The 144,179-nt window shown below is 41.6% G+C and overlaps 4 protein-coding genes and 1 non-coding gene across 17 annotated transcripts; 3 read left to right on the forward strand and 2 right to left on the reverse strand.

The window, feature by feature from the left end:
* Positions 1-2,271: 2,271 nt before the first annotated feature.
* Positions 2,272-27,432, reverse strand: ATP6V1E2 (ATPase H+ transporting V1 subunit E2). Of its 9 annotated transcripts, none has more exons than XM_044925880.1 (3): positions 27,294-27,432; positions 26,103-26,296; positions 2,272-3,231 (listed from the first exon to the last, which is right to left on the reverse strand). In XM_044925880.1, exon 3 carries the CDS (start codon positions 3,127-3,129, stop codon positions 2,494-2,496), a length of 636 nt encoding a protein of 211 aa, XP_044781815.1. In that variant the 5' UTR covers positions 3,130-3,231; positions 26,103-26,296; positions 27,294-27,432; the 3' UTR covers positions 2,272-2,493. The 9 variants fall into 9 exon arrangements, 7 of the variants coding, with proteins under 7 accessions (XP_044781815.1, XP_044781816.1, XP_044781814.1 ...); XM_044925881.1 differs by having other exon boundaries at positions 2,272-3,137; positions 26,103-26,441; positions 27,294-27,400; XM_044925879.1 differs by having other exon boundaries at positions 26,103-26,441; positions 27,294-27,400.
* Positions 27,433-27,754: 322 nt separating this feature from the next.
* On the forward strand, positions 27,755-67,324 carry RHOQ (ras homolog family member Q). Of its 2 annotated transcripts, none has more exons than XM_025260972.3 (5): positions 27,755-28,051; positions 28,613-28,671; positions 59,653-59,817; positions 60,128-60,223; positions 64,045-67,324. In XM_025260972.3, exons 1-5 carry the CDS (start codon positions 27,910-27,912, stop codon positions 64,198-64,200), a joined length of 618 nt encoding a protein of 205 aa, XP_025116757.1. In that variant the 5' UTR covers positions 27,755-27,909; the 3' UTR covers positions 64,201-67,324. The 2 variants fall into 2 exon arrangements, with proteins under 2 accessions (XP_025116757.1, XP_044781817.1); XM_044925882.2 differs by having other exon boundaries at positions 64,049-67,324.
* On the forward strand, positions 32,129-32,201 carry TRNAG-UCC. Its single transcript has one exon. It is a non-coding gene; the product is annotated as a tRNA-Gly (tRNA).
* Positions 64,407-97,828, reverse strand: PIGF (phosphatidylinositol glycan anchor biosynthesis class F). 4 transcript variants are annotated; one of them, XM_006054787.4, is made up of 8 exons: positions 97,692-97,828; positions 95,302-95,550; positions 93,835-93,926; positions 91,455-91,571; positions 75,953-76,061; positions 73,143-73,196; positions 71,176-71,276; positions 64,407-64,715 (listed from the first exon to the last, which is right to left on the reverse strand). In XM_006054787.4, the coding sequence occupies exons 2-7, from the start codon at positions 95,527-95,529 to the stop codon at positions 71,202-71,204; spliced, it is 675 nt and encodes a 224-aa protein (XP_006054849.2). In that variant the 5' UTR covers positions 95,530-95,550; positions 97,692-97,828; the 3' UTR covers positions 64,407-64,715; positions 71,176-71,201. The 4 variants fall into 4 exon arrangements, with proteins under 4 accessions (XP_006054849.2, XP_025116752.2, XP_044781813.1 ...); XM_025260967.3 differs by lacking the exon at positions 97,692-97,828 and adding an exon at positions 97,504-97,622; XM_044925878.2 differs by lacking the exons at positions 73,143-73,196; positions 97,692-97,828.
* A 63-nt stretch (positions 97,829-97,891) lies between these two features.
* Positions 97,892-109,010, forward strand: CRIPT (CXXC repeat containing interactor of PDZ3 domain). The gene is made up of 5 exons (XM_006054791.4): positions 97,892-98,042; positions 100,219-100,284; positions 104,346-104,400; positions 107,540-107,643; positions 108,126-109,010. Exons 1-5 carry the CDS (start codon positions 98,027-98,029, stop codon positions 108,188-108,190), a joined length of 306 nt encoding a protein of 101 aa, XP_006054853.1. The 5' UTR covers positions 97,892-98,026; the 3' UTR covers positions 108,191-109,010.
* The last annotated feature ends 35,169 nt before the right edge of the window (positions 109,011-144,179 follow it).

Here is a 144,179-nt window from a genome sequence, read left to right on the forward strand (position 1 = left end):
ACAGGGCCCCTGCCTGCAGTCTCTCCCTTTCTCCAATGCTGTCCTCCACATAATGTGGTGCTAGAAGAATCTTTTGAAAGTCCAGCTCTCTGGGATTTCCCTGGCGGACCAGTGGTTAAGACCCATCCAATGCAGGGGGCATGGGTTCGATGCCTGGTGAGGGAACTAAGACCCCGCATGCCAAGCAGCTTGGTCAAATATTTAAAATTAAGTCCTTCAATGACCCCTCATCACCTACACCCTGCCTCCCCTACCCAAATTCATCTAATTCCTGAGCAGGGCACACTGCACCATGTAATCAGGCTCTGTCCATCTTTTCAGCCTCATCCATGTCACTTCCTCTCACTCCCACACTCCATCACACTGAACTACACACAGGTCCTCAAACACAACTTGCTTTTACACATCTCAGGGACTTTCCAAATGCTCTCCCCACCCCTGACTCCCACCTTTACCTGAAGTTTTTCCCCAGTTCAACTGCCAGCACCCCAGAGCCTTCTGTGGCCCTTTCCTTCTACCTACTACTGTATTTCTACAGCATGCTGTATACAGCACTTCTGCATTGTTTCATCACCAAGTTCTCGTCTGTGAATGGGTCCGTAACTAGTGAAAGAACAGGGCCAGATGGTCTTCTTTGCAGCCGAGCAGCCAGCACAGGGCCTAGCTCATTCCTGGCATTCAGAAAATTTTCAATGAATGACTGAGTTTGCAATTCAAAAGGGCCCACAAAGATGACATCTTTTAAGGAGTCTGTCCAGCTAACAAAGACATCCTTTTCTCATAGAACTGACCCTAGACACCAACTGGACTGGAGATGGACATCTGATCTGAGCTGGGCCAAATGGACTCCTTCTCAGAAAAGAGGAACTGACTCTAAGAAAAGCAAATTTGTTTCTGAAACTACAACATGTAGTGCACGCATGCTTAGTTGCTCAGTCGTGTCTGAGTTTTTGCGACCCCATGGATCCCTCCAGGCTCCTCTGTCCATGGAGGTGGTCCAGGCAAGAATACTGGAGCGGGTTGCCATGCCCTTCTGCAGGGGATCTTCCTGACCCAGAGATCAACCCTAACAAATGTTATGCCCTCCTTCCCACCAGTCCTCAAATCTGTGTGTTCTGCCAAGTGTCAGGGAAGTCAAGCCACGCATCTCCCATTCCAATAAGCTAGCTGATCCAATTCACAGTAGGCAGGTGAATCCCAGGGTCATGACCTCCATACTGAGATGTGCTCAGTATCTGGTGGGTAAGAAACCCATGCTCACCAAGTTCCCTGCTGGATGTGCCATGCAGCTGCCAACCTGGGGCAGAGATGGCCACCATTATGTCCAGTCCTAAGCTTCTATGAAGGATACAGACCTTCCCTGCATACACTGGGCCCTAACCAGGGGCAGAGGGCACTAGTGTTCACTTGTTGAGGGAGAGGAAGGCAGGATCTTGGAGTACCAGGGAGCTGAGAAGTGGATGGTCAAGAACCCATCCCAGAGAGATGAGTAGACTTCAAGAGTTAGTACTTGCACACGTGAGCCAGGGCCCAAGCCCCTGGCACATGCACTGAAGTCCTACTGGACTTCACTTATAAAGCACACATTCAAAGATAAAAGTAAGAACTTCAAGACGGTTAGCTACTGAGCATTAGACCTCAGTTCAGTTCAGTTCAGTCACTCAGTCGTCTCTGACCCTTTGCGACACCATGGACTGCAGCACACCAGGATTCCCTGTCCATCACCAACTCCTGGAGCTCACTCAGACTCATGTCTATCGAGTCAGTGATGCCATCTAACCATCGCATCCTCTGTCGTAGACCCCAACTGCTGGGCAATTCTGAGCATGGAGCTCTGTGCGACTGCACTCATCATACGCCCATGAAGTTGACCCTCTACACAAGAAAAAGAGTTCTGTGCGGGCGTGCATGCTAAGTCGCTTCAGTTGTGTCCCCCTCTCTGCGACCTTATGGACGGTAGCCTACAAAGCTCCTCTGTCCATGGGATTCTCCAGTCAGGAATATTGGAGTGGGTTGCCAGGCCCTCCTTGAAAAAGATGTCTAAACCTTGTTAAGTAAAATAAGAACAAGAAGCTGAAACAAAAAAAAGAAAAACACACTTCAAATGCATATTAAAGAAATTTAGGACACCCAGACGCATACATCAAGATTACCATTCACATCTCAGCTGAAAGATGAGCTAACGAGCAGATGTCTCTATTTCTTTCAGCCCAAACTGTAGAATTGACCAGGAGCTCTAGAATGTATAGATAAAATGGAATTAGATTTATAAGCATTAAGTCAGGCTTTATTCCAAAGTATAATGCCTTTAGCTAGTCAGAGAGTATTTCATAAAGATAGACTAATCCCAGGGCAAAACAGAGGAGGAGATATTACCAGTTTGCTTTGCCCTAATAAGTTATGTTTTTACAGCTTAGAAGTTTAACAGGAGCTTCACTTTCCAAAGGCTTATACAAAAAACTTCCTGTTGGCATTGGCTCCAAACAAGGCCTTTCATATTTCTGGCATCTTTTGCTGGGATAAGAGATCCAGTCGACTCTCCAGAGTATTAGAAACCATTATTCTCTGATCGCTACTGTAGACCTCCACACCTCCAGTTGTGTCTGTAGCCAGTTGCACCTCTTTGTCAACTTGAACTTCCACACACCTGTGGGAGACTGCGGTGTACTGGGGGATGGCTCTTTGCACTGCAGCCTCCACCAGGAAGTGGTCCTGTGGCCTGCAGCGTACAGTCACCACAGGCTCCAGCAGTCGGAGCAGAGCCTGGAGCACTAGTTTATCCAGCAGCCCCTGGTAAAATTCTGGGTCTGTCACAATCCGGCTGAGTCTCAGCTTTGCATCATTCAGCAACTCTGAGATGAGGTCGTTTCGGGCTCTCAGGACTTTCAGCCTTGCCTGATTCCTCAAGGTAGACATCTGGATTTTCTTCTGCTGCTCTATCTGCTTCTCTTTCTTCTCATAATACTCCATAATCTTCAGTCGCTGGGTTTGCACAAGGCGTCCTTTCTCAATGTTGAACTCTTCCTCAGCCTTGGCATCTATTTCTTCTGCCTTCTCATTGGCTTCCTGCTCAATGAAAGCCATCATGTGCTTAATCTGCTTTTGCACATCGACATCACTCAGGGCCATGGCTGCTCCTGGAAAGGGAGGTAGAGGAAGAACTGGTGGACCTCTGGTTCCTCTGACTTAGGGCAGAATTTCAGGTGTGTTTCTGGAGCTCCACTTTCTGAGCTGTGGAGTGTATGAGGGGAGGAAGGATAGAGTTAGGGTCCAAAGGGAAGAATCACAGAGACCATTTATTCACGACTCATGTCACAGATGAGGAAACTGAAGCCCAGAGAGGGAAAGCAACTTGTCCAAGGTCATACCCTAGTAGAATCAGACTCAAACTTGGGTTCCCAGAGTTCCATTTTTACTACACTCATCACCTTTTTGTCATCAAATAATATGAGAAATGAAGACAAAAGATTTCTAGCCAGCAATGGCTCAATCACAGATAACAAGTGGAGAGAATGGAAAGGTCAAATTAATACAAAAATGGAAAGTGTAGGCACATTTCAGGTTGGAGAGGGCTGAGGGAGTCATAAGAAACTTGTGATTAAACAGGATTCAATCCAGGAAGGTTGCCTAGAAAAAGAAAGGTCTTTAGTGCCTCAAATGATACGAAGAGACACAACACTCGTGGACAGATAGTGGCATCCTGGAGAGAACTGGAGGTGGGAGAGGTTGATGGTAATCCTTTAACTGGAAGTGGTTTCCAAACCTAGATGTACGTATGAATCACCTGTGGACCTTTCAGGAATACAGCTTTCCAGGCCCCACTCCAGAATACTGAATTAGAATCTCTGCCAGTAGGGTCTGCGTGGGAATGCATATCTGTAAGTCTCTCTGGGCCCTCCTACACTGTTGGTGGGACTGTAAATTGGTGCAGTCACTATGGAGAACAGTATGGAGGTTCTTCCAAAAACTAGAGTTGCCAGATGATCCAGCAATCCCACTCCTGGGCACACATCCAGACAAAACTATAATGTGAAAAGATACCTGCACCTCTAAGTTCATTTCAGCTTTATTCACGAAAGCCAAGACATGGAGACAATCTAAATGTCCACGAACAGATGCATGGAAAAAAGATGTGGTATATATATATATTCACACACACATATATACAATGGAATATTAGTCATAAAAAAGAATGAAATAATGCCATCTGCAGCTATATGGATGGACTTAGAGATTATCATGCTAAGCAAAGTAAGTCAGAAAGAGAAAGACAAATATATATATATATATAACTTATTGTGGAATCTAAAATATGACACAAATGAACTTATCTACAAAAAAGAAACAAACTCACAGACACAGAGAACAAACTTGTGGCTGCTAAGGTGGATGGGATGCAGGGGAGGGCTGGACTGGGAGTTTGGGACTAGCAGATGCAAACTATTATATATAGCATGGATAAACAGCAAGGTCCTATCGTATAGCATAGGTAACTATATTCAATATTCTGTAATAAACCATAATGGAAAAGAAAAAAAAAAGACTCTCTGGGATGCTTAATGAGCCCAGGCAAATGATATATGAAATTTTAAAAATGACATATGAAAAAATAAGACTAGCAATAAAGAGGCAGAAAATATTAAAAAGAACCTAACAGAAAATTTGAAGCTAAAGAATATAATAGCTGAATTGAAAAATTCACTAGAGGTGTTCAACAACAGACTTGATTACGGAGAAGAAATAATCAGCAAACTCAAAGATAGGCCATTTGAAAGTATCCATTATTGTTGAAGAAGCAAATTTTTTTTTTTAAGTGAAGAAAGTCTAGGGACATATGGAACACCATCAAATGGATTAATATATGCACTATGGTAGTCCCAGAAGGTGAGGAGAAAGAAAGAAAGGAGCAGAAAGCTTATTTGAAGAAATAATGACTCCAAACTCCCCAAATCTGAGGAAGGCAATGGACATCCAGATTCACAAGCAAAACTGAAAAACCAACCAAATCATGTCTCTAAAACAAATCAGTGAAACATGGGGACAGCAAGAGAGGGACCAAAAATGCTGGAAGACAGACAGAAAACAATGAACAAACTGGCAATAGCACATCTTTCTTTTACAAGTAATTATTTAAAATGTAAATAGATTAAACTCCATAATCAAAAGCTATAGAGTGGCTAAATGAAATTAAAAACAAAACAAGATCCAATCCTACGCTGTCTCCAAGAGACTCACTTTAAGAACACACATAGACTGTGAAACACATATTCTTTTACTTTCAAGTGAAAAGACAGAGAAAGATAGTCTGTGCAAAGGGTAACCAAAAGAGAGCAGGAATGGCCGTACTTAAGTATAATTTATATACTTCATGTAAAAAACTGTCCTAAGAGTAAAAGAAAGACATTTTATAATAATAAAGGTCAATTCAACAAGAAGATATAATAACTATAAATAGATATGTACCCAACATCAGACTGCTATGAAGTAAACATCGACAGGACTGAAGAGTAATAGACAGGAACACAATAATAGTAAGAGAATTCAATATCCCATTTTCAATAATGAATAAAATATCCAGAGAGAAGATCAATAAGGAAACAGAGGCCTTTAACAATGATATAGATCAAACAGACCTAACAGACATAGCAAAATATTCCACGAACAGCAGCAAAATACACATTTTTCTCAAGCACAATTTTAACATTCTCCAGCATAGATTACATGTTAGGTCACAAACCAAGTCTTAACAAACTGAAAAAGACTGAAATCATACCAAGCCTCTTTTCTGACCACAATGGAATGAAACTAGAAATCAGTAGCAGAAGGGAAAATGGAAATTTCACAAGTATGTGGAAATTAAAATGATCTTGAACAACCAATAGCTCAAAGAAGACATCAAAAGGGAAATTAGAAAATACCTTGAGACAAACAAAAATGAAATACAACATACCAAAACTTGGGATGTAGCAAAAGCAGTGCTGAGAAAGAAGTTTATAGTGTTAAAAGCCTACAATTAAAAAGAAGAAAGGACTGCCCTAGCGGTCCAATGGGTAAGAAACTGCCTGTCAATGCAGGAGACACAGGTTTAATCCCTGGTTCACGGAGATTCCACATGCCTCATGATGACTTAAGCCGGCGCACCAAAACCACTGAAGGCTGCACTCTCTAGAGCCTGTGCTCCACAGCCAGAGAAGCCGACACAATGAGAAGCCCGCACACGGCAAGCAGAGAAGCCTGCTCACAGCAACAAAGACCCAGCACAGCCAAAAATAAAATACATATTTTTTTAAAAAAGAAGAAAAATTTCAAATAAGCAGCCTAATTTTATACCTTTAAGGAACTAGGAAAACAAAAACTAAGCCCAAAATTAGCAGAAGGAAATAATAAAAACTAGGACAAAAATAAATGAAATAGAAAAATGGGGGGGGGGGTCAATAAAACTAAGAGCTTTTGAAATGATAAAACTGACAACCTTTAGTTAGACTAAGAAAAAAAGAGAAGACTCAAATAAAATCAAAAATGAAAGAGGAGACATTACTAACGGTGCCACAGAAATAAAAAGGATTACAAGAGATTACTATGAACAACCATATGCCAACAAATTGGAAAACCTAAAAGAAATGATAAATTCCGAGATACATACAACCTACCAAGACTAAATATAAATAGAAAATCTGAACATAGCTATAACAAGTAAGGAGATTGAATCAGTAATCAAAACCTCCCAGTGAAAAAATCCCAGGACCAGGTAACTTCAAAGGAGAACCCTACCAAAAAAAAAAAAAAAATTAAAAAATCAATGTCAACTCCTTGCAAACTCTTCCAAAAAATGGAAGAGGAGGGAGCACCTCCAAATTCACTTTAAGAGGTCAGCATTTTTTCTTGGGCTCCAAAATCACTGCAGACAGTGACTGCAACCATGAAATTAAAAGATGCTTGCTCCTTGGAAGAAAAGCTATGACAAACCTAGACAGCATATTAAAAAGCACTTTGCCAACAAAGGTCCATATAGTCAAAGCTATGGTTTTTCCAGTAGTCATGTATGGATGTGAGAGCTGGACCATAAAGAAAGCTGAGCACCAAAGAATTGATGCTTTTGAACTGTGGTGTTGGAGAAGACTCTTGAGAGTCCCTTGGACTGCAAGGAGATCAAACCAGTCAATCCTAAAGGAAATCAACCATGAACATTCATTGGAAGGACTGATATTGAAGCTGAAGCTCCAATATTTTGGCCACCTGATGAGAAGAACTAACTCACTGAAAAATACCGTGAAGGTGGGAAAGATTGAAGGCAGGAGGAGAAGGGGATGACAGAGGATGAGATGGTTGGATGGCATCATTGACTCAAGGAACATGAGTTTGAGCAAGCTTGGGGAGATGGTGAAGGACAGAGAAGCCTGGTGTGCTGCAGTCCATGGGGTCACAAAGTGTTGGACATGACTGAGCAACTGAACAATAATTAACCTGATAACAAAGCCAAAGACACTAAAGAAAACTGCAGCCCAATATCCTTGATGAACACAGATGTAAAAATCCTCAACAAAATATTAGCAAACTAAATTCAAGAGCATGTTAGAAGAATTATACACCATGACCAAGAGGGATTTATCCCTAGAATGCAAGGATGGTTCAACATATAAAAATCAATGATCATACAAATGATCATTCAACATGCAAAAATCAATCAGTGCAATATACCACATTAATAGAATGAAAGATAAAACCACATGATCATTTCAGATGCAGAAAAGGCATTTGAGAAAGTTAGACACCCTTTCATGATAAAAAAAACAACCAACAAAGTAGGAATAGAATGAAATTACCTCAATATAATGCAGGTCATATATGAAAAGTGCACAGCTAACATCATTCACCTGGCTTCCCAGGTGGCGCTAGAGGTAAAGAACCTGCCTGTAATGCAGGAGACATAAGGGACATGAGTTCAATCCCTGGGTCGGGAAAATCCCCTGGAGAAGGAAATGGCAACCCACTCCAATATTCTTGCCTGGAGAAACCCATGGACATAGAAGCCTGGAGGGCTATGGTACATGGAGTTGCAAAGAGTTGGACACGACTGAATCGACTTAGCACACAACATCATTCATACTCAACAGTGAAAAAATGAAAGCTATTTTTCTAACATCAGGAATAAGGCAAGGATGCCCACTCTTGCCACTTTTATTCAACATAGAATTAGAAGTCCTAGTCACAGCAATTAGACAAGAGAAAGACATCAAAATTGGAAACATACAAAATCAACATACAAAAATCAATTGTTTCTATAATATTAAAATGAATAATCTAAAAAGAAAATTAAGAAAACAATTCCAATTATAATATCATCAAAAAGAACAAAATACTGTGACTAAATTTAACCAAGGAAGCTAAATACTTGAACACTTAAAACTACAAATTACTGTTGGAAGAATTTAATGACACAAATAAATGGAAAGATAACCTATGTTCACTAGAAGACTTAATACTGTTCATACTACTCAAATCGATCTACAAATTCAATACAATCTCTATCAAATGCCCAATGGCATTTTTTTAAGAATAGAAAAAACAACCCTAAAATTAATATGAAACCACAAGGAATCATTCACAGCAAAAACAGTCTTGAAAGAGAACAAAGCTGGAGGCGTCACACTCCTAACTTCAAAATATATTACAAACCTATAGAAATCGAAACAGTATAGCACTGGTAGAGAGACCAATATAACAGGATACAGATCCTAGAAATAAACCCACACAAACACAATAAAATGATCTTCAACAAGGGTGCCATGACTACACAATGGGGAAAGGACAATCTCTTTAACAAATGGTACTGCTGCTGCTGAGTCATGTCAGTCGTGTCTGACTCTGTGCGACCCCATAGACAGCAGCCCACCAGGTTCCCCCGTCCCTGGGATTCTCCAGGCAAGAACACTGGAGTGGGTTGCCATTTCCTTCTCCAATGCATGAAAGTGGAAAGTGAAAGGGAAGTCGCTCAGTCGTTTCTGACTCTTAGTGACCCCATGGACTATAGCCTACCAGGCTCCTCCATCCATGGGAGTTTCCAGGCAAGAGTACTGGAGTGGGTCGCCGGTCCCTTCTCCGAACAAATGGTACCAGGAAAACTAAATATCCTCAGGCAAAAGAATTAAATTGGACCCTTATCTTACACAGAAATCAACTCAAAATGGATTAAAGAATCCCATATAATCCAGCAACTTCACCTCTGGAGATTTACCCAAAAGAATTGAAAACAGGATCTCAAAAGAGATATTTGCATTCCCATGTTCACTGGAGTTTTACTCACAATACCCAAGAGGTAGAAGCAACTTAAATGTCTATTGATGATTGAATGGATAAAGGAAATGTTGTATATACATTCAATGAAATATTATTTTGCCTTAATATGACAAGGAAATTCTGTCATATGCTATATCATAGATGAACCTTGAGGACATTATTATGCAATGTGAAACAAGTCAGTCACAGGAAAAATACTACATGATTACACTTAAATGAGGTATCTTAAGAATCAAATTCATAGAAGCAGAAAGTATAATGATGGTTTCCAGGGGCTAAATGGTGGGGAATTAGGAAGTTGCTGTTTAATGTGTATAGAGTTTCAATCATGCAAGATGAAAAAGTCCTAGAAATTGGCTATACAAAAATGCGTACATAGCTAGTAGTGTACTATACACTTAGACTTTTTGTTAAGAGGGTAGACTGTATGTTACCTGTTTTTTTTAATTGGAAAAAAAAAAAAAAAGAATGCTGTCCCCGAAAGATGTACCACTTACCAAGCTTGTTGGAAAAACATACCCATGTTCGTGACAAAGACCAAGACTTTGGGTTCAACTTTGCAAACTGTCATTGGAAGTTAAAAGGAAAATAATTTAGCCCATCCATTCTCCATTATTTTAGGATGTAATTTTTCTTAAACTGCGCCTTTGTAAACAGAGCAAAACATTCTCTGTTCCTAAATAAGACAAGTCCATTAAATTTTTTTTTTAAGGCTCTCTGGGTAACCCTGCTGATCACCAGCTTTGAGAGTCACTGTAAATGAAAGACAGAGAGTGGGAAATGCAGGAAGTTGCAGGTTAAGTGTATAGAGGAAAAAAACGTACCAGACAAATCCTTACCAGCCCCCCTGCCAAGGGCCAGCCTTTGCTCTGGCGCCGGGAGTCTGCAGGCGGAATGTGGAACTTGGAACACCTACTGGAACCTGGCACTGTTGCTTCCTTCTTTCTGCAGACGACCCTCTCAGTCTGACCTGGCAGCTCGAATCGAAAGAGCCAGGCTGTCACTGGGGAAGGCGAGCCAAGCCCGCCAAAAGGAGGCCAAGAGGAATTTCCTTGGCACACAGGCCTGGGCTGGGGGCTGTGCTTGCACCCCCAGAATCTTAATTAAGTTGGTACACGGTGGGCTTCAACTCTGGGGTGGGCTCACCTTAACCAAACCATCAGAAACAGATACGTGTGTGAACCCAGGCAGCCAGTTTCTTAATTAACTAATGAAAAATACAGCCGTCAAGCTTGCAGGTCATGGCCCTCTTTCTCTGTATGTGAGTCACATGGGAAGCCAAATGCAAAAGTTGTCTAGTGAGAAACCAGGGCAAACAAAATGTGCCAGATGGTCTCTAAGAATGGCACACTGGCCACAGGCGCTGGCATGCTCTGGTCCATAAGCGAGGACATCCTCTCCAAGTCCAGACAAGGCTTAAAGGGGGCATCACTGGCTTCCACAATGTAAGTAATCTGGAGTAAGATTGCTGGAATTGAGATCCTAGTTCCGCACTTAACATTTGTATGACTCTGGGGAATCAGCTCATGCCTTGAAGCCTCAGTTTCCTCATCTGTATAATGGAAATAAAAATAGCATGCACATCATAGGATTATTGTGAGGCTTAAATGAAAGAAGTGGGTGTTTAGCATAATGCTAAGCACACAGTTAATCGTTGTGCTTGGTAGTTCCCGTCATCATCAGCGTCACTACTAGACTGCTACTGCTTTATAGCTAGCTCTTCTCCTCTGCTTTAAGCCTCATCATCGTCCCTCTATATATGTACAGAGACTGCTTTGATTTCCATTCTCAAAAGTAAGTAGAAACACATCCTAGTCTTGCTTCCTTGTATTAAACTTAGTAACCCTGCAAGAAGCTTGAGAACCTCCCAGCGCTTCACGGCATATTCACCCATGATCTCAGGTGGCCAGCCATATCCTTGGTGATGGGAGGTGAAGTCCTGGAATTTCAGGGCTCTTGGGCTGGGGGTGAGGTGGAGTCATCTCATAGCCTGTAACAGTCCCTGAAACTGCAGCCCTGAGTTCTCATACCTCCTCTGGGACTCCCAGTTCTAATCAGTCTCTCGGTGCTGGGACTTGAAAGCAGCTGCACGGTGGGGCAGGGCTAGAAGTCAGGGATTGAGCAAGTGTCTCCGCAGGAACGCGGCTGCCCGTATAATGCATCTGGCTGATGTAACTTCCAGTCTGTCTGGGATGGGGATTATGAACTCACATGAGCCTGTGGCTCAAACAAAACAATGAAAAGGAGCTAAGAAATATGGAACATACACGTCTGCTCTTGCACGAGGGCACAGGGCTCTCCCGTCCCACAAGGCAGGCTTGCACTGTAAGTGGCATCTGTCCTGCCCATACTTGGTAGGGGACAGCACCTAAAGCTCTCAAGACAGTCTTACTCCCATAAACTATTCAATACCAAGGTCTCTTCACTGCCCCCCAGACACAGCAGGCTCAGCCCTACCTAACTCACGTAGCTTGTGATCACACAGTTTCCTCAGCTAAACAGCCTTCCTCTGCTTCTCTCCACTTAACTAAATCACATCTACATCTTCGGCCCAGTGTGAGTCCCACTACCTCCTTGACCTCTGGACTCCTCCTCAAAATGACAGCATGGCCTATTTTCCAGATATAATTCATAGTCTTTTGATGCTCCAGTTACTTTGCTTCCTCCAGGAAATTCCTTGAGGACAAAAATCTCCTTCTCTAGCAGGGGTTGGATGCAGACTCGTTAAACATGAATTGATTGGATTAAAGGCTTGAGGCTGGGGTGGGGGGAGTACTTTTTTTTTTATCGTGAATTATAACACACATTCAGAAAAGTATACAGCTTAATGAATTATTATGAGGCAAACATGCAGTAACCAGCACCCAGGTCAAGCACAAGGACAATACCAGCACCCCCAGAAACCCCTCCTTATGACCTTGGGGAAGAAGACATTTCAAAGCTGATGATTTTATATTCATAGGCATAAGAGGTGTTCTTAGAGGAAGTGTGGGCTTGGAAATCCCTCTTCGCCAGTCCTCACCTACAGGAGCCTGTGTGCACCTTGGAGAATCCTCGTCACCACGAGAGGGAGGAGGGGAAGCAGGCATGCTTGGGGGGCCAAATGTGTCTGTCAGCCTGGAACCCTGGCCAGACCCTGATGCTACTGTTCCTCATTCCAGCTGGGATTTGTAAGTCTGAGAGGTCATGTGTCCAGGTCTGGGCTCCCTGGTTTAAGGATAAACAGCACAAACCGGGGCCTCCAGACACTTAGAGATGACAGAGGGAGCAAGGGAAGGGTGCACGGGGCAGCTTGCAGGGCCCAGGAAGTGGGTGAGGGGATTTAGAAAATAAGGACTCCTCTGGGGGGTTTAAAATACTTAATATGTGGAAAGGAGGGGGGGGTCCCCTTTTCTGTCTTTGGACAAATATTTGCTGAACATCTACTACATGCCAGGCACCATGTAGGCACTAGAGATAGAGAACAAGCAAACACCAGCCCTGCTTCCCAAGCCCACGATGTCATAGGAGGGACCAACAGGTCAACAGAAGTCACACTACAGGGTGGCCTGTTAGCAATCAGCAGCTCCAAGACAGCTAGGTGAGGACTTGGCTGGTGGTCCACTGCCTAAGACGCCAAGCTCCCAATGCAGGGGGCCAGAGTTCTATCCCAGATCAGGGAACTAGATCCCATACACTGCAATTAAAGATCCCACATGCCACAACTAAGACCTGACATGGCCAAATAAATATATAGTAAAAAAAAGAAAAAGGCTAAGCAAATGAAGGGATCCAATGCCTAAATCCCTCCCTCGCAAGTTCACCACGGGCCCTTTTATAATAAATTGCTCTGCAACCATTAAGCTATGTAGCAGGTGGTTTGAAACACACCATTAGTGACAACAAATGCTTTAGATGCAGGTCACTTCCCTGGTAGTTCAATTGATAAAGAATCCACTTGCAACATAAGAGACCCAGGTTCTATCCCTGGGTTGGGAAGATCCCCTGGAGAAGGAAATGGCAACCCATTCCAGTATTTTTGCCTGGAGAACTTCATGGACAGAGGAGCCTGGTGGGCTACAGTCCACGGGGTCTCAAGAGTCAGACATAACTTAGTGAGTAAACCATCACCACCACTTGGAAAAGGTAGCAAGTTGGTATATTCATGAAGGAGGGTTTTCCAAATAGATAAGAATCAATCAAGTTGTTAGGGATACCTGACTCGAAGCAATGCCTTAGGGTTTCCAGAAGGACTCTGGCTCAGAAACGTGGAAGGGTACCTGGACCCTACATAGGAAGGAATAAGAGCAAGCAGAGGACACAGGCTGTGACTGCAGACTGCAGTAGAAGGAGTGGTCCTCTGGGCAAAGGGTCAACCTCGGAGGGAGAGGCACGGATGGGGATTGAAGGACAGACACTTTTGAGAAGCAGGAAGAGAAAGTGAGAGTGTTTCAACAGGGAGAACGCTGTGGGCAGAGGCACTGTGCTGGGAATGTGTAGGAGGTCTGAGCGTAGAGAACAGATTGGATCAGCAGCAGCAGACAGGCCTCCAGTGGCAGTGGGAGTGAGCGATGTCTAGAAAGTTGGAGCTCAATTGGGTAAGATTTGAAATGTCAGACTGAGGGCTGGGACATGAGGCTAAGGAGACCCATTAAAGGTTTTGAGTAGGGATGTAACTTGGCCAAACCTGGGTTTAGAAAGATTAGCCTGGTGGTGGTGAAAGCTGGAGAGTCTGGCTTTAAGTAAATGCCAGGTCGAGACTGCATGGATGCTTGGACAAGAACATGAGAACAGAGGTGGAAGGAGATGTGGTACCAGAGCTGGCAGGTTTGAAGACTCAGGGTCTGGCCCTGGCAGCACCTGCCGAAGCTCCACCCACAGGGTTGAGCTGCTCAGCTCAGTGTGAAGATATGGGAAAGCAGGTGTGAGGCACACTGCTCCTTCCAGAGCCAGCTGGGGATAGAGAAAGCAACAGCCAGAGAGTTCATTTGGTGAGGAATTAAAAGACCCGTCCCCCCAGAGAGGAAATCAGAAGTGTCCACAAAGCTTTATCTCTGCTTCAGTTGCTGATAACTAAGGGGACACATACAGTTTTAATCTAAGAACTCCATCCCAGTGGCAAAGCAGGCTGTGATTGGGACTGGAGAAAGCTAATGACCACAAGAGGCAGGCAGGTAATATAGAGTAGAGAATCAGGTAGGGTCAGAGACATTTCTTCCCCAAATAATGTACATTAAGAATTTATAACTTAGTTTCTCCTTTTCACACATCTGCAGGAAGGTTACTTCAAAGGAGTCCAGTTCTCCCAGAGAGCAATGTGCTACAAAGTTGCATGGCTAAAGGTTTGCAGCGGTGGCTCCCCCCACCTCCAAAACAAAACCCCTCCCTTTCATCGCTGCCTAAAGGGCTCAGCCTTCTGAGTCTTCTGGAAATGGGGACTTGGGGGCACAAGTTCTCATATTTTAGGGAAGCTGGAAATCCCATTTGAAAAGTAAAATCCTTTTATCTTTTTTCTTTGTCTTATTGTGGTAAAATACACGTGACAAATTTTTGTCATTTTAACCACTAAGTAATGTTCTGCTGCTGCTGCTAAGTCGCTTCAGTTGTCTCCGACTCTGTGCGACCCCATAGACAGCAGCCCACCAGGCTCCCCTGTCCCTGGGATTCTCCAGGCAAGAACACTGGAGTGGGTTGCCATTTCCTTCTCCAATGCATGAAAGTGAAAAGTGAAAGTGAAGTTGCTCAGTCGTATCCGACTCTTAGCGACCCCATGGACTGCAGCCTACCAGGCTCCTCCATCCATGGGATTTTCCAGGCAAAAGTACTGGAGTGGGGTGCCATTGCCTTCTCCGAAGTAATGTTCAGTGGCATTAAATACATTCACATTGTTGTGTGACAGACATCACCAATCATCTCCAGAATTCTGTACCCATCAAACACTAACTCCTCATTCCGTCTTCCCGCATTTCCTGGCAACCACCGCACTACTTTGGGTTTCTATGCATTTGACCACCCTCAGTTCAGTTCAGTTCAGTCGCTTAGGGATGTCTGAGTCTTAGCAACCCCGTGGACTGCAGCACGCCAGGCTTCCCAGTCCATCACCAACTCCTGGAGCATGCTCAAACTCACATCCATCGAGTCGGTGATGCCATCCAACCATCTCATCCTCTGTCATCCCCTTCTCCTCCTGCCTTCAATCTTGCCCAGCATCAGGATCTTTTCCAAGGAGTCAGTTCTTCACATCAGGTGGCCAAAGTATTGGAGTTTCGGCTTCAGCATCAGTTGTTCCAATGAATATTCAGGACTGATTTCCTTTAAGAATGACTGGTTTGATCTCCTTGCACTCCAAGGGACTCTCAAGAGTCTTCTCCAACATCACAGTTCAAAAGCATCAGTTCTTTGATGCTCATTTTTCTAGAGTCGACCACTCTTGAAACCTCTTGTGAGTGGAATCATTTGTCCTTTGTGACTGACTTATTTCACTTAGCAAAATGTATTCAAGGTTTATCCATGTTGCAGCACTTGTCAGAATTTCCTTCCTTTGTAAGGCTGAATAACATTCCATTGTATGTACCTATCACATTTTGCTCAGTCGTCAGTGGCATTTGGGTTGCTTCTACCTTTTTGCTATTATGAATAACATTCCTCTGAGTGTGGGTGTACAAATATCTGTTCCAGTTGTTGCCTTCAATTATTATAGGTATTTACCTAGAAAGGGAGTTGCTAGATCACATGGCAATGCTCTACTTTTTTGAGGAAACTGTGCCATTTTCCACAGTGGCTCCACCATTTTATATTCCCACCAGCAATGCAACAAGGGTTTCAATTTCCCCATGTCTTCACCAATATTTGTTATTTTCTGTGTTTTTGATAAAAGCCTTCCTAATGGGTGTGAGGTGGTACTCATTATAGTTTTGATTTGCATTTTCCTAATGATTAGTGATGCTGAACATCTTTTCATGTGCTTATTGGGCATTTGTGTATTTTCTTTGGAGAAATGTCTATTCAGGCCCATTTTAAAAACCAGGTTGCTTTTGTCGTTTAGTTGTCGGAGTTCTCATCACTTTGTGGTCCTGAGCACTCCAGCTGCCAGCCAGGTAGCCAGCCAGCCAGCAAACAAAGCTTCTAGATAGGGTTTTTCAAAGTGTGAGCTGTAAAACCAAAAGGAATAGAAAATCCAAAATTCATTAGAGGTAGTGAGCTTAAGTGCTGTTTGTCAAATTTTTGTCATATATATGATGCATACATACATACATATTCTGGTGCACAATGAAAATGTATTTGTTAACTGTGATTTAACATACAAAACAGAAGAATTGATGCTTTTGAACTGTAGTGCTGGAGAAGACTCTTGAGAGTCCCTTGGACTGCAAGGAGATCCAACCAGTCCATCCCAAAGGAGACCAGTCCTGGGTGTTCATTGGGAGGACTGATGCTGAGGCTGAAACTCCAGTACTTTGGCCACCTCATGAGAAGAGTTGACTCATTGGAAAAGACCCTGATGCTAGGAGGGATTGGGGGCAGGAGGAAAAGGGGACGACAGAGGATGAGATGGCAGATGGCATCACCAACTAGATCCACATGAGTTTGGGTGAACTCCAGGAGTTGGTGATGGACAGGGAGGCCTGGCATGCTGCAATTCATGGGGTTGCAAAGAGTCGGACACGACTGAGCGACTGAACTGAATATACAAAACATTTGAACAACAGTGACCTCTGGACTTTCCTGATGGTCTAGTGGTTAAAACTCTGTGCTCCCAATGCAGGGGACTTGGGTTTGATTCCTGGTCAGGGAACTAGATCCCACATACTGCAACTAAGATCCGGTGCAGCCCAATAAAGAGTACTTTCAAAAACAAAGCGACAACAAAAAACTCTGACCTCAAGTTAATTGAATCCAACCTCCTTAGAAGGCAACCAGTGTTACTCAAGCAGACCCTGGAAATTCTCCCTCAATAGATCTATGGAAGTATTCATCCCCAAAACACGTCTCTTCTAGGTGGGGATGGGAGTGGGTGGAAGTGGTCTGAGATTCTGGCTACATGACGTATGAGGAGCATGGTCACTCAGGCATATCCAACTTTTTGTGAGCCCATGTACTGTAGCCTGCCAGGCTCCTCTGTCCATTGAATTTTTCAGGCAAGAATGCTGGAGTGGGTTGCCATTTCTTCCTCCAGGGAATCTTTCTGACTCAGGGGTTGAACCTGCGTCTCCTGTGTCTTCCTGCATTGGCAGGCAGTCTTTATCTTTATGAGCCACCTGGGAAGCATGAGCAACTTACATGGCTAATATCTACTGAGCATGCCCCCAGGGGCTGGGCAGTCACAGGACATCATAGGATGGTAACAGAGGGTAGGAACCAGGCTGCCCCTGAACTAAGAGGCCTTTCTCTGCCCTGGATGCCCCCATGGGCCATAACTGGTGTCATGAGAAGTGCAATGGATGGAGCATCAGAGGTAAAGGGTTCAATCCTGATGTCACTCACAGGCTGGGTGATCTGGATAAGGGCTCACAATCTGTTTGAACTCCCTCTAGATAAAGACACAAAGCCTCATCTGTTTACAGAGAGGGTGTTAATGAGGAATTCTGTGAAAGCCAAATGCTGTGTTAAATGCTAGGTGAACCACAGGTGTCCTCATTCACAAAACACCACCCCAATCATCCTGCCCTTCCCAGAACCTCAAGCTGCCTTGAGGTAGGAGCAAGCCAGTAGTCATACCCCTAGAAAGCCTCCAGGCAAGTGGAGGGTGGGCTTGAGGTCATCCAGGAGCCCCAGGACACAAGCTTTTCTGAGGGAGCTGGCTGGCCAAGTCTCCAGCTGGTGGGCCACGGTCAGGGACAGCCTAGAAAGAGCAGATGCTCTGCTTGTTCAGGAACATCAGGAGCAATGTTTGCTACCAGTTCCCAGTTCAGGGGATGCATTCAGATGCCAAATGCTCCTCTGCTGCTGCTGCTGCTAAGTCGCTTCAGTCGTGTCCGACTCTGTGCAACCCCATAGACGGCAGCCCACCAGGCTTCCCCGTCCCTGGGATTCTCCAGGCAAGAACACTGGAGTGGGTTGCCATTTCCTTCTCCAATGCATGAAAGTGAAAAGGGAAAGTGAAGTCGCTCAGTTGTGTCCGACTCTAGCAACCCCATGGACTGCAGCCTACCAGGTTCATCCATCCATGGGATTTTCCAGGCAAAAGTACTGGAGTGGGTTGCCATTGCCTTCTCCGAATGCTCCTCTAGTACTGACTTAATGCTCGCTGCTATAGGTCCTGACTGGCTTCACCTCTGCTAAGAGACACAGCTCAAGCCCAGAAGCAGGGAAGCTACTGGCTTGCAAGGAAGAGAGTGTATCCACTCAACTGTGTCCCTCACGGTGCACAGGGACTTCCATATGACATAGTTGGGAAAAGCTCTTTCTGACCCCCTCTGTGCTCATCTTAACACTTTGCCCAGAGATCAAACCAGTCAATCCTACAGGGAATCAATCCTGAATATTCACTGGAAGGACTGATGCTGATGGTGAAGCTGAAGCTCCAAGCCAGCTGATGCAAACAGCTGACTCACTGGAAAAGAGCCTGATGCTAGGAAAGATTGAGGGCAGGAGGAGAAGGAGGCAACAGAGGATGAGACGGGTGGATGGCATCAGTGACTCAATGAACATGAATTTAACCAAACTCTAGGAGATAGTGAAGGACAGGAAAGCCTGGTGTGCTGCAGTCCATGTGGTCGCAAAGTATCAGACACAACTTAGTAACTGAACAACAACAGAGTCCAGTACATAGCATTTAAGCATTATCTGTTGGACTCATAGATAAATGGATGGATAGTGAGGAATGAGTCTTCTGTATAGACTGTCACAATCCTAGGGATCTGCAACTCTTTTTCAGATGGAGGAGAGAGGAATGTGAAGAGGTGCTGCAGTGGTTGCCCCAGGGAGACACCTCCTCCTGTTCCACCCACAAACTTGGAACATAGAGCTCAATAAGAATTTAACTCCCTGTGGCGTTTCACTCTGTGCCTGCACATGAGTGGAAACAGTGACAGATTTTATTTTCTTGGGCTCCAAAGTCACTGCAGACACATGACTGCAGCCATGAAATTAAAAGACGCTTGCTCCTTGGAAGGAAAGTGATGACAAACCTAGATAGTGTACTAAAAAGCAGAGATATCACTCGGCTGACAAAGGCCCATATAGTCAAAGCTATACTATTTCCAGTAGTCATGTGAGAGTTGGACCATACAGAAGGCTGAGTGCCAAAGAATTGACAGTTTCAAACTGTGGTGCTGGAGAAGACTCTTGAGAGTCCTCTGGACAACAAGGAGATCAAACCAGTCAATCCTAAAGGAAACCAACCCTGAATATTCATTGGAAGGACTGATGCTGAAGCTGAAGGTCCAATACTTTGGCCATCTGACGCAAAGAGCTGACTTGTTGGAAAAAGACCCTGATGCTGGGAAAGATTGAGGACAGGAGGAGAAGGGAGCAACAGAGGACGAAATCGTAGGATGGTATCACCGACTCAATGGACGAGAGTTTGGGCAAACTCTGGGAGACAGTGAAGGACAGGGAAGCCTGGCATGCTGCAGTTCATGTGTTTGCAGAGTCGGACACCACTTAACAACTGAACAATGAGCAACTTAGCATAAGCAACAGACTCAAGAGAATACTCCCTCCTCTCTGGTACTGAGTCTTGAAAAGACTCCTCAACTCAGCAAGACCACTAAGGTCAACTTTGGTTCAACTGTGCACTGTGATTCAGAAAGTACTTCCAGCAGAAAGGGTAATAGAGTTTGCCTTGTTTATTCCTGTCTTTCAGAAATCACAATCCTGAACTACATTCAATATCTGAAAACAGGGATTTAGGTATGGTAGAAGTTGGAATCTCTGCTCGCACTGCATGAGGCACATTGAATACAGCGATCCATTCCTCCAATGTCTTCTCAGGAGGCTGGAGTTGTGAAGAACAGAAGCTGGAAGTGGTTAACAGAACAGAAAAGGAAATTCTAAGGATTATGCATGGCTCACAGGATAGTGGCAGGCTAGAGAAGCTGCTCAGGACTGTCTTTACAGGAACCACGCCCAACATATGCCTCAGGACCTGCTCTGATGAGAAAACCACTTCTGGTATTGTTGCTGCCAACACATTCTAGACAGTCAGTGTATACAGTGGTCACTTCTGCACCAGGAACTCAATTACACCACAACCAGCACCACCACCCACCCTATGTGCCACTTCCTGTATTCAGCACCGGGTTGTGGGCCCAGCACCAAAGCTGCGAGAGTGCGCTCTGTATTTAACTGTAGTCACTCCAGCTCTTGCGTCCGACAAGGAAAGCACGAGTCTGTAACAGCTTCCACAATCTTTTTCTTCCCACCAAGACTTACAAAGTGGAAGATTCCCCAAATTCAAAATGCGCATATAACACTCAGTGACAGGATCCACTATGGAAAAATAATCATCAACAAATTTTGGATGGTTTTCTGGCACTGTTAGAACTGAAGCCTGGAATAAAATCATTAATTTCATTTCTGGAAGATGGATCTATGATCTGGCCTCCTTTGAACCTTCCAGGAGGTGGCCACTCCCAGATCATAGAAGTATTCTGTACCAGCAGCCTCTAAGAAGTGTCCTTTTCTATGATTCAGCAATAGTGGCAATGCCATCTGTTATAATGACTGGTCTCCTGACCTAGGCTGCAGCAAAAGATGGTTAGAAATGAAGATGGGAAAACATTATAAGGGTGCTTGAGCTAAAATTCTCAGAGGCTGGGATTTACTTCTGAGTTTCTAGTATGTAACGAGCTGGAAAAAAGGAGATCTAGATGTGTTCTAGAAACATAACTAGAAATGAAATCAAGTGAGCCCGATGTATTGGATTTTTTAAATCATCCTGATCATCAGAAACCACTGACCTTTAAGAAATTGCTGCAGTGTTTAAGCCATTAACATCTCAGCTAAAAAATAGTGTAATACATTACATCTGACCCCTAAGAGAAAAGGATGCAGATGGGAGGTTTTAGTGGTAGGAAGAAAAAGAGGAATAGGTATGGCACACAGTGTGATGCTACAAAGGTGGGCCAGATGGAGTCTGGGAAGCAGGAGAGCCCTGGGGAGTGAAGAGGCTGCAGTCTGAAGACACTGGGCAAGTATGGAGGAAAGAAGCATAATTGAAGAGCAGAGGAGGGCCTTTCTTGGTGGTCCAGTGGCTAAGACTCTGGGCTTCCAATGCAGGGGGCCCAGGTTCAATCCCTGGTCAGGGAACTAGATCCCACATACTGCCAACTAAAGATCCTGACGGCTGCAACAAAGATCAAAGATCCAGTGTGCTGCAACTAAGACCAAGTGTAGCCAAATAAATAAAAGAGCAGAAGGAACCAGGTAGAAGAATGATTACCATTTTACCTCCTTGCCAATAACTCTAAGAAGGAAGTTTGAAGGGGGAAAGGAGTAACTACTATCAGCCAAGAATCAGGGACTCACACCAAGCTTGGATTCATGTAGTGACAAATCAAGTGACTGAAATTTAAAACAAATCACAGATTTGACTTGGATCCTTCTCACCTCCCTCTTCCCTTGAAATCTGATTTTTCTTTATTTCTAGTATAGCTTGGGGAGACCTTGAATCTTTGACTGTTGGCAACAATCCAGGGGTAATAGGTATTGTTGGTTGCCTCCCCGGCATATATTACCCCCCATGCCTACTGTCCACTGTGCAGGAAACATAGAGTTTGAGGGGGAATAAAACTCTGGTCTTGGGGTGGGCCCTGACCGGCCTAATAAGGATAGTTCCAAGCCCCTGTCCCAGCAATGGTTTCCGGGACAGCCAGTAGCCCAGGCCTAAGGCAATGAGCATCTGACATTCTGCTGGCCACCGTGATGAACTCAGCTAATCTGAAGAGAGGAAGTCCAAGAATTTTGTGTATTAAGCGAATGAAGAGCTCTCTCTCCTGCTGGGCAGTGTGGTATATGGGTGGTAAGGCCTGGACCTGGGGTAACCATTTTGTTTTCAAGAGAGAAAGCAACCTAAGTAGGACGCTGACCCAGAGAGAAGAGAAAAACTGAAAGAAGTGCAGGAAAAAAAAATTGATTCAGGGTTTTGATCAAGCCATACTTGAAGCCTGAGCTACTTCTGGTTGTTTCAAAGAAGTCCATACATTCCCTTTGCTGTTGAAACCATTTGGGCTGACTTTCCTATTGCTTGGAACCCAAAGTGTCATGACACCAAATGATCTACTGGAATCCAGTTGTCCATTTCTGGAGTAAATGACAGAAAGCGAATACATTTTAGAGACTTAGTGACCTTCTGGAGGTCTGCTCTCAGCTCGACTTAGGCGGTTGGTCACAGGTTTAATCACCAAGAGGAGACTGGTAAATTTTGACAAGTTGGGAAGAAACCTAAAGAAGTAAAGAAGATAAAACAGAGAAGATTTAAAAGGGAGAGAAGGGATATGTCAATGGAATCATAACATAGACACCTCAGAGTACCCCCAGCCCTTCTCTGTGTTACCAAGCCCTGTGAACTTGGTCATCTAAACTTCCTGCTTCCTCTTCACTTTCACAGCCATGCCTGATCCAGACCTTCTTGACCTCTCTCCTCCTCACTTTCTCTGCCTTCACTCTGGTCCCTTCTAAATCCATGTTCTACACCACTCCCAGAGTGGTCATCTCACAAGATAGCTCTAAACTTGTCATTTCCAACTGAAAACTTTTAATGCCTCCTTCCTCTGGAACACGGGAAATAGTATGAGCTCAGACCAATTATTTTGAAAGCTAGCTCTGCCACTTAGCAGCTACATGACTTTGAGTAAATGTCTTAATTTCTCTGCACATCATCTATCTTGACTGCAGTGATAATACTATTATAGACAAGATTCCTTTACCAGTGACAGAAAACCAATCTACACCGTCTAGGCAAAAAGGAAGGGAGGACTTAGTAAGTGACCAACTGAAGCCCACTAGTATACAACAGAGTTTCAGGGATACCCAGAATCAGGAACTCACAAATATCCTGTGTCATCCCTGCCACTTTTAAGGGGGATGGGTGGAGAGCATCTCTCTCCATTTTTGTTTCTCTGTGCATTGTTGCTTCATTTCCTTGAGTTGACTATTTTGTAAATGTCTGAAACATGAAGCAGGAATGACTCACTGCCTTTAGGCTCTTATCTTCCAGTTAGTTAGTACCAGTTTTGAATCCCAAATTCAAACTTCTCAAGAAGGGTTCTGGTCATCCCATCTGGTGTCAGGTGCCCAGGGCTAATCAACGGACGTCAAGGACAGGATGTGTATGAAGAGGGCCTCTACCATTTAACCACATGATCAGAACCTCCCTGGTGGTCCAGGGGTTAAGGCTCCATGTTCCCAATGCAGGGAGCCTGGGTTTGATTGCATGCCACAACTAAAAGATCCTGTATGCTGCAACTAAGACCTGGAGCAGCCAAATAAATCAACAGGTAAATGTTTTTAAAAAGAAAAAGAAAATAAACTACACGATCACAGAAAGAACATGTAACACAAGCAAAGGGTGTTGTTTTGGCTAGAGAAGCCAGTAGGTATTCTCTATGAATTTTATCTTGTGTGGTTATTTTGGGGGTGTAATAGGATGACCTATGAAATGAGCAGCAAATACCCAGGACAGTGTCTGGGCACAGTACACAGGGACAGCACACAGCAAATCCTCCTTTCCTCCCTTCATCACATCCTTACTGCCAGAGCCACTGTTTACCTAGCTAGTGCCTTTGTCTGGATAGCAAGGAGATCAAACCAGTCGATCCTAAAGGAAATCAACCCTGAATATTCATTGGAAGGACTGATGCTGAAGCTGAAGCTCCAATACTTTGGCCACCTGATGCAAAGAAATAACTCATTGGAAAAAGACCCTGAGCTGACTCACTGAAGGCAGGAGGAGAAGGGGATGACAGAGGATGAGATGGTTGGATGGCATCACTAACTCAATGGACATGAGTTTAGGCAAACTCTGTGAGACAGTGAAGGACAGGGAAGCCTGGCGTGCTGCAGTCCACAGGGTCACAAAGAGCCTGACACGACTTAGTGAATAAACAACAATAACAAATTAAAAAGATGTCCCTCTGTGGTGGATGCCACCCCACAGGCACAGGTCTGATAAGCAGAAGTTGCCTCTGTGATAAAAAAAAAAATGCCCCTTCTTCCCAGGTACACAGCCTTAGGCCAGGGTCATGGCCTTGCAGGTATCACGTGGGCCTTTCTGGGTATCCTATTGCTCCCTCTGCCTTTGTGCAGTGCACAGAGTGCCCAGCCCAGGTTGGCCCTGCATGCCCTTAACACGGCATCCAGAGGCCCATGGCCTGGTAGCACCACACAGTTCTCAATTAAACACAAATCAGTTCTTTCACACCACTAATCCTGCATTCTGTCCACCCTACATGGCTCAGCAATCCCAAGAAGTTGCATGCTGTTCCTTCTTTCTGTCTTTCCCAGGCATTCGTATCTTATCTTACTCCTATTAAACCCCAGGCCAATGACACCCTTCTGCACATCCAGAGCTAGGTACTAACAGCCTTCCTGCACTTCCCAAAGACTGTTCTTCATCCCCTACTACAGCACTGAACACATTATATAGTACTTATCTGTTGAGATCTGTTTGGTCCTTCTAGCTAACCTATCAGTGGGCTGACCTGGGCATCTGGGATAATACTCCCCTCTGCCTCCTACTCCATATACAACTGGTGGAATCAACCCAGAGCTCGAAGTACTCCTGGCAGTCTGTTTTGGCTTTTCTATGGGCCAAAGGGATGAGGTCACCATCATCAATGAAGTCACCATTGCATGATTCATCTGACATCAGTTCCCCATTTGGAATGTCCTGATATTCCCAGAACTTCTCCCAAAGGATCCAGAACCTAGAGACCCTTCCATCTGTCAAGGTTTTGGAGCTAATCATCCAACTCTCTGGATCCCCAGTAAATATCTGCCTTTCTGAAAAGCAGCAAAAGAACTGAGAGGCTGGAGTCTTGAATGGAGGAAGCCTCCATCCTCCCAGTGCTGGAACAGACCTCATTATCCTTCATAAAAGCCTCCCCCGTGTCTCTAGCAACTGGCCCAAAGCCTTTACCAGGATCTTTCAGAGTACATTGTGAAGAGCTCTAGAGTTGTCAAAGGTGAGTCTTGATCACACCCTATGGACAAGCTCACATTTATAGATGAGAAACCTGAGGCCCTGAGAAGAGGCGTGGCATGGTCAAGGTCACACTGCCAACTACGGTCAGTCAGTTCAGTTGCTCAGTCATGTCTGACCTTGCAACCCCATGGACTGCAGCATTTCAGGCTTCCCTGTTCATCACCGACTCCTGGAGCCTACTCAAACTCATGTCCATTGAGTCCAATCATCTCATCCTCTGCTGTCCCCTTCTCTTCCTGCCTTCAATCTTGCCCAGCATCAGGGTCTTTTCCAATGAGTCAGTTCTTCACATCAGGGGGCCAAAGTATTAGAGTTTCAGCTTCAGCATCAGTCATTCCAATGAATATTCAGGATTGATTTCCTTTAGGATTGACTACTGTCAGAGTTGAAACCAAATGTCTTCTCTCGGCTGAGAGTATGCAGTAGCTCCTTAACCTGTCTCAATAGACTCCTTTCAGAATTCTAGTCCCAGCAAATGCTGCCTGAAGAAGTGGTCCTGCAGGCAAAGGAAGCAAGTCCTCCTTTCTTCCCCTCTAGAAGGAAGTAGCAGAGATTGGCCTTGAACTGAGATCTGACTTCAAGACACTGAACTGCCTTCCTTAACCGGGCATTCAGTACATATAAAGTGTCTTTCAGATTGACTGCATAATCTAAAGCAGCTGGCAATGTAAATACTCACACTCAAACACGATGGAGGGGTCTGGTGAGACATCCAGTGGGACTCCACAAGGAACTTCTGACAAACCAGGATGTCTTTCAGGACAATGGAAATCAGATTTGGGATTTGAGGGTTAAGGGTTGAGGCCTCGGAAGCATGGCGTGAGTACATAACCAACTGAGCATTTCCCACGGTGTGTTCCCAGAACCTGAATGCTGGAAAGAGGTGGAGACCTTTGGGATAACCACTTCACCTGTCTGCGTCTCAATTTGTTTACCTACAATCGGAGAGAAATCTCAGGGAGACCGTACGGTTGACCTCTGCGGTGCCTCTCAACACAGCGTTTTCTGATCCTGTGAACTGATGACAGGAAGCGATTTATCTGGCGTCAGCAAGGGGAGGGAGGGTGTGGTGTCAACGTGGAGTGTATCATCCCCGCCTCCCCTGTCCTCCAAGGCCTAAACTTAGAAGCAGCACTTTGGGCCAGTGAACAGATGGGTGTTTCTAGGCTTCGTCCAGGCGGGAGGGCAGGGGTTGTCGCCTGGCTCACTGGCCATGTCTTTGAGCTCTGGGGTGTAACACTCCTCAGGGATCCCAACCTAACACCTTCGAGGGATACTGGGACCGTAAAGGGGCCTCAGAGAATGTCGCCTCTAGGGGGAGCACAGGTACACCCGCAGCATCCAGAGTCGCCCAGTCTACCTTTGCTGGCAAGGGGGGCGGGGGGTGGAGAGTGCGTCAGTGGTTCAAGATGCTGTAACTCCCTTAGTCACCAGTTTCATAGCAAATGATGTGGACAGCATGGGTTGGGTTGGTGGAGGGGAAGGAATGGAAACCAAGCCTCAATTCAGGAGTTCCTACTTTCCAGCTCAGGGACTACCGCCACCCCTCCCCTGTCACCCCCGTGCGCCTGAAAAAAAAAATTTTTTTTTCAAACTCTCTTGGCCTTTCTTCCTTCCCGATTTCTAGTTCTATTGTGCATTTAGAGGCTAATAGAATGGATCCTGCCTTCCGGGTGGAGTTTAAATATATACGAATAATTTTGCACGACTATTGCGTCATCATAAAAGTCGTCGTGGTCCCCCAAGAGGGCTCCACGTCTTCTCCCAGCTTCGGGGCCTTGGGACGCTTCTGGGCGCTGCGGGTACTTTCGCGAGGAGCCCTCGGCTCCGCCCGAGCGCGGGTCTCTCGGCCCCCCTCCCCCAGTCTCACCTTCCTCCCCGCTACGCTGCTCTTCGGCTCCTCCTCCACGCCCCCTCCCCGCAGCCCCCGCGCGGAGCCAAGCTAGGGTGAGCCGGCAGGGCAGAGCGGCGGCTGCGGGCGGGGCGCGGGGCTCTGGAGCCGGCGGGCGGGGGCGCGAGGCTGGCTGCCCGCAATCGGGGGAGGCGCCTGGGCCCGCCCTCCTCTGGGGCCCAGCGGGGAGGGGGCCCCGGCCCGGCGCGGGGCGGGGTGAGCCGCCTGGCCCCTCCCCTCCGCTGCCCTCCCCAAAGTTGCCGTCTCCCCCGGGGCCGGCCAGTCTTATGATCCAGTGGATCCTCCTGGGGAGGCCGGGCCGGGGAGAGGGCGCGGGCGCCGAACGGCGGGGGCAGCGGGCGGGCGCGGCGACCGGGGCCCGGGCGGGGATCCGGGCAGCGACCGAGGCGGCGGCAGCGCCCCGGGCCCGTAGCCCCCTCCCCTTGGGCGGGGGGAGCCGCTGCATGGGGCCGGGGGGTCGGCCCTGCTGCGCTGAGCGGCGGCGGCGGCGGACCCCCCAGGCGGGCTGGGGCTAAGCCCGGGGCCGGGGCGGGGGCTCCGGGGGGACCATGCCCGGAGGCCGGCCGGCCGCAGCATGGCTCACGGGCCCGGCGCGCTGATGCTCAAGTGCGTGGTGGTCGGTGACGGGGCGGTGGGCAAGACGTGCCTACTCATGAGCTATGCCAACGACGCCTTCCCGGAGGAGTACGTGCCCACCGTCTTCGACCACTACGCAGGTAAGCTTCGGAAGTGCTGACTAAGGGGCAGCTCCCCAGGCCGGGAACTTTGGAGCAACTTTGGATGAGCCCCCTCGCCGCCTCCCCTGCGCGCGCTCCCCGCCCCTCCCCCGCCGCGCCCTCCACTGGGCGCCCGGCCCCACCCCCAGGCTATCCCTCGGGCAGCCCCCTTGCCAGCTGAACCTACTCCTCTTCCCACCCCGCCCCCCCAATCCTGGAGCCCAGTCCCGCGTCCCGCGTCGGGGCTCCCGGCACTTCCCAACCCCCTCGGTGCTCCGGGCCGACCTCCTTGACCTTCCTACAGTCGCCTTCCCAACAGTCTCAAACCCCGAGGGGGAAACGTGGCTACGGGACTCGGGAGAAGGGAGTGGGCAGCTGGGGGCCACTTCATCCCAGCCTCACCCCCACTTCACTGTGAGCCTGGGAAAAGGGGTGGCATCTCCCTGGGAGCTCCCGCCTGCGAGCGCTGGTTTGGGAGGGGAGGGTCCTGGTGGGGAACAGAATTGCCCCAGAGTCTAGGTAATTGAGCTTCTCTCCCCGCCCCCACTTCTGCCCTTGCAGTCAGCGTCACCGTGGGGGGCAAGCAGTACCTCCTGGGACTCTATGACACAGCGGGACAGGTGAGTGTCTTGGCCTGGCCAACACCCCCTTCCTTTCCCCAATTTAGGATGATCGCGAAGAGCCTTTAGAAACTGAGGTGTCTAGGAGCGAGGGTGTGTCTGCGAGGGTCCCTCTGGATCGAGTATTTCTTTGAGTCAGCACATTGGGAAAAAGATAAAACCTCAGCAACAAAGGCAGACCAGCCCACCCCATGTGAACCCCTGGGCTGAAAGTTTTTGCCTGTGTGTGCCTCCTGTGTGGTGCCTGGTGTGTGGGTCCCAACTCCTGTTGCAAAGTGGCAGCAGCCAATCCTGAAGCGCCCTTATTTTTAGTTGCCGATGACCAGGTCTCCCCTCACAGCCTTTGTCTGGTCCCTCATTGGTGAGTGGTCTGCCTGCCCGAGGAGCCTGATTGGTGGGAAATGGCATCATCTAATATGATGGGAAGGCATTTGGTCCTGGTTATGTTTATTACAACATCATTGCACTCTGGGACTCAAGTCCCTGGAAACGTAATTTGTGGTGTTACTGAGGACCACAGGGAAAAAAAGAAAAGAAACAACAACCATCCAGCCACTCCCTGGGGCAGGGAGAGGAAGGAAGGGTTAGGAGTTCAGCCTGAACCTTGGAGGAAGAGCTTTTGTTGTTGTTGTTCCCTAGGAAGGCCAGGTGACTTTGTCTGGGTTTTCTTTGGTAGAGATCACTGTGCAGAAAGAAAATGCACCCTCCTCCTGTCAGTCTCTAACCATTATTGACAAATTAGAGGTGGCTTCTGAAGGATTGACATCTCCTTTCTGACTCTGTCCCAGCTCCACCCTTTTCCCAAACCCACTTTTGCTGTGGGCCCAAGATATGTGATGAAGTTTTGCAAAATCCAGCCCTGGGATTAGACCTGAAAATTCAGATGGAAGTTTCTGCGTGTCATCCTGACTTGAGTTCTTCAGGACGTGTGGGCGGTTGAGGGCCTTAGAGAGAGTCTGTAGGGAATGCCCAACAGCGCAGCTTCCTTATGCCTAAGATGGGGCGTAAAAAATTCAGACCATTCCCCTGGGCGTATATTGTATGCTAGATGCTTAGTGTTGAGTCTGGCACATACTTGGTCAATAAAGAGGAGGTTTTCTTTGTAACTCATCTAGATCTGGGTTTCAGAATTGTAGTATCAGGTTAGATTCTGGAAAAGGTCTTCTCGGGGGGGCACCTCAATGTGACCTCTGGTTTCTGTACTGTGAAGTTAGTGGAGCCTCTGAGAGAGACTGTTAGAATAGACTCTATAGAGTAGTCTCAAAAGAGAGACTGTTGGCAGAGAGAGGTGCCTAAGGCCACCCCCTCTCACCAAACTGACCCAGGTCAGTATAATCGGTTCTTTTTAGATTTTTTTTTTTTTAATGTGGACGATTTTTGAAGTCTTTATTGAATTTGTTACAGTATTGCTCTGTTTTATATTTTGGTTTTTTGCCTGGAGGCATATGGGGTCTTAGCTCCTGATCAGAGATAGAACCTGCACTCCCTGCATTGGAAGGCAAAGTCTTAACCTCTATACCACCGGGAAAGTCCCAGTATAACCAGTTCTTAGCTTTCCAGGGCCGCTTTTCATTACCTGCCTTGTAGCTACTCCTTCTGTCATGGACGGCAAGAGGCAGAACCCATTCAATCAAATAAGACCAATGTTTAAGCAGTACAGCTGGTAAACAACAGGTTGAAATTATTGGTTGAAAGGAGAGAGGTTTTTAAGGATTGTCTCTAATTTTAACTTCTCTCACTAGTACCTCTTCCCTTTTCTTTGTTACTTGTCACCATGACTGTTTTTTGACCACAAGCCCTGTTCAACAGGACGTGTATATGTTAGAGCTGTTCTGTGCACATTCAAATGTGACTAATATTTGCTGACTTTCTTCTATCGTACATATCAGGCCAGGGTCATCCACATGAAAATATTATATCATCTTCTCCACTAAACAACCCCATGAGATAGGTAATCCACTATCTTTGCAGATGAGGAAAGGGGCCTAAAGAAGCTAGGTCGCTGATCTAAGGTCACACAGCTGCTGAAGGGTGTTGCTGGGGTTAGGACATGGGTCTGAATCTGCCCTAGTTAGAGGTGGTTATATACACAGGAAGCCATGGGAGGTGCTGAGATACCACCTGGGTTGATTGGGTTGCTTGTATGTCTCTAGACATGGTCCCTGGAATCTTCACAGCTATTCTCTGTGTGGGGGTTATATGCCAGTCCTGTAGAGGAAAGAACCCAGGTCCAAAGAATCGACTGCTCTGTCCAGTGGAGATTGTAAGCTGTATACCTAGTGGGATAACCTATTAGTGATTAAAGTTTACTTTTTTAACCCATCGGTGGATCACCTATTTTGTTGACCAAGAGGTGGACTAGGCCCCCTTGGTGTTTCTCCCAGTGTCTAAGACTTTTCTTGGCAATAGTTCATCTTTCAGCATCCAAGCGTTTATTACTAATAAGCAGTCTTAGCGACATAATCCTCAATGAGATTAAATGAGTGCCCACTTTGTACCTGTGTGTGTCTGTGCTCAGGCTCTTCAGTCATATCCCACTCTTTGCAACTCTATGGTACCTAGCCCTGCACTAAGCACATGGGGGCTACAAAGAATAAATTTAAGAGAGGGCATGGCCAATGACAGCATAAGTGAAAGTGTTTGAATTAGATGCCATGTGTGTTATATAGGAGGTACTTGTGTTATACTTGGACATTAAGGCCTCATGCCTTTATGAATTGATATCAGGTTAATCTTACAATAATAATAGTGATCAAGAAACACATATACATATATAGAGAAATTTTAAAGTCTAATGGGCACCAGAAAAAAATCCATGGGCTTTGGAACCAAATTAGCGTGGGCCCAGATCTCTACTTGGCTGAACTGTTCTTGTGATTCTTACCACATTATTAACCTTCTTTGTGATCTAGTAAGAATGTAGATAATTAAAATCTGCACTGCAGTATTGTAGGCCAACTTAAATTGTTTAATGTGTAGGAAAGCAGCTGACACTATCCTTCATTCATAGTAGTAGATGTGTAATAAATATTTGGAGAAATTACAGTGCTCCACTGTGGGCAGTTTTGTGGGGTGAAGGGGTCGCAGGTGGGAGAGGGCAGCGTGTTATACTTGGAGTTGATAGAAATTCCACTAGGATGCCAGATCCTAGAGCCTTTTGAGTGGAGCCATGGTGCCAACTTTGTCCTTCAGAATTCCCACAGTCCCCATCACATGTACCCCATGGGTACATGGACACAGTTGAATGCTCCCTTCCCTAAATGCCCTGTTGTGTCAGATGGTTTTCCTTTCTCGATCAGAACCTACATCCCCAATGATAGAACTCTTAGCAAAATGAAGAGTTCAGTGTAGAATGTGAGAACCAAGTGGGATATGTAGGTTTCAGTTGATGCTACTTTAGGAGGTAGGTTGGAATGGGGAAGGAACTCAGCACTTTCAGATGTTCACTTGGGGTACTTCCCTGGTGGTTCAGTGGTTTGGATTCTGCACTTCCAATGCAGGGGGCCCAGGTTTGATCCCTGGTTGAGGAACTAAGATCCTACCTGAGGCCAGAAAAAAATATAAAAAGTTTTGAAAAATAAAGTACGCTGTTCACTTGTATACTTGGGTGCTCTCTGTATTTGAGTCATAGCAACAGCACCTTCCCCGGGTTGGTTGGGACTTCTAGTCTGGGCACCTACTCTTGGGTTCCCTCTTAAAAAAAAATTATTAATTTTTATTTTTTAGCTGCCCTGTTTGGCATGTGGGATCTTGGTTCTCCAACCAGGGATCGAACCTAAGCCCTCTGCATTGGCAGCGTGGAGTCCTAACCACTGGAACACCAGGGAAGTCCCATTGGGTCCCCTCTTTGACCCCAGTCGAGTTCAAAGCCATGTAACAATTGCCCAATTTATATATTAAAGAACATATTAGAACAATTCAAGAGGTGGCTGTAGCAGATGACCTCTTGCCTTCCAGAGCAGGCAGTTTCCCCCTTCACCTCTGCTGCTGGCGGAGAGAGAGAGAACGTGAGTGTGATGGGCAGTGTTAGTCTGGTCACGCGCTGTGCCTGGGCACATCCCTCAATACCACCAGTGTTAGGCCAAAGGGAAGCCCCCCTCTCTGGGCCAAGACCCTGGGTGGCCCAGGAGCAGGCCCAATATTTTACTGCCAAGCTTTTCAGAGTGGAAGTTGAGGACACTCCCTCCTCCTCCCTGGGGCCTGCTGGAGGGTCTGGCTTCTGGCCTGGGCCTCTGCAGTGCTTCTCCTTTCTTGCCCAGCTTTCAGGGCTCTGAGGTCGGCTCTGCAGCCCCTCTGTCTGCTCACAGAGAGGCTAGAGGGTGAGATTTTCCCCTCCTGCCTCTGTACAGGGAGCTTGGGGGAAGTGGAAAGGGCTCTGGCAGATGAGCTGGTGAGAGCTGCCTGGCAAGCTGCTCTCCAGCACCCGGCTGATCTCTTAATCCTTGGCAGGAAGGCAGAACTTGATACCTTGAAGAGGGAAGGACAGACGCCCAGTTTATCCCAGGTCCCGGAATACCCACACTCAAGAGAGTGTGTGTTGGGGCTGAGTTTGGGTTCCCGAGAGTTCCAGATTTAGTCACTGCCTCAGTGCGTACACATCCATATGTGTGCTTTGGGGTGTACTGTTGCTATATGTGTTAACTTGAACACACACAAGTTCAAGGATGCATACAGGAGAGCTATAAATACCTTAGCTCAGGTGTCCCCGGGGGTTGGATCAGGGACAGGCGAGGTCTGTTTCTTACTTGTAATCCAGCAGCTGTGGCTCCCTTGCAAGCCCTCTGGGTGCCCAGGAAAGCACTTCCCTTCCAGAAGGGAATCTCCAGGGCCTGCAGCCTGGGAATGCCCCGCCTTCTGAAATGCCCCGCCTTCAGTGTTTCCTTGGGCAGCACCCAAGAGCCCAGGGTCACGGGAAGGGGGAGGGGAAAGCCCAGGGAATCGCCACTCATGGAACAGCTCCTGCCTTCAGGCCAGCATCCTCAAGAAACCTTCCGAGGTGGACTCTTCCCTGCTGAGGGAGTTGAGGGAGTGGGCTTGTGAAAACCAGACCCAGAGAAAGGTTTTCCTTAGTTTGGAGGAGTCTGCGGGGAAGATCAGTGGGACTCAGGAAGTGCCTACTCTCGTCACCAGGCCTCCAGGTCCCTGTACCCCCTCACTCGTCCTGAGGGGCCAGGGAGCAGAGTTTGAGAGGAGCGGCAGTGTCCCTTTCAGACATCAGCCGCAACAGGTGAGATGCTGGCACTGAGCACCCTGGTTTCCCTTAGTAACCTACTGTACATTTGTCATCTCTGCATTTTGCTAACCTTTTTAGAAGCTATTTATATCTCTAGCCTGCACTGCATCATAGGGAATGCTGGTTTCCACCTCCGCCTGGGGAAGGTGGATGGCCTTTTTTGGCTCCAAAGCCTTTGCGGTGGCCAGAGGTCCTGTGTCCCCTGGCTTGGGACTCTGATACGGGTTTGGGATGTGGTCCTCTGATCCATCTGGCTTCACTTCTGTCATGATTCTCTTGAAGTTTGGTGACATTTACGCTCTGGGAACCAAAGCTCCGCAGCAGGTGTATCAGGAACGGTGTTACAGGTGTGCCCAGATAGCATCCGCTCGGCTCTGGGGGGGCGGGGCAGTGTGCAGCCTCCAGGGAGATGAGCAGATGCGTTCCTTTCTCTGTGTGCCAGGATGTGAAAAAGGTGGGAAGCACTGCTTTAAAGCTCAGGGGTCAGAGGCCTTATGGGGAGCTGGGTGTTTGCGGTTTTGTTGTGGAATTAGGGGTTTCAAGAGATGAGCCCTAATGGTATTAAAACAACACAAAACAGAGCCACTCTCCATGGGGCTATCAGTTTCTAGCAATGACACATGTGTTGGCAGCAGCTGGTACTACTGAGAGGCCTCAGATACAGAATAGCAATATACAAGGAGGAGGAAAGACAGGCTGTTACAAAGAAACTAAGCCCAAGACCACACATGTCTTTAAAATTTGTGCACCTCAGCTGAATTTCTTTTCAGTCAGAGGGCTTGGTTTTGCCCTAATTTGGCATGCTTGGGTCAAGGAGCAGCATTCCTTGCCCTCAGCAGTTTGCTGTTCCTCTTTTAGTTTCTGGCAGACGGCTGCTTTGCACGAGGAAGCGAGGGGAGACCCAGCCAGGGAGGCTGCGCACGGTGGCAGGCTGGCCATGGCAGGCTGGCCGTGGCGAGCCGTCAGAGCCCTTCCCCGGGTCTCCCAGCCCTCCTGAGTTCAGTCTTTCCAGATCCGCTGCCTGCAGGTCTGGCTCCATTCCCTCTAAGCTCTGTGAGGACAGGCAACTGTATTTCTTTTTCTCCACCTTGTTTCCAGCTCGTAGCCCTGTGTCTGGTGCGTGGTAAGCCTCCAATGAATATTTCTTAAATTGAGTTGATTCCCATTTGGCTGTCAACCCATTTCTGCTAAAAGGTTAACCAAAGACTAGGGTTATTGCTCTTAAATAAGAGCTTCTGGCATACCCCCTTTCTTGGGAAAAAAAGCTTTTTAAATTTAGTAGGAGTCTCTTAAGTTTCAAAGGAGTGACAGGCATGTAGGTAAGCAGCAGGCCAACAGTGTTATCCCCTCTTTCGGACCCTGGGGCCCTTTAGTATCACCTGTGGGCCCATCCCCAATGCCATCTCAAGCATCTTTCCTGTGGCTTCGCAGTCTCAAATCCCCTGGGGAGGAGGCAGCTTGGCAGTAAATGTATGGGTATTGAATTGTCTGGAACATCTTTGAATCCCACTCCTCCTCTCTCTGTGAGAGCGTCAGGCAGCCCAGCTTCTTCCCTCCCTATAAAGTGGGGAGATAATGGCCACCTTGCAGGGTTCCATCAGGGTTAGAGATGGTCCCAAATGGCCTGGCACTCAGTCTGTGACGATGGTCCAGGCCAGCTTTGGGGGTTTCACCCCGGTTCAGTTCAGCTGATGTTGATTCAGGGCTGGCTCTGTGTGTCAGTCTTCTGGGGGAGGAGAAAAGGGGGATCAGATGGCATAAAGGTCCACCTATGCAATAGGGAACACTCCACGTGTGAAACCAAGTGCCACATGGCCCCAGCTGAGAGGAGGTGGTCCAGACGAGCTTTTGGAAGTTGCTGGCTTGCAGGAAGAGATAGAAGGTGGCACAGTAGGCTGGTTACAATGGTGGGCCCCCACATTGGACTGCCAGGATCCACTTCTCAACAAGGGTCTTGACCTCTCAAAACCTCAGTTTCCTTATCTGTAAAATGGGGATTATTAAATCAGAGCTTTCCAGATCCCAAGTAAGGGATTTTTCTCAGCCTCAAGGCAGCTGGGTGGGGCCTAGGATGGACAGCCCTGGGCTCAGGTTGTCCCTTCCAGCTCAATCAGCCTGACCTCAGTCACTTACCCCAGGGCCCCTCTACCCCACCCACTGTGTGCTGAACACATATCTCTTTTCTCTCCTGTGGAGTGAAAGCTTGAGAAGCAATGGATTAAAGGAGGTCACACAGGCAGAGGTGCATGGAGAACTGATATTCTGGATAGAAATGGTATTCTTACAGGGTACAAAACATGTTTCATGTCATGCCTCCGTGAGGCCTCTCACCTGCTCTGTGAGTGAAGAAAGCCGGTTGCCACTGTCTCCTGTGCAGGGTCAGGGAAGTTAAGTAACTTGTTCATACCACAACAGCTGATAAAAGGCAAAACGAAGGTTGCGGGCCAGACCGCCCAACTCCAAGGCCTGGGTTCTTCATGTTAAATCGCTCACGTGAATCAGCTCGACAGTGTTATATGTCTCCTCTACATCATGTACACTCCGTTGCGATTTCATTTAACAGTGTATTCCAGGCCTGTTGCTTTTCTGGTTGGAAGAGTGGGTGGGATGGTATCTATAGTTGGGACACCAGGGGCTGCTACTGAAATGGCCCTTAAGGAGACCCCCGCCGCACCCCCACCTGGGAGATTAAGGGCGTTTTCTCCATGTGCTCATTAACTTCCATTCTTGCTGAAAGAGGCCGTGCCCTGCGTGGTAGTGGAGGCTGCACTGCCAGTGAGGCTGTGGAAGAAGCTTCGTGCCGGTGCCTGTGTTGCCTCTTCCCGGGAAGGAGGACTGGGCTGTGCTTGGGCCCCTTCGTGTTGCCACCCCCGCTCGCCTGCCAGCCCTGGCTTGACTGGAGTACGTGTGCGGCGGCAACTGGGCAGGGCCGTGACAGCCAGCAAATGGCAGGTGTCTTTTCCATCCCATAGGGGCTGCCCCAGGCTTTTCTTTTCTCCCTTTAGGGGTTTTCTTATTTAGGTAAAAATTGCTGTTTTCAACCTGTTTGTCCCTCTTCCATCGGGTATGCCCTGGATGTGCTCCCTCTGCCACCCGCGCCTCATTTTGCCTGCCTTCCTGAGTATCCCGTTGGCACCACCTCAGCTCCCACATCCCACAGCCTGGGCTGCATCCCTCCACTGAGGCTGCCAGGACTGGAGGAAAACCTCATTCACTCAGTCAGCAACATTCCTTGAGCACCAGTCTGGGCCACCGGTACCTGTGCCAGGGGCGGGGCTTACAAGACAGGTCAGGCCCTGCCGCTAGAAGCTCACAGTTCAGCACAAGGGGCAAGGGAGTGGTGCCTGTTCATCAGGGGGCGCAGAGGGGGCTGGGTTCTGTCCTTCCCAAGCAATGAACTGCTCCTAAGAGCTAAGCTGCCTAGGATTCTCCAGGTCGATTTTAGGTGAAGAAAGTGCCAGGGTGGATTCTTACATGTACTCAATGCTCAGCAAGGGTTTGAATTACTACGTGCGTGCATGCCAAGTTGCTTCAGTCGTGTCCGACTCTTTGCAACCCTAGGGACTATAGCCACCAGGCTCCTCTGTCCGTGGGATTCTCCAGGCAAGAATACTGGAGTGGGTTGCCACACCCTCCTCCAGGGGATCTTTCTGACCCAGGGATCAAACCCGAATCTCTTACGTCTCCTGCGTTGGCAGGTGGGTTCTTTATCGCTAGCGCCACTTGGGAACGCCTTGAATTAAACTACACTGATTCTCAAATGTGGTCCTCGAGCCAACATGTGTCTCCTGGGAATTTGTTTAGGCATCCAGACTCTTAGGCTTCAACCCAGACCTCCTGAATCAGAAAATCCGGGACAACTCTGGTATAACAGGCCCTCCAGGTGATTCGGATACAACTGAAGTATCAGAGCCACCGTTAATGAATAACTGTGAACCTCATGTATCTCCTCATAGCAAGCCACCTCCTCTCCCCCAACACATGTGTATACACACATACATACACACACGTGCTGTATACCTGCTCTACTTACACACTGTCTCCAGAGTGTAGTACATAGCTTATTCATCTTTTAACCCCTATCCATCCAAACACGCCTACACACACCCTCATCTCTAGTTCTTTACATGCGGTTGGGACGCTCTGTATATGTTGGAATGAATTGAATCATTCAGGCAGTGGTGCCGCCTTCCTCACTTGTCTGGTGGAGATGGGGCCGAGGCAGTATCAGCAGCAGAAAACGGAAGCAGAACTTCCTAAGCTGCCCTTGGCTCCAGTGGTCTGCTGTCTGGCCCAGGGTGTGGACACAGTAGGCTCCATGAGTATACGTTGATGAAACCCAGGTGTCAAGCCATGTTCTCCCCTGTACTGTAAGCAGCCAGACAGATTTGAGGCTCAGGCCCTGCTGTGTTCACCGTAGCTGAGGTTAGCACTCTGGGAGGTGACAGGCCCGCCCCTGAGGACAATGCTGGTTTGGTTTGTGCTAAATTAGTTACAGAGCAACAGGTAGGCATGACATCCTTTTGTGTTGAAACTCCCCAGGCAGGTCACTGGGACAGGCCATTACTCAGACACTCTTCTCAGCTGTAATTACTTTTCGGGCTGACCATGGCTGTCTATGTAAGTGTCCTCCTCCTCCATTCCCCCTCCCTTCCCCCACTTTTGAATTCCTCCTTCATTCCTTTCTTTCTTCCTTCTTTTTTTCTCTCTTGCGCTTTCTTTTTTTCAAAACTTGTTCCAGTGTAGAAAGACCATCGTCTTTCAAATGAGCTAATGGTTGGGATTATAAATGAGTTGGCTCAAGTGTGCCCCCTGTAAGAGCTGCCACTGAGGGAAAGCATTTAATTCTTATTGTCCAGCTTGATTAAAATTCCATTTACCCCAGCTTAATTTTCAAAGAGCTGTCCTTCCCAGTTAGCTGATTAAGGGTTCCTAATTAAGGTGTTTCTCGTGGCCTCCCTGGCCCTGGAGGAATGGGGAAGGGCTGGAAGTGAGAGGGTTTCTTGCAGTCTCTAGACAGGGGCCTTGTCCAGCAGGAGGGAATTTCTGGGCTTTATCCAGTCTGCAGAAAGTGAGAAGATCCTTCTGAGTCCCAGGCATCCCATGAGCTCCTCCTCTGAGGCTCCAGCCCTCTTAAGGATTGAACTCCTTCTTTGAATTTCAGCTGAGAAAATCATCTATAGGCTGTAGTCTAGCATTTCATTTTATTCTTGTGTAAATCTTTGCTCAGCCCCCAGATTGTAAGCCCTGGGAATAGGGGAGGAGCAGCCTGCAAGTGGCACATACACTCAGCACAGCTCACAACCAGGTGTGTGTTGGATTTAGGGGATTATCAGAAAGATAATCATGGAAAGTACTTTTCCCATGACTTTACATCTCCTCCATCAGCTCATTTTAAAGGGGATTCTGACCTGTCTGGATGTTATTGAAGTTCTTTAAAATCAGGTTATAGGAGGTCATTGTAAGGTGTCCACTGAAGCACAGTAAAACTCATTTCTTAACTCATGGATGCCATTAGCAGAAAGGCTTCCAGGCCTATTTGGATAAAATACAAGACACGATGTGTGCTGTTCTCCAGCAAGTCTGGATCTCTAGGATCCCTTAAGTGTGTTTTATGTTAGGTGTCCCTCTGTTAAAAGCAGGAGGTTGGTGGGGAACCCACACATCCTGCTGCTGGGTCAGGCATTGTGGAAGCATCAGTCTAGGGAAGCTGGTATTATGAACAAAGCGATTCCTCAAAGTTTCCCGTGGGCCAGACTACTCAATGTATAAGTTTACTCCTCTTTCCTTTTTAAAAGTTGAGGTATTATTCATATTCAGCAGGTTCTATATATTCACAAAGTTGAATCACCACTATTTAATTCCAGAACACATTCTCATCATTCCCCAAAGAAACCCTGTACCTACTAATACTCTCCATCCTCCTCTCCCCCTAGCTTTTAGCAACCACTAATCTGCTTTTTGTCCCTGCGGATTTGCCTGTTCTGGCCATTTCATACAAGTGGAATCATACAATATGTAACCCTTGTGTCTGGTTTCTTTCCCTTAGCATCATGTTCTTAAAGTTCACTCATGTTGTGGAGTATACCCGTACTTCATTTCTTTTTGTGGCTGAATAACCCTTGCCTGTCCTTTTTATTCGTTTATGTCAGTCTTCATTACATGAACATTCTGCCTGAACCCCGGAAACCACTTTCTGAAGTCCTGCTGGTCACGTACTTCTGGTGCAGTCTTCACCCCAGACTGCAGAAGGGGTCGGGGCTGGTCGCCCTCTACTCTCAGTGTTCCAGTTCTCCTGCTGCCTGTGTTCATAATCCTCCCCCACCTCCCACCATCCACACCCTTAGGTACATGAGTATCTGTTAAATATAGGTGACATGAGGAACACAAAGATCCATCCTCTGTAGGAGCTTAGAGTCTATTGCAAAGAGAAGATGTATACTATGAAAGTGAAAGTCGCTCAGTCGTGTCCCATTCTTTGTGACCCCATGGACTATGCAGTCCATGGAATTCTCCAGGCCAGAATACTGGAGTGGGTAGCCTTTCCCTTCTCCAGGGGATCTTCCCAACCAAGGGATGGAACCCAGGTCTTGCACATTGCAGGTGGATTCTTTACCACCTGAGCCACCAGGGAAGTCCATATGACAAATGAAAGCAGAAAATGGGATGTGCCAAGAAAAGGTAGGAGTGTGAGGAGTGTCATAGAGGTGCCTGGCTGCCATGCTGCTTGCCTGGAGCCTCCCAGAGAGCTCAGACCTCAGTGGGGCCATTGAGACTTAGAAACCTGATTTCACTGAGGCATTCACACATCAGGTCCATGGGTCTGATTTGTGTTAATTCATACAGATCCAGATACAAACAAGGCTGTGGAGGGATTAACTTACCATGTGGTCTCATTGGAAAAATGGACACAAGCCATAAACCAGTAGCTCACAAGGAAGAAAAGCCAATAGCCAATGGACACACAATATGCAGAGATATGAAAATAAAAACTTTTTTTCACTTATCAAATTGAACATGAGAAAAATTGATATTCAGAAGTCAGGGAAGAGGATGCTTTATGTACTGAACTGTATCAGTTCAGTAAAAACTGATACAGTCCATTTGGAAGTTAATTTGGCAAAGATAGTTACATTTTCAATGATCCATTTCTATGAATTTATGCCAGGGAAACATTCAGTGTACACAAAGATTTACATAAAATGATGTTATTCATAGTGATACTTATAACAGTGATAAATATAAACACATTAATGCATAGTAAAAAGGGATTTGTTAAATGATAGCATAGTGTGTATTAGAGTAATCACAGCCATTAAAAACTGCTTTCAGCAGATATTTAAAGATATATGAAAAGGCTGGTGGTATTTTAAGTGTGAAAAAGCAGGAATCAAAACTGTAGCATGATTACAACTTTGAAAAACATACATATGTATAATGTGTAAGAAAAAAATTGATACAAAATTGTCAAAATGTTAATCTGTTGGCTCTAGGTAGTGATGGTGAATATTTTTAGAAATTTACTTCTTTATACTTTATTCTGTTTTCCTTCAATTTACAAAAAAAGGTTGCTTTGTTTTATTGAAGTTATATATACAAATGGCTTAAGTTTTAAAGAGTCAACAGTTCTATAAGATCCTGTTATGGAAAAACAAAAGATTCCTCTCCACTTCTCTGTAGAAAAGTCCTTCCACTCCCTCAAGGCAAGCACTTTCAATTCTTAGCAGTTTATTTTGGTAAAAGAAATCCTCTGTTGCCTTCACACTGTGAATGATGAGGCTTTAGCTCTCTTTCAGAGTATCTTCCACGTCCCATCCACCCATCCCCAGGAGCAATACGGTCATTTTCATTTGATTATTGACCCATCATTATATCCTTACTGCTGTGTTAGCACAGCTGAGCCATGTAATGTACTATAATTACTTTTCCTTCTTTGTGCTACTTTTTGTTTCCCTGGAATTACTAATTATTTTGCTTCTGCCCTTGCTAAGTTTTCGTTGTATGTCTCATCCTGAACTTGCCTTTCCAGGCATTACAGTGTATCAAGTCTTCTGTCCGTGTCTTCTTGGAGACTTTTGCCACGAGCCTGCTGTTCTGCTTCAGACTGGGCTGGTTGCCTCTAGCTGCTGCACAGGTGTCGTCCTGGGATTTTCCTTCATCATTATTGGATTCCCTTTGGCTCTATCTTATGTATTACATCCTTATTTTTATTTTTCTTATCTGCATAGTCTAGTTCCTCATTTTGGTAGAGCATCTATTTTATTAGTTTCCTGAGAAAAGGTGCGTTGTAGGCAAATTTTTTGTTGCCTGGGTGTTTGAATGTGTTTTTATTTCCATCATACTTGATTGACATTTTGAAAATAGATTAGAAATCATTTTTTTCTTCAGAACTTTAAAGGCATTGCTCCATTGTCTTCCACTTTCAGTTTCTGCTGTCAGACAGTCTGATCCCAATCTGGATCTGGATTCATTGTCAAGAACCTGGTTTTCCTGTCTGGAGTTTCACACTCATGGTCTTTGGGTTAGGGTCCAGCCAACTGCTGTGAGCCCTTTCACTCCAGAGATTCGTGTCCTTCTGTTCTGAGAAATTTTCCTGGTTTATTTCTTTGATTTCTTCACTTCCAGTTAATCTCTTCTGTTACTCTAGAACTTCCAGGTTTTAGATATTGGAGCTTTGGGGTGGTTCTCTGAAAGTCGCTCAGTTGTGTCTGACTCTTTGTGACCCCATGGACTATACAGTCCATAGAATTCTCCAGGCCAAAATACTGGAGTGGGTAGCCTTTCCCTTCTCCAGGGGATCTTCCCAACCCAGGGATCGAACCCAGGTTTCCCGCGTTGCAAGTGGATTCTTTACCAGCTGAGCCACAATTGTCTTATATTTGCCCTTTCTGTGTCTTTTTGCTCTATTTTGGGAGAGCTCCTCAAGTTTACCCTTACTATTATTTGTTTGTTTAATGTCATTCTAGCAGAACCTTTTCCTGTTCTTTGGATGTGCCTTTCTTTTTTTCTTTAGCATTTTCTAAGTTTGGCTTGGCTTTCTTTTGGTTTGAGTATCTTCTCTAATTTCTCTGAGGGTATATTTTTTTTTGTCTTTTTTAAAAAATTTATTTTAAATAAAGATGAATACTTTTAATGATAAAAGGTACAATTCACAAAGAAGATAGACATCCTAAACCATTAGACACCTTAACAACAAAGAGATAAAGTTACATAAAGCAAACATCAGAAGTCTCTGAGGGTATTAATGATAGGTTTTTGAAATTTTTGTTTTCCCACAGTCTTTTGTTTTAGTCTCTGCCTTTTGTGGCAGTTTCTCAAGTGTCTAATTATATTTATGAGAGTGACACTGGAGAATGTGGAAAGCTCTGTGTATACATGGGCCTGGATGACTCTGGTCCTTACTGAAGGTCTGGGTTTCTCAGCCTAGCACCATTGTATTTTGAGCTGGACAGCTTGTTGTGGGTGCTGTCCTGTGAACTGTAGGATGTTGAGCGCATCCCTATTGTCTTTCCCACCCCAGTCATGATGGTCAAGAATGTCCCAGACACTGCCAAGGGTTCCCTTGGGGCACATCGCCCCTTACTTCCTGTTTCCCCATTTGAGAACCACTGCTGTGGGGCGAGCTGTCTGGGCCTTTTCCCTGGGGAACCTGGTCCTTCCTCTTGCACTGGTCATGTTCCCCAGAAAAGAATCTTCTACTCTGCTGCCTGAGATGGTCCTGCTAGGCTCCACTGTTCTGGCCCGTGTGTTAGGTATGTTCAACAGGGCCCTGTGTCTTCCCACCCAGGGAACCCTCTGTTCTACACTTTCCTGGAAATAAATATCTCTGCCTTTTGTCAGGGTTGGGGAGAACATTTATCATGATAGAGAACGGTATCTGGGGTGTAACTGCTTTACAAGCAGACTGTCAACCCACCCCTTGTTTGTGGCTCCGCTTTCAACCCACTTTCAGAACACACTGTGCGAGCTCCCACACCTTTAAAGGGTTCTGTTGAGCAGAACAAGGTGCTTTATAACTTCCCCTTGTTGTTGGCCCAGGATCCAGGATTTGGCTCCCAGGGTCTGCATATCAGTTCTTACTTGTTCTTTGACTTTCTACCTTCTAAAATGATGTGGCTGTTTAATTTTTCCTGTGGCTTTATGCCTTTTTTTTTTAATTACTATATATGTCAGAGGATTTGGGAAAGATCAAAGATAGATGCATGTGTTCAGTTGGCTAAGATTTAACTGAATTCTTCTCCAATTTGTTTTCATAGTCAGAAAACATACATAAGAAGAGCAAAGCTATAGTGATAGATACCTGTTCAGTGCCTGTTATCCAGTGTACCTTCCCTTAGCATTAAGGGACCGGGGAAAATTAATTCATTAGAAGCTTTCTTGGGATTCAGGCTTTGGAACAAAAGGTGCTAGAGGCTATATGAATTTCATCTGGATCCTGGAACCGTATGGTTAACTGTCCCCTCCATGTGAGAGCTTGGCTTTCTAGTGTCCAGGATCTGTTTGTCCACCAGGTCCAGCATCTTACTGTTGGGCAAGGCTGGATGGGCATGAATATTTCTGATTATGCAATTTCCCCTTTGCTAGGCTCTACTTAGGGTTGGGAAGATCCCCTGGAGAAGGAAACAGCAACCCACTTAAGTATTCTTGCCTGGGAAATCCCATGGACAGAGGAGCCTGGCCGGCTACAGTCCATGGGGTTGCAAAAGAGGCAGATATGACTTAGCAAATAAACAACAAGAGTCTACTTAGTATCTCTATAGATAATGATTTTTAAGTCAACATTTTTTCAGACAGGCTAAAACAGACAGAGGATGAGATGGCTGGATGGCATCACTGACTCGATGGACGTGAGTCTGAGTGAACTCCGGGAGTTGGTGATGGACAGGGAGGCCTGGCGTGCTGCGATTCATGGGGTTGCAAAGAGTCGGACATGACTGGGCGACTGAACTGAACTGAACTGATTAGGTTACAGCTTCCTTTAGTTACATTTTATTCACCTTGATTAGAGTCAGGTGTTTTCAAGCATGTCAGTGATTTCTTAGTAATGTGATCTCTTAGTAATGACCTGTATTGCAGATGACTAATGACGATTATGGTTTCATTTTCATGACTTTAGTTCTCAACATGTAGCTTTATGTCAAACTATTAGGGTGTCCTACTATAGTTCCCCTATATTTATTAACTGCATCCCCAGATACTGACATTGGGAAGCAGGAAGGAGCAATTCCACTTTGAGGATGGGGACAGGGAGGGTCAGGACAGTTTTCTTGGGTGAGGAGGTGATGGGAGCATGTGCGTTTGAGGTTCAGAGGGAAGTTGGGTAGGACAAGGTATTCCATGCAGCCTTCTCTAGTCCTCAGGCAGTAGACACAGCATATGAGTCCCTGTGGCACTTAGCACATGTGTCTCTTTCTGCCTACATCAGCGGGCCTTCTGTGGACCTGTGTATCCCATTTGATCATAACAACAACCTCTGAAGTAGGTGATACTATCTACCCCTCCTCCTGCCTTTGCTTAAATGGATGAGAAAACAGACACACTGAAATGACCTGCATGAGTTACACACACAGCCCAGGAGAGCAATGCTGGACCTCAGACCAGGCCCACAGGCTCCAGATCTGTAAGTCATTATTCTAATTAGTGACTTCCCCTGCTGCCAGGGTCTTACTAGATTGCTTAACTGAGCTAGTGGCTCTCTGAAAGGAGATGTACACTGTTTGATTTTCCAGGAAGCACATAACACAGACTCCGTAAAAGGGCTGACATGTCAGCTTGGATGGGACTCAGCTTAGTGGGTGACTTAGGGCGGTGCTGAAAGCTGGAACCTCACAGACTCCTGGCGATTTGACCAGACTCTAGGGTCCACACCTCTGCAGTTGAAAACTGCCTCCACCCCTACGCTAACTGACCCAAATGCTCCAGCCACGGCCTCACCAGCACTTCACCCACTACCTGGCTGCTGCTCTCTGCCCTAGTTGGGGGGCAGCTCCTGTCCCAGCGCTGCCTTCAAGTGTTTTAGAGGATCTAGGAAAGAGAATGCACATTCGAAACCGCTGGAAATGACTGAGGTTTTTCTTGAAAACTTTGTTATTTCCTCATTTGCTGCTTTTTGATTTTGTTGCTCTGGCTCTTGGTGTGTTTGGCCAGTGTCACATCTTCTTCTAGCCAGATTCTCTGTGGTGGGCAATCCAGCTCCTGGATTGGCTGAGTTTCTGGAAGCACAAAGATACTGGTGCAAATGTCGGTCCAATGAACCTTTTACAGGCAGCAGCTGAAAACTGCCTGTGCTGAGCGCAGGGCTGGGCGGCCACATCAAAGTCCACACGCCTCTTGACTCTTTTTCACTTCTCAAGTCTCGTTAACCATTCTTTTAAAACAGTACTTTTGGGGTCTATTGATTTAGCTATCTTCAGTTATTTCAGTAAAACCTCGAATTTCAGTTCTTGCCTGCCGTGGTAAACATGCACTTAGTCAGCAGCCAAATTTCTCAGCGTGTTTTCCACAGAGTTGATTTTCCCCTCAGTCCTCCTTTTCCTCCAATTTATTCCTTTGCATCAAATCTCCTGAAACTGAACAGAGAATGTGTGCCATCGGGTGGGGTGATAAGTTTGCAGCCACCACACAGGCTCAGTGTCTGTTGTTTAATCTTCCAACAGTTGAGTCCATTTTATAGAAGAAGGAAATGGAAACAGTAAGTAACTTGCCTGAGGCCACATAGCCAGTAAGACTATGATTCAGAGATTTAAAAGGTCTGTGTCTAAAATCTACTGCTTGCTTAGAACAAAAAGGCCATGAGGGTCCTACACTAGTTGATGGAAGAAACTGCCTTCCTGCCTCACTTCTGACCAACTCAACTGTGACTTTGGACAAGTGATGAGTTGCTCTGAGCCACAGTTTCCTCATCAGTATATTGGGAGCCGAAGGTTTGGTGGGCTGGTCGGACTAGTGTGGTAGCAGAAGCAAGGCTGTGCTTGCTGTGCTTTCTCTGCTGTGAAGTGAAATAGGGCTAAAGTAGCGTGGTGCTGCTGCTGCTGCTAAGTCGCTTCAGTCACTCCATAATAAGCCTGGCAAAGAGCTCTGCTGGGAGCCTCCTGCAGAACAAGGGGACCAGAAATGGAGGGAGAAGATGAAGCAGGTTATGCAGAACTGGCAGAGTAGGGGGTGTGAGACGTGCCTGAAGGAGGGTAAGTTGTGCTCCACAACGTGGAAGCGTGTCATGGGGATGAACTCACCTCCTGAGGAGTGGATGTCTTGGGAGTTTCTGCCAGGGACTCTCTTCAGGGGAAGAGTATTTCTGCCATGTGCAAGCACCTCTCTGAATTTCATAGAAATCTGTGTGTGTGTATGTGTGTACACATGTGTGGGGGTGCCCACAAAGACCTGGCTTTGCACACTTGTGAACCCATGTATTTTCCTTAAATTAAGGTGAAATTCACGCAACATAACAGTAATCATTTTTAAGTGTACAATTTAGTGGCACGTAGTACATTTATGGGCTTTGCTGGTGGCTCAGATGGTAAAGAATTTGCCTGCAATGCAGGAGACTCCCATTCAGTCCCCAGGTTGGCCATTCTCTGGAGAAGGGAATGGCCATCCACTCCAGTATTCTTGCCTGTGGAACTCCATGGACGGAGAAGCCTGGCAGCTACAGTCCGTGGGGACGCAGAGTCAGACATCACTAACACTTTCACTTCACTTCTTTTCAGAACATTTACAGTGTTGCGCAACTGCCACCTCCATCAAGGTCCAACGGAAATTGTGTGTACTTCCTAAAGGGTCTGTTCTGTGGCAGTATTTGTGAATGGCATTAGGTCATCCTGATTTTGCCTACCTGCCCGGAAGCCTCCTTCCCTCATCTGCCTGTACCGTGTGTTTGGCCAGGGAGTGTAATTCAAGTATTCAGATTCCAAATATGTTTGCTAATTATGATTTAACTCCTCTGTGTAGCGTGGCTGCCTCGGTGGGCGTGGAGAAAACCAGCGTTTCAGGCTTAATCAGAGGGTAGTTCCTGAGTCTTCTCTTGCTGTTTGTCCCTAGTGTATTAGAAGTCTGTGTGTAAAGGTGTCTGCCAATGACAGACTTTAGTCATCATCAGCCTCTTTCTCTGGAGAAGGCCATGGCACCCCACTCCAGTACTCTTGCCTGGAAATTCCCATGGACAGAGAAGCCTGGTAGGCTGCAGTCCATGGGGTCGCTAAGAATCGGACATGACTGAGTGATTTCACTTTCACTTTTCACTTTCATGCATTGGAGGAGGAAATGGCAACCCACTCCGGTGTTCTTGTCTGGAGAATCCCATGGGTGGCGGAGCCTGGTGGGCTTCCGTCTATGGGGTCACACACAGCTGGACACGACTGAAGTGACTTAGCAGCAGCAGCAGCAGCAGCCTCTTTCTCAGCCTCAAAGGCAAAGAATGTAGGTCTTAGTCCACAGTCAAGAAAAATGTGTTTCCTCTGGATTTGGCCCATCCATAACTCCTAGTTCTGTGTTGGCACCCTTGCCCACAGGAAGCCCAGGTGACCTACATCCACAGTGCCCAAGGATCCTCTGCAACTCAGGTGTTGGAAGGGTAGGAGGGCTGCTCCCCTGGAAGTGCCAGGCCTGCACTGAAATTATCCATGCCCGCATTGAAATAGTTAGCCCTGGGCAAAAACTGGTCCCCTGTGATACAGGGACCACAGCATTGGGCAGAGTCCCTGAACACTCTTCAGGGGCTGCAGAGATGGGGCCAGTTCAGTTCAGTTCAGTCACACAGTCATGTCTGACTCTTTGTGACCTCATGGACTGCAGCACGCCAGGCTTCCCTGTCCATCACCAACTCCTGGAGCTTGTTCAAACTCATGTCCATCCAGTCAGTGATGTCATCCAGCCATCTCATCCTCTGTCATCCCCTTCTCCTCCCACCTTCAATCTTTCCTAGCATCAGGGTCTTTTCCAATGAGTCAGTTCTTCACTTCATGTGGCCAAAGTATTGGAGATGGGGCCAGTGAGTGGTAAATCCTTCCATACTTACTTTGGCCAAGGGGTAAGGAATGAAACTCCATGACTGGCTTAAATCCAACCAAGACTTACTTTAAGCTAAATATGGGGTCATGTGTCTGGATAGAGGAGAGATAGGTCCTGAACTAAACTAGTTTTGGAAAGAAGGAACAAGCAGGAAAAGGATGCTGGGTAGACAGTCAATGATCTCCTTCATCCAGGGTAGAAAAAGTGTCAAGACAATGGAAAAAAGGTGGCAGTGAAAAACAGTAGCAGGAGGTAAAATACTAGAAGAATCGCTCAGTCTGAGGCTTTGCTCCTTAGAGCTCACCTTATTATTTAGGAAGATGGGTTGGACAGGCGGTTGGATTCTTGGCTGAAAGTGGTAACAGCAACTTGAAAAATTCACCTGTTAGTGGAGAATTCAAATGCTTTATCCACTGTCTCCAGTTTTGTGGCTGGTGAAGGAGGTGCAGGCCTCTGTGATCTGGCTGCAATTGGCTCTTCTGACTTCACCTCCCACATGCTATCCTCATTCATTCAGCAAGACTTTAAAAGCAGCTACTATAAACCAGACTTTGAAGAGTCGTCCTCTGCCCTCAGGGAGTCCTGCGAAGGATACAGATTTAAAAGAAAGAAAAGAGGCCATCGATTACAATGTAAGAAATGGGATGACATTGTGTTGCAGAGGGACCTTAATCTGAATTGCGGGTTTGAAGAAAGTTTGTTGGACCAAGAGATTTTTAGACCAAAGTTTGAAAAGTGAGTTGAGGTACCCAGTGAGGAATGTGGAGAGGGGACAACAGACTGGCTGGGCAAGTGACTGACTTACTTTGTGTTTGATGTTGATACTGAGGCCTTCCAGAGTTCTGGTTTGATCCTGATTGAGTTGTGATGTCCTTCCATGAGATGGTGAACCTAGGAGGATTTAAAATTTTGAGGAAGAAGAAAGACTTCATTTTAGAAATGAGAAATTTCAGATGCATCTGGTTCAGCCAAAAGGAGACTTCCAGAGCTGAGTCCAGAACTCAGAGGCAGAGAGCTTCTCCAGATACACTTTTCCATTGTCTACTCAACATCTCGAACTTAATGGGCCCAAAATTGGTCTCTTTCTCTAGTTGTGGACCAATTTCTCCACCCTCAGTCTTCCTCATTGCTGTAAAAGGCATTACCCATCCAGCTGCACGCACGAAATCCTGGATTATTCCAGAAGCCTCCCCAACCTAAAGGCCTAAACCTCCACATCCATCACCCAAACTTGAGTCTAATTCCAGAATAGAATCCACCATTTCTCTAGCTATCAGCTGCTTCCACTTAATCTAAACCACCATCTTCTCTCACCTGAATTACTATTATACTGTCTCTCCTTGTACTCCTGGCCACCTCATTCATTCACCACAAAGCAGACTGAATTGCCTTAAAAAAACACAAATTACAAGGCACTCATTCCACAACTTTCCATTGTAGTAAGCGCTAAGGATCCAGGCGGGCTCCCTCTCCAGTCTCACCTTGTCATGCTGGCCTTTCCTGCATTCGCATCAGTCAGGGCTTTCCTGCCTTGGGCCCTTTGCCCCTGCAATCTTATATCTGGCTCCTCAGCGCATCCCTCAGATCTCAGCTTAGACATCACTCCCTCCAGGAGGTCTTTTCACACCAACCAGACTGAAGCTGTTCATCCTGGTTGCCCTCTCTCCTGGCTCTTCTCCTTCTCAGCATATCCCAGTTTGCGTTCATAATCATTTTTGTTCCAATTTGTTAAATATCTGACTCAGTTTCTCTCACATATATATATTTTTTTTAATTTGGCTGCCTTGGGTCTCAGTTGCAGCATACAGAGTCTTTCACTTCGGCGAATGGACTCTTTAATTGTCATACAAGCTCAGTGGTTGCTGTGTGTGGGCTTAGTGCTTGGCCACATGTGGGATCTTAGTTCCCTGACCAGGGATCAGACCTGCATCCCCTGCATTGCAAGGTGGATTCTTAAGCACTGGACCGCCAGTCCAGTGGTTATTTATTAATTTTTTGGCTGAACTGGGTCTTACTTGTGGTGCACAGTCTTTCTCTAGTTGTGGGGAGCCAGCTTAGTTGCCCCAAAGCATGTAGGATTTTAGTTCTCTAACCAGGGATCGAACCCATATCCACTGCATTGAAAGGCAGATTCTTAACCACCGGACCACTAGGGAAGTCCTTGGTATTGATACATTGGATCCGCACTGCCACCCCTTTTATTTATTTACTTGGCTCTGCCATGTCTCTTGCCTGGAAAATCCCATGGGCAGAGGAACCTGGTGGGCTTCAGTCCATGGGGTCGCTAAAGGTCGGACACGACTGAGCGACTTCACTTTCACTTTTCACTTTCATGCATTGGAGAAGGAAATGGCAACCCACTCCAGTGTTCTTGCCTGGAGAATCCCAGGGACGGGGGAGCCTGGTGGGCCGCTGTCTATGGGGTCGCACAGAGTTGGACACGACTGAAGCGACTTAGCAGCAGCAGCAGCAGCCATGTCTTAATTGGAGCACTCAGGATCTTTGGTCTTCATTGCAGCATGCAGGGTCTTTAGTTGTGGCATATGGAATGTAGTTCCCTGACCAGGGATCAAACCTGGGCCCCCTGCATTGGGAGCACAGAGTCTTGGCTACTGGACCACCAGGGAAATCTCTTTCTCCCCTTTTGATAACAATTTTTAAAATAGAGTTCTCCTATACTTATCTTCAAATGAATAGGTAATATAACCTCTCTGTATACATAAATTTTAAATCAGTGTTACATCCTGGCAGTAGTAAGAAGGAGAAATAAAAGGAAAGTAATTCATAATAAAAGCATTTATTTCAGTATTAAATTCCTAAGTTCCCAGGGCTGAGTACTTCAGAAATCATAATGAAGTCATCAGGTGAACAACGGTAGCAATAACTCCAAAAGTTCAGTAACAGGGTTGCGTTTTAGTTTTAGCAGTTAGGGTACTAGAAGTAATATTGCCAGTGGTGTACAATTTTCGGTAGTGGTAAGAAACTCCTGTAATGTTTGAGCAACACCAGGTAAATCTACCTTTGTCTCATATGCAGCAGAGATAGGTCCTAGAGTCACTCAGCACCTAGCAAGATACACTCATCAGTCATGCGGGACCCAGGGCCAGTTTTCATTACACAGGTCAGGTAGCACGCTGGCTCCCAATCCCCAAATGCTGGCAGGGTTCCCACATTCATGTTGACAATCAGAAATAACTCCTGCACTTTCCCGGTGTCCCCTGAACCTGGAGGAGTCCTGCCCTAGTGGGGTGCCTCTGCTGTGCGGTGAACTCCACGAGGGCCGGGTACGCAACTGTTTCTCATTGGAGCACGCAGGGTTTAGCACCTAGTGGGTAGTATTTGTTGGAATACAGGAATGCATGGCTGTTCCATCAATGTGAAATTTGTACCGAAAGAAGTTAGAAAAGGAACGCACTGCACAGAAGTGTGACCTGACATTGACCATCCTTCTGACTGCCTAAGGCCAGCTGACCTCTGTTTCAGTGAAAGAGACTTGCAATTATAGCTCCAGACAATGTAGAATTGCAGCTCTAAATCCTTTACGATGAAGGAAGTCATCTCACCACGCACAAAAGAAATTGCGCTGGCTCTGAAGTTGTGGTTTGTCTTTTTTTGGAAAGTCAGGCTTGTCTTGTTGAAGAGCTCAAAACACTTGACCAGCTCTCTCATTTATCTTAACATGTGTATGCTATATTTATTCTCCCCTCACAGATGGGGAAATGAAGCTTGCCGAAGGGCCATATTTAGCTAAGTCTTGATCCCCTGCCTTGGGGGGTCAGCTTAGATAAAACAGTACCCTAAAACTCAATTTTTATTCGGTAGTTTAAACCTCCACCCACATTAAATCTGTTACTAGGGCTGCTCACAAGGGTAAAAAGTGTTAGTTTGAGCGTGTCTCCCCATGTGATGTGGCAATCTAGTTCAGTCCTCTCCTTCTAGAGATGAGGAAGTGCAGGTTCATGAGACATGGTTAGGTAACGGCACAGTCGGTGCTGCAGCTGGTTGTCTTTCTGCTACCACACATTTACATTTCTCTCTATTTCCCTCCAGCTAACCTCAACAGGAGCTACCATCAGTCAGACAGCCAAAAGCAAGATAATAATGGAAAAGAAGCCAAAGATCTAGTTCACTAGCTCCTAGATAATTAGTACATTAACTGGGAAATGGATTTATTCTAATCAAAATATATGAAGATGACAGTTGCTTAAAGTTCGAAGCTGAGCCTTCAATTTCAAGAACTCTCGCCAGGAACTAATCAGGCTTATGATAAGTAAACACCATTTCACAACTGAACAGAAGATGCTTTTTAAAAAAGGGAAGGAGGGAGGTAGAGAGGGTGGAAGAAAAGAAGAAAGGAAGGGAAAACAATGTTAAGAAAGTAAAAAAAAAATTTTTTTAAGTTTTTGAAAAACAATGACCTTTTAGGAATTTCTAGCACTTAAAAAAAATTCTCCCTAAATTTTATTTAGTCCAATAAACTCATTGTCAATGCATTTTGAACCAAACTTACCAAAATACTCCTCCAAAGAACCCAGCCCAGCTTCCTTGGAAAATTATTTTTAAGGGGCTGAAAAGTGATATTTCACAAAGGGAAATACAAAATGAACATGAAAACAACGAAAGAACTGCACAAAGAAGATGAGGTTTCATTGACTGCTATTACCGAGAATTATTACAGAAATGTTGAGAATTTATAAGATTTCTGACAAAATGCTTTTTGTCTTCAGAAGCCAGCTTCAGCCCATGTGTCCTCTTGGCTTTAGAGGAGCACCCTTCAGGGGTTGGAGTGGTTCGGGAGCCATGCCTGATACCTATTTTGGGCTTCTCAGCAGAAACAGATGTTTCAGATGGAGGCGACTCCTCCTTCATTGACCACAAGCCACCAGTTGTCAGGGACATTCTTACTCAGTTGCCTTACATTTTATATTTATATATTTTATATATCTTGAAGTAGTAGGAGTCTGGGATTTGACTGTTAAAAGAATTATTCAATTGTGGTCCCACTTCTCATTCCAGGTTGTTAAAAAGGAAAACTCTTACAGGTTTTGATAAATATTTTCTAAAGTAACATCCTGGATTATTCGGAAGCATAATATATTCTTATAGCACTTTATAGTCTTCAAAGCACTTGTCATTGATAATCTCCCATTTCACAGACTGGTAAACAAAAGCTCTAAGACATAAGTGGTTTGACACAGGGCACATGCTGGCCCGTCACACATGTTCCAGTCCTCTACCTCCTGTAAGGGCCAGCTCAAATGCTACCTCTTCTTAGAAGTCTTTTCTTAGCACCTCCTAATTACTGCCCTTGGTTTTCACCACATTCTGACTTGTAATATAATATCCGCATAGGTTTGTTTCCCTTGCTGTGACCTCCCTAAGAGCAAAAGCCGTTATAAATGTTTTGGTCTCCTCTCTATCAATTCTTCCTCCTCAATGCCAACCTTAGCATGTTCTCGCAGCAGCACCAGTTTCTTCTGTTCTAGGCTATGGCTTTGAGGTATGCAAAGTTCTAGTGAGGTACCTGGGCACACCGTGGGTGTTGGTGCTCATTCAAGCTCGTTGCCACATTTTCAACATGCAGGTGTCTTAAGAGCATTTTACAAATAAAGCGTGTTACAAGTTAGAAATGGCTGAATCTTGTCCTGACTTCATTTCCCTGATGGTTGCACATTCTGGACACACAGTAGTTGCTTACTAGTGTCTTTTTGATCAAGCATGTATATGTTCACCTGCTGCCGTTTACACTTTTCTTTCTCCCATTGCTGTATCTGACTATCTTTTTCTGTATTCATGTCTTGAATTCCCAACGAAATATGAGCTCCAGAGGGGATGATTATTTCATTTGTGTGTACATGTCCTTGGAACCTCTTTGCTAATTTTCAGTGACCAGTATGTGATAGAAAACCACAAAAAGCATGGCAGAGGCTACACCACCCAATGTGAGTGGTTTGCTTAAGGTACATGTTTTGGATATGTAGTTTAAGTAGGTGTACACATTCTAAAAACATGTATTTTAAACAGAACTCACTAAAGTGGGAGGGAGCACCCAGCTCCACACAAAGGGAACAAAGGTGATGAAAAAGCGGGCACCCTGAGGAGCACTGCTGGCTGAACTGGGCGTTAAAAGGGGTCTCCTGACTGATGGCCACTTGCCCCAGTTCTCTGTCGCACCTGAAGGTGTTTCGTTTCCTCTCAGAGCATGTTTCATTGGCCTCATTGTCTGTGGGCTCTTGTCAGATCGTCAACTGTGATACTGTTGAAGGGTGAAGCCAGTCATCCTCACAGGTCAAGCACTCTTGATGAGCACGGAGAGTCTAATCAATCACTGAGCTACCAGAACCCACTGTAAGAAAATGGATCCCACTGGTACTCAGCCCGTTCTAAGAAACTAGAGCTTTTACTAAGCAGTTCAGCAATCCTGTTGACCAAGTTCACCATTGTTTCTCAGCTTTTGACATAAGACAGTTGTCTTTAATACACTGAGAATATTTAAATTACCAGGCTGAAATGTTTAAACATCTACCTTTAAAAAAGTTTTTTTGGACTAAAATATAATCAATTTGTGAATTAGGAGGACATGAGAATTGACTTTAAGGAATTAGGATTTTTAAAAGAAAGGGCAGTTCTACATTTAACTTTCTTTGTGTTGTCAAATTTTAAATATATAGCTGGGGAGGAAAGGGTTACATGCCTCAATTTGTTTATCCCCAAATCTAAAATTGCACATTGTCTTCTCTCAAGATACTGTGCAGTGGATATAAATAATTGTATATGATGCGTGGTACAGTATGCACAGGGAATCATTTTTTTTTTTTAATTTGTTATCTATTATTAGACTTCTAATTACTTAGGCTAGATGGAAGCAGAAAGGTTTCATTCTGATAATCACTGCCAGTGGTTTAGCTGGAGATTATAGGCAGAAGAAGTTCATATTAGATAGTTCAGACTTAAGTAACATTTCTTTCCAAGGTGTTCTAAACACACTAGTCTTTTTTTTTTCAACCTCAATTCTTCATATTTTAACTTTTGCAACAAAAATCTACAATTTAGCAAAGCTAGAAATGATTAGTCTAGGTTCCTTCCTTTGTGCCCACATGTCTCTCATTGAGGTTATGAAAAGAATGCTTGCAGTAGACTTATGTTCTATAGAATATTTGGATGAATGTTAAGCATTTCTAGAGAACTTTCCATTCAGTTAGTCTTCCCTCATAGCTCAGTTGGTAAAGAATCTGCCTGCAATGCGGGAGAGCTGGGTTTGATCCCTGGGTTGGGAAGATCCTCTGGAGAAGGGAAAGGCTACCCACTCCAGTATTCTGGCCTGGAGAATTCAGTCCAAGGGGTCGCAAAGAGTCGGACATGACTGAGCGACTTTCACTTTCAATACCCTCCTCGAGAAAGAATGCATGTTCTGTTTCCCTGATGAGATAAATTTTTCATTTAAAAAATCTAATTTGATTTTCTTGAAAAATACATAATTCTTTTTGGGGGGTTACATTGTAAATAGTCTTAAGGCTCTTGAGTCCCCAAATGATTAATTAGTACAGTAATAATATATCATTCTTTTATAGAAATCTGAAAATTATACTGTCCTCAAGAGACCTTAGTTTCATTTGTGTGTTTTGATGCCAGGGTAGAAAATTTGTGTTTCTCACTAGAAGAGTTTCTTCCCTGTGGTTGGAGAGAGAGAGATGCAGAGCCAGGACTGATATGGGATTGATGGGACCCTGTGTGGATGGCAGAAAATAGGAGAACCAGTTTTCCATGAGATTGAAGAATGTATGTTAAAGCATTGAAAGAGATTTTTATGCGTCTGGCACTCTGCTGAGTGCTTTTGTAGCGTTATCTCACTTATTCCTCATAATCCTATGAGATAGTATCTTCATTTACTAATTCTGTGAAAACTAGATCTCGAAATATGGTGGAAGAGGACTTTGTAGCAAGAACCCCACCCTCCTCCCCTGACCATGCTATGTGCAAGTTTGCTCAGGAACGGACAGCTGCTAGGTGGAATGCTAAGATCAGATGCTGTCCCTTTAATTCTCCTTCTTAACATGAGTACAGAAAGTATACTTAATGCAACAAATTGTACTATTTAACACTCAAACTGATGTTTTTGTTTGTTTGTTTTTTTGCTTATCTAGTTTTTTATTTTTATTGGGGTAGAGTTGCTTTACAATGTTGTGTTTCTGCTGTACAACAAAGTGAATCAGCTGTGTGTATATACACAGCCCCTCCCTCTTGGATCTCCCATCCCACCCTTCTAGGTCATCCCAGGGCCCTGAGCTGAGCTCCTGGCCCTCTACAGCAGCTTCCCACTAGCTTGCCATTCTACGTGAATGGACTCAAACTGATTCTAAAACATGTTTTTGATAATAGTCCTTTTGTAACTGACTGGGGTGCCAACATATTTCACACCCATTCTACTTGAGCTCATCATTAATAATTTCTTTTTTTTTTTTTTTTTTTCGTTAATAATTTCTTAACACTAGAGCTCTGCTTTCGAAACCGGTTAGAAGCCTCCACTTTTAAAAACAAATGTTCAAGAAGACTGGGGGTGGCATTTCCCATCTTGTCCTGAGCCAGCACCTGAGAAATCTTTCAATACTCTTGGCCCCAGACTGCACATGTGCCCTTAGAAAGCATTGCAAAAAACCAGAAGGGTTAACTCCAAAGTCAAGAGTTTGAGATAATAATATGCTTGAGTGTAACACTGTAGTAAGAAAAATGTCAGAAGATGACATGAAAGGAAAATCGTCCCATGAGGGAAATACTACCACTGAAACTCTGAGTGGAAGATATTTTTAATACGCCTTTAGTTCCACATTCATGCAGTCCTAGTAGTGAAGGGTCATTTAAGAGGGGTGGCAGCTTAGGCCAAAAATAAAATTTCCTTGAAACCAGATGAGAGGCTAGCCCTGACAAAAATGGAATCCTGATTCTGCTCACTCCCTGGAATGTAAGCAAGCAGAATTTTGTGTCCTAGGAAATAATCTAAGCAAACAGGATATTCACTGCCTTTTGTGATGGAGAGATGTTAAAACAGCCATTGATGGTGCAGCTCTTCTGTAGAATATCAAGCAGCAGTTTAAAATTGTATGTCTGTCAAAAGATTGAAGGCAGAAGGAGAAGGTAGCAGAAACAGAGATGGTTAGATGTATCACCGACTCGATGGCCATACATTTGAGCAAACTCCAGGAAATAGTGCTTCCCAGGTGACGCTAGTGGTAAAGAACCCACCTGCCAATGCAGGAGATAAAAGAGATGCGGGTTCAATCCCTAGGTTAGGAAGATCCTCTGGAGGAGGGCATGGCAACGCACTCCAGTATTCTTGCCTGGGGAATCCCATGGACAGAGGAGCCTGGTGGGCTACAGTCCATGGGGTCACAAAGAGCTGGACACAACTCAAGGGACTTAGCACACACACATACGAGGAGACAGTGGAGGACAGAGGAGCCTGGCATGCTACAGTTCATGGGGTTGCCAAGAGTCGGACATGACTTAGCGACTGAAGAGCAACAACATGTAATAACCTACAAGGGAGAAGAATCTGAAAAAGAATAGATTATATATATGTGTGTCAGGAAGATCCCCTGGAGGAGGACATGGCAACCCACTCCAGTATTCTTGCCTGGAGAATCGCCATTGGCAGAGGAGTATGGTGGGCTACAGTCCATAGGGTCTCAAAGAGTCAGACACCACTGAAGTGACTTAGCACGCACACATGCACATATATACATAATCACACACATATACTCATTATATATATATGAATCACTTTGTTATACACCTGAAACTAACACAACATTGTAAATCAGCTACACTTCAGTTTAAAATCATATGGCACGGGTTCTAGTCTGGGACCAGCTCCAAGACATGATGAAAGGTGCAGAACAACCTGGATTGCACGGTCTCTTCTATGTACAGATGTTTAAATACATATACATGCATATGTATATGTAGGCATATACATGCACAAAAAACAACAGAAAAGACACATCTGAAAAATCTACAGTTCAGGAAAGAAATGGAAACTGGGGAGTAAGAAGGATTCTGTAGATTTATTCCATGTGTTTCTATCTTTAATTTTTCTCACAAACATGCACATGTAACACATACACACAATTAAGAAAACTGTATAAACAGGGAAAACAAAGATTTAAGGTCTCAGTGGAGATGTATAGTGGTTAAGGCGTGGATTCTAGAGTGAAGCTGCCCGTGTTTGAATCCTGTCTCCTTTACTTGCTTATTATGCTTCCTTACACAAGTCATCTAACTTGGGCGCCTCAGTTTACACAAATGCAACACAGAGAGAGTGGTTCTTATGTCATATAGTTGTTACAGGGATTAAATAAGTAACATGGTATGTTTACATAGTAACATTCAGAATATAATATTAGTTATTATACATGACTGTACCTAGATATTTAGCCACAATCAATTCTGTGTGCAAACTTTTCAGTTAAAGATGCTTCCAGTGAGAACTGTGGTCATCACAATGTATTTTCTCCAAGTTTCCTTGTAGTTGTTAATGATGTTGTCATCTTTTTACCCCCCTGGTGTTCAGAACTTCCAAAAGAAGAGCAGCAGAAATGAATGGAATTATGTTGATGGATGTAGAATGCCATGCGTTTCACTTGTGGAACAGTCCCGAGCATGCTTTTTGACCATCTAATCTAATGTGCATATTTATTAGTAAACTCACAGTGGTGGAAATAATGAGGTTTTGCTTTCTTCCTTAGGAAGACTATGATCGTCTGAGGCCTTTATCTTACCCAATGACTGATGTCTTCCTTATATGCTTCTCTGTGGTGAATCCAGCCTCATTTCAAAACGTGAAAGAAGAGTGGGTGCCAGAACTTAAAGAATACGCACCAAATGTACCCTTTTTATTAATAGGAACTCAGGTATGTATGCTTTGATTTTACCCATTCAAGAATAACCTTTCTGGCCTGCCTCATGATGTTGCTCTTAGATGATGGCCCCAAGGTTTAGCAAATGAGATACGTGTTTAATCTCAGTTGTTAGTTATAATAAATTCTGTCACACTTTTGGGAAAGGTAGTGTCAAAACAAAGCAATTACTATATTAGTCTGTTTTAAAAATCAAGTTCCGTTGTAATCTTTTTTTTTTTATATGTGGGGGTTAAATGGTACTACACGTTTTATCTTTAAAGACTGACGCTATGATGGGATGTTATCAACTTTTCTTAACTAGATTGATCTCCGAGATGACCCCAAAACTTTAGCAAGACTGAATGATATGAAGGAAAAACCTATATGTGTGGAGCAAGGACAGAAACTAGCAAAAGAGGTAACGCAACCTTTACAGAATTTAAAAATAAACGTAAATGAAGCTAAGGTAGTAACAGAAGCAAATATTTATTGTGCATTTACCATATGCCAGGCACTGTGCTGAGTGTTTTACATGCATTCGATCATTTAATCCTCGATTGACCAGTTGCTCTGGAGGAGAAAACAGAGGCATGGCAATGTCAGATAACTTGTCAGGTAGCTTGTAAGGTCCTGCAGGTAATAAATGGCAGAGCTGAGTTCAGTAAAGACCTGACTCCAGCCTTTAAACCTGTGCTACACTGCCAACAATATTTTCCTAATAAGCCATGTGTAGAAAGAGGTGTCAGAAAAAGGGGCTTCTTAATCAGGCCCTGTCTTCAGTGAAGACTCATGGAGTAGGCAGTGGAGTGCAATTGGAGGGCAATTTAAATCTGCAGTTAAAAAACAAAAAATTATGGCTAGGTAGGAGAGGAAATGTGTTGCAATCTTTTTATGAAAGGTGGAAAATATTATCATTCTAAAAATATAACTCTGATGCACAAAATGCCTCCTAACTTAGAGTCTTCCTCTCCCCAAAGAAAGGCATACTTTTTTCTCCATTTGGCCCTAACATTATTGGATTCTATTTTTAGATGTTATGACTTTAATAGGACTTTTGTGGAAATGAAATCTAATAAGGTCTTTTTAAAAATATCAAGAGGCAGAAAAAAGCAAGAAAACTTTTTGGAAAATAGTGTTTCCTAAAGCAAAAGAGAAATAGTTTCACTAACAAGTCACTTTACAAATTCCAAGTACTAAATTCTGTCATCTTGGGAGAGAAGGAATTTCTAAATGTCATAAAGGTAAAAGTCATAAATGAAAACATTGATGATTTAACTACATAAAAATTTAATACATCAAAATGCCAGAAATAAAATTAAAAGTCATACAACAAACTTGACATTTATGGCAGAAAAAGGGGTTAATATCCTTAGTGTACAGGAGCCCCATTGCATATGGATTAATCACAAAACAACAGGTATACATATGTTGGGAATTCTACATATATATATATATTCATACTCCAATAGGAAAAGGGACTCAGATTCTTCAAAAAATGCAGATTGCCATAGAAGATAAGAAATACCTTCATACTTCTTAGTGGTCAACTGTAGTTCAACTTCCATCTATAAAACTGGCAAAAACACTGTCCCAGTAGGCAAGGGCTTCCCTGGTGGCTCAGACGGTAAAGAATCTGCCTGCAATGAGGGAGACCTGGGCTCAATTCCTGGGTTTGGAAGATCCCCTGGAGAAAGAAATGGCAACCCACTCCAGTATTCTTGCCTAGAGAATTCCATGGACGGGAGCCTGGTGGGCTACAGTCCATGCGGTCGCACAGAGTCGGACATGACTGAACGACTAACACACAATGGGGCAAGGAAGTGGGTACTCTGTTGTTCTATTGGTCAGTGAGTAAAAGCAGCCTCAACAACATGCAAAAGGCTTAAGGGCATGAACGCTTTTGATCAAGCAATTCCATTGGTAGGAGTATATCCTAAAAAAATTATATAGGATGTGCTTAAAGAGATGGCCATAAAGTTGCTGCATTGTTTATAACAGCAAAAAACAAAAAATCCTGCACCTATTAAAATTTTATACTAATATACCTATTACAATGTTCATGCTTATTATATAGTTTAAGGGGAAAAAACGGTTGCAAAACACTATGATCCCATTTTTAGACCTGTCAGCAGCATTTGGCACAATTGGTCCCTTCTTGAAACACTTTCACTTGGTTTCCTTGAACGCCCTCTCTTGGGCTTTGTCCTCTCTCGTTGGCCTCTTCTCCTTCTCTTCATCTCCCTGTCTCTGAATGTTGGAGAGTCTAGGGATCAGCCCTCAGCTGCTTGGATGTATTTCCTTCTATATCCACACTCAGTCCTTAGGCGTGTTGAGCTTCTGTCAGTTTTGTGGTTTGAACAATCTACTACTGAGCTTCCCAAATTCCCATCTGCAGCCTGGACTTCTAGACTTGGTAGTCCAACTTTTCATCCAACAAGTCCGTCCTGGTGGTAAGCATCTCAAAATTAACACATCCAATACAGAATTCCCAATTTTATCCTCCAGGCTTGTCTTCCCAGTTTCTCAAGGTTAAAAACCTTGAAGCCACACTTGACCTTGTTCTTCCTCTCATACCATACAGTGAACACTTCAGCAAAACCTGTTTTTTTTGCTTTTGAATATATCCAGAATACCTATGTTCCTCACTGTCCCCTCCTTTGGCAGCCTGGACCAGGCTCCTTCCCTCTCTGCTTCTGTGACTGTTAACCTGTGCTCCACACATCAGCCATTGAGTCTTTAAAAACAGAAGCTCCATTAGCTCACTGCTCTGTGCAGAATCCTTCAGTGGCTCCCCAGCTGACTTTGAATAAATGAAACCCCCACTGTGGCATCCAGGCCCAGCCACCTCTGCCTCACTCATTGTGCTCCAGGCACACGGCCTCCATGCTGTTTCCCATTTTCTGCCTCCAGGCCTTTGCCCTTTCACTGCTTCCTCTGCCTGGGAGTCTTCCTGATGTAGACACTGTTCATCCTTTCCTTTTAGGTATCTGATCCAATATCACTCTCTCAATGAGATCTTGCCTGACCTGTCCCCACTCCCTATCCCAGGGAATTCTCCAGGCCACAGTACTGGAGAGGGTAGCCTATCCCTTCTCCAGGGGATCTTCCCAACCCAGGGATCAAACCCAGGTCTCCCGCATTGCAAGTGGATTCTTTACCAGCTGAGCTACCAGGGAAGCCCAAGAATACTGGAGTAGGTAGCCTATCCCTTCTCCCGCGGATCCTCCCAACCCAGGAATCGAATTGGTGTCTCCTGTACTGCAGGTGGATTCTTTACCAGCTGAGCTACTAGGAAAGCACTTCCTTTTAGATCTCTGCTCCAATATCACTCTCTCAATGAGATCTTGCCTGACCTGTCCCCACTCCCTATCTCCTTCCCCATTTTTCTCCAAACCACTTCTACCTCTATATTTATTAATCCATGGTCTTCTTCCTCTAAAATACATTTCATTGAGAGTTGCATAGGGACTTAATTTTGTTCCTTGTTGTAGGAAGGAACAAATTCCTTCCTCTGACTTGGCAAATTAGTGCTCTGTAAGTTTTCAATGAATGGACAGATGGATGGATGGATGGGGCCCCTCTCAGAGTAGAAACCAAAGTCCTTACTCGAAGTCACTATCTTGAGGCTACCTCACTGACCTCATCTCTTGCCACTACCCCTGTTCACCCTCTCCCCTGACACTCTGGCTTCCGTCCTGCCCCCTGTATGTTCCAAGCACGTTCCTGCATCAGGGATCTTTACGTCTGTGGCTCGGTATGGCTGGAAACCCTGCCAGTAGGTATCCCTCACTGCTCAGACTTTACCTGGCTGAGCAGCTTTCACTGACCATCACCACTGTCATCTGCACCCTCTCCCTCCATGTTTTAACCCACAGCATGTGCCACCATTTCTGTATTCCTTCATGTGTTCCTCCCCCAGTAGAACTTAGGCAAATGTGAGCATCACACAGCAGGGGTTTTGCTCTTTTGCTCAGTTCATAGACATGATTCCCAGCACCTAGAAACAGTGCCAGGCATTTAATAGGTATCCAGTAAACATTTGATGATTGAAATAATTTTTCAGAGAAAGTCTGAAAGGATATACACTAATATTTTAAGTTAGCTATCTCTAGGGAATCATAAATATGATTTCATTCTTTTTGCATTTTATGATTTTCCTTATAATGGTATGTTTGTGTGGTACCAGTTGTGTAAAAAAGATTTTATATATTTGTGATTTTTTCTTTTTCTCCCTCCCAGATAGGTGCGTGCTGCTATGTGGAATGTTCAGCTTTAACACAGAAGGGATTGAAGACTGTTTTTGATGAGGCTATCATAGCCATTTTAACTCCAAAGAAACACACAGTAAAAAAAAGAATAGGATCAAGATGTATAAACTGTTGTTTGATTACGTGAGAAACATCTTCAGTGGCCAAGGAAACTGTACATTTCTCTCAGAAAGCATATGAAATGCTACAGCTGTACCCAGACCTCTTATAATGAAGCAGTTTAAAACTTGAAAGGAAAAAAAAAAACCAACCCTGTCCTCAGAATTCTATAAAAGTTCATTAAGAATGTTTCTTAAAGGTCCAAGAAGCAGCAAACAGCATCTGAAGCCACAATCTATTATAAATACTTTATTTCAACTAGAAGGTACAATCTCTCAGGGGTTTCATAGTTTAAAAAGCTACAATCACATCATGTAACTACATTAAAAAACAGTGCTGTTAAGTGGAACTGCCTGGCCTAGACCATATACATTTCTGCACAGTCTTTATGGAATCTGCACAAAGAAATCTCTTCTCCCTTTGCTCCAATTAATTGTTCTTGTATGTGAGTTTCTTTCTATTCCAGTATATCCAGAGTGGTGAAATAACAAGGCCAGCCACATAGCCAAAGGTTGCTCCAAGCGTGCAGGAGATGGGCCATTCCTGAGGAGAGAATGTATGAGATCAAAAAGAACAAATGTTTTACTATTACTTGAGCACAAGTGTAACCTAAATATTTCTATATTAAAGCTTAACGCGCTTTCTTAAAGAATGCCAAAAGTGTAATAAGGTCATAACTGCATTTATCATGAACACTAAAAATGTATACACTTTAGTTAATGTGCGTTCAACTGTAACAAGGCTTCTGGCGATTGTAGATTTAGTTTGATGCTCCCCAGACTGCATGAGATACATGCTGAGATTACAGATTAAAAACTTTGGGTCAGACTTTGTCATAATCCTGGACTCAACTTAGCTCTCTGAACTAGTTGGTAGTTTTTTTTTTTAATTTCCACATTGGCTTGTATATCAAATGAGACAAAAAGTGTGTATGCTGACCAAACCACAAGAAACTTTAAATCATGTAAAGACAAATGACCTAGAATTCAAGCATGTTACATCGAATTTATAACAAAGCAGCTGCTTTCATAATAAAACTGATGTCACCTTTCAGACATAGATATTGAAACCACAGTAGAAGTTACAGAACTACAACTTAACGTACACATCTAGAGTATAAGTTAAATGACGTGCTGGCTTCCAAATACCCATTTTTCTCCAGTCATGTTATATTTCACAATATTACCTCTAGCCAGAAGTAAATAACATTGATTTATTGATCATCCGTGAGCAGTGCATGGTGGTCCCAAGGTGAAAGGTCCTGCTTTAAAAAAATTTTTTTTCATGTTTATCTGTGAAGCTCATTTGGTATACTGGAGCCATTTCTAATTTTTCTCTAGGGAAACAGGCCGTATAACTGTGTTAGAGGTGAACCATCTTAATGATAGTTCTGTTACCTAATTAAGCTTCCTTGTTTGGTCTGCTCTTGATCTACCTTAGTCCAAATGCCATGCAATGGACAGTGTGTTAGACAAAGATTCAGTGTGAACAACTGATGCAGTTCAGAGAAGCATAATCTAATACATAATTTTTTTCCCCATCCTTTCATACATTTAAACTTGCTGTTGCCTAAATTATGATTTCTGTCTGTCTTTGGTGAGCTTCTGTTAATTTCCATGATTTGAGCTTACAGCTATGTCTATTGCACAGATTGGGTAATGGAACACTAAACTTTTATACTTGAAAATGACAGCCTTAAATGCTCATAGCAGTCACAAATCTAGGATGTATTGTCTTGTATGTGAGATTTGTAGAGGTTTTTTTAAAAATATAAGCATCATCCCCATTGAAGAGTGGAGAATCTACTGGCTAACTGGTCAGGAGCTTTCTCTCCTGAACTGGACAGTGGATATCTTCTTTCTCCCAAGAAGTGGTGGTTTGTGTTAAGTATCATGGCCTTATGTATGCTCAAATGGAATCTGATGTAACTTTCTCATTTAATATTGGTCTGCTATTTTTAGATAGAACTGAAAGAACTGTATAACTCAATTAGTATATTAGCCAAGTTGTCCAACACATGATATAAAGGAATTAAGACAGTAACGTATTATATATTTATTTCCAGCTTGCCTTTGGGGATTTGATGGGAATTTTTTTCTTCCTCAGTTCACATATCTGAAACTCTTCACACTTGGTTTCCTAGCCAATAAAGTTAAAATCTAGAATTTGCCCTGCCCTAAGAGAAATGGACTAGGACTCTAGAAACACAAACCCTAGTGTCATCTGTTTCTTGATTGGGCCTCATTTTTCTCATCTTTTAAATATGGATTCTAATCTCTCTTCCTAGCAACTGCTATGGTTTTCTTCTTTCTTACAGTAATCACTGTTGGACATTACCTTTTCGGCTTCATGTTCTTAAGATGGTAAAAATCCTGTATATAGATTACCAGAACTCTAAGCAAAGATGATTGTATCATCTGAACCTGAGGTGCCTTAGGTACTCTACTGACCTTGGTGGGGTTTGGAGTTTCCCATTGCTTATTGCTTATGAAGAGCCTTTTCATTGCTTTGGTTCTTTAGTCTCTCTCTTTTTTTTTTTTGCAAAACCCTTTCAGCCACTTTAACTAAAACCAAAGATTTCTTTTTTTCTGTTTATAAACAGATTATAGAAAAGTTGCCTTATTTTCAGAAGCATGTCTTCACTTAAAACTTAGGTTTCCACAGAAATTCAGGCTAATCACTGGAACAACATAGTGAAATATCTGGAAAATAAAATACTTCAAAAATATCTTACTGACATGAATTTTGCTAGTGAATGAAAATACAGTGCTTCAAATAAGATCATGTATGAATGAATTCAAACTTAGTTTTTTTGCATGTAAGTAATCAGTTTTAAGTTCTAAAACATAGTTTTAGGGACTTCCTGACATCTTATTTAATATTTTGCTTATATCCTTATTCGATCTCTAAAGGTACATTTTAGGTTAGCCTATGTTGAATTATCATCTTTCCAATAAGTAGAGCCTGAACTAATGGTTTTTATTGTGAATTATCTTAGTTACTTTGGGCATTGCTTCCATTTGATTTTAATCATTCAGTTCACGTACCAAATTGAATACTCATTTGTTGGTTGTTGCTTTTTAAGTGATTGTTACTTTAATAGTGTCCCATCTCAACACATGGGTTACAAATAAAATAATATGCATAGTTTACTACCTATGTAAAGCATTGAACTTCTTACCTTAGTAGTTTTTATTTAACACTCTACGTAAACATTTGGACTAACACTCGACTTTCCTGTTTCTCACTGCCCTGAGGTTATGCATCATCGGCCAATTGTGAGCGCCTGCACTTTGGTAACGAGCACATGGTCAAGTGTAGGGAGAGTCATAATCCCTCCTGAATCCAGCCAGGTTCCAATTTGGGTTACTAAATTCTATTTTAATCACTTTGTAATTTCAGTGTGGCTCTTTGTTTCCAAACACAAAGATACATTTACACACACATTCTTCAAATAGCTGCCATACCTCACCTCCAGTGGAATGCCAGCAATGAAGTAGATATTAAAAAGTTTAAAAGTTTTGCCTAAAGAGGGGTTAAAGTTTGAAACACTTGCTATTCAACATCTCAAGGAATCCATGCCATCAACAAATCAGAATGCTGGACTAGCTGTGGACACTGTTTGCTAGTGACAGGTCACACTCTCCTGCTTGATTTTCCTTAAAGTAAGTAATCCTTATCTGTAACACAGTCATTTTTAACAAGAGATTTTCTTTATATAAGGGCAGACTTTCATGATTTTTATAAGCCAAGATAGGGAATGGCACAGAGGCTACTGGAGGGAGTTGGGGTTGGGGAGGGGCGGGAGGCTGCCAACAAACCACCCTTCCTCAAACAGCTTGCTACTAACCTTCTTGTAACTGCTTTAAAACAATTTAAAAACTATCCTGTGGCAACAGATCATACTGAATTGTCAAACAATCCTAGATTTGTCACGTATTTTCATAGACTTTGAGGTTTTCCATTTAAATGTATCATCTCACATACAGAGATGTTTCTATTTATAGTTCCTCATTACTACAAATAGGATTAAGAACACACACACAGTATCTATTGAACAGACAATTCAACTTCGTTGCTATAAACATGTCTCCAAATGATGGTCATCTGAGATGGAGCTATATAATTATCTTGTTTTGTTTAAGGAAAATAGAAAACTCAAAGACATTCATGTAAAAGTCACATGTGTTTATCACCAAAGGACCATCTTTTTATCCAATTTTTTATAAATATAGAATTTTTTTAAAAATCACTAAATAAAAGAAAATTTTCTGTTGCATAACAAAAGATAATATAGTGCAATTGGGTAAAATTACTATAGTTACTGTCAAAAAGAAAAACTTCACAAAAATGAGTAGCTACATCATGTGAAGAAAGTGCCCTGCTTTACAGTACTACTATTATCCTTGCTCTAAATCAAATAATTCCGTATTTGCCTCAGCACTTGAAAAAAGTCAGTGTTCGCTTAAAATAATCAGCATTAACAAAGGCCTGATACATAGGATCTTAGTACATGGTACTGGCAATAGGTTATTTTTCTCTTAGAAATAAAACAATTTCACCCTAATAAGCTTTAAAAAACTTTTAAAATAATACAGATATTTGTTTTTCTGTTAGAAAAATCATTATTATTGCTGCTTGAAAGACACTTCAAAATTATATAAGCTTATTTCTACCTGAAGACCACACTACATTCTTCTGGTCAGGCACTGCTATAAAACTCTGCTTTACATTTTAGAAAAGGAAAATGTACTAATATACCAAGTTTGAAAGCACATTCTAAGTAGTAGAGAATAGTATTCTCTATGTGTGTGTATATATATATATATATTCTGAATCACTTTGCTGTACACCTGGAAGTAACACAACACTGTAAATCAACTATACTTCAAAAAAAAAAGTTAACAAAAATATGACTCTAGGCAAGTTGCCTAACCTTTCTGTGCTTTGGTTTCTTATCTGCAAAATGAGGATCACTGTAGAACTCACCTCACAGGGTTACTGTAATGACCAAATGAGGTAAAGTCCTATGTGGTACCCACAATCATACCTAAAACACAGGTCTGGCACATAGGACAAGTGACCAGTCAATGAGTTACAATGGATAATCTTTCAGTTCATATTTTTAAACAGGCACATATGAAATAAGTTGTAATTACAATCTACAACACTATCATTCCTCAAATACACCATCTCTAAAGCTATTTTTTAAAGTATTTCTAAAAAACTACACCTACTATATACAGCAGACATTTCTATCATTTTTAAGAGTCTCCATTTGAATGGCTCTTTTCATTCAAAACTATGTATTGAGAGCCCCTACTATAAACCAAGCAATTAAGGGGCAAACTAAGATTCTTTTTTAGATAAATTTTAATAACACAAACTTTAAAAAATGTGTTGCAATATAATTTTTGGAGAGGTATGTGATATGAGAGATCTCAAGGGAAAACTGACTTATCTGCAGATCAGAAAACCTAGAAACACTTAGAACAACCCACAACCATTAGGATTACTGACTCTTTCAGATAAAAATGAAGATAAAACCCAGGCAATTCTAAATTTCACACAAACTACTTTTTAATATGTTTTGTTTATCATGGTTACCATAGATTTACATTTGCATGACTGATACAATTCATCTTTCAAAACCTACTTACTTCCAAACTTCAACTGGTTTGAAATGATCATGTATATTTTCTTCTGAACCTGGTTTTAATGCTGTGTTCTCCAGATGTACATAAAGTAGATGCTACCGTCTCGTGTAAGAATACATGAGCAGATGAGTCTACTCATCGGGGTAATTTCTCTGCTTGGTTGTAACTCAGAGTTGGTTGGTCCAGAGTTGGTTGTAACTCTGCTCTGAGCCGTGATTACTCTACCACTCTCCTGTGACTAAGAACACAGATTTAGGAAGAGCTATTTGCGGAGAGGTCCACAGTCTCCGGCTGGAACTTCTTGTCAAAGTGACGATGTAAGGTCCCTGCCAGGACCATGCAAATGAGTTTTACCTCAGCCAGCACTCTCCTCTATTACATGGAAGTCCTACTGGCATATCATTTTCAGTATCACTGCCCTACAATGAACCCACCTTTTAAATCGCAAACCACTTTCTATCAGTTAAGTATTAGTATTTTTCCCATGCTTGAAGTATGTAACTCACATTCATATAAATTAATATTTTATTTTGGTTTGTCTAAAACACTGTGTAAGACCTTTAGTAACAGAAACACCAATTAACCTAAAAATATGCACTCTTTCAATAATTAAATCCATAATCTTGGCTTCATCCCTTTCTCTACCATTATTTGCTGTGATTCATTTAATTTTCCTAATGATCTCCAGCATCAATTTATTAAAGTATTACCTGTGGCACCTGTGACTTTTAATATGAATATATGTCTCACAGATATTAATTTTTAAACCTGACAAAACCAGAGAAAACAAAAAATAATTTTTAAATACAACAATGCCTCATTTATCTGGTATCTGATGGGAATAAATACAAATATTTAACAATTTTAAATTGTTTTAAAGACAATCTCCATCCATTTTGCATTTTAACTTTATAAGAAACAAATACACTCAGAAGAGATTTGATTATGTGTTCAATTCCATTTTGGAGATAGTAGAACTGGAAGTCCAGAGTTTAAAGGTATTTGTTGGTATTCTAGGTACAAAATCCTCATGTATTAGCTTCATATACTCTCCTACAAATATATTAAATTTTTTGGTCTAACATACACTACCAGTTGACTGGTTGTGGCATTTAAATGAGATTCTCACGTGGGGAAAGAAATACAATATAATAATTACTCGACCTTTTTCAAAAAAATCTAAGCCATGGCCATTGTTAAAGAAGAACAGGGATAAAGAGAATCATGGTGTCCTGGAGCACTGGATTCCGAGTCTTCCTCTAATCAGTCAAGAAATGCTCAACAAGATGCATACTCCTCTCCCCACACTTGGCTCTCTTATGTGTAGAAATGAGGATGAAACCTACCTTGCACTATGGTTACCAGGATTAAGTTACTTGCGTGACAGTGCCAAGCCCCATGCCTGGTACATAAACAAAGAGATACTGTGTTTTCCTTCTACTGCCATCTGAAATGTCAGATAGGATTGAAAATTAAGTGAAATCCAAATACCCTAAATACCCAAATACCAGAGAAACAAAAAGATGAGTTAACAATCCACTCTACCAATTTAAGGACCGTTGTGCAGAATGAATAAAACAAGCACATTCTCCGGAGAATTCAAATAATGAATTGGCAGTTTTTTGGGAATGCTAAGAAAAAACAGTCATTAACCTACTCCTTTTATAGGTCACAAATGCCTATAACATCAGTTAAGCAGTTAACTGTTGGGTTCTAAACTAAGTAATTCAGAATTATTTAATCCTCACTAGCAAGTGTCAGCGGAGAAGGCAATGGCACCCCACTCCAGTACTCTTGCCTGGAAAATCCCGTGGACAGAGGAGCCTGGTAGGCTGTAGTCCATGGGGTCACGAAGAGTCAGACACTTACTGAGCAACTTCACTTTCACATTTCACTTTCATGCACTGGAGAAGGAAATGGGAACCCACTCCAGTGCTCTTGCCTGGAGAATCCCAGGGACGGGGGAGCCTGGTGGGCTGCCGTCTGTGGGGTCACACAGAGTCGGACATGACTGAAGCGACTTAGCAGCAGCAGCAGCAACAAGTTTGAACCCAGTAATTTGATGCCTCAGCTCTTAAAAATCCTGTTATCTACCTATTAATAAAACATGTGGGTTTAAAAACTTCATGTAAATTTCCTTTGTTTAGACTGACTAACAACAATTCTTAACTTTGTACTAATTGTTTTAATAATGTGAAGTGCTGATTTTTGATAAGTAAAGAATTAAGATATTTTCCAGATGAAAAGCTGATAACCATATATTCTAAAAATATTTAGAGCATATTAAATCTGAATCAGAATCTAACTCACAATCTGGATCTAAATTATCATTACCAAACAATTAAATTTCAGTCCTGGTAATATTTCTGTTATAACTTATATAGTTAATATGTACTTTGTACACAGTAAGAACTCAACAAATACTTACTGATTAGTTACTTTTACAGCAGATGGAAGCATCAAATTATAATGTAAATAGATTTACCATAGTCAAAAATTTTGTCAGTTACTGCAGCTATAAGTTTTCTCTGGGGGTGAAGAAGCCAGTCTGGGTTATGGACAATTCAATGTTTATAATGTAATAATTAAGGCAGGGAAGAGAAGCAAGATGACTTTGAATTACTTTCAAAGAAAACAATAAAGATGACCAACAACAGAGTGGGCAGCCATCAACCATATTCTCTTTCACCAAATTCTCTTGCTGCCTCCTAGAAATGGAAGGCTTCCTCCAATTATATAAAGATGCCTGGAATCTTTTGTCATTTGTCATTACTTAAAATTATTTAAAATTCCTATTAGTAAGTGAAAAAACCTTTTCATTAAGGTTATGTATTTTCAATGGGCCTTTCCAGTCACTAAATTCTGAAACAACTTAAAAACTATAAGCATTCTTGAACTTGCTCAATACAGAACTCACATCATTATATAATCTTATGCTTGGCCTCGGGCACTTTATACACAGTCAGATTGAGTACAAAGTAGAAAAATGGAACTACAATATGTGACAGTTTTTGTGAGGTGGTTTGTGTGTATGTGTTTTTAAAGAAAGTGTAATTGCTTAACCAGATACTCTTGCTTCTCCAAGTTTACTTCTTTTTATTAAACATGAGTAAAATCAGATCACAACCCAGAAAAGCTTACTTTACCACAAACATATCAAATCTTTATTGGGCTACAAGAAATACAGAACTAAAATCTCTTCCTAATACTATAATATTAAAGTTTAAATAATAAAGTATAGACAGAGGTTTTCTTCTTCTGAAATTCTACTTTAGAAAAATCTCCATTCTGAAGCAATGCCATAATCTTTTACCTGGTTTATTGTTTCTCTGGCAGATTCTGTCAGCATCATGAGCCACACTGAGTACTTATTGTGTAGTTAGGTTTACAAAGATAAAAAAACAGAACAGAAAACTTTGATGAAAATAAAAAGTGAAAAAAAAAAGACATCATTTCTCTAGTTTATAATTGTTAAATTAGTAAATGATCACTAAACTGGGGAGGCAGGTAATTATTATGTGAATAAAAGATGATTAATTATACATCACTTCTAACATATCTATCATAATTTTAAAAGATGATAGTGAATACATATCTATCATAATTTTGAAAGATGATAGTAAATAAGTGGCTCATTAACTTGGAATACTCTTAAAACAACCCAATAGTAAAGATTATTAAATAACCAGTAATACTCCAGTCAAATGAAACATTCCTAATGAAGACCAACATTTGTTACATACTAAATTAGCTAGCTAGAAATTTTTTTTAAAGTCAATAATTCAAGTAGAAAATTTATATTAATTTTAAAAGTCTGATACCATTAATTTGGATCCAGTTCACCTCTTACTGTAAATAAGAATTGAGGTAGAAAATGAGAGTCACTAGCTAGAAGCCTAAACAATCAAAAATGGATAATTGGATTGTAAATAACTGAAATATATATTTTCTTCACAAACCTAAACCCAGATTTTAGACAGATGCATCTACTCCCCATAATTCGACATCTACTTCTGCATCGTCTTTTTTGCCTGTCGTTCCCCCCACCTTTGGCTGCAGCACATAGTATGTGGGATCTTAGTTTCCTAATCAGGGATCAAACCCATGTCCCCTGCACCAGATGACGAAGTCTTAACCACTGGACCACCAGGGATGTCCCTGCATAGTCTTAAGACGATTTATACAGGTGTAAGATGCAAAGCATCAACTCATTGGAAAAGACCCTGATGCTCAGAAAGATTGAGGGCAGGAGGAGAAGGGGGCAACACAGGATGAGATGGTTGGATGGCATCACCAACTCGATGGGCATGAGTTTGAGCAAACTCCAGGAGATAGTGAAGGACAAGGAAGCCTGGTGTGCTGTAGTCTATGGGATAGCAAAGACTTGGACACGACTTAGTGACTGAACAACAACAACAACAAGATATCAAACTTTTACACTCCAAAATATTCCATCTATATGCAAACTAACAAGCTAATTACACGTTACCTTACTGACTCATAAGCTGATAGCCCATGGTGCGTTATATACTGATACTTTGTATTAGATTTAATTTCATATATCTGAAATAAGGGATTAAGACACAATTTCCTATGAACACTTTTCAGTGATTTTGATTGTCCTCCAATCTAGAAATTATGACACTATTGAATGAAATTAAGTTTCATAAGATGGTAACTTGAGTACAAATGAATCTCTATTTCCCAGCAATCACTGAGATGGCCAAGAGAACATAAAAGAAACCTTTATTAATACTATAACCTTGGGAATGGTATCAGTGACACCACACATGCCAAACCTCCAGGGATTTCTATAACATATAAGTAGGTGAAGAACTATTACAGGGAAGGGCCAACCTACCAGACTTACTGAATGTAAAAAACAACTCATTTGTTAGGGAGAAACAACATCTAATAGAAACCACAAAGAATGGACTTAAAAAGTAGGCAGTTAAGTGCAAGACATACAATCTAGCTCCCTCAATGGTCTTTGGAAAGGGAGACACATATCAGAGATTCACTACCTAGGAATTTATTTTAAAGAGAAAACTGGACAAACTAAGAAAAATTTAAGGAGAAAACTGGATGAAACTGCAAGGATGTATGTTTTATGATAATTATTAATAGCAAAAACTGTAAATAATCTAAATATCCATTCATAAGAAATTCATATATGATTTTACACAAATAATACAGTATTGCACCCATGCAACTTGTCGCTGACATGGAACAAGTTCCACAATATGCTGCTGAAGGGGAAAGAAACAGATTAAAAATAATATGTGTACTATGAATAGTTATACAGAGAGAGAGCTGCAAAGATTGTCACCAAAACACAAATGGGAGCTGCCTCTGGGTGGCTGGATATTTGATAATTTTTACTTACTTTTTATAATTATTAGTACTGCTGAAATTTTCTAAATAAATGTATACTGTCTTTGTAATCAAGAAAAAAATTCTCATTTTGGAAAAAGTACATTTATTTTTTAATACTAAACTTGATTTAGGAGAAATTATCTTGATAATTGGAAACATCCATTAAGATACAGATTAAAAGATCTTTATCATAACATTGTTTATAACAGTAAAATAGTAAAAATAGTAAATTATTAGCAATAATGTAAATGATCAATAGCGAATTTGTTAAATTTTAGAATAACTATATAATGATTTACTACAAAGCCATTAAAAATTACGACAAAGATGTATTCATCACTAGCTCAGTGACCTTGGAAATATCACATGTCCTCTAGGTATCAGTTTTCTCATCTGTAAAATGCAGATAAAAGAATACTTACGGTGCTTCACCTAGCTTAATAGCTATACCCTATTGTGATAGAAAATGAAAAATCTGATGTTTATAAGTTTCCTCTAATTTCACAAACACTTATTTCAAAATCAACTTTGCTATATGTTGAACAGTGCTGGAAGACAGAAACAGGCTAATCTGGATACCTGTAGCAGTGAGGCCCCAATAAGTCCCCCAGATTACAGTGACAGAGGGAACCGACATCCCTACTTAACTGAACAATGAAACAATTTATACATACACTCGTCGGCGTCATCAGTTTCACCCTCACTGTACAAACATTTACTTTGCTGCTTTAAGGAGTTGAAACCAACCTGCCATGGTCTTCCCCAATCCAGTGGAATAGGAAAGGCTCCAAGCCATATTCCTACAAAACTAGAAATTGTAGTGATCTGAAGACTATTCTCCCAAATGGACGTAACTCTGTAAAACACAAATGTATAAATCATTGGTGGAACAGATCTCAGCTGCTGGGAAATCAAACAAAGAGCACATATTAACACCATACATATGTACATGTTCTGTTCGTTTCAAATAAGCATCTCAAATTGACACATAAATATTTGCTATGAATCATTAACAATTAATTGGCAAGAAGATATAAGTGGTTTTCAGCTGGAAAAGTAACATATACACATACTGAAAGTCAAATAATACAAAAGAGTATTTGCAATGAATGCTAAGTCCTCCTCTCACCCTTATTATCAACTTTGGTTCCTTTTCCCAGAAATGACTATTACCAGCTAAGTACATATCCTTCCAGAAATATTTTATACACACAAAACCACACAATTTTGTTTAGAATGATATATGCACATCTACTTATATGCACACATGTATGTATAAACCCTTCAAAACAAAACTCAAATGTACCATGTCATAAACACGGTTCTGCTCTGTATCTTTCCCTGTTAACAGTTTTACTAGTATTCCATTGTCCCAAGGAAGCATCATTTATTCAACTAGTCCCTTATGGCACATTTCATTTAAGAAAATCAACTCTATTTGGTGGGGAAGGAGTAGAGAATGAGAACAAAATATTACAAAAGATCCACTGCTTTGGCCTACCATTCTTATTTATTAAGTGCACATCTTACAGTGTAAAGGTGGAAAGACATAATTCTATCTGTCTCTTAGAAAGTCTTGGCTTCAGTCTGCCCCTAATGTGATCACTTAACTGGGTGGAATAAGAATCTCATTACAGTGGAGTAAACCACTCCCCAAAAATGCAGTAACTGGAGTCCAAATATTCAATTGTTTCAAATGCAGTGTTTAGTTATTCTGAAGTTTATGAAAAGCAGTTTCTTCTGTAAGTGTGGTAAAGGGGGGAAACATTTGCTTTGTTAGATGACTGCTTTAGAAACAGGCTAATGACTATACACAAAATGTACACTGAATTAAAACCATCCAGAATGACAAGTCAGTCCATAAACCAACATCCCATCACCTACCCATCTCATTACTGCCTTTCCCTCACCTACACGAGTTAAGAGCTTCAGCCTGTTTCTATTGAAAACTGGGGCTGGAAGAAGATTGGAGGCAATCCCCATACATTCAAATCTGTGTTATTTGTTGGGCTTAATTGTTCTTTTCTATTCTGTGTAACACTTAAAAATAAAAGTCAATTTCTTCAACTAACATTCAACAGAACAGAGATCTATTCCAGTCTTAAGAGGTGAAAAAAACTGATGAGTTGAATGTAAAGAGACAATTGTACGATTCAGGCAATTTAAAGGTTTGTCTAAGGTAATTTTTTACTTTATGTTGCTGAGAAATGTTGACTACCTTTCATCAAAACACACACTTCTTGGTATTGCAATGTGTAAAGTGATTTGCCGAGAGATACAAAATTGAGAGCAGAGTTTACTTTCTGCTAAGAAGAGTTTTACTTTTTTTCTTTTTTTATGAAAGGAAGTTCAGCGGAATTTGGAAGAATGAGCGGTATTTGGTCTTGAAGAAATGGAGAAAGAGATATACTGTAGGTTAAAAGAACGTAAGTAAAATTGGTTGAGCCCAAGTGGAAGAATGGGTAACAACACTGGAAAAGTAGGTTATAGTAGGATTTTTAAAAAAATAATGGCTTTATTGAATACAGTTTAAAAAAAAATGCTACACAGAAACCTTTTCCAGCCATATGATTCACTTAAAGTGCACAATTCAACGTTTTTAGTATATTAACAGAATTGCACAATCACCCACAAAACAAAAGCCTTTATATTAGCAGTCACTCCCAATTTCCCCTTCCCTCTAGATCACTAATCCACTTTCTGTCTCTATGGATTTGCCTATTCTGAACATTTCATGCAAATGAAATCAATGTGTGGTCTTCTGCGACTGGATTATTTCACTTAGTACAGTTTCCAAGGTTCATCAATTTTGTAGCACGTAAAAATGTCATTCCCTTTTATTGCCAAATAATATTTTGTTATACAGATATATCACATTTTATTTTTTCCACACATTAGTTGATGGACACCTGGGTTGTTTTGACTTTTGGGCTATTACATCTAATGCTACTATAAACATTCATGTATAAGTTTTGTGTGGACATACATTTTTCTTGGGGATATACTAAGGAATAGACTTGCTGATAACTCTGTGCTTAACCTTTTGAGGAACTGCCAGACCATCGTCCAAAGCAGCTGAGCTATTTTATATTTCCATCAGCAGTGTATGTGGGTTCCAATTTCCAGATCCTTGCTAATACTTGCTACTACTGATTATAGCCATCTTAGTAGTGATGAAGTGGTATCTCATTGTGGTAGATTTAGGCTTAGGATTTTATAAAAGCCTTAAAAGTCAAATTTTTTAAGTCAAAAGAAGTCTCTGAAGGTTTTAAATCCAGTCAGCAATATGAGTTAAGTCTAATAAGATCTATGTACACGTCTAATCTAAGCTCCAAGTTCCTTGGGCTAAGGGGCATGATCCATGTCGTCACACTTTTTTTTTCATTGTTATAAGCACACTTGTGGTCATCTTATATTTGTTAAAATAAAGGCAAATATCCAAGAAAAGTGAAAATGAAAGTGAAGTCGCTTAGTCGTGTCCAACTCTTTGCGACCCGTGGACTGTAGCCCACCAACCTCCTCCGTCCATGGGATTCTCCAGGCAAGAATACTGGAGTGGGGTGCCATTTCCTTCTCCAGGGAAGGGCAAATATCCAAGAGGTTGTCCTCTATTTTGTTTGTTTGATGTATGAAGAATGTTTATGATCTTACGTACAACAAATGCATTAAAAAATGGAACCAAGACCTAATTTAAAAATTAGAAGAAATCTGTAGCCTATCTTTTTAAAATTAAAAAGCCTGAGGCACAACTGTGTTCCTGTGAGTGCCCTACACCATCTCGTGAATTCCCTTTGCCTCTCTCAGTGCTCCTGGGTCTTCATTTTCCTGAATTTCAAGACGTCTTCCTTCTATCGCCCCCTTCTTTTAAAGTACATCCTTTAATATATTCCTGAGAAAATGTAGCGAGAAAACAGATTTTAGAGATGTTTAAAGTCTGACAGTGACTTTACTATAATTGTTGGCAATCATTTTGTCTCAGAATGTTGAAGGCATTGCTCCATTTTTTTCTGATTCCTGCTTGAGAAGTTCAGGGCCATCTGGCTCCCAGTTCTCTATAAGTAACATGTTCTCTACACCCCACCCTCCCTCCATCCTTTCTGGGAGCCTCTAGAATCATCTCTTTATTTCTTGTTATCTAAAATCTCACATTAACATGTCTTGGAGTGGGTCTTTTCGTCCATTATGCCAGAAATACACATGGGCTTTCTTAATTTAGACTCTCAGGTTTTTAGTTCTTGAAATTTTCATTTGAAGACTTGCTGTTTGATGCCCAGGTCCCTTAAGAATTCTGTTTTTCTTACTCTTTTGCTGGGGATACTATCCTTATGAATAAATTCTCTAATCTTCTTACTTTTTAACTCATTTCCCATATCTTTGCCTTTTTGTTTGACTAAAGGATCTTTTCAACTTTGTCTCTACTTCTGTTGAATTTTTTAATTCCCAAGAAGCTTTCTTCTCTGAATATTCCTTTTGATTACCTCCTGTTCACGTTTATGGATGTAAAAATATATATTTTTTTAAAGTTATCTTCTGGTTCTTACACTGCTTTTATTTCCACTGAGTTTTCTTGTTGTTTCCATTTCTGGTTTTCAGCTTACAGGTGTTCTTAAATGTCTAGTGATTCTTCAGTTACCATTCTACTTAAATGTAAAACACTATATATGAAATGTCCAGAAAAGGTAAATTTATAGAGACAGAAAGTACTTTAGTATTTGCCTGGGATGGACAGTAAGGGGGTGGGTGGGAGAGAAGGGTGGGAATGGAGAACGACTGTTAACAGGTATTTCTTTTGGGGTGGTGAAATGTTCTTAGACTGTGCTGATGGTTACAAAACAGTACCTATACAAAAAACTATCGAGTTATACATTTTATTGCTTTATTTTTTGGCCGTTATGTGGGATCTTAGTTACCCAACCAGGGATTGAACTTCTGTCCCCTGCAGTGGAAGCGTGGAGTCTTAACCACTGGACCACCAGGGAAGTCCCCTTGAACTGTACGCTTTAAATGGGTGAGTTTTATGGCTTGAAGTTATATCTCAATAATGTGCTTTTTAAAAAGACACAAAAAAGTGAAACTCTAAACAGCTGGCTGGCTGATCACTGTACACAAATAGCATGATTCAACTGATGGGCTTCACTGTTCCAGGAACCGGGTAGGAACCCTGCCTGTTAAGAGAAATTTCAAATGTCAGTATCTATAGGTGTTTTGGTACCATTTTTCTCAGAGAGAAATCATTTCAGTATTCTGCCTAGACGGTATAAGCCTGGCTGTCAGCGTTCTGGGCCTAGAAGATAAAAAGGACTAGGCATAAGGTATAGACTCATTGCTTAGTATGTAGAATTTTGTTTAAGCCTTCCTGAAGAGGTTGTAGCAACTAGGCTCAGGATCTGGGGGTAGCCAGAGTGGTTGGGGGTACATCTTTCTCCATGTTCCCTTCACCCACTGTATACCTTCCATTACTATGATATTTATACAGTATTTATATTCTGTTCTGAACTCTAATTCATTCAATTCTTTTCTTGATACGGTAACCCCCTTATATATGTACTCAGTAATTCATCTGGGGGAACTGTCTTCTATCATATCTTTGAGTTATTTTTTGCTTTATATTTTAGGGGTACTGAAACAGTGTCAGACTTTATTTTTCTGGGCTCCAAAATCACTGCAGATGGTGATTGCCGCCATGAAATTCAAAGATGCTTACTCCTTGGAAGGAAAGTTATGACCAACCTGGACAGCATATTAAAAAGCAGAGACATTACTTTGCCAACAAAGGTCCGTCTAGTCAAGGCTATGGTTTTTCCAGTGGTCATGTATGGATGTGAGAGTTGGACTCTGAAGAAAGCTGAGCGCTGAAGAATTGATACTTTTGAACTGTGGTATTGGAGAAGACTCTTGAGAGTCCCTTGGACTGCAAGGAGATCCAACCAGTCCATCCTAAAGGAGATCAGTCCTGGGTGTTCTTTGGAAGGAATGGTGCTAAAGCTGAAACTCCAGTACTTTGGCCACCTCATGCGAAGAGTTGACTCATTGGAAAAGACCCTGTTGCTGGGAGGGATTGGGCGCAGGAGGAGAAGGGGACGACAGAGGATGAGATGGCTGGATGGCATCACCGACTTGACGGACATGACTTTGAGTAAACTCTGGGAGTTGGTGATGGACAGGGAGGCCTGGCATGCTGTGATTCATGGGGTCACAAAGAGTCGGACATGACTGAGCGACTGAACTGGAACTGGAACTTGTCTTAAGTTGATCTCCTTTGTATGTTCTCTATATTTATCATTTCTTCTCTAATTGCTTTATTCTTCCCAACCCCCATTAGCTTTCATTCATTTTGATTAGCTCAAACCTTTCTTGCTGCTACAACTTGATTTTCTAATTTATCTATGTTTCTAATTTATGATCTAATAGTATGATCTGGATTTTGAATTTATTTCATTAATTTTTCAATTTCCTTCTCCACCTCATTTTCTTTAATTATCTCATCTTTGAGCTCTTATTTTATTGCATTAATATCCTTAATAACATTTCTTTCGGTAGTAAACTGTGTGGAGCTTTTTTGTTTTTGTTCCTTGGGTAGTATTTTCTTCCAGGCTGAGTTCCTTATCTTCTACATGCCTTTTTCTTCTGCTATAGTTTGTTTTTAGGCATTGTCAGACCATTTCTTTTCAACTTGCCCATACTTCATATGGTCAGGCTGCCCAAACTACCCATTTGTTTGGATAAAATGAATGCGTTATTTGAAGCTGCCTTTCTATCTTAACCAACATCAATTTTTCATATCTTGAAGTTGCATTTTGAGGACTGGATGTTCTTTTCTATCAAATTTTCGGTGACATGAGGCAGAAGGAAGAATGGAGGCAGAGAGCCAAGGCAAGGGAAATGGTGTCTTTGCAATATAATCAGAAATATTCAGCTGCAATTTAATGAATGGCGGTTCTACAAATTAAAAAAAATTTTTGACCAGGGCTTATGCATCCCATTAGGAATCAGATGAAACTATAGTAGAACAGTCTGCTTCCTGGGTAAAACCCAGTAGGCAGCAGCCCTGGGAGACTGATAAAGAGTATAAAGAGCACTGATGGGGATTCAGGGAAACGGGCACTCTGTTGAGGTGTTTGTATGTGTGTGAGTTTTGATGATGATGTGTGCGCTCAGTTGTGTGATATAACGTCAGATGTGCTCAGATGATGTGTACAATTCTTTGCAACCCCATGGACTGTAGCCCGCCAGCCTCCACTGTCCATGGATTTTTCCAGGCAAGAATACTGGAGTGGGTTGCCACTTCCTACTCCAGGGGTCTTCCAACCCAGGTATTGAACCTGGGTCTCCTGCACTGGCAGGCAATTCTTCACCACTGTGCCACCTGGGAAGCTATATGTGTGTATATATATATGTATATAATAATAAAGTATATATATTGTGTGTGTATATATTTCAAATTAGAATTTTAATTTGGTGATGTCTATCAACTTCTTTTGACCTAGGAATTCTACTCCAGAAATCTGGTATACAGAAATCAGTGTACAAGTATACAAAGTTATATGGTACAAAGATGTTCATAACAACATTATTTATATCATGAAAATTTGATAATAGCCCTCAATAGGAAATTAGTTAAATCATGGTACATGGAATACTTATAATGATGATTAGTTGCCAACATTCATCTCATTTCTGATGATTAGGCTAATTAAATCATAGTGATCCCATTCTTTCCCAATGATTAGTTTAGGAAGATTTAAGGAGAGAAGAGAAGTTGCTGCCATTTCCCTACCAGCCCAATAAGTGAGAAGTAAAGCAAATTATAAAGCAGTGACTAGTATAACCAGTTTTGTTTTTAAATTACATATATTTTTTCATAGATAAAATCTGGAACATATAAAATCTGTTAGTAACGGCTGTTCTTTTTAACTTTTGATATTTTTCTATTATTTGAATTTTTATAATATTCTTTTGTAAAAAACAAAAAGCATAAATTCCTTTCTAGTCACTGATTTATAGCAGCACTGACATTGATTTATTTTCATTTTATAAATTTCCATAATAAAGCCATTGGAATTCGTTGGTTAATGGCTGATTTCTTCATAGTTAAGTTCTATATATATATATATATATATATATATATATGATTGAGAATAGAATACATAATGCACTATTCTGCAAACAAACTTAAAAGTGACTGAATATTGCAGATCAGTCTTCGTGACAGTGAGTTCTAAGTAAATGTCCACATTATTTGACTCCACTGAAATTCATTTAATCAAATCTTAATTGAAATAAATAAACCATTTCAAATGCCTACTATTTATGTTCCAGACACTGTATCAGTCATCTGAGATAGTTAACAATAAATACTATGGCTCAGACAGGCTGTCACCAAAACAGTGCTTGTTTAGATGGAGTTGATCTTTTTAATTGTTGATCTCTATCTAAAAAAGAGGCACTAAACAACTCCTCCTAGTGGCTAAAGATATTTACAGAAGTCTTACATAAACTTTCCCCTTCCCCCACTGAATAAATATTAAAACCAATGCCTCTTTGCTACTAAATTTTTGTACCCACATTAAGACTAAATTACCTAATTTTAATACATATAAAAATTGGTCATTCACCATCCTTTCACTTTTAATATCCACAGTGGTCTTTTTCAATATAAAGTCCATTTCAACACAAAGATGGCAAAAAGAGGCCTATTGTTTTCACTATACAAATAGGGCTTATAGGCTGTCTTTACCTTGGCAAGATAATCACAGATTCAGGAACGTATTCAGAAATTAAACTTCTTCATGAAAAGTGATCAGATTCTGAAACATTCAAATAAAAGCATAAAATAAACTAATAAAAGAAAAAGCAAACTTGAATGAAAAATGTAGGATGAAGATAGTCGAATTATTATTTTCCTTTATAAGGAAGTCAACAAATGGGAAAAAAAAAAAAAGGCCCCACAATAATTACAACACCAAAGCAACAAATTGAAGTAAACTAGTCCAGTACTCTTCCTGGAAAATCCCATGGACGGAGGAGCCTGGTAGGCTGCAGTCCATGAGGTCGCTAAGAGTCAGACATGACTGAGCGACTTCACTTTCACTTTTCACTTTCATGCATTGGAGAAGGAAATGGCAATCCACTCCAGTGTTCTTGCCTGGAGAATCCCAGGGACGAGGGAGCCTGGTGGGCTGCTATCTATGGGGTCGCACAGAGTCGGACACGACTGAAGTGACTTAGCAGCAGCAGCAGCAGTACAAATTGAGTATATTCAGTAATAAAGTATACCAAAAAGAAGTCGCTAGAATTTTTTAGGAAACCAAATGACTTTTCTATCTTCAAGCCTCTTTAAAATAGCATTCTTTAAAAAAAAAAAAAAAATTTAAAATAACTTTACATGCCTTTAATAAAAAGTCTTGTGAAAACAGTGTCATTTAATTACATATTCAATCTGAATAGTGTCCAACTGGCCCTTTACTCTTGGGATGCATCTCTTACATAGTTCTCAAATTCAGAGCTTTGGTGTCTTCAGTCTTTATTTGATTATCATCGACTCAGTGTTAAACATGCAAATAAATACACTAAAAATTAGGATATAATGATATTTCACTTAAAATAGTACAAAATATTGATTCAATACTGAACAAGATCTCAGCCCAATTCCAAGCTATTCATAGTCAACACCTGAATTAGTTATATTTCAAAAATAACACAAGGGCCTACTTTAAATAAGCAAAACAAAAGGAAAATACTCTACTATGTTTTGTATACTAAAACACAGGATGAATGATAAAAATTTAAAGTTCTACCCACCTCCCAGAATATTGGAAATAAAAGCAAAAATAAACAAATGGGACCTAATTAACCTTAAAAGCTTCTGCACATCAAAGGAAACTATTAGCAAGGTGAAAAGGCAGCCTTCAGAATGGGAGAAGATAATAGCAAATGAAGCAACTGACAAACAACTAATCTCGAGAATATACAAGCAACTCCTACAGCTCAACTCCAGAAAAATAAATGACCCAATCAAAAAATGGGCCAAAGAACTAAATAGACATTTCTCCAAAGAAGACATACAGATGGCTAACAAACACATGAAAAGATGCTCAACATCACTCATTATCAGAGAAATGCAAATCAAAACCACTATGAGGTACCATTTCACACCAGTCAGAATGGCTGTGATCCAAAAGTCTACAAGTAATAAATGCTGGAGAGGGTGTGGAGAAAAGGGAACCCTCTTACACTGTTGGTGGGAATGCAAACTAGTACAGCCACTATGGAGAACAGTGTGGAGATTCCTTAAAAAACTGGAAATAGAACTGCCTTATGATCCAGCAATGCCACTGCAGGGCATACACACTGAGGAAACCAGAAGGGAAAGAGACACGTGTACCCCAATGTTCATCGCAGCACTGTTTATAATAGCCAGGACATGGAAGCAACCTAGATGTCCATCAGCAGATGAATGGATAAGAAAGCTGTGGTACATATACACAATGGAGTATTACTCAGCCATTAAAAAGAATACATTTGAATCAGTTCTAATGAGGTGGATGAAACTGGAGCCTATTATACAGAGTGAAGTAAGCCAGAAAGAAAAACACCAATACAGTATACTAACGCATATATATGGAATTTAGAAAGATGGTAACAATAACCCTGTGTACGAGACAACAAAAGAGACACTGATGTATAGAACAGTCTTATGGACTCTGTGAGAGAGGGAGAGGGTGGGAAGATTTGGGAGAATGGCATTGAAACATGTAAAATATCATGTATGAAACGAGTTGCCAGTCCAGGTTTGATGCACGATACTGGATGCTTGGGGCTAGTGCACTGAGACGACCCAGAGGGATGGTATGGGGAGGGAGGAGGGAGGAGGGTTCAGGATGGGGAACACATGTATACCTGTGGCGGATTCATTTTGATATTTGGCAAAACTAATACAATTATGTAAAATTTAAAAATAAAATAAAATTAAAAAAAAAAACAGCAAATGGATACATGCAAAAAAAAAAAAAATTTAAAGTTCTAAAATCTTCAATCAGTACTTTAAGGTATTTAAAATACTTTCAGTGAATTAGAACTATAGCATAAGTACTTCAAATCAGAACTTTAATTTCTGCTGAAAATGATTACTGGTTAGGAAGAAAAGTATTATTCATATGTTCTATATAACCTCCTTAAATTATAACATTATTTTAAATTAAAGTTGTAACTCAATATAAATAATGTTAATATATTCAAATAATTTCAAAATAACACACAAGTCATTGTTTTTCTTAGGTATTTCATACTAACAGTGCAGAATCACCAGATATTTGAATTTTTAAAATTTTTTGCATAAAAGTGAACATTTAAGGCTAACTCTAACATTAAACAAGTTACTGTATCAGATTATTTCCTACCTCATTCAAAATTGGACATGTGACATATTTATACTAAATCCTTCAAGTGTGATAAAAGTGATAGGGAAGTGATAGGAGGAAACTGAAATATCACTAATGTATGGTAGAGACATGAAGACTTAAGCTCCCCACGACAAAGTTCAAATCAACTTCACGTTAAATCTACTGTAAAAACCATTCTTCCTTCCCTGTGGTTGTCTATGCTTAGCACTCCTTGGTCTGTTACCTAAACCAAGAAAAGTACTAAGACAGATGGTAGTCAGGACTGGGAGCATGAAGTATACAAATGTCTCCTGACAATTGTTAATCCAGTTGACAAACATTTCTTGAGCACTTACTATTTCATAATCTCACTCAACTCTCAGGGTGGGAGGGGCAATACAGGGGCAGGGAATTAAGAGGTATAAACTATCACGTACAAAATAAGCTACAAGGATATATTGTACAACACGGGGAATGCAACCAATATTTTATAATAACTGCAAATGGTGTAAAACCTTTAAAAATTGTGAGTCACTATACTATACACTTGTAACATATAATACAACTATACTTCAAAAAAATTAATTATCAAAAGAAAGAGGCTCAGAAAATGTCTATATAATAAGTTCATGATAAATTACTATGAGAAACTAAGAATGGTTACTCTGTTTCCCTTCAGTTTTAAAGTTTGACTTTATTTAATTTTAAAATATTAGGAATTTATACATATTTAGTCAGTTCTGCTATAATGCTTGTTTTGAAATTTTGAATTTATTCCAATTTGATTGCTATATTAAAGAACAATAGGAGTGATTTTGTCTGTGAGAAACACTGAGTGAACACAAAAACTGCACCCAGTTGAACTGAGCAGCGTATGAATACATACAACATGCACACTCCTCAAACATCTAGCAGCTAATCAAGACAATGTTGTACTGGCATCAGGATATACATTAATGGAATAAGAGCTGAAAGTCCAGAAATGGGATCATGTGCTTATGATCAACTGATTTTCAACAGAGGTGCCAAGATCACTCAGAGGGATAAATGGCCTTTCAACAAATGATGCTAGCACGACGGGAAGCCACGTGCAAAAGAATGAAGTCGGAGACGCTTACTTCACACCATACATAAAAACTAACACAAAATGGATCAAAGACCCAAATTTAAGAATTAAAATTAGAAAGCTCTTAGAAGGAAACACAGGAGTAAATCTTCAACACCTTGGATTTGGCCATGTGTTCTTAAATATGACTCTAAAAGTACAAGCAACCAAAGAAAAATTAGATTTCATCAAAATTAAAACCTTTGTGTCTCAAAGAACACTATCATGGAAGTGAAAAAACAACAGACAGCAAGAGAGTAAATAATATTTTCAAATCATACATCTGATAAAGGACTTGTATCCAGAATACATAAAGAACTCTAACAACTTAACAATAAAAACATAAAAAACTCAATTGAAAAATGAGCAAAGGATCTAAAGAGATATTTCTTTAAGGAAAACATATAACAGCCAATAGGAACAGGAAAAGATGCTTGACCTCACTAGTCAAAAGGGAAATACAAATAAAAAAAACACAAATAGATAATACTTCACACCCATAAGGATAGCAATAATTAAAAAGTCAAATACTAACAGCTGTTGGTGAGGATGTAGGGGGATTGGAGCCCTCACACACTGCTATGGACATGTAAAATGGAACAGCCACATTGAAAAAGTCGGGCGGTTGTTCAAATGATTAAATGTGGAGTTACCATATGACCCAACAACTCCACTGCTTGGCATACACTCAAATAAAATAAAAACATTTATCCATATGCGTTACTTATCTTGATCTTGAAATCATTCTGCAATGTATATCAAATCACTTTAAATATGTATAATTTTTTTTCTTTTTTTTTTTTAATTTTATTTGATTTTTAAACTTTACATAACTGTATTAGTTTTGCCAAATATCAAAATGAATCCGCCACAGGTATACATGTGTTCCCCATCCTGAACCCTCCTCCCTCCTCCCTCCCCATTCCATCCCTCTGGGTCGTCCCAGTGCACCAGCCCCAAGCATCCAGTATCGTGCATCGAACCTGGACTGGCGACTCATTTCATACATGATATTTTACATGTTTCAATGCCATTCTCCCAAATCTTCCCACCCTCTCCCTCTCCCACATATGTATAATTTTATATCATCAATTATTCCTCAGTAAAGTTTAAAAACATAAAATAAAAAACTGTTTCATATTTAAAAATATATCCACACAAAAACCTGCACACAGACTCCTTCAGCAACTTTTTCAGAATAGCAAAAAGTGAAAACTCAGATGTCTATCAGCTGACGAATGGATGAACAAAATGCAGTACATATCCATCCTTATTATTCAACCACAGAAAGGAATACAGTACTAACACATGCTACAACTGGCCTCCCAGGAGGCTCAGTGGTAAAGAATCGCCAGCCAAGCAGGAGACAGGGTTCAAATCCCGGGTAGGGAAGATACCCTGGAGAAGAAAAGGGCAACCCACTCCAGAATTCTTGTCTGGGAAATCCCCTGGACAGAGCAGCCTGGCAGACTAGAGTCCATGGGGTTGCAAAAGAGTCAGACATGACTTAACAACACGCTACAACGTGGATAAACCTCAAAAACATCATGATAAATGAAAATGCCAATCACAAAAGATCACATATTATATGACTCCATTGTTATGAAATGTCCAAAACAGGCAAATCTACAGACAGTAAATAGATTAGTGGTTGCTTAGGGCTTGTTCAGTTGCTAAGTCTCGGCAACCCATGCTATATCCTATCAGGCTCCTCTGTCCATGGAATTTCCCAGGCAAGAATACTGGAGTGGGTTGCCATTTCCTTCTCCAGGGTGCTTACGGCTAGGGGAGAGGAATAAGGGAATTATAGCCAAAGGAAACAGTTTCTTTTTTAGGTGATGAAAATATTCAAAACTGACATATCTGTTGCACATATCTGTGAATACATTAAAAATACTGAATTGGACACTATATAGGTGACATATATGGTGTCTGAATTATATCTCCATACTGTTTAAAAAAACACCTGCCTCCCAGCTGTCTCAGTTCCCCTCACGTATCTGAGCCACACCTTCCACCATCCGCCTTAACTTTTTAACAACCCTCCTTACAAGACGCAACCCCTCCCATATCTACTTGAGACACAGGTTCAATCCTAGGACTGGGAAGATCCCCTGGAGGATGATACGGCAACCCATTCCAGTATTCTTGCCTGGAGAATCCCCATGGACAGAGGAGCCTGGTGGGCTACAGTCCACAGCGTCACAAAGAGTCAGACACGACTGAACACGCGGGCACATGTTCTTCTGAATACCAAATATCTTTTATGATGTGTTACTGACCAAGTTTCTGAGTGTTGCACCTGAATCCCATTTTCTTCACAAGCTCTGTTTACTGCTTAGTTCTGTATAATGCAAGGACTTTTAAGTATGCATCATAGAGTAGAACTGACTGTCCAATCAGATAACAATATCACTCGAAATGCACCATCGGTGCTATCATCAGAAACAGAAAGCAAAGCTGGATACACCATCAATCCAAACCAGTAAGATTTCAAATGATTTTCACTGTTTAAAATTTTCAAACTAAAATGCTAAAGGAAATCAATGCTATTTGGAATAATATGGTAATGATGTAGGAAAAGGTGTTCAAACGGTGATACGCTTTTGTTTTCTAGAGACTTTATGAACACTAGAAGATGGTCCTGAAGGTGTACAAACAGTATGCACTTCAAAAGGAAAAAGTCAGTAACGTATGGAGTCTAGCTACACAGCAAGTATCTGCTCTACTTGGGCTGTTCTCTTCCAAATCACACAAAAATATCACATTCATTTCAGTTTCTATGATTTCACTCATTCCTCTAGCACGCAGTGTCTCCCCTTTCCCCTGAGTCTCACCAAATCTCTTACTCCTGATCTAAGTCTTTCATAGATCATCCCCATTACAGCTCACTCTTCAGGGATATTCCCTGCTACTGAGTTCCTAAAACTTTACTGTTTACACAAATTTAGTCTTATGTTTTTGCTCATCTCATCCCTGCCCTTCGAACATCCAAGCCCCTTAGGGAGAGAATCAGCTGATTCAGGCTCCAAAAACTCTGTTTGTACAAACTCTGTACAAACTGTAAACAGAGTTAAAGGCTCAAGAAGTTTTTGCTGCTGGATGATAAATAGGACAAAATCATGGGTACCAACTAACTTCTAGTTTTCTTAGTTATGACTCAACCAGTTCTGATATAAGTAATTTCAATGCTTTTTAAGAAGCTAAAATTTTAACTTAGTGATGCTAAAAATACATACAGCTACCAAGGGAATAAAATCCTATAAAACCTGCACTTGGATGTCTCACCACAAAAGAGGGTGAACAAGAAACTATGGTTGTTAACACTAAACATTTTTGGCTAATGAATGCCAATTCTACATAATAAGATGTATGGAAGCAATTTTATGGGCACCAATTTTATCACAGTGACAACTGTCCCCAAGGAGTGTTTCCAAAGTTTTCTTTCGGTAGCAGTTTTCTTTTTCCACAAAAGACTAAGTGAAATTCTACCATACAGGGGGAAAAAAGGAAAGCAGAGCTGCTCATGCTGAAGTGGAGGGAGAGGCCTATAGTTCTGCCTGCTTGGGTCCCCCTCGAGTGCACACAACCCTCCCCTGGTCCCAGTCCCCAGCTGCAGTGGGCCCGGAAGGCATCTCTGGGAACCATCCAGGGCTAAGAAACAGTTGCCCTGAATAGAAAAGGACCTCGTTAGTTTTTTAATACTAATTAGTCAGTTTTTTTAATACTTCAAACATCTCTAGAATATAAAATTAAAACTTACCCATTTCTACTGAAAATTCTTAGCCAGGCTTTGAAGTTTGGTCCTAACAAACATAAACAAGGTATAGTAGTAAAAGTGGACAAAATAACCGCAAGTGAAAATGTTTCCAATGCCAACCTAGAAAAAAGAAAACCTTCATTAACTTTTTAAGAACTGTTAAACGTGCATGGACACATTTTGTGTCATTTTTTTTTTAATTTTATTTTATTTTTAAACTTTACATAACTGTATTAGTTTTGCCAAATATCAAAATGAATCCGCCACAGGTATACATGTGTTCCCCATCCTGAACCCTCCTCCCTCCTCCCTCCCCATTCCATCCCTCTGGGTCGTCCCAGTGCACCAGCCCCAAGCATCCAGTATCGTGCATCGAACCTGGACTGGCAACTCGTTTCATACATGATATTTTACATGTTTCAAAGCCATTCTCCCATGTGTCATTTTTATTTAAACAGATTTAATAATATAAACCTACTGTCTTACCAAAATGATGACTATAAAAAATGTTACTAATGAAATGCAAACTATAAAAAACAATCTAGCAGATATGTGGCTCTAACTATAGAATTCAGAAGTGTTAAATGCCCTTTGACATTGAAACTGTCCATTGCAAGAAAACCCACTTCTAGATCACTAACTTTTCCCTCAATAGTCTCTGGAACTTTCTATGCAACCAGTGGTTCAATTTAGCTTATACTGGAACCATATGAAGAACTAGTAAACTAGTTTCTGACTAAGGCCTGAGAATTTGCATTTTGATAAAATGCTGATGCTGTTGGTTTTAGAACCACACTTGGAGAACCACTGCTCCAGACATCCACTCTACTCTAAATGGATTAGACAGAAAACTACCATTTCCTGTTACCAAGGGCTTGTACCCTCTCTAGAAAATAACTGCCTATTAACTTATTGTGTGTACATATAACCAGAAACACACACACACACACAAATATATACACACACAGCTATGTGTGTGTATGTGTATTACATCACTCATTTCACCATGATCATTTATCACTGCTAAGCTGAACTTTCTTCAACTACTGTGTGCATAAGACATATTCAAGAATCTGCCTTTCCCTAATTAAAAATTTTTCAGTTTAGAAAAGGTATTTAGTCAAATTTTACCTTTCAACTGTAAACATTAGCTTATTATGTAATTAAATACAGCAAGCTGCTGCTGCTGCTGTTGCTGCTAAGTCACTTCAGTCGTGTCTGACTCTGTGCAACCCCATAGATGGCAGCCCACTAGGCTCCCCCAACCCTGGGATTCTCCAGCCAAGAACACTGGAGTGGGTTGCCATTTCTTTCTCCAATGCATGAAAGTGAAGAGTGAAAGTGAAGTCGCTCAGTCATATCCTACTCTTAGGACCCCATGGACTGCAGTCTACCAGGCTCCTTCATCCATGGGATTTTCCAGGCAAGAGTACTGGAGCGGGGTGCCACTGCCTTCTCCAATACAGCAATCTACTGACTTTTAAGAAAACAAACTTTTCGAGCAGTTTAGAATCACATTTACTAGGAACTGATATGCTGTTTATTTTGCCAACAAAGGTCCATCTAGTCAAGGCTATGGTTTTTCCTGTGGTCATGTATGGATGTGAGAGTTGGACTGTGAAGAAGGCTGAGTGCCGAAGAATTGATGCTTTTGAACTCTGGTGTCGGAGAAGACTCTTGAGAGTCCCTTGGACTGCAAGGAGATCCAGCCAGTCCATTCTGAAGGACATCAGCCCCGGGATTTCTTTGGAAGGAATGATGCTAAAGCTGAAACTCCAGTACTTTGGCCACCTCATGCGAAGAGTTGACTCATTGGAAAAGACTCTGATGCTGGGAGGGATTGGGGGCAGGAGGAGAAGGGGATGACAGAGGATGAGATGGCTGGATGGCATCACTGACTCAATGGACGTGAGTCTGCATGAACTCCGGGAGTTGGTGATGGACAGGGAGGCCTGATGTGCTGCGATTCATGGGGTTGCAAAGAGTCGGACATGACTGAGCGACTGAACTGACCGAACTGATATGCTGTTTATAACTAATTTATATGTATCATTATAATCAGTTTCCTTACAGGTTCTAAGGACTTACGATTACCAGTATCATACACTTACTGGTATATGACAATTTCTCATGTACCTCCCTCCTCAGGCAACTGGGTAACAGAAGGCTAGGTAATAGGAGCATTTAGTGAATTAAGTTATTTCACTGTCTTTTAAAAAAATAAATAACACTGGCAAGGAAAGGCAATGATGTCAGTATCCTTCTGTGATCCATTAACTGAACACACCATTTTATTTCTCTAATCACCAACAGAATCAGCATTTGGTTTTACCAATGACTGTTTTAAAATATAATTGGCTTAAGGTACACATTTCAGACTTACTCTATTAGTGGTGCTCCATACAGAACAAAAATTACATGAAAGAATAAACAAGACGTAAGAAAGTAGATACAGCATTTCAAAAATCTGGTTACCTAAAAAAAGAAATGAACAATTTAAAGAATCAAGAGTGCCTGAAGGACAGCAGATACTTTGAATTTTATCTACAAATACAACTTGGTCCCACACTGAGTGGTACAGGGGACTATTCTTTGGATATGCTCCTCAAGTCAGATCACATATGCTTTGCACAACACTTTTAAAAAGCCTAAAAGATAAGAATCGACCTCCATATTCCACACACCTAACCAACAGCAGAGTCAGAAAACATTTTTGTTCCTCTGCTGCTGCTGCTGCTAAGTCGCTTCAGTCGTGTCCGACTCTGTGCGACCCCATAGACGGCAGCCCACTAGGCTACTCTGTCCCTGGGATTCTACAGGCAAGAATACTGGAGTGGGTTGCCATTTCCTTCTCCAATGCATGAAAGTGAAAAGTGAAAGTGAAGTCGCTCAGTCGTGCCCGACTCTTAGCGACCCCATGGACTGCAGCCTACCAGGCTCCTCCGTCCATGGGATTTTCCAGGCAAGAGTACTGAATTATGCTGTTAAGCAGTATTTATGAAATATTTACCGATAAGAGTGCTAGGATACACAAAAAACAAATAGTCCTTATTGTGTGATAATGTTACACGTAAAATATTTATAGAAAATAAAAACTATAATAAATCTTTTTCATTTTAAAACAAAATTCCTAGAAAAACTGGACAAAAATTACAATATTAAATAATTCCCCAAATCATATTTATGTTATTATAAAAAAGGTCTGCATGTTTGAAAATCAGCATGTGGGACCTACTTGACTTCAAGAAGATCTAATGGTAAAACACACACTGAGCTTCTTATATCAAAGGGCAGTAAACATGTTTTAAATTATCTAATAGCATACATATAGTACTGAATAATGTTCAGTGAGGACTTTTCAAATAATAGTTGTGTTACACTGTAATAAATATTCCAGAAAATAAATTCCAATATCTGAAACTTCAACTACTATTTAGTCAAGGAAGGCCATGTTTGAAACAAGAGCTACCGAGGTGGTTTATTTTATAATGTCTAAAAAACCCATTGTGTCTTTCAGAAATGCAAAAGATGCATGAAAATAAACTGATATGTCTTATAAAGTTTAAAGGTGCAATTGCTACATGCTTTTATCTTCATCATGTTTTATGATGACATAAAACATGACTATATAGGTTCACAATACTATGATATCCAATGAACTCATGGCAAGAATCTATCAAACCTTATGGACAATCTTTCAGCAAGCAATACACTACTGATTTGGGGGTGAAAATATCAGCTTCTTTATTCACTGTAAATAGCCTAATAAGTGCTTGACTAATACTTAATCCTTCAAGTAAAAGAAAAATTACCTACATCTAAAAATCATTTATCAAGAAATAAGCCTTACCTTGTATGATAATGAACTTCTTTTAGAAGACACATTTGGTTTCACTACTAAATACAATACTAAATTGACGGCAGTTACAGAAACAGAACAGATGCATAACCATGTCAAGTGTGTCTCCAATATTGAGAAGTTCTCCAAGAAGAATGATGGAATGAAGATGCTTAGGATAATTGAAAATATGCATAAAAGATGGGTATACAGTAGTTTCTTGATGTCAGTATCTTTCATGGTGTTTTCTTGAGTGGCTATCTAATGAAAAACAAATTAAGAAAAGAACATAGACAATAATGACTTTTTGCATTGTCCTAAATGCTTAGACATCTAAAAATAAGCCATGAACCAAAGTCAGTTTTCTATGGGCAAAAATGTCTAAGTATCTAGAGCACAGGGAGATGCATATGTGGAAATATACATGTAGACTAATATGGTACAAACTGTTCTCACAGCCTAAAAAAGGACACATTAACTAATTTCTTAAATATTTGTGTTTAGTTTCTGCAACATGCTCATGTGCTAGGACTATTTAAGCAATCCATTGTACTTTTCCTTTCCTTTTTTTCTTTGCCAAAATCAGAGGTGAAAACAAAGGAAATAGGTTAATAACTAGCCCTTTTGGAATTATAAGCTATGCATTCTAGGAACCCCATAATACACTTTGGCTGGACTGTTGGCATTTTTTACCATTACAGACCTTTGTCTAACATCACAGTAGTTCACATTTTCTAGCAAATGCCAAGTAACACCAGGTACACACTGGAATACTCAAATGGTAGCCAGTGTTATCAAGAGCCTTCAAAGAACATTATGCTAAACCAAGGAATCCCAGCGCTGCAAAAATACCAAAATGGCAATGTCCGTTACAGATGCCAGATTCCAACCAAAAGCAGGGTATGAATGAAAGGAAGAAAAATATTTACTTTCTTTCTATAAAACACATATTTGATGTATGTACATATTTACAAATTACCTAACAGAGAGCTTATACGTGGTATGGACTGATGTTAAGTAAGGAGTTTATTAAAGTAATAGTCCACAGGTTACACTGTGGTGAACAGTCCAGAAAAACTTATATAAACATACATATAGATATGGACAATGTGCTCATTCACGCAGTCGTGTCCGATTCTTTGCGACCCTACAGACTGTAGCCTGCCAGGCTCCTCTGTCCAAGGGATTGTTCCGGCCAGAATCGAACTCAGGTCTCCTGAGTTTCCGGCTTTGCAGGCACTGTGGAGAAGGAAATGGCAACCCACTCCAGTATTCTTGCCCAGAACATCTCATGGATAGAGGAACATGGCGGGCTACAGTCCACAGGGTCGCAGAGTCGAACAGGACTGAGTGACTGAGCACTCTACCTACAGCTGAGCCACCAGGGAAGCCTATATATACACACACACATATATATATGCATATGTATATATTTTATAGATACACACACACAGAGGACACCCACTAGGGCAAAAGGGCGAATCCACACCTTATCCCAACGTTCTCATTAATTCACACCTATACTTTTCAAAGGCAAATATTAATACTTTACTGATAAGGAAACAGGCTAAAACAGATTAAGAAATACTCCAAGGTCTCAAGCTCTCAAGTGCTAAAGCCATTTCAAAACCTAGCCTCGCTGATATATACGCACCAAGGGGGTCGAAAAGAGAATGAATGGCAAGAAAGGAAATGTTTCTCACAGGTGCTACGCTCAGTTGAGGGCCGGGGAGGGAGATCTAGAATATATTCTCTCAATAGACAACCCTTCAGATATTTTCTGGGCCACCCTCAGAATCCCAACTGACCAAGCAGATCTGGACCTAAGACAGTGAGCGGTACCCAAACTTAGCTTGCGGAATGAGTGAATGAACAAAGAGTTGGTCCAGTGCTGCCCTTCTGAGAAACCAGCCCTGCGTTAGGTCCTGGCCAGCCGAGGACAACTCTGGTCAGGTGCCCTCTCAGGTGGCCAGGAACCCGGCATCCGCAGTCAGACCTGACCCAGGCCCTCAAGCCCTGCAGAGGTAGAGAAGGCCCTTCTGAGCGACTCCTAGCCTTGGCGGGACATGAACCTGGAGCTTCATCCCAAATTGTATCGCTCTGGACTCTGCCTAAGCCTGCCTCAGCCGACCGGAGTGTAGGCAGCGAGGAACGAGCTGAGAAACATAATCAAAGAACACAGACGTGGAGACCAACGGAAACAGAGGTACAGACACAGAAAGACGTATCTGAAAGACGCCAGTCCATCACGGCAACCCTTGGGTAACGCCGGAAGGGCGGCGCTCGAGGGGCAGGCAGGCGCCAACTGGCCGGGGACAGAGATTTCCGGCCAGTTGGGCAGTTGGCGAAAGTGGCTTGCAGCCTCGGGAGGCTCGCATGTAGGGGCGTTCGGCTGGGCTTACCTATCCTCCGCCCGCCGAACGGAAGCGAGGGTTACTACCTCCCACCATCAGGTGCCACTCACTGCCCTGAGCCTTGCGCAGGCGCAGCCTGTGGGGCGGAGACCCAAGGCCTCACAGCCAATCGCAAAAGTGGAGGGGCGGACCAAGAAGCCAGCCCCGCCTTCTCGCTCGCGTTTATTCCTCCCGCTGCTTTCCAGGTGCAGGATAGGCGGGGCGAAGGGCCGTGGGGCCGGAAGTGGGTTTTAGTAACCCGGAAGGGGAGTTCTTTCTTGGCTGTAGTGTTGGTATCTTCCAGCTGCTGCTTGTTCTGCGGCTGAGGGTATCATCGCGAAAGGATGGTGTGCGAAAAATGTGAGTTAAGGAGACTTTTCTCCGGGAGAAAGAGGCTGCGAGACCCTAATTCGAACTCCCCGGGAACTCTGCCCTTTGTTTTTCCTTCGGCCACAGGCCTCTGATTCTAGTCTCTGTCCTTCTGTCTTGCTATTTGACCATTCCGGCCCCTCCCCAATGACCGTATAGTCCTGTATCTGTTGGATTCGGGGTGGTCTCAGTTTTGCCCCCGTTTTTTCTATTTCGGTTGCTTCCCCTTGACCCCGGCTATCATCCTGTACTGCTTCTTGATAGGCTCCCTCGCTTCACAGACCCTCAGGGTTGGAATGGATCTTAAAAATCACTTCCACAACATCTGGAGTTGCTGGATTTAGCAAATAAAAGTACCGGACGCCCAGATAAATTTGAATTTCAGGTAAACAACGAATACCTTTTAGTGTGAATATGTCCTATGCAGTATTTGAGACTTGGCCCTGTTTGCTGCTCCTTACTACTGTTAAGTGCTTTGTCCCAAAGCACGCACTTTTACGACATTCTTTACTGAAAAAGTATTCTTTGTTTATCTGAAATTTAAATCTCACTGGCTGTCCTGTGCTTTATCTGACAAGCCTAAATGAGGATCCCACCCAATGACTTAAGTGCTCTTTGCATGAATGCCTAGAGTACTGAGGCACGGGCCTAGGAGAATCTTACCATCTTCAAAGAAGTCCCTGTAGTTTTCACTGGCTTTTAGAGAAGTCCTTCCTCCTTATGGACTTCCCTGATGGCTCAGAATCTATAGAATCTGCCTGCAGTGCAGGTAGACCCGGGTTCCGTCTCGCGGTCCGGAAGATCACCTGGAGAAGGAATGGCAACCCACTCCGGTATTCTTCCCTGGAGAATTCCATGGACAGAGCAGCCTGGCAGGTTACAGTCCATGAGGTCGCAAAGAGTCAGACAGGACTGAGCGACTAACACTTTCCTCCTTATAGTTGCCATTCGGTGACTCTAACGCTAACCCTGGACAGTTCTAGAAAATATGATTTTTTGACGTCACAAACTGGTTATAGGTTTGAAAAGAGCTGTCATATCCTCAAATACCTTTTTCCTACCGTTAGGTATGTCTGACTCTTCTGTAAAAAGATTCAAGTCCTCATATCGTGATAATAATTAACATGATCCGTTTTGTTTATATCCCCATAGTATATAAAAACTTTGAACACAAACGCCTGTGAGTTTGAATCAGAGTTTTTATATTAGGTGAAAGAATGACCATGGATGGTTTCTTTATTAAATTCTCAGAGTAGAGAAAATTGGTGTTTTTATATTTGGAGCCTGGCATTCGGGAGGACCCTCCACAATAAAGCCTCAGCTTACGTTTTAAACTTCATTTTCACTAACCCTTATTTTCTTCACTTCAGCCAAACCAAACTGTTTTGTGTGCCTGACCTGAGTTTTCCATGCTTTTCCCCCGGATGTGTTGTTTATCCAGGTTACCTTCATCCTCTTTTCTCCTCTTACCAGTCCCATTGCCACTAACCCTCTCTATTGCCTTCCCCACAAAGGTTTCCTGGATTTCCCTGATCAAGGTTATTTTTTCTTCCATGGGATTTCTCCTAATACTACAATTGTGAATTGTTATACTGTTTATTTTCCAGCTTATATTTTAGTTGAATAGTTCTTAACTTTTGGGGGTGGTTCTCTGAGCCCTTTGAGAATGTGATGAAAGCTATGGACTTAGTATAGTCTACTTAAAAATGAATATACAAAAAGTTTGTGTATGGTTTTGTCTTATTCATATATCGTCTGTGGCCTACCTGTGAGACTCAGACTAAGGACTACTGTTGGGGAAATCAGTGTGCTATAAACTCTTTGAAATCTAGACCTATATCTAACTCATTTTACTTTTCTCTGTACTTTGTACAATGGCTTATACATCAGAGATGCTTAGTAAATATTTATGGAATGAATAGATTTATCAGATTTGTTTATACACATACAGAGGAAGCCTATTATATCCACAGTTTTGACTTGAGAGTCAGTTATCCATTGCCCACAGTTAATATCTTAAGTGTCAGTTTAGTGGCCCTGACCCCAACATTAACAAGCTTGTACATATTATGACTGGTGATACCATTGTGAACTTTAGGCACAATGTAGTGTATTTATTAGATAGTAAACACTAATCTCCCTTGTTTTTACTATCTTTTTAAAACAGGTGAAAAGAAACTTGGTACTGTTATCACTCCAGATACATGGAAAGATGGTGCAAGGAATACCACAGGTATTTTTCCTTTTAGAACATAGATATTGAATCAGATACTTCCTGTGAATAATGTTTTCATTTTCGTATGATTTGTAAAATGAAATATTGTTATATGTACAACATACTTTATTTATTAAACATTAAAGAATACTAGATCTCCCAACAGTTTAATATATTCTTCTATTTCGTTCTTTCAGTGATGTGTCAGGGTTCCTGATTTGGTAGAAAGGAAATAGCAAAATAATTAAATGAATTTTAAGCAACAAGTGCATCATCAGATCAGATCAGATCAGTCGCTCAGTCATGTCCGACTCTTTGCGACCCCATGAATCGCAGCACGCCAGGCCTCCCTGTCCATCACCAACTCCTGGAGTTCACGCAGACTCACGTCCATCGAGTCAGTGATGCCATCCAGCCATCTCATCCTCTGTCGTCCCCTTCTCCTCCTGCCCCCAATCCCTCCCAGCATCAGAGTCTTTTCTAATGAGTCAACTCTTCACATGAGGTGGCCAAAGTACTGGAGTTTCAGCTTTAGCATCATTCCTTGCAAAGAAATCCCAGGGCTGATCTCCTTTAGAATGGACTGGTTGGATCTCCTTGCAGTCCAAGGGACTCTCAAGAGTCTTCTCCAACACCACAGTTCAAAAGCATCAATTCTTCGGGGCTCAGCCTTCTTCACAGTCCAACTCTCATTTGATTAAACTTAATTAGGGTTAGTATTGAAAGCCTCTTTTCCTCACCTGATTTTTATATTCTTGAACAAATTATTTAAATGTTTTCACCGTCATAATCATTAAATACAGTGAGGATTTTTTCAGAGGGAACAAAAAGAAATATTTTCACTATTCAGTGTCACTGGCAGTAAAGTAGTGGCGTCTGGATTTTACATTAGATAGAGTAAATATAGACCCATTTCCAAAGTCCTACATTGAGTCTGAGGAATAAGATGATTGCCTTTTTCCCACCACCACACCCTGCCCCCCATCCCCAACCATGCTGTGAAGCTTGCAGGATCATAGTTCCCTGATTAGGGATCGAATCCACCCCCTTGGCAGTGAAAGCGCAGTCGTAACCATGGACTGCCAGGGAATTCCTATAATGATTGCCTTTTATCCAAATTTTATTCTCCTCGTAAAAAATTGTTTTATTTTTAAGTAGTGTCTTTAAAACCTGGCTTTTAAATGAAGATTTTTGAAAATGTTGATATAGGCTAGTCTACATGGAATGTTAGGTCAGTGAATCAAGACAAACTGGAAGTGGTCAAACAGGAGATGGCAAGAGTGAACATCAACATTTTATGAATCAGTGAACTAAAATGGACTGGAATGGGTGAATTTAACTCAGATGACCATCATATCTACTACTGTGGGCAAGAATCCCTTACAAAAAATGGAGTAGCCATCATAGTCAACAAAAGAGTCCAAAATGCAGTACTTGGAAGCAATCTCAAAAACAAAAGAATGATCTCTGTTCGTTTCCAAGGCAAACCGTTCAGTATCACAGTAATCCAGGTCTGTGCCCCAACCAGTAATGCTGAACAAGCTGTAGGTTCTATGAAGACCTACAAGACCTTCTAGAACTAACACTCAAAAAAGATGTCCTTTTCATTATAAGGGACTGGAATGCAAAAGTAGGAAGTTAAGAAACACCTGGAGTAACAGGCAAATTTGGCTTTGAGGTACAAAACAAAGCAGGTCAAAGGTTAACAGTTTTGCCAAGAGAACTCACTGGTCATAGCAAACACCCTCTTCCAACAATACAAGAGAAGACTGTAAACATGGACATCACCAGATGGTCAATAGCGAAATCAGATTGATTATATTCTTTGCAGCGATAGATGGAGAAACTCTAAATAAGACCAGGAGCTGACTGTGGCTCAGATCATGAACTCCTTATTGCCAAATTCAGACTTAAATTGAAGAAAATAGGGAAAACTACTAGACCATTCAGGTATGACCTAACTCAAAACCCTTAGGATTATACAGTGGAAGTGACAAATAGATTCAAGGGATTAGATCTGATAGAGTGCCTGAAGAACTATGGGTGGAGGTTCATGACATTGTACAGGAGGTAGTGATCAAGACCATCCCCAAGAAAAAGAAAGGCAAAATGGCTGTCTGAGGAGGCCTTACAAATAGCTGAGAAAAGAAGAGAAGCTAAAGCAAAGGAGAAAAGGAAAGATATACCCATTTGAATGCACAGTTCCAAAGAATAGCAAGGAGACATAAGAAAGCCTTCCTCAGTGATCAATGCAAAGAAATAGAGGAAAACAATAGAATGGGAAAGACTAGAGATCTCTTCAAGAAAATTAGAGATACCAATGGAACATTTCAAGCAAAGATGGGCACAATAAAGGACAGAAATTGTATGGATCTAACAGAAGCAGAAGATATTAAGAAGAGGTGGCATAAACACACAGAACTATACAAAAAAGATATTCATGACCCAGATAACCACGATGGTGTGATCACTGACCTAGAGCCAGACATCCTGGAATGCAAAGTCATGTGGGCCTTAGAAAGCATTACTACGAACAAAGCTAGTGGAGGTGATGGAATTCCAGTTGAGCTATTTCAAATCCTAAAAGATGATGCTGTGAAAGTGCTACACTCAATATGCCAGCAAATTTGGAAAACTCAGCTGTGGCCACAGGACTGGAAAAGATCAGTTTTCATTTCAATGCCAAAGAATGTTCACACTATTGCACAATTACACTCATCTCACATGCTAGCAAAGTAATGCCCCAAATCCTCCAAGCCAGACTTCAACAGTACGTGAACCATGAACTTCCAGATATTCGAGCTGGTTTTAGAAAAGGCAGATGAACCAGAGATCAAATTACCAACATCTGTTGGATCATTGAAAAGGCAAGAGAGTTCCAGAAAAACATCTACTTCTGCTTTATTGACTACACCAAAACCTTTGACTGTGTCGATCACAACAAACTGGAAAGTTCTTCTAGACATGGGAATACCAGACCACCTGACCTGCCTCTTGAGAAATCTGTATGCAGATCAAGAAGCAACAGATAGAACTGGACATGGAACAACAGACTGGTTCCAAATCAAGAAAGGAGTACGTCAAGGCTGTATATTGCCACCCTGTTTTTTAACTCATATGCAGAGTATATCATGAGAAACACTGGGCTGGATGAAGTACAAGGTGGAATCAAGATTGCCGGGAGAAATATCAATTACCTAAGATATGCAAATGACACCACCAGAAATAGAGAGTCTCTTGATGAAAGTGAAAGAGGAGAGTGAAAAAGTTGGTTTAAAACTCAACATTCAGAAAACTAAGATCATGGTGTCTGGTCCAATCACTTCATGGCAAATAGATGGGGAAACAATGGAAACAGTGAGAGACTTTATTTTGGGGGGGCTCCAAAATCACTGCAGATGGTGAGTGCAGCCATGAAATTAAAAGACACTTACTCCTTGGAAGAAAAGTTATGACCAACCTAGACAGCCTATTAAAAAGCAGAGATGTTAACTTTGCCAACAAAGGTCCGTCTAGTCAAGGCTATGATTTTTCCAGTGGTCATGTATGGATGTGAGATTTGGAATGTGAAGAAACCTGAGCGCCGAAGAATTGATGCTTTTGAACTGTGGTGTTGGAGAAGACTCGTGAGAATCCCTTGGACTGCAAGGAGATCCAACCTAGTCCATTCTGAAGGAGATCAGCCCTGGGATTTCTTTGGAGGGAATGATGCTGAAGCTGAAATTCCAGTACTTTGGCCACCTGATTGCGAAGAACAGAGTCATTTGCAAAGACCCTACTGCTGGGAAAGATTGAAGGCAGGAGGAGAAGGGGACGACAGAGGATGAAGTGGTTGGATGGCATCACCAACTTGATGGACATGAGTTTGAATAGGCTCTGGGAGTTGGTGATGGGCAAGGAAGCCTGGCATGCTGCAGTCCATGGGGTCCCAAAGAGTCGGACACAACTGAGCAACTGAACTGAACTGATTGGTTAGAAGTCAAAAAATGAACATTCTAATTGTTATATGTTGCATGTCTATGTTATTATGTGAAATGTGTAGAAATAACCCACTAAAATGTATGTATATTTCAATACAGAAAGTGGTGGAAGAAAGCTGAACGAAAATAAGGCTTTGACCTCAAAAAAAGCAAGGTAGGTAAAAGAGCATCTGTACAGCAGTGATAAATTTCCACTCTTTTTACTATTAAGTCTATTGGAATGAATTTGTTTTGCCTCATTCTGTTGTAATAAAGCATAGACTTAGGTACTTCCCAGGGTGTATAACCAAGCTATCTGTTACATCCTATTGGTTTCACCCTGTTCTTTTCACTGTATCAATATATGAAGATATTATGTATTATTTTTATAATTTGACCAGAAAATAGTACTTATTTTTAGTAGTTCTTAGTTTTTTTATGAATCACAGGCAGCAGACAAATGTGGACAGATCATGAGCTCTAAAGTCAGACATAAATTTGAATCTAGACTTTGTACTGTCTAGTTCTAGAACCTTAAGCAAGTCAAAACAGTTCCTTAACTTTCCTGAACATTGCTTTTTTACCGAGGAATGGGGATAAAAATGTGTCCCACCATAAAAACAGTTTTTGACACTATGCTCTACTATATTCAGTTTTAAAAGCCCCATAAATTCTTCCAGCTGCCATCCATTTTCTTGCTTCCTTTTATAGCAGAACTTTTCAAAAGCCGTATCTAGAGTACTTTCTCAGTGTACTGAGTTCTATTCACTCCTTCAGCCACTGTAGTCAGGCCTCTCTCTACCACACTCCTAAACCTACTCTTGTCAAGATCACACATGAACTTTGAAACTGTTGGCTACTTCTCAGTTCTTACCTTTCTTAACCTTCAACAGCGTGCTCTCTCTCTCTTTTTTTTTTGCAACTATTTATTCTCTTGGCTTTGAGATACCACATTCTCCTTTCCTCTTAACTCACTAACTGTTCCTTCTCAATCCAGTACTTGTAGACTCAATCCTAGACATTTTTTCCCCATTTATAAATTTGCTATCTCTCCTCAAGTGACTTTAGTCCAGCACCTTTAAATTCAAACTGTATGTTAATGACTTCCATGTGTATATCTCATTATGACTTTTCTGAACTCCAGACATATATCCAGTTGCCTCCTTGACTTTTCTAATTTGATGTTTGACAGGTATCCTCTTTTTCCTTCAGTCTAATCATAGTCTTCTCGTCATGGCTCTGGGGTTCAATCTACTTGTACAAACCAAAATTCCTCACTGATTTCTTCATTTCATTTACTTCCCATATCCATTACCGAGTTCTATGGCTCTACTACCAAAAAGCAACCCGAATCCACCTTCTTCTGCTCATCTCACTGCTAATACCCTCTTCTAAACCATCATTATTATTTCTTATTGAATACTGTAATAACTTCTGTCTCCCTGTTTCCTCTATGATTCCCTATACTTCATTCTCATAATAATCAGCATGGTTCCTTAAAGGATATGTAACTCCTTTGCTTGGGTTTCTTTTTACATTGAATAAAATCTAGGCCCTGTGCCATGTTCTCACAGATCCTTTATGGTCTGGCCCCTCCTACCTCTGTGACTTTCCATTGAGCCAACTCTTGAATCAGATTTGCCAAGCCCACTCTCATTGGAAGAGGTTTTGCTTACTGTGCCTTCTTCCTAGAACTCATCCCTAAGAGCTCACATAGCTGGCTCCTTCTGGTTACTTGAGTCGCAGCTGAAATGTCATTTCTTCAGAGATAGTCCCTAACCAGCATCTAAACGAATGTCTTCCTTCCTTCCTTCCCCTCCTGTCCACCACAGTATCCTCTTTGAATTTTCTCTACAACAGGTATTACTGTCTTAAAAGTGTGGTTGTCTCCTTACTTACTGTCTATCTCCTCTCACAAATGTCAACTGGATGAGGACAGAAGCTTTGTCAAGTTCATCTTTGGCTTTTAATTATAAAGCTTCTAATACATAAAGTGCCTTACACATAAAAGGTGTTTATTAAATAATGAGTATAAAATAGCATAATAGACTTAAACTTCAGTGCATTGTCTCATTGTGTATTGTTGAATGACCTATTGATGTCTTCTAAGATCATTCAGTTATTATTGACCAAGTTGTTCCTTTTATAGAGCGTACAGTTTTAGGTCCTAGTTCCTTTATGCTCCCAAACTTACTTCAGTAACATTAATAAGTAGCTATTACTTTGGGGTATTTTAAATGTCTCACTTTGGGAAGTGTACATAAGATTTCTGAGATATTAAAATGTACATTTTAGAAAAATATATAGTTCTAAGAAAAAGTAATCTCTAGATTTGTAAGTTCAAACAAATTGAGCTTGTTATTCAAAGGAAGAATCAGGTTCGCTCTTACTTCCCTTGTGGGAAGTAAAGTGACATTCTTTTGGATTTAGAAAAATTAACCTTTGAAAATGAGCTATCGTATTGTACCCAAGAGAAGAAACCAGGTCTCGACAGTGTTGGTGTTCAGTATGTGAGTTCAGTTACAAAAAGTTACTGCCAATTTGATGGGAAGTATTTCCTCTGAAATTATTTTGCACTCCAGTTACAGTAAGGTGGCATTTTCATTTAATAGAAACTTTTTATCCAAAAAAGTTTACATCAGTTAATTGAAAATATCAGCTAAACTAGGCAGTCATGAAGAGATACACATACCTTATTTTAAGTCAAACCATATAACTGTACATATATTTCATCAATTTACATTGAAACAAGACTTTTTGAATATGAGTCTGCTTTATCATTTGCCTTATATAAATCATAACCAGAATATATATTTTCAGTATCTTTAAAGTAGCTCAAAAACTGATACTTTTCAAGTGCCAAGTCCTTCCATTTAGAATTTTTTCTCAATTTTTAAGTTTTCTTACCCATGACTAATGCTGTAGCAGTTTTAATGATTCACTCTTTTCTGGTCATCCTAAAGTCTTCACTTAGTTTTTAATAGAATCAGTTACTTTTTTTGTACTCTTCATTTCATGAGTTTCCATAATATTTAATTGTATCACATGAATAGATTGACAAATATAACTATTATAAACAGGTTTGGGATTAAGTACAGATGACTCTTTATAAGCATACAGCTTACATGGAAGGGGCAGAAGTGTGCAGGTATGTTAAGAGAGTAGCCAGTTAGAAGAGTGCTATGCCCATCAATTGTAGAGTTTTATAGAGGGACCGGAGGGCATAAATTAATCACATTTGTTGCTTAAGTGAGGTTATTTAAGAGTATTTCTATTGTAGTGTACATTTTTCTTTCTTTAAAAAAAATCTCTAGGTTTGATCCATATGGAAAGAATAAGTTCTCCACTTGCAGAATTTGTAAAAGTTCCGTACACCAGCCAGGTTCTCATTATTGCCAGGGCTGTGCCTACAAAAAGGGTAAGTTTCTCTTAATACCACTTTTATATTCATATCAAATGTACTTCTTTGGATATTGATTTGGATAACACAGTAAAAGAGTAGTTGTTGTTTTTGTTGTTAAGTCGCTTCAGTCGTGTCCGACTCTGTGCGATCCCATAGACGGCAGCCTACCAGGCTCCCCGTCCCTGGGATTCTCCAGGCAAGAACACTGGAGTGGGTTGCCATTTCCTTCTCCAATGCATGAAAGTGAAAAGTGAAACCTTCATAAACCTTATTTGTCAGATAAATGCTGTTTTTTCTAAAGCAAAGTATACAGAATGTGTCATAGTTAAAAGTATATTCGTTTTCTCTTTTCTGATGCTGTTTAATTTTTTTTTTTTTTACCTTCAGCAGTGACTTAAATAAACCAAATCATTGATATTGGTTAAATATTTGATTGGTATAATTAGTTGTTGTTAACACTTGATTGCTTACATGAGTTTTCTGTTTGTTTGTTTTAGGCATCTGCGCTATGTGTGGGAAAAAGGTTTTGGATACCAAAAACTACAAGCAAACGTCTGTTTAGATGTATTGAAATTTCTGGTTTTCCGTATGATTTTACTTTTTGCTTTGAATTTTCAAGGCATAACTTAGATGTTCAAGTTACAAGATAACATGTCTTAAGTAAACCAGGGAAGCAGACTGGTATTCTTTCTTTTGCTGTCAAGAAGTTCAGCAGCAATGTAACTAGTTTTCTGCCTCACGCTTTTCTTTACAAACATCTTATTTAACTGGAGTAAGTAACAAATCTAACAAAAATATTTTCCTGGTTCTGTATGCACTTTTTAATTTATCATTACTCATATAATTTTTATTCTTTTTCCCTCTACATTATAGATAGCGCAAAAGTAAGAAGGAAGTTATTGATATATGGCTTTGAATTTGGCATTCAGACTTGTAACCCTTCCCTCATTCCCTGTTGGTTGTGTAGTTTTAGGATCAGCGGTTCCTTAATTAATGGCAGCATCATAGGGCATTTAAATATCTGAGCCCATTATCGTTAAATAGTTCCTTAAATAAATTAGCCCAGACCCAAATTCAACAAAAGTTGTTTTTATGTTATTTTTTATTCATTTGTGAAGCCAAAGTGCCAATACCTTTCATATGAGAACAGGAACTCAGGGGACAACCCACATATGTCCAAAAAAATACACTGGATTTCAGAAAAACACGTATCACCTTGAATTCAGGCCATCATGAAAGCCAGAAGAACATTGTGCATCCATAATGATGTATAGTTGAATGAATCACCATTCTTTGGGAAAGTGCTTTGAAGCAGACACCAAACATTTTTTTAACCTCCTCTTCTTTTCCCTCCCCCACCAAAAATAAATAAACAAAGCAAACATTTTGACTCCTTTTTTAATATATATATAATGTAGACTGCTAAAAGACTGCTTTGAGATTTGTTTTTTTTTTAACTGTAGTGTAGTTGATTTACAGTGTTGTGTTAATTTTTGCTGTGTACAACAGAATGATTCAGGTATATGTGTATATGCATTGTTTTTTAAATTCTTTGCCATTATGCTGTATCACAAGATACTGAATACTTTCCCTGTGCTATGCAGTGAGACCCTGTTGTTCATCCATTCTGTGCATCTGCTAACCCCAAACTCCCAGTCCATCTCCCCACCCCACCGCCCCCTTGGCAGTCACAAGGTTGTTCTCTCTGTCTGTGAGTCTCTTTCTGTTTCTTAGGTTCGTTTGTGTCATATTTTAGATTCTGCCTTTAAGTGAAATCATATGGTATCCGTCTTTCTGACCTCACTTAGTACAGTAATTTCTAAGGCCGACATGTTAATTGGACATTATTTCATTCTTTTAATGGCTGAGTAATAAATTCCATTGTATGTGTCAGTCTTTTGAATTGTAGTTTTGTCTGAATATATGCCCAGGAGTTGGATTGCTGGATCATATGTTAGTTCAATTTTTAGTTTTTTGAGGAACCTTCATAGTGTTTTCCAAAGTGACTGTACCAACTCATATTCCTGCAAACAGTGTAGGCGGGTTCCCTTTTCTCCACACCCTCTCCAGCGTTTGTTATTGGTAGATTTTTTTAATGATAGCCTTTCTGACTGGTGTGAGGTGGTACTTCATTGTAGTTTTGATTTTCTTTTCTCCAATAATTAGTGACGTTGAGCATCTTCTCATGTGTTTGGAGAAGTGTCTAGGTCTTCTGCCCATTTTTTGATTGGGTTGTTTGGGGTTTGTGTTGAATTATATGAACTGTTTGTGTCTTTGGGAAATTAAGCACTTGTCAGTCACATCATTTGTAAATATTTTCTCCCAGTCTGTAGGTTGTTCTTTTCATTTTGTATATGATTTCCTTTGTTATACAAAAGCTTATAAGTTTGATTAGGTCCAGTTGGTTTAATTTTGCTTTTGTTTCTATTGCTTTAGTAGACTGACCTCAGAAACATTGGTACGATTTATTTCAGAGAATGTTTTGCCTGGCTTTTCTTTTAGGAGTTTTATGGTATCAGTATCACGTCTTATACTTAAGTGTTTAAGTCATTTTGAGTTTATTTTTGTGTATGGTGAGAGGGTATGTTCTATGTGTTGTAACTTCATTGATTCACATGCAGCTGTCCAACTTTCCCTTAACACTACTTGCTGAAGAGATTGTCTTTTTTCCATTGTATATTTTTGCCTCCTTTGTTGAAGATTAATTGACCATAGGTGTGTGGGTTTATTTCTGGGCTGTCTGTTCACTTTCAGGTTTCAGACAAAGCCTTTTCTTTTGCTGCCTTCAGAGGTACAGGACTTCTGCTTTTGAAACAAGCTTACTGTGGGAGGCCAAGAAAAGTATTCCCCATTGCCAAGTGCAGTATAAATACATATCACTATAAAATGGTAGACTAGATACAATGATGAAACACATGGTATAGATACCACATTTTTATTTGTTTTAAAATTACTGTGGAAAGTATTTAAAGTTTTAACTGTTTAATTTTATCTATAAGGTTTTTTCCCCCTAGGATACGTTCTTATTCTTACCCAGAAAGATCACAGCGATAATTGCAAAATATAATAACAATAGCTCTGAGGGCAAGAAGTATCTTCTCACGGTTTAGCTTGGGATTTTAAACTAAAATCAACACAAGGGAAACATAATAGGACCTGGTTAAGAGGGTGACCCAGATCCATTAAAAGCTATATTGGTCAACTTGGGGAAAGTACATTTTTCAGGTATCAACTGGGATGTGGATTTCCACAATTCATATTTCCTATTCATGCCTGACTAGCCTTCTACTGTAAATGATCCAATGGCCAGACTCAGGTTGTTCTGTGAAGATATTTGTCAGTGTTATACCTCAGAGTAGTGTAAGTGTTATAGACCTTCATATTGTTGAAATAACAATGTGACTGCCATCAATTGAATAGAAGTTATTAAAAGAGGAAGAAAGTCCCAAAATAAAACATAAACATAAAATATTTTTAAAGAAATTAAAAAATAGAAAATATAACATTAAGATGACAGGATTAAGATCATATCTAGCCTTTATCAAGTTAAATAACATTTTTTTTAGTCTCAGATTGTATTTAATGTATGTATGTCAGAAACAAATACCAACAGAACACTTCTTAAGTACTTTCACTCATTAAAATATGCAGTCATCAAAATAATACAAGATTTACGTATTTGTGCAGAAGTTTATGTATACAAATAGAAAACATCTGAAGGCCACTGATAACGGTTTTTCTCTGTGGAGTAGAACTAAGGGTTCAGAAGAGAGACTTAACCCCTTTACAGCCTCATGTCAACTACGTAGTAGCTTCTAATTCCTTTACCTGGGAGAGCAGGAGAGTACTAATAATCTTCATATCCTAGAAATATGTATTTACATGCATAGATACATATTTATTTCTTGAGAATTTCAAGCAGAACAAATATATACATTGTTTTGCACTTCAGATTATTAATGTTTCTCCTATTTCCTTTACCATTTTCTGTCTCCTTACACATTTTTTTGACCACATGATGAATACATTGTAGACATCATACCCTTTAATACTACATATGCACTTTCACTTTTCACATTCATGCATTGGAGAAGGAAATGGCAACCCACTCCAGTGTTCTTGGCTGGAGAATCCCAGGGACGGGGGAGCCTGGTGGGCTGCCATCTGTGGGGTCGCACAGAGTCGGATGTGACTGAAGTGACTTAGCAGCAGCAGTACTTCATATGAACAAGCATGTAAAGTATGGTTATCAAATTCAGGAATTTAACATTAATATTTTCATCTAATCTATAGTCCTTGTTCCAGTTCCATTTGTTGTCCCATTGGTAAATTTTTTTACAGCTACATGATCTAACTGAGGATCTTATGTTAGATTATCATGACTCTAATCTGGACCAGTTCTTCAGCCTTTCTTTGTGTTTTATAGTATTTGTTTGGAGAATACAGGACAGTTAAAGTATAGGTTGCCCTTCAGTTGGGTTTTTCTGACTCTTCCTTATGGTTGGATTTGGATTATGCAGTATGGGCCGAAACACTGTGACTGCTGTCCTCTCAGTGTCATATCTAGGCTCTCAGAATGTCCCTTCGCCTCTTATTCGTGATGTTAATTTTATCACTTGAGTAAGATGCTGTCCAGTTTCTCCACGGTATCATTAAGTTCCTGTTTTAACTTTTGCAATTAGTAGATAATTTGTGAGGAGAAACTTTGAGACCAGGTTGATTGATGTTCTATTCCTTGTCAAACCTTTCCCTCCTAGATTTAGCATCTTTTGATGATTTTTGTCTGAATAAATTTTTACTGTGATGTTTACAAAATTGTGATTTTTCTACCTACATTATTCTTTCTATATTAATTAGTTGTCATACCACTCTAAAGAAAAGGTTTCCCTTTATCTGTTTATCATAAGTGTAGAATAAATGCTTTTTTTCTGATCACTTGAATATTACTTACAGGTGATTCCTCTTTACCCCAAATAACTTAAATGTGTATTCTCTAAGAATAAGGATATTTTCTTATATAACCACAGCATAATTATCAAAATCAGAAAATTCACATTAATACAGTGTATCTAATATTTTCCACATTTCACTGCTTGTTCCAGTAATGGCCAGGGAGAATTGGTCCAGGATTCAATCCAGAATAGCACATTCCATTTAATTGTCAAGTCTCTAGTCTCCTTCAGTCTGGAGCACTTCTTCAGTCTCTCTCTCAGAAATGTCAAGGGCGTGAAAAACATAGACTACTTATGTATATGAAGTGTCCCTTAATTTGAGATTTTTCCGATGTTTGTTTATGGTTAAATTGAGCTTATGTCTTTTTGGCAAGAATATCATAGAAGTGACACTGTGTCCTTTTGAGTGCATCGAATCATGGTATTGGTTGTTCCCTCACAAGCTGTTCATTTTGATCACTTATTTTTGGTGGTATCTGCTAGATTTTTCCACTGTAAAGTTTCTAATTTTTTTCTTTTAAGTTAGCAAGCATTTTGTGGGGAGATACTTTGAGACTGTAAATATTCTGTTTCTCAGCAAACTTTCATACACTAAGTTTAGCATCTAGTGATGCTTCTTGGCTGAATTGTTACTCTGATGGCTGCCAAATGATGGTTTTCCAGTTCTGTCATTCCCCCACATTAGTTGGCATTCTACTATGAAGAAAAGATTCCTTTTCTCACTTCTTTTAGTATGAACTCATAAATTCCTATTTTATTCCTCTGTTACTCTCATTTGTTTTAATGTCAAATTGTTCCATATTTGGTCAGTGGGAGACCTTTTAGGCTGGCTTCTGAGTCTTTTTGACATGTTTTTATCGTTCCTATGAGAAATTTCTTACTCTCCAGCACAAAATGTTCCAAGTTTATCGTGTTGTTTTCCCTTCACCCATCCCTGGAAATCAGCCATTTCTCCAAAGATTCTTAGTTTCATTTAGTGGACAATGGTGTTTAGAAACTAAGATCTAGACCTGCTGGCTTGTCATTGCTTATAGGGCCCTTCAACAGAAAGAACCTAGAAACATTTATTAGAAATCACCAGTTTCTCTAATACCTTCAATTCCAAACCAACCCCACAGGGTTCTTTCTTGCCTTTACCCATTTGATATTTGTATCTTCTTCCACAATGAGAACCTGGGTCTCCAGCATCATTATTGAGAACTTTGAATTGTTTAATATTGCTCATGTATTTTGCAATTAAAAATAGTTTCAAGTTTCTTAAAAATCTAAGTAAGCCAACAGAATGATACATGTGAATGTCATTCATCAGTCTGTTAGTGCAGGAAAAGAGCTTGGGGACTTCTGTGCTTATGCTGCCTCCCAGATGAATTTGTTAAGTGAATAACTGATACTAAATACTTGTTTTGATTCAGCTAACATTTATTGAATCTATACTGTGTTCTCATCCCTAATCATACTACTTTTATTGGCTCCAAGTTTTTTGCTCATAACCATAAGCAAGAATGTGATAAACCATCAATTAATGTAGTATTATAAAAGTAATGTACAGAGAAAATATATTGAAAAAATAGTAACTAAAGAGAGAGACTGTTTCAAAAACAGCAATTCTAACAACAACGAAAAACTAGACCAAGGTGATACTCAGAGAATGGAAATGAAGGGACAGATTTGAATGACCTGTTAAAAGATTTGACTGCCTTGTTGACTAAATGAGGAAATGAGAAGTTGAGTTATAGTGGGTCTCCTTTATATGGTCTCATAGTAAGTTCCTCCACCAGGGGGCAATGCTGTTCTTTCTTGGTTTTTAATTTTCCATCCTGCTAAAAGATTTGCAGTTTTAGACGTACAGATCAAATAGATGGACTTAAGTCTCCAACAACATTGTGAAAAGATAGCCAGAGAAACTTAGTCATACAATAAAAATCCTGGAAAATATTTATTTACATGTATCAAAGTGAAGTTGCTCAGTCATGTCCAACTCTTAGCAACCCCATGGACTGCAGCCTATCAGGCTCCTCTGTCCATGGGATTTTCCAGGCAAGAGTACTGGAGTGGGGTGCCATTTACATGTATACATATTCTTATAAGTATATAAAATTTCTGTGTATGTATCAACTGGCAGGAAATAATGATTCTTAGAGCCCAGAAATGAAGAAAAAGAAGTCCAAAATGTACATTAGTACCAACAATCTGTCAGTGTCTAAAACCTACTTAAAGCATCATGTGCATAGAAGACAAAGCCCTGGACTTGAGCAAGGTAGGAAGGTTAGATTAGACATAGGTGCATAAAGCATGGATCCCTACAAAGCATTGTTTTCAGTGGATTTACTATAAAACCCCACTTACACACAAAAAAGGCAGCGGGAATATGTTTTTATCCTAGCCTTAGCCTTGGGAAGACATGGGGTAGAAAATTAAAATCTCTCCTTAAGAACAAGAATGAGATAGACATTTTTAGGCAAGCAGGTGAGTTTAAACCAACCAAATCCTCAGTAGAGGACATTCCAAAAGGCATATTTCAGGAAGAAGAAAATGAGCTCAAAAATTAATGAAATACAAGAAATAATGGTCAGTTCCAGAAAATGATAAATATGCAGGTAAGTACAGACAAACATTGATTATGAAACATGTTAACATGTAGTTTGTGGAGTTAACTAAAATACTGGAAAATAATAAAATAGTTGATCAGATTAAGTACTCAAGAAGAAAAAGATATTACAAATGTTCAACTTGGTTAAGTTAAAAAATACATTTTAAAGCAGTACATGTTAAAATTTCTTAACAAAGAATAAAGCGTATTTTCCAAACCGAGGTGTATGGAGTAAGGGAAAATATATCAATCCAAAAGAAGTCAAAAAAGGAGAGTGCAGGGAAAAGACATTTAGAGAACAGAAGAGACAGAGTAATATGGAAGATATAAATTCAAATGTATCTCTAACACAAATGATGTGAATATACTAAATTTTCCAGTTAAAGGAAACAAATTCTGTCACAGGTCTTTTAAAGTTCCAGCCATATGCTGAATGTGCATTTACAGTAAAAGGATGGTAAAGTATACCAGGCAAATATTAATTAAAAGAAAACTGATGTGGCTATATTAATATAGAGAAAGTAAGTCTTAAGGTCAGAAGCATTACTAGAGGGAAAAAAAAACCATTACATACTGATAAAAGGTTCAAGTTTCCAAGAAGATAAAAACAAGTCTTGGTTATATACTAATATCAGCTAATATACTAATTATAACTAGTATAAGCTGCTGCTGCTGCTAAGTCGCTTCAGTCGTGTCCGACTCTGTGGGATCCCATAGATGGCAGCCCACCAGGCTCCCCCATAAAGGAAAAATTGATGAAACTTTTAATGAAAGATTTTATATACTTCTTGCACTAATTGATCAAACAGCCAAAATATAAAACATTCAGTAGGATTTGAACAATACAGTTAATAACTTGATCTAATGGACACAGAAAAGATCATGTCAGTAACTGAATAATATGCATTGTTAAGCGTACAAAAGTTACCAAAAAATCATGTACTAAGCCATAAGACAGATGTCAACAATTTTCAGAAATTTTATATCAGAAAGACTAACCTCTAATCATAACACAGGTTAGAAATCAACAACAGATAATTTTTTTTAGAGTGTGTATAGTCAGCCCTCTATCCTTGGGTTCTGCATCCACAAATTCAACCAACCACGGATTGAAAATATTCCCCCCAAAATTTCCAGAAAGGTCTGAAAAGCAAAACTTGGATCTGCCATGTGCTGGCAACTATTTAGAGAGCATTTACACTGTATTTACAACTATTTAAATAGTATTATAGGCATTATATGGAGAAGGCAATGGCAACCCGCTCCAGTACTCGTGCCTGGGAAATCCCATGGACGGAGGAGCCTGGTGGGCTACAGTCCATGGGGTCACGAAGAGTCCACACAACTGAGTGACTTCACTTTCGCTTTTCACTTTCATTCACTGGAGAAGGAAATGGCAACCCACTCCAGTGTTCTTGCCTGGAGAATCCCAGGGACGGGGGAGCCCGGTGGGCTGCCATCTATGAGGTCACACAGAGTCGGACACGACTGACATGACTTAGCAGCATAGGCATTATAAGTAATCTAAAGGTGATTCAAAGTATATGGTAGGAAGGTGTACTTAGTTTTTTTTTTAATATAAATTTATTTTAATTGGAGGCTGATTACTTTACAATATTGTATTGGTTTTGCTATACATTGACATGAATCCACCACAGGTGTACATGTGTTCCCAGTCCTGAAGCCCCCTCCCACCTCCTTACCATAACATCCCTCTGGGTCATCCCAGTGCACTAGCCCTGAGCATCCTGTATCATGCATCAAACCTGGACTGGCGATTCGTTTCACATATGATAATATACGTTTCAATGCCATTCTCCCAAATCATCCCACTCTCGCCCTCTCCCACAGAGTCCAAAAGACAGTTCTATACATCTGTGTCTCTTTTGCTGTCTTGTATACAGGGTTATCGTTACTGTCTTTCTAAAATCCATATATACGTGCTCTTATACTGTATTTGGAGAAGGAAATGGCAACCCACTCCAGTACTCTTGCCTGGAAAATCCCATGGATGGAGGAGCCTGCCTGGTAGGCTGCAGTCCACAGCGTCACTAAGAGTCAGACACAACTGAGCGACTTCACTTTCACTTTCCACTTTCATGCATTGGAGAAGGAAATAGCAATCCACTCCAGTGTTCTTACCTGGAGAATCCCATGGACAGAGAAGCCTGGTAGGCTGCAGTCCATGGGGTCGCACAGAGTCGGACACGACTGAAGCGACTTAGCATCAGCAGCATACTGTATTGGTGTTTTTCTTTCTGGCTTACTTCACTCTGTATAATAGGCTCCAGTTTCATCTACCTCCTTAGAACTGATTCAAATGTATTCTTTTTAATGGCTGAGTAATACTCCATTGTGTATATGTATCACAGCTTTCTTATCCATTCATCTGCTGATGGACATCTAGGTTGCTTCCATGTCCTGGCTATTATAAACAGTGCTGTGATGAACATTGGGGTTCATGTGTCTCTTTCAGTTCTGGTTTCCTCAGTGTGTATGCCCAGCAGTGGGATTGCTGGGTTATATGGCAGTTCTATTTCCAGTTTTTTAAGGAATCTCCACACTGTTCTCCATAGTGGCTGTACTAGTTTGCATTCCCACCAACAGTGTAAGAGGGTTCCCTTTCCTCCATACCCTCTCCATTTATTGCTTGTAGACTTTTGGATAGCAGCCATTCTGACTGGCATGAAATGGTACCTCATTGTGGGTTTGATTTGCATTTCTCTGATAATGAGTGATGTTGAGCATCTTTTCATGTGTTTGTTAGCCATCTGTATGTCTTCTTTGGAGAAATGTCTGTTTAGTTCTTTGGCCCATTTTTTGATTGGGTCATTTATTTTTCTGAAATTGAGCTGCATGCTTGTATATTTTTGAGATTAATCCTTTGTCAGTTGCTTCATTTGCTATTATTTTCTCCCATTCTGAAGGCTGTCTTTTCACCTTGCTTATAGTTTCCTTTGTTGTGCAGAAGCTTTTAATTTTAATTAGGTCCCATTTGTTTATTTTTGCTTTTATTTCCAATATTCTGGGAGGTGGATCATAGAGGATCCTGCTATGATTTATGTCAGAGAGTGTTTTGCCTATGTTCTCCTCTAGGAGTTTTAGAGTTTCTGGTCTTACGTTTAGATCTTTAATCCATTTTGAGTTTATATTTGTGTATGGTGTTAGAAAGTGTTCTAGTTTCATTCTTTTACAAGTGGTTGACCAGTTTTCCCAGCACCACTTATTAAAGAGATTGTCTTTTCTCCATTGTATATTCTTGCCTCCTTTGTCAAAGATAAGGTGTCCATAGGTGCGTGAATTTATCTCTGGGCTTTCTGTTTTGTTCCATTGATCTATATTTCTGTCTTTGTGCCAGTACCATACTGTCTTGATGACTGTGGCTTTGTAGTAGAGCCTGAAGTCAGGCAGGTTGATTCCTCCAGTTCCATTCTTCTTTCTCAAGATTGCTTTGGCTATTTGAGGTTTTTTGTATTTCCATACAAATTGTGAAATTGTTTGTTCTAGCTCTGTGAAAAATACCGTTGGTAGCTTGATAGGGATTGCATTGAATCTATAGATTACTTTGGGTAGTATACTCATTTCACTATACTGATTCTTCCAATCCACAAACACAATATATTTCTCCATCTATTAGTGTCCTCTTTGATTTCTTTCACCAGTGTTTTATAGTTTTCTATATATAGGTCTTTTGTTTCTTTGGGTAGATATATTCCTAAGTATTTTATTCTTTTTGTTACAATGGTGAATGGAATTGTTTCTTTAATTTCTCTATTTTCTCAGTATATAGGAATGCAAGGGATTTCTGTGTGTTGATTTTATATCCTGCAACTTTACTATAGTCATTGATTAGGTCTAGTAATTTTCTGGTGGAGTCTTTAGGGTTTTCTATGTAGAGGATCATGTCATCTGTGAACAGTGAGAGTTTTACTTCTTCTTTTCCAATTTGGATTCCTTTTATTTCTTTTTCTGCTCTGATTGCTGTGGCCAAAACTTCCAAAAGTATGTTGAACAGTAGTGGTGAGAGTGGGCACCCGTGTCTTGTTGTACATAGTTTATATGGAAATACTACATCCCTTGATATAAGGGACTTGAACATCTGCAAACTGTGCTGTATTGGGGGTGGTCCTGAAAACGGTCCCTTGCAAATATGGAGGGACAACTGTATTTGGATAAAACATGCTTCTAAATAACTGAGTCCAAACAATCATAGTTGAATTAGAATTTACTTAAGATCAAATAATGAAATAATTTATTAAAACTTGTGGGATACAACTAAAGTGGAATTCAGAGGGTTGTGTATAGCTTTAAATGCTTATCTAGGAAGAAAAGAAAGTCTGATAGTGAGCTAAGAATTGAACTGAAGTTAGAAAACAAATCCAAAGAAAGTAAGGGGAAGGAATTAATAAAAATAAGATTATAAATGAATCACATGTAAAACTAAGGTACAATAGGAAACAAATAGAGCTCCAAAAGTTCATTCTTTGTAAAGACAAGTACTTTAAAACCTATAGCAAGACTGATTTTTAAAAAATCAGAAAAAGACAATTTTAATAGATATTAGAGCTTAATTCTAGATACAGCAAAGAAAAAGGATACTGTGGACAGATGTCAGTATATTTGAAAAATAGATGAAATGGATATTTTCCTATAAAAATAATAATGATTGAAATTGACAAGAATAAATTTAAAAACCTGAAAGATCCTATAGTCACTAAAGAAATTTTATCAAGAATCAAACATAAGAATGAGATAATTTTGCAGGTGAATTATACCAAAATTCTAATAAGTGATTCCAGACTTACACAAACCTTTTTAAACGAGAAAAAGTGGGACTACTCAACTCACTTTATAAGGCTAGTATAACCTTGTTACCCAAATCAGGCAAGTACTGTAAAGAAAGGAGAATTACAGAGCATTATCAGTCATGAGCAAAGATGAAAATATTAGAAAACTAATTACTCCGTTCTTAACAGTTGATAATATTTTGTGACCAATGCAGGTTTATCCCAGAAATGCAAGATTGGCCAACATTTTAAAAAATCTATTAATTACCCACATTAACAAATAAATGGAAAAAATACTATATGATCATTTTTGGTAAAATCCAACAAACAATGAAAACTAGAATGGAAATTCTTAACCTCCTAAAAGGTAACATCAAAGTCCACAGCAAACATCATGTCAAGTCTTAAATGTATCACCCTTAAAACTAGTAACAATGGAGAAGGAAATGGCAACCCACTCCAGTGTTCTTGCCTGGAGAATCCCAGGGACGGGGGAGCCTGGTGGGCTGCCGTCTATGGGCTCGCACAGAAAAAAAAAAAATAATAAAACTAGTAACAAGACAAGAATGCCTACTCTTACCACTTCTTTTTTAAAATATTTATTTTTATTTGGGCTTCCCTGGTGGCTCAGATGGTAAAGAATCTGCCTTTTTATTTATTTGGCTGTTCTGGCTCTTAGTTGTACCACATGTGATTTAGTTCCCTGACCAAGGATCAAACTCAGGCCCCCTGCGTTGTGAGTGCAGCCTTTACCACTGAGCCACCAAGGAAGTCCCTCACCATTTCTGTTCACATTGGACTAGAGATTCTAGCCAGTGCAGTAAAAGAAGACAAAGAGGAAAAAGTGTAGAGGTCAGAAGGAAAAAACAAAACTAAGTGTTTGCAATATTTCAGTGTGTTGTGGCTCCCCAAAGAATCCCCAATGAATTATTACACTGAATAAAGAGTTTATGCAATTTATTGCTAAGGAGATCAGTATACAAAAGCAGAATGTATTTAAGCATACCAGCAAAAACTAAATGTAGTTTGAATCTATATATAATAGAAACTATATAAAAGTAAATATAACAAATGGTGTCCAAGTCCTTTTGGAGAAAGTTACAAAATTTATTGAACAAGACAGAACTCAGCAAGCTGATCATAAAGTTTATATGGAAGAGCAAAGGGCCAAAAGACACTTTAATGATAATAAGTTGGAGGGACTTGATGTACCAAATATCAAAGTTTGTTATAAAACTGAATTATTAGGACAGTATTATACCAGCACAAAGACAGAAACAGAGCAACTAAGAGTAGATGAATGCATGTGTGGAAAGGTGGCAGATGACGCAAGTGGCATTATAAATCAGTGCGGAAATTCTTCAGTAAATTAAAACTGGATCCTCGTAAACAAAAGCCAAATCCAGGACTTAGATGTGAAAGGCAGTCCTGTTGTCCAATATCAGAAAGCAATTTTCTAGACTTGTCTGGATTCCTAATTGTTTGGTCCTTGGTAGTCCATCATGGTCAGAAGTGGGAGGCAAGTGTAGTTTTGTAGTTTTTTTCTTCCTGCAGTCTCTGTTTCCTCCATGTGCTTTTATCTGTTTGTTTAGGTTTCTTTTCTTGTTTTCCTCAAGTGTCTGGTCTTTTTTTCTTTTTTGGGGAAACTATTGGAAACTCTGCTAGTGTTGGTAGAAGTTGACCATGAGTTTCATGTAAGGCAGAGGTTATCAGCAGTAACACTGTTAATGTTTTAGATTGGGTAATCGTTTGTTGTAGGAGGCTTTTCTTGCACATTGTAGGATATTTTAGCAGCATCCCTAACCTTTACCCTTTAGATGCTAGAAGGCCCCACCCCACCAAGTTTTGTGAAAATAAAAAATGTCTCCAGACTTTGCCATACGCCATATGTGTCTTAAGTTTAGAATCACTGATTTGGGGTGATCTATCTAAGGTATTTGCAAAGGGACTCCTAAAGTCAGTATATTTAGATACTTCTTTTTGAGATGGTCATATTCTGCACAGAGTAGTCCTCCAGTTTCTCTTGGCTGAAGGATAAAGTGGCAGAAGAAGCAGAAAGTCTTAGTATTCAATATACATGCATCCACTTATATTGCTTGTTTTAAGTACTACCCACCCTCAACCATGACTGGTTTTCCTCCAGCCAGAATCCATCTGTTTTCCCATCTCTGAAGCCTAAACCTCTAGACTTTGGCCAGAGTGTGGGAGGTATGATCAACCAGTGATGTGGAGTATGGGAAGAGGAGAAATCCAGGAAGCTACCTGATCCTCAAACAACCTTAATTCAACCAGTCTTCCTTGTTTCAACACCCCATTTAACCCCTCTTCCGGAGATGCCATCGATCCTTGAGTTTTTTGAGGATTCTAGAGTCCAGTATTCATGTATGGATATGAGAGTTGGACCATAAAGAAAGCTGAGCGCCAAAGAATTGATGCTTTTGAACTGTGGTGTGGGAGAAGACTTGAGAGTCCCTTGGACAGCAAGGAGATCAAACCAGTCAATCCTAAAGGAAATCAGTCCTGAATATTCATTAGAAGGACTGATGCTGAAGCTCCAATACTTTGGCCACCTGATGCGAAGAACTGACTCATTAGAAAAGACCCTGATGCTGGGAAAGATTGAAGGTGGGAGGATAAGGGGACAACAGAGGATGAGATGGTTAGATGGCATCACCGACTCAATGGACATAAGTCTGAGCAAGCTCCAGGAGTTGGTGAAGGACAGAGAAGCCTGGTGTGCTGCAGTCCATGGGGTTGCAAAGAGTTGGACATGACTGAGCAACTGAACTGAACTGAGCGTGCTTACACTTAATGTCTGTTTACTAACTTATTTGTGGTCTTTCAAAGTTTGCCAAGTCCATTACTATTTGTCTGCTTTCTACTCTCCAAAATTTGGTTCTTTTGGTATCCTCTTTCACTCTTTTTATCCTTAGGATTTATGCCACTCCTTTACTGTATTTTTATGTGGGGAGATTGAGAAGGATGAAAACTAGGTATGTTTCATTCCTAGATATCATATCCAGATATGCTGTTCATTCAACTGTCTTTATCCAGAAGCTTCAATTTCATGTACTTTAAATATTTGTCATGTTTCTAATTGTATTCAGACACTTACCCTTTGGAATGTGGACTATCAGGTGGAAGAGAACAGATACAGCCTTTTTTTCCTTCCCACCCTTTCTTATAGATAATATAATTGGGAAGTAGGAACAAAGAGAAAGATGTTAACGAGGTTATTGGAGATTAACTGGTTGAAATTGAAGTTCATCTTGAAGGGTTATGGGAGATACAAATATAATAAATAAGGTGTGATCAGATTATGAAGCCTAAAAGACTGGTTTGTTGATATCATATTGAATCCAGGAGGCAGGCAGAAAGCATTATGGACTTTTCATCTGAGAAGTGATTTGATGAAAGTAGATTTTATAAATATTAATCTCAGAGCTCTGACAACATATGGACAAGAATAGGGAATGAGTAGAGGCAGAGGAGCCTTCCAGAACTGTGGCTGAAATTCAGATAGAGTGATAAACTAGGCCATACTGGGAAGCATGGGAATGGAAAGGACAGGTTTAAAAGTCATTGACAGGGAAAATTTGATTGTTACGTCCAGCAGGTATAGAAGTTAGATCATAGTCGAATGTATAGAATCTTACATTCATGGGTGGTAGATCTGAAACACCAAATGTCATTTGTGGCAAGAAATGTGCCTGATTGAGCACCATGTGATTTACTGAGAAAAGGCCCAATCAAGACAAGTCAAGAAAAGGGAAAGGGAGGCTATTATAAATTCACAGAGTGGTTGCACTGAAATATAAAGATTCCTGAAGAACAGCCAGTCCTCTGGAGCAGAAGCGCTTTCTTTTTTACTTCTGCTTTTATAGTGAACACATCTGGCACAAGGCCCACAAAGGGCCATTCTAATTCCCGAGGTCACGTGACCTTTTTGGCTTCATCTCTACCACCAATTATTTCTTCCCTCTAGTGTTTCAGTTCAAACTACTGAAAGAGAATTAGGGCCCAGCTCTACGTTTCAATTCAGGGCACACGTTACACATGCCTCAGTGGCCAGTAGTGACAGAGGATGGGTTGCGCTGTCCATTCAACAGCAGCTGCAAATATGGCAGGCACACTGACTCACCCAGACAGAAGAGTTGTTTTAATGAATCTGAATTAGAACAGAAATGAAACTTTTTGGTGTACAGTTTTGCCTTTCGAAGTTGGTCAAGTCAGCTCCAGAATCCCCAAGCTACCTTACAAAGCTTACAAAGCTACCATAGTGGTGGAAATGTGGAAAGACTGGGATTGGCTTAGTGTGCCTACTCCTGTGTAAGTAGTGTGCACTTCAGACTGACCACTCTCTGAACCCAGCACCAGGTCTGCTGCCTGCAAGCCACCTAGCCTCATGACAGCACCGCATCCAGGCTTGCTTATGTAATGTTTGTAGAAACAGGGCACGGTTTGCTGACAAATGGACCAATGGACCAACACACCCTCATCTCGGCCCCGCAGAAACTGGGCTGCTGAGCTGCTCAGGAAACTCGTAATCCTTTCAAATGAGCTTGCAATTTTTCTACATCTATGTAGTTGTTCAAGAGTCAGCAAACTATGACCCAAACTGTGACCCAAAGACTAGTTGCCTGTTTTTGTGTATACATCTTTATTGGAACACAGTTATGACTATTCATTAAGAGATTGTCTGTGGTTACTTTCTTGTATAACAGCAGAGTTGCAAAGCTAAAATATTTACTACCTGACCCTTCAAGAAAAATTTTGCTGACTCTTGTTCTAGATAGTTCTAGAAATGATCAGCATTTGGGGAAAAGTCTTGAGTAGGTATAAAAGGTTAGTGGCTGCACAGTAGTGGTACAGTGTTTTCCCATGCTGCTACTTTTTTTGTTTCGTAATTCCTTAATCACTTTATGGGCCACATTTGGCCAGAAGTCATTCAGACTTCTCTCAGGGTTATCTTACTGGCCTAAGCTAAAGCTCATGTTATTCTACACTGATGGATTAAACTGTTAAGTAATTCAATCTAGATGACTGTTTACAGTTTAATGCAAATGTCTTTAGTTTGTTCCAATTATTTACCCTAGGATTTTATTTTCTTGCTACATGCACTCAAGAGTAATAGTACATCATTGTTTCCTGTGTGATCTGGAACGCTGGGGTCTCTTGCCAATGCAGTCCTTTGATTTGTTTCCACATCACCAAGTTGACCTTCAGGTGATGTCGTTGAGATTCCCCAAACAGGATATTAAGTTTTACCCAGCTGGAGAAACATCATCCTGTTTCATGCTTTAGTGGGCCAGAGATCCTCCTGCCTTCTCACACTATCCTTCATCTATAAAATAAGTGTTAACTTGCTTTCTTTGTGGATTATTTGCAACAAACCTCTATTTTCAAGACTCTCTCCTCAAACTCAGGTGAGCATACTCAGCTAAGATAGCCCATTTGGAACACATGAGCTTTGGCCAAGAGTTTAATGATAAAAATACATTGCTTACAAAAGTTCTCTGGTGTCTGTTGGTTTTGACAACAAATTCTTCTTCTCTTGAAATATAGGATCTTTTTTAAATTTTATTTTTATTTATCTGGCTGCCCTGGATCTCGGTTGCAGCACGTGGGATCTTTAGATGTGGCATGTTAACTGTTAGTTGCAGCATGTGGGATCCTCTGTCTTGGGAGCATGGAGTCTTAGCCACTGGGCCACCAGGGAAGTCCGTGAAATATAGGATCTTTTAAGTCAACTGCCATTCTGTCTCTAAGAGGCCAGGAGGAGAGTTTGTGGCTGTTGCATGGTGAAGGACCCGCCCCACTCTCACACCTACCCATTTCTCCCCTGGGCTCTTGATTTAGCACAAGTTGAGAAACAGGGAAATGGAACATTCTGGCTTAGGCTTGCAGTTAACAGAAGCCTTTTGAATGAGAAATATATGTGTTCATAATCAGCAAATTTGAAAGGTATGGCTACTGGAAATTTGGGCTGTTTCAGAGCCTCCCAAGTTTGCCCTGCCCCCAAAGCTCTGGTGCTACTTCTCTCAAGTTCTACCTGTTCCTCCTCCTCCTACCCCGGAAGCCTTCTCTGACACCTTCAGGCTTGCCGCAGTGTTTCACTACAGCCTGCATTTTCCCATCATGATGTTGACATCACTCCTTCTCCTATCCTTTCCATGGGTTCCACTCCCTCCCCAACTGAATTGTAAGGTCTTGAAATACAGTGACCATGCCTTTTCTGTTCAACAAGACTCTTAAATAAAGTCACCAAGACCAAAACAGGGTTGCTTGTTCTCCAGAACATAGTATAGGAATTCAGTGGTTATTAAAGAATGAACGAACTGAACAAACACACTTCAGATCTACCTAGGGCAGGAATATCAGAGTTAGTGGCAGTTGCCTCTCCAACAGCCCTAGGGGCATGGAAGTTCCAGAGAGAGCCCGAGAGCAGAGCCTCAAGTGTGCAGCAGTGTACCGCACCTCCCCTGTCCTCCCCTCCTTACCCTTCCTCTCCCAACATCCAGCCTGACTGGTTGGAGAGCCTTCATATTCCACAGAGGAGCTTTCAACCTTCACCTCATCCCTGGAAAAGATCCTTTTCTTATTCAGCATCATGTCTAAAAGTCATTTAGTCTTGAATGCAAACACTGCAGAAAACATGAAGAGCCTTAGAAAAACTGTACCACTGCTGGGAGTCTTATTTTAATTATTCTCCAAAAGTTCACTCTTTGCTCAGTGTCTGATTTCATTTGGGGCTGGTTTCCTCTCTTGCAGGCCCTGGATGCATGAAATCTGTATTAATTTATACATGTGGCAGGATAGTACAGCCTATCCCTTTCCCTGTGTTTAACTGCCTTCTTTCTTCCCCTCACTCAGGCAACTAGCCTAGTTTGCGCTTCTTACCCAGAGGAGAGATGTGATAGCTAGAAGTAGAGAAATGAGTGTCAGAGAAAATGGCTTTTGGTTTCAAAAGTTGCACTTAAGCTAAAGAAGAAAATTTACACCATAGACAAAATATTTGGAGGAAAAGATAATTAGCATAGAAAAGAGCTCTTTATCCCTGAGGGGCAGGAGATGAATTCCTGGGAAAATACCACGTTTCCAGGTCCTGTGCACTACTCTACAGGGTCACCCTGGAAAGGAGGCACAATCCTAGATGGTCGTCTGGGAATATAGAAAATGTTTCTTACACCCTCAGGAGGGCCCCAGGAAGATTTCAAGACCTCAGAGAAGGACTAGGTGCATGGTGGCTCCCTGATGAAGGGGCTTTAGGTAGGCTGGTAGAATTTTTCATGCCCCAGTGAGACATAAAGCTTTTCTCCTTGTGCCTGAAAGGATGCCCGAGAAATGGAGGGTGCTTCTGAACCTGAAGGGGTCATGCAACCAGGGTACTGGATGTCTCAGTAAATACCAGTGTATGTGGTAGAACAACCTTGGGGAGCAGATTCAGCACTCCCTCCACTCCCCCTCCCCCACCACATACATACCTTGACACCTCATAAACCCCTCCTAGGAACTAGACACAGTCAGGGGTAAGGGGAGGTTAAAATCTACAAATTCACTGAGATTAAGTTACTAACAATGCCAAGAAATGGAAGACTGGAATAAAATTTAGGTTCTATTTCTTACATAAATGTGTGGATTAAGACATGTATCCACTGCTCATACCTTATATTTAGGGGTGACATTTCCCACAGAGCAGCTGTGTTCAAGTAGCCATTAAAATGTCTTCTTAGGTTTTAAGTTTCTAGAAACCAAATGGTGAGTGTACTATCCAACATATGCTATGAAAGTAGAGCCAATAACTGGAGGGAATGGTTCTCTCCTAATGGTAAAGTGTCCAAATTCCCTGACCCAATAACAAAGTCAAATGATCTAAGTATAAAGATTGCATGTCAACTTTGAAAAAAATGTTTTTGCTTAAACTTGAGCATGATATTAACTCTACTTTTTTTAGTATCCACCTGATTAAGAAAATACATAACAAAAAGCTAAGATATATTCAGCAACATTGTACGATAATTTCACTCATCATAAAAACATTTATGCATATTTGAGAAGGAATCCATATGGATGTGCACATTTTTCACTTAGTCTACAGACAGAACATGCATGTGGGTTTGCAGATTCCCCTCAGGTAACTCCACCACTCCCAGGGGTCTGAGGTCCACAAGTGGGAACCTGCTGGGCCAATTCATTTGAAATTAGTCTTATTTGGCAACTCCAATATGTGTGATGGCGATGTCTTGCAGAAATACCTCTTTTAGTATTCCAGTCTGTGGACTCTGGCAGAATAATAGTTTGTTGCAAAACAGATCACTCTTTTTTGTTTGCAAAGTCTTCATACCAGCTGAATCACAGCTTGCTTTTCACTTCTCGTAACACCTTGCAACATCGCAAAATATTTGCTGGAGTTTGTGAAGGGCGGCTACAGAATTAGTAAACTGAAAGGAAGCCTGCCTTCACTCCCACCCCTGTCAGCACCTTCTGTTCTAGCAGACCGAAAGGCAGCTTGAGAACTCTGATTGCTTCTCCAGATAAGGACTACTCTTGGCACTGTCGCCTCGTGGAGAATGGAAGCAAAGGAAACATTCGGGAGTTGTGCAGGTGCCGGTTCATGATACCGTCACTTCACAGAATGAAATCAGTAAACGACTCCGTGAAGGTAAATTGCTGTGGTAACCAACCTTCTCAACTTTTCTATCTGTAAGTGAAGACAGTATGGGCTGTTTCTCTTTGGGAGTATATAATCTGGTTTTAATGAATGACCACCATGCTCTAACACCTACTTAACTAGGCTTATACAATGCTAAGCCAGGGAGGGACCTTAGCAAGTATCTAGCTCACATCCCAGGTTGATAGATGAGGAACTGACACTCAGAGAGGTGAAGATATACAGCTAGCATGTCTCAGACCTGATCCCTTGTTTCCTCATTAGTTTTCTAGTGCTCTTTTCCTTTTACCACGCTGCCTTCTGAATGGACTCACCCAACTTCCGTGAGTGGATAAGAGAAATGGGACCACAGTTAGACATAAGGCCACCATCACTTCCTACTGAGAGGTCAAAGCAAATATTATGGATATGCTGGTGTCTTAGCTTTCTCCAGAGTTATCACAGATTTCATATTCTAAGAATTTTCATTTATCCAGCTGATATGAGTAGAGTTAATATCACGCTTGAGTTTAAGCAAAAATATTTTTTTCAATGTTAAAATGTAGGCTTCACACTTAATCAGATCATTTGACTTGATATTATTGGGTCAGAGAAGTTGTACACTTTACTATTAGAAGAGAACATTTCCCCCAGTTATTGGCTCTACTTTCATGGCATATGTTGGGTCATCAAAGGTACTAGAGGAAGACATAGTGTGGATAGGTAGGGTGTGACCTGAGGAGATGATCCAGTGTTTCGGTTCTATCATACATAGGTTAGAAAAGAATTAGAATGTACCAAGATGATATTGAACAGGTATAGTAAGAATAAAATAAACTTCTTTTGTTTATTTTCCATTTTTATTTATTTGTTTATTTTTGGCGACACTGGGTGTTCAATGCTGAGCGTAGGCTCCCTCTAATGACAGTGGGCAGTGGCTGCTCCAGTTGAGGTGTATGGGCTTTTCGCTGTGGTGGCTCCTCTTCGTGGCGCAGGGGCTCTAGGGCATGCAGGCTCAGTAGCTGTGAGGCGTGGTTTAGTTGCCCTGAGGCATATGGAATCTTACTGGACCAGGGATCAAACCGAGTCCCCTGCATTAGCAGGCGGATTCTTATCCTCTGTACCATCACGGAAGTCATACACTTTAGTGATTCAGAAAACATCCTTTAGGAATATGCAAAGCCTAGTTTCTTCAACCACAGTTTCCATTGTATAAATACATGTGAAGGTGCTTTGAATTAAAGATTTCCTTTCAGTTAGTGAATCACAAGGCCACAGACAATGTGGCTATTAGGAATCTTCATAGGTTGTCATAGACAGAAATGGCAGAAATTTGAAGTACTTCATACCATTATTTTAAAAGCAAACCACATGCACCGTGGTGACCTGAATAGGAAGGAAGTTCAAAAGGGAGAGGATACATGTATGTGTATGACTGACTCATTTTGGTATATAGTAGAAACTAACACATTGTAAAGCAACTATACGCCAATAAAAATTAATTTTAAAAGAAGCAAAAATCTAAAGTTAAACTGAACAGTAAAATTGAGGAGCATTTTAGATAGAGTACTATTTCATTTTAAAGGGACATGTGAATACTGATACTTAGTCCCCATAAGTCTGAAACCATCTGGAGATCCTGTTAAAATGCAGATTCTGGTTCAGCAGGTCCAAGACAAGACCCACAATCCTACGCTTCTAACAAGCTCTCAGTGGTGTCAAAGCAACTGGTCCTTAGTCCACACCTCTAGAAGAAAGGGACAAGTTTACTTGGTGCCCATATCTTTAAATGTGTTTTCTATGGAGGTCGACCCTGACTTTTTCAAATCTACGACTACCCTCAGTCATAGGAATCTTTCTGCCTCTGAATTCCTAGTACACTTATTATATGTATCATCCACAAGCTCTTAGGTACTAGAGTGTATTATGCCCTGTATTGGCATGTCTTGTGTCGCCTACTAGATTATAAGCCTATCTGTGTTTGCTCAGCCCTGTGTATACAACATAGATGCTGAGTGAAGAACTACTGATGACTGATCGGTACATTGAAGATCGTTCGCCACTTCCTCAGAATGCTACAGCTAGCTCATGAATGAACTCAGGACTTAAATCAAATGTCTGGTCTAAGAGACACTGAGTCTATTCTGCCTCTCATTTCCCCTCTCTGAGTTGGTGTTTTAGAAACCAGTGGTTGTGTGGAGGATTCTGCTTAGGTATGTGATAAACAACAGCAAGCCGTGAGAGGAAAGAAGGTCGGGGTAAGGGTGGGGAGACTGTCGCAGCAGGAAGCATGCGCACGGGCTGCATTGGACTACCAAAGTAAAAACCCTGGAAAGAGCACAGGCTTGGAGGCCGACAACCCAGTGTTCAAAGCCCCATTTCTCCCACAAGTTGTGTCGGATAGTTTTCATGCAGAGGAGTAGCTCCATCTAGTGGCTTACTGCTGCCTAAGTTCCCTCACAAAATTATGTCTTCTAGTACAGTTGATGGTCATTTGATTCATCCTTTCATTTCATTCAACAGCATTTAGTGAATGCTTACTGTATGCTGAGCATTTGTCTTCTAAATCTAAAACAGTGAACAAGACAGACATGGTCCCTGCCTTAAGGGAGTTTGTGGTCAGATGGGAAAGACAGAAATTGAATAATTTGTCGAGTACATTTTTGTTTTTATTTTTGTCTTTTTAATTTTTACTATTTTAATTGAAGTATAGTTGATGTATAATCTTATATAAGTTACAAGTGTACACTATAGTGATGCATAATTTTTAAAGGCTGACTTCCATTTGTAGTTATTACAAAATATTGGCTATATTCCCCAGATTGTGTAATATATTCTTGTAGGTTATTTTATACAGGACAGTTTGTACCTCTTAATCCCCTTCCCTCTTGCCTCTCACTACTGGTAATCACTAGTTTGTTTTTTATATCTGTGAGTCTGCTTTTTGTCACTTGTATTTTTAAGATTTAGTAAATTTGAATTCAAATTACAAAAAGTCATATGAAGAAGTATAGCATCCTTCTTATAAGAAGTATGAGTCTGTAATAAGGCTTCCTTAGGGAAGTGACGTTGAAGGTAAGAAGAGAAGAAGTTGGCCAAGAGACAACATCAGGCATGAATCAGACACCCAGCAGCATCTCTCTGGAGACCTCAGCTCCCGTTTCAGATCAGGACCAGTCCATTGGGAGCTCCAACCTTGAGCTATGGCCTCTTTCATCAGTCATTTAGCATCTATCAGTCCACCCTGCGCAAATCACTTTATATATATCATCACTGATCTTATATTATCCGTTTATGACAAATTTCAGAGAGGGTAACTCACTTGCACAAAGGTCTAAAATGACACATCAGAGACAGGATTCACACCCTGATCTCTCTGCCTCCAAAGTCCATAGTCTTTCTTCTACTCATGGGGTCTCCCTAAAGCCAAGGCCAGATCTCTTTATTCTGCTGCTTGCCTTCCCCTAAAAGGAAATCATTAAGAGAAGTGTTTAGGAAGAGTGAAAATGTGAAAGGAAAACAAAATAATAGCTTGGTGGGTCACGTGTGAAGAGCCTCTTACCAAGGGACCCAAGTCACTCTTTGCCTCACCTTGTCTGCCGTAGTCTATGAGCATGCCCGGCACTGGACCCCAGGTTTCAATAACTGCCCCAGCCTAACTTTCATGGCCTAACTTTCAGATTCTCCCAGTCTGGCCCATTTCTAGGGTAACCAAATCAAAATGGTTTGCTAAGAAATGTCCCAGTTGTAACACTGAAAAGTCCTGTGTTAGAAAAAACCTCTTAATCCTGGGCAAACCAGAATGGTTGGTCACCCTACACACCACACAAGCCTGCAGCCATTTTTTGACCCATTGAAGTTTTGCTCTTGGTGTTAAATCACAAGATCATAGGAACATTGTTGGGGAGACTTTCTTTCCTAATGGAGGAGATTGCTCCGGTTTACTTTTTTTAAAACACACCGATCGACCATAACTAGCCAAGCCAGGAAAGCAATGTGTAGCCCATGAGAATACATGAACTGTCACAATGGAATTCTCAGGAAGAGAAGCTCATGTGTCACCCTGTTCTGATCACTTCTGTAGCTCAGTCTGCCCATCTTTGTAAAGTGGAAATCAAAAGCCCTGAGAAAATTTCCAGAAGAAATAAAATGGGCCACGATCAACAAGGAAATGGATCATGGTTAGGGATATGTGCTCTGAAATCAAACCACCTGGCTTCTGCCCTGCTCTGCCAGAAGGTCATTTGTTGTTTCACCAATACTTATGGGCCAGACACTCTTCTGAGCACTTAAACATTCAGCTCCTTTAAACCTCATAGAAGTCTTAGCAGGTTAGTACTGTTATTCATCCCATTTTACAGAGACTGAGGTGAAGCACAGAGAAGTTATTTAACTTTCTCAACTCACACAGAAGCAAGAATCTAGGGCTGGTTTGTTGACATGTCTGTTCCCCTACTTCCCCCAGAAAAGTGGGGATAGTAAATTATGATGCCTACTTCACTGGGTTGTTACACAGATTAGCTGAGATAGTCTGTAAAGCCCTTAGCAAAGGGTCTAGACCATAGTAGGCTCCCCATATTGAATCACAAAGTATGTACTACTTAATTGGAGTGACAAAACACATGTGCTGTAATCATCAAAAAATATAATTGGCAGTTTAGGATAATGGCTAAATGAGTGAAGCAGAAGTCTGGGGTGAGGCAGGATACATAAAAAGCCCTGAGTTTAGGAAAAGGAGGACACAGTTAAAGATCTTATTTACATGAAAGACAATTCTCCCATCTCTTTGGAGAGAAATGGCAAAGAAGACGTCTAAGGATTGATGATTGGTCCCAAAGCCCTAGGCTTTCCTTTCCCAAAAGAGGAACAGTAAACACCTCCTCAGTTCTGGGAAGAAGTTCTGGAAAGCCCCAGATAGGTGAGCTGAGGTCCCTGGAGAAGCCCCCTGGAGGGCCTGAGCTGGACTGGCCAGGGAGGCTGAACATGCTGCCTTTTGGGGCCTCTGGGGCAGGGCTCCAGCCCACAGTCCAGATTTCTACCATGACTTGCTTGCCAGTGTGAAGCCACAGTTGTCTTGGCATTATCTCTCTGGCTTCATCAATTTAGACTCTCATCTTTGGCTCAGAGAACTCAGTCCTCTCTTCTTCACCTGTGCTATTTTTTATTTGCTCCCCTGATTCCAGGGAAGACACAGGACTATCTGTCCCAAGCAGGGGGGAACTTGAAGGCAGAGGGGACTGGCAGGGTGAGAGGAATAATGCTTATCAGAGATGCAGCAAGGTTACTCACAAATAGCTGTAGACTCCTAGGAACTCACTCATGTCCTTCATCAGAGACAGCATTAAATTTCATTTCGGCAGCCTAGTAAGGGTTGTAATTAGCAGCATGGAGAGAACAAGAATCTTCTCCTCTGGGCTGAGTGACCAGAGCAGTAAGCCTTGAATGGACATTGCTTATCCAGTCAACCTATGGTCCCTTTCTTCTTCTTCTCCCACCTCTTACAATGTGGGTGAAGCTGTGCTCTCAGGCTCAGGGACTTCTTCCTGGTTGCACTGCTTTGCCTGCAAATGGATTCTCTATCTCGCCAAAGCCCTTTTGGATAGATGACTACATTGGATGGGACCAGGTTTGCATTTCCATTTCTCGGCTGGATGTTGCTCTCTTCAAATCTTTGGCATTCAGGACTGGAGATTCCGTTTCTCCCCTTGTGTGGATTCTACACCCTGCCTGGAGCCAATGCCTCTGGACCCCTTGTCTGTGTGGAGGATTCAGATGATGGTTGGTGCCTGACACATCAACCTTGGTTTCTGGGCTCTTGAACTGTGGGTAGGAAGTTGCAGAAGGGAGCCACCACATGGCAGAGTGGGTGGGGTACAACGATGGGGAGATTCCCTCACAATGACTTTTGGGGGAGGAAAGGAGCACCTGGGAACCCAGGTAGTCAAAGGCAATTGAATTGTACAAATTAATGTTGCCCAGGGAGACACAGCTAAGGTCATCATGTGCCTCTAGATTTCCTCTAACGAAGCTTTCAAGAAGAGACCTGAATTGAGCGTCAGTTGGGCTTGAAGGATGGACCACCCACATCGTGCACTCAGGTCTGCATTTCAGCTCAAGGTGTTGCAGGAAAGTGGAGCTGGAGAGGATCGTCATGTCCCAGATCTCGGGTGAGTACCTGGGATGGGCTGCCAAGTGAGGGTCCTCGGCTTTGTGCAGGAAAGAACTCAAGAGTGAGCCATGGTAAAGTGAAAGCAGATTTATCCTGCAAGGTACACACTCCATTGACAGAGTGTGGACCGGCTCAGAAGGCAAGAGGCAGTCCCAGGGCATGGGGTCCTCTGGGAAAGTGAGAGCAGCCGTGGGGCTGGTTAGTTTTTATGGGCCAGGTAATTTTATAGGCTAACCAGTGGGAGGAATATTCTAACTATCTTGGAGAAGGGGTGGGGATTTCCAGGAATTGGGACACGACCCACTTTTGGCCTTTTACAGTTGGCCTCAGAACTGTTCTGGAGCTTGTGGGTGTGTTATTTAGCATAGGCTAATATATTATCAGATCAGATCAGTTCAGTTCAGTCGCTCAATCGTGTCCGACTCTTTGCAACTCCATGAATTGCAGCACGCCAGGCCTCACTGTGTATCACCAACTCCTGGAGTTCACCCAAACCCACATCCATCGAGTCAGTGATGCCATCCAGCCATCTCATCCTCTGTCGTCCTCTTCTCCTCTTGCCCCCAGTTCCTCCCAGCATCAGAGTCTTTTCCAATGAGTCAACTCTTCGCATGAGGTGGCCAAAGTACTGGAGTTTCAGCATTAGCATCATTCCTACCAAATAAATCCCAGGGCTGATCTCCTTCAGAATGGACTGGTTGGATCTCCTTGCAGTCCAAGGGACTCTCAAGAGTCTTCTCCAGCACCACAGTTCAAAAGCATCAATTCTTTGGCGCTCAGCCTTCTTCACAGTCCAACTCTCACAATCCATACATGACCACAGGAAAAACCATAGCCTTGACTAGACGGACCTTTGTTGGCAAAGTAATGTCTCTGCTTTTGAATATGCTATCTAGGTTGGTTATAACTTTCCTTCCAAGGAGTAAGCGTCTTTTAATTTCATGGCTGCAGTCACCATCTGCAGTGATTTTGGAGCCCAAAAAAAATCAAGTCTGACACTGTTTCCACTGTTTCCCCATCTATTCCCATGAAGTGGTGGGACCGGATGCCATGATCTTCGTTTTCTGAATGTTGAGCTTTAAGCCAACTTTTTCACTCTACACTTTCACCTTCATCAAGAGGCTTTTGAGTTCCTCTTCACTTTCTGCCATAAGGGTGGTGTCATCTGCATATCTGAGGTTATTGATATTTCTCCTGGCAATCTTGATTCCAGCTTGTGTTTCTTCCAGCCCAGCGTTTCTCATGATGTACTCTGCATAAAAGTTAAATAAGTAGGGTGACAATATACAGCCTTGACGAACTCCTTTTCCTATTTGGAACCAGTCTGTTGTTCCATGTCCAGTTCTAACTGTTGCTTCCTGACCTGCATACAAATTTCTCAAGAGGCAGGTCAGGTGTTCTGGTATTCCCATCTCTTTCAGGATTTCCCACAGTTGATTGTGATCCACACAGTCAAAGGCTTTGGCATAGTCAATAAAGCAGAAATAGATGTTTTTCATATTATAATGAGTGTATAATGAGGCTCAAGGTCTACTAAGTTGAGCCTTCCTCCATCTTGGATCTCATCAGTTCTAACTGGTTTTTGTCATATCCTCCCAGATTTGAGGTGAGCCTGTCTATGAAATAAGGTGTGCTCGTGTTTTTGTTTATTGTGATTTCAAAGAGCAGGCAGGAGAAAATGAAGATGAGAGAAGGCATGAGGAACTAGCGTTTGTAGAGCCCTTTGAGTGCTTGAGATAGAAGCCTCACATGCATTAACTTTCTCTTCCTCACACTGATCTTGGGAGGTGTTGTTTATTGCACTTTACAGAGGAGGAAACAGAAGGTACATTGTGGCACATGTATCACAGCTAGTAAACAGAGAAGCCAGTTGCTACTTTGTTCTTTATTTAGTGTAAAAATTAATGAAAAAATTCTCCACAATTCAGTCCTAAAAAATAAAAAAAGACTTCATGAAGCATGCCATCCAATCCAATGAGCTGTGTGACCTGGGACAAGTCAGTGAACCTCTCTGGGCTATAGTTTGAATATCTATATCCAGAAGCTATTCTGGAATGATCTACCATCTAAAAGCTTCTGACCCAGTCTCTAATCACTCTTGTTCTCAAAGAAGGACTTCGTCTTGCCCAGCCGGAATCTCTCAATAACCTAAATTGTACTGATAGGAAATAACAGATTAGTACTCATCAGGAGTACATCAGGAATTCACATCCTGCTCGGCTGGACAGCACTTGCAGAGCTGTGCTATAACTCTCCTAAATCAGGCCCTTGAATAGGCAGGAGAATGAAAGCATAGTGAGTGCTGAAGGGGTTCTGCATCACCTGCGTTTCTACCTCACCGCTCCCCCACAGTCACTGTAGCCAGTGTGGCTTCACCTTGCCACTGCTCCCTCTGCAGCTCAGGTGCTCCCCCACAGCTGGCCACCTGCACCAAGGGAAGAGCCGGTGGCCACCATGCTTTATCCCAGGGCAGGCCTAGCCAACACAAACAGGTTGGACTTGCATGGCCTCCCCTGTCCCCTGGGAGAGCACTGCCCAGGTAGGGACAATAAGATAACATTTATGAGAAAAAGTATAATCTACAGCGGCACATGCACCTTGAAATTCTAGGAGCCCTGAACTGCAAAGGCACTCCCTGGTTCCCTGTGCAATTTGTACTCACTTGGTCTCGGTGGGGAAGGGAGCACACATCCACACACATATATGCACGTACATAGACACACATACACACATATGTATTTATATGCATGTATGCATACCAACTGTCTCTGGAGTTTGCTAAGCCTCTCACATGAAGCATCAACAGCCCTAGGAAATTGTACTTATGAACTGTAATTCCACTGGAGCTTGCCAGCATTCCAGGGCCAAGTCAAGGCTTTTAAATAGCTGCGGACTAGATTCTAACCTTGGAGCACAGACTGGACAAAAAAGGGCCTAAAAATGCCAGGGAAGCCAAAGTCTACCTTCCTCACCATCCATGTCCCTTTCTCCTACCCAGCCTCCTGTATTCACCCTGCAATACATACACCAAAAAATCAGTAAATCCCAAAATGAGCAGTTGGCTGTGAGAGACAGATGCCAGCTGAAGCTTTGTGTGTGAGGGTGTGTAGCTGCGCCCAGCGCTCGATCCAGGGATGGCCACCCGAGGCAGTGTCATAATTTAAGTCAAGTTGTCTTTGGCACCCGCCTGCGGCTCACATATTAGCCTCTTTGTTCCCATCCCAGCCCTCCTCAGGCACCCATCCAAGCTGCTCTGTGCACTCAACTAAATTTATAGGACACTGCTCCACTCGGCACTGTGCTGAGGAATACAAAGTCATTCTGGTATCAGGTCTGTTGCAAGCTCTGCGACCTTGGGCTTCTCAAGTGACTGCTCTTGCTCCACCGTAGAGATGCTGGCATGATGCAAGAAAGATGATGAGGAACTCAGGCTCAGAGGAAAAGCCTAGGCTTCTCACCAAAAGACTGGTAAATAACCCCCTACCTGTATGTTTTAAGTTAAAATAAGGCTCCTCAGGTGGCGCTAGTGGTAAAGAACCTGCCTGGGAATTGCAGGAGCTATAACAGATGCTGGTTCGATCCCTTGGTCGGGAAGATCCCCTGGAGAAGGGAAGGACAACCCACTCCAGTGTTCTTGCCTGGAAAATTCCATAGACACAGGAGCCTGGCAGGCTGCAGTCCATGGGGTCACAAATTTAGCAACTAAACTGTTGGACACAAAAGAGTTGGACACAATTTAGCAACTAACACTTTGTTTCTTTCAAGAGGCTTAAGGCTTGTGTGTTTCATTGTCTTTTCTGCTCTAACCAATGTTTTCAAGTAACTGATTAACACTAGTCCCAATTGCATTTGATGACAGATCAGATCAGTCGCTCAGTCGTGTCCAACTCTTTGCAACCCCATGAATTGCAGCACGCCAGGCCTCCCTGTCCATCACCAACTCCTAGAGTTCACCCAGACTCACGTCCATCGAGTCAGTGATGCCATCCAGCCATCTCATCCTCTGTCATTCCCTTCTCCTCCTGCCCCCAATCCCTCCCAGCATCAGAGTCTTTTCCAATGAGTCAACTCTTCGCATCAGGTGGCCAAACTACTGGAGTTTCAGCTTCAGCATCATTCCTACCAAAGAAATCCCAGGGCTGATCTCCTTCAGAATGGACTGGTTGGATCTCCTTGCAGTCCAAGGGACTCTCAAGAGTCTTCTCCAACACCACAGTTCAAAAGCATCAATTCTTCGGCACTCAGCTTTCTTCACAGTCCAACTCTCACATCCATACGTGACCACAGGAAAAACCATAGCCTTGACTAGACGGACCTTTGTTGGCAAAGTAATGTCTCTGCTTTTGAATATGCTATCTAGGTTGGTCATAACTTTCCTTCCAAGGAGTAAGCGTCTTTTAATTTCATGGCTGCAGTCACCATCTGCAGTGATTTTGGAGCCCAAAAAAAATCAAGTCTGACACTGTTTCCACTGTTTCCCCATCTATTTCCCATGACGTGGTGGGACCAGATGCCATGATCTTCGTTTTCTGAATGTTGAGCTTTAAGCCAACTTTTTCACTCTACACTTTCACCTTCATCAAGAGGCTTTTGAGTTCCTCTTCACTTTCTGCCATAAGGGTGGTGTCATCTGCATATCTGAGGTTATTGATATTTCTCCCGGCAATCTTGATTCCAGCTTGTGCTTCCTCCAGCCCAGCATTTCTCATGATGTACTCTGCATATAAGTTAAATAAGCAGGGTGACAATATACAGCCTTGACGAACTCCTTTTCCTATTTGGAACCAGTCTGTTGTTCCATGTCCAGTTCTAACTGTTGCTTCCTGACCTGCATACAGGTTTCTCAAGAGGCAGATCAGTTGTTCTGGTATTCCCATCTCTTTCAGAATTTTCCACAGTTGATTGTGATCCACACAGTCAAAGGCTTTGGCATAGTCAATAAAGCAGAAATAGATGTTTTTCTGGAACTCTCTTGCTTTTTCCATGATCCAGCGGATGTTGGAAATTTGATCTCTGGTTCCTCTGCCTTTTCTAAAACCAGCTTGAACATCAGGAAGTTCACGGTTCACATATTGCTGAAGCTTGGCTTGGAGAATTTTGAGCATTACTTTACTAGTGTGTGAGATGAGTGCAATTATGCAGTAGTTTGAGCATTCTTTGGCATTGCCTTTCTTTGGGATTGGAATGAAAACTGACCTTTTCCAGTCCTGTGGCCACTGCTGAGTTTTCCAAAATTGCTGTCCTATTGAATGCAGCACTTTCACAGCACCATCTTTCAGGATTTGGAATAGCTCAACTGGAATTCCATCACCTCCACTAGCTTTGTTCGTAGTGATGCTTTCTAAGGCCCACTTGACTTCACATTCCAGGATGTCTGGCTCTAGGTCAGTGATCACACCATCGTGATTATCTGGGTCGTGAAGATCTTTTTTGTACAGTTCTTCTGTGTATTCTTGCCATCTCTTCTTAATATCTTCTGCTTCTGTTAGGTCCATACCATTTCTGTCCTTTATCGAGCCCATCTTTGCATGAAATGTTCCTTTGGTATCTCTGATTTTCTTGAAGAGATCCCTAGTCTTTCCCATTCTGTTGTTTTCCTCTATTTCTTTGCATTGATTGCTGAAGAAGGCTTTCTTATCTCTCCTTGCTATTCTTTGGAACTCTGCATTCAGATGTTTATATCTTTCCTTTTCTCCTTTGCTTTTCGCTTCTCTTCTTTTCACAGCTATTTGTAAGGCCTCCCCAGACAGCCATTTTGCTTTTTTGCATTTGATGACAACATCTACAATAATATCCTAATTCCTTTTTTTTTTTAATTACCATCTACAATTTGTAAGAGCTTCAGCAATACGTGAACCGTGAACTTGCAGATGTTCAAGCTGGTTTTAGAAAAGGCAGAGGAACCAGAGATCAAATTGCCAACATCCACTGGATCATAGAAAAAGCAAGAGAGTTCCAGAAAAACATCTATTTCTGCTTTATTGACTATGTCAAAGCCTTTGACTGCATGGATCACAATAAACTGGAAAATTCTGAAAGAGATGGGACTACCAGAACACCTGATCTGCCTCTTGAGAAATCTGTATGCAGGTCAGGAAGCAACAGTTAGAACTGGACATGGAACAACAGACTGGTTGCAAATAGGAAAAAGAGTACGTCAAGGCTGTATACTGTCACCCTGCTTATTTAACTTATATGCAGAGTACATCATGAGAAATGCTGGGCTGGAGGAAGCACAAGCTGGAATCAAGATTGCCGGGAGAAATATCAATAACCTCAGATATACAGATGACACCACCCTTGTGGCAGAAAGTGAAGAGGAACTCAAAAGCCTCTTGATGAAGGTGAAAATGTAGAGTGAAAAAGTTGGCTTAAAGCTCAACATTCAAAAAACGAAGATCATGGCATCTGGTCCCATCACTTCATGGGAAATATTGGGGAAACAGTGGAAACAGTGTCAGACTTTATTTTTCTGGGCTCCAAAATCACTGCAGATGGTGACTGCAGCCATGAAATTAAAAGACACTTACTCCTTGGAAGGAAAGTTATGACCAACCTAGATAGCATATTCAAAAGCAGAGACATTACTTTGCCAACAAAGGTTCATCTAGTCAAGGCTATGGTTTTTCCAGTGGTCACGTATGGATGTGAGCGTTGGACTGTGAAGAAAGCTGAGCGCCGAAGAATTGATGCTTTTGAACTGTGGTGCTGGAGAAGACTCTTGAGAGTCCCTTGGACTGCAAGGAGATCCAACCAGTCCTTTCTGAAGGAGATCAGCCCTGGGTGTTCTTTGGAAGGAATGATGCTGAAGCTGAAACTCCAGTAGTTTGGCCACCTGATGCGAAGAGTTGACTCATTGGAAAAGACTCTGATGCTGGGAGGGATTGGGGGCAGGAGGAGAAGGGGATGACAGAGGATGAGATGGCTGGATGGCATCACTGACTCGAAGGACATGAGTCTGGGTGAACTCCGGGAGTTGGTGATGGACAGGGAGGCTGGCGTGCTGCGATTCATGGGGTCACAAAGAGTCGGACACGACTGAGCAACTGAACTGAACTGAACTGAACTGAAGGAGGCACTGTGCTGGAGGGGAAAGGGAGGAGTTACTGGTACGGATGGGGCTTGGGGTGGGACTAGAGCCAGGCTGATGGACAAGAGAAAGGATCAGGCTGGGGAAGGACCCAGCATGAACCCAGGTCTGGATGCAAGGCCACACTTGGGGGTCAGGGAGGAGGTGGGGTTGCTGGGACACAGGAACTTGTAAGAGAGTAAACAATAGGACATAGAATTGGATAGATAGAATAGGGAAGAAGAAAAACTATTTATTATGCACCATTTAGTGTATCAGATGATTTTACGTACTAATTTCATTTAATCTGAACATCCCTGGGAAAAGGTGGGGCTGGGGAGGGTGGTTCCTCGGCCTTTAACAGGGTTCATCAAGGAAACTAACCTATTTGCTTAATCTCAAACAGCTAGTTAGCAGTAAAACCTAGATTCTAGTCCTCCATTTCCATCTCCAGATCTAATGGCTATTCTTTTTCATTTTACTGCACCTACCAAGTTTCTATCATGTTAACTTTCTAAAAATAGAATATGAAATGGATTGTATGTGCAAATAAATAGAAATAATATAACATGTATTGTTTAAGAAAATTAAGTCCTTATGAACCCACCCCTCAACTTAAGGAATAATATATTACTAATATGATTGAAGTGCCATATTCCCCTCTGTTCCCAGCCCTGGAGGTAACCACAATCCTGACATGTGTTCCAGCGATTCCTTTGTGCCTTATAATTTTACCACATGTGGTTGCTGTGGCCTTGCCACTTGCCCCTCCAGATCCATTCTCCAGTCTTCTTCATCATTCCTAGTGTCCCCTGAAGCTGCCCTGTATTGACTGCCCTGGGAGGCTCCCTTGATCCCTGGCTTCCTGATCGGTTTGGCTAAAGTGAAGTGCTGGCAGGAGATCAGAGGATGAGCAGAATGAGGCCAGGGTGTTAGCCCCCCTGCCCCTCCCTGCTGGGTCACCCACTGTAATAAATCAGTTGCATTCCTCTACCAAAGGTAGGCAGCCTTCCATGCAGCTATTCCCTCCCTGTCCTTCCCCTGCCCCCACCAGCTCCTTCAGACTTAGGGATGGGAAAGCTTCTGGACTGTTTTGCTAGCCCCAGGGCACTATACCATTCTTTGCGGTTAGCCAAACCTAGTGTTTCTCAAATTTTTTTTTCCCATTTTTCACCACCCACCTCAACCACCAAGTAGCCTTTTCAGATTTTTTTCCTAATTTTCTTCCCCACCATGAAATTTTAATACCACAGACATACCATGTATCTGTTTATGTACTATACACTTCTCTGCTGTACACATGAAAAGAATAATACTTCTTTGCCCCCTTGGGGATAATATGGCCCCTCATTGAGAATGTATACCTCAAACCAACTCATGTTTTTTGTAAAGAGTCCCTTTAAAAAGTTTCCCCGGCCACCCAGCTGGTGGATGCCGTTTCTTTCTTGCCAGAGCACTGACTGACACGAGAGAACATACCTGTGTCCCTGAACAATACATGTTTAGGTTTTCTGGGTTTTGTCTTTACGTAAATGAAAGGACACAGTGTATTTTTCTTGGTCTTGCTTTTCTTAATGTAGTTCATGAGAGCCATCCATAATGAGGTGTGTAGCTATTGTTGATTTGCTATATAATATCGCATTGAAAGGAATACATCAAAATTGACCTATTCACTTAGGGTGGATGGATATTTGGGTTGGTTATTCTGAACATGTGGCTCAAAACATTCTTGTACATGTCTCTGGGTTTAGAACACAGATATCCATGAATGTGGATATGAATATAGGTATAGGCATAGATATAAACATAGATACAGAATGTCTGTGGTACATACCTGCATGTAGAATTACTGGATGGTAGGGTATGCCTGTCTTGACCCTAAGCAGGAAATACCAAATTATTTTCCTGTACTTGTACCTGTATACATTCACACTAATAAGGAGTTTTGCTTGCTCCACCTTCTTTCCAGCATTTGTTGTTGTTAGACTTTTGCCTGGAGAATCCCAGAGACGGGGGAGCCTGGTGGGCTGCTGCCTATGGGGTCACACAGAGTCGGACATGACTGAAGTGACTTAGCAGTAGCAGCAGACTAAAATTTTTGCTCGTTGTTGGGTATGAAATGGGTATCTCATTGTAGCATCTTTTTACTTGTTCATTAGCCATTTGTCTTTCCTTTTCTGTGAATGCCTGCTTATGACTTTTGTCCATTTTTCTATTGGGGTGTTTCTCTTTCTTCTTGATTCATTGGTATCCTCCTTATATTGCAGGAAATAATCCTTTACCAGTTATATATGTTGCAAATACTTTCCCAGACTGTGACTTATCTTTTTGCTC

This window comes from Bubalus bubalis, chromosome 12 (genome assembly GCF_019923935.1).
Source record: "Bubalus bubalis isolate 160015118507 breed Murrah chromosome 12, NDDB_SH_1, whole genome shotgun sequence".
NCBI lineage: Eukaryota > Metazoa > Chordata > Mammalia > Artiodactyla > Bovidae > Bubalus > Bubalus bubalis.

What these genes read in the sequence shown, in the direction of transcription:
- ATP6V1E2 (XM_044925880.1), bottom strand. Translation starts at nt 3,129, where the DNA reads ATGGCCCTGAGTGATGTCGATGTGCAAAAGCAGATTAAGCACATGATG.
- RHOQ (XM_025260972.3), top strand. Translation starts at nt 27,910, where the DNA reads ATGGCTCACGGGCCCGGCGCGCTGATGCTCAAGTGCGTGGTGGTCGGT. An exon ending in TTTTATTAATAGGAACTCAG is followed by an intron (nt 59,818 to 60,127) that starts GTATGTATGCTT and finishes TTTCTTAACTAG; the next exon opens with ATTGATCTCCGAGATGACCC. An exon ending in GACAGAAACTAGCAAAAGAG is followed by an intron (nt 60,224 to 64,044) that starts GTAACGCAACCT and finishes TCTCCCTCCCAG; the next exon opens with ATAGGTGCGTGCTGCTATGT.
- PIGF (XM_025260967.3), bottom strand. Translation starts at nt 97,536, where the DNA reads ATGGACTGGCGTCTTTCAGATACGTCTTTCTGT. An exon ending in TATGGAGCACCACTAATAGA is followed by an intron (nt 91,572 to 93,834) that starts GTAAGTCTGAAA and finishes TCTTTTTTCTAG; the next exon opens with GTTGGCATTGGAAACATTTT. An exon ending in ATTGGGGAAGACCATGGCAG is followed by an intron (nt 73,197 to 75,952) that starts GTTGGTTTCAAC and finishes CTACACAATAAG; the next exon opens with TACTCAGTGTGGCTCATGAT.
- CRIPT (XM_006054791.4), top strand. An exon ending in TTGACCTCAAAAAAAGCAAG is followed by an intron (nt 104,401 to 107,539) that starts GTAGGTAAAAGA and finishes AAAAATCTCTAG; the next exon opens with GTTTGATCCATATGGAAAGA. An exon ending in GGGCTGTGCCTACAAAAAGG is followed by an intron (nt 107,644 to 108,125) that starts GTAAGTTTCTCT and finishes TGTTTGTTTTAG; the next exon opens with GCATCTGCGCTATGTGTGGG.